Source organism: Ornithorhynchus anatinus, chromosome 21, assembly GCF_004115215.2.
Source record: "Ornithorhynchus anatinus isolate Pmale09 chromosome 21, mOrnAna1.pri.v4, whole genome shotgun sequence".
Taxonomy (NCBI): domain Eukaryota; kingdom Metazoa; phylum Chordata; class Mammalia; order Monotremata; family Ornithorhynchidae; genus Ornithorhynchus; species Ornithorhynchus anatinus.
This window is the reverse complement of record NC_041748.1, coordinates 5,073,724-5,217,902: the sequence shown is the minus strand read 5'-3', so window position 1 is coordinate 5,217,902 and position 144,179 is coordinate 5,073,724. Positions and strand designations below refer to the sequence as shown.

The 144,179-nt window shown below is 47.1% G+C and overlaps 1 protein-coding gene across 1 annotated transcript; it reads right to left on the bottom strand.

Moving 5' to 3' along the window:
• Positions 1-26,855: 26,855 nt before the first annotated feature.
• STAC (SH3 and cysteine rich domain) lies at positions 26,856-121,812 on the bottom strand. Its single transcript, XM_029049310.2, has 11 exons — positions 121,457-121,812; positions 86,531-86,807; positions 64,576-64,676; positions 62,478-62,559; positions 60,010-60,125; positions 56,158-56,239; positions 47,094-47,158; positions 43,967-44,055; positions 34,235-34,286; positions 34,005-34,142; positions 26,856-28,166 (listed from the first exon to the last, which is right to left on the bottom strand). Exons 1-11 carry the CDS (start codon positions 121,571-121,573, stop codon positions 28,068-28,070), a joined length of 1,218 nt encoding a protein of 405 aa, XP_028905143.1. The 5' UTR covers positions 121,574-121,812; the 3' UTR covers positions 26,856-28,067.
• Positions 121,813-144,179: the final 22,367 nt, after the last annotated feature.

The window sequence follows — 144,179 nt, the reverse complement described above, 5'->3', positions numbered from 1 at the left end:
CAAGCCTGAGCTCTGCATATCAGCTTTTTACATTTTTTCTTTTGGTATTTGTTAAGCCCTTACTGTGTCCCAAGTACTGTACTGAACACTGAGATAGACATAAGCTGATTAGATTGGACACAGTCCCCGTCCCACATGGGGCTCATAGTCTTAATCCCTATTTAAAGAGGCCCAGAGAAGTGAAGTGACTTGCCAACGGTCACAGAGCGGACAAGGGGCAGTGAACTCAGGTTCCCAGGCCTGTGCTCTATCCAGTAGGCCATGCTGCTTCTTCAAGGGATCAGAGTGGGATGTAAGTGGGATCTCCAGAGGTAGGGCTGAGCAGGCAGGAGAGTTGGAATCAGAGAAAGGGGACAGAGAGAAGTGAGTGTAGATATCAGTCAATCATATTTATTCAGCACTTACTGTGTGCAGACCACTGTACTAAGTGCTGGGAGAGTATAACAGGAAACAGACACATTCCCTGCCCATAATGAGCTTACAGTCTAGACGAGGAGACAGACGATATAAATACATAAATTACAAATATGGGCATAAGTGCCATGGGGCTGGGAGGCAGGGGGATGAATAAAGGGAGCCAGGGCCATACAGAAGAGAATGGGAGAAGAGGGAAGGAGTGCCTAGTTCTGGGAAGGCTTCATGGAGGGGATGTGACTTCAATAAGGCTTTGAAATAGGGGGAAGAGTAATCGTCTGTCGGATATGAGGAGGGAGGATGTTCCAGGCCAGGGGCAGGATGTGGGCAAAAGATTGGGGGCAAGATGGATGAGATAGAGGTACAGTGAGAAGGTTGGCATTAGAGGAGTGAAGTGTGAGGGCTGGGTCGCAGTAGGAGAGTAGCGAGGTGAGTTAGGAGGGTGCAAGGGGATTGACTGCTTTAAAGCCATTGGTGAGGAGCTTCCGTTTGAGGCAGAGGTGGATGGGCAACCACTGGAGGTTCTTAGTTGGGGAATCATGTCCTGAATGTTTCTGTAGCCTTTCCCTCAGCCTCAGAGATCCTGTTGAGGGATTGGCTGGGGGGGGGGGGGGTGGGGAGGGGTGGTTCTGAGTGGGTCCTAAATGACCTCCTGATCTTTCCTGCCAAAATTTTGTTTTCCACAAGAACCCCAAGTGTCCTGGACCCTTGTCCACAGCACTGCCCACTCCCTCGTCCCCATTTGTCTACCAAAACCAACCCGTCGATGGTATTTACTGACTACTTATTGTGTGCAGAGCACTGAACTAAGTGTTTGGAAGAGTACGGTACAATAAAGTTGGCAGTCAAGATGCCCGTTCTCAAAGAGTTTCCAGTCTTGGGAGAGACGGACGTGAAAATACATTACAGATAGGGGAAATGCCAGAGTATAAGGATATGGACATAAGCCCTCGGCTGGTGCAGCTGAGAATGGAAATCAATCAATCAGTGGTATTTACTGAGCTCTTACTGTGTGCAGAGTCCTGTACTAAGCACTTGGGAGAGTACAACAGAAGTGAAAGGCCAACATGAACCTGGGTGTCAGTTTTTTTAAATGATATTTGTTAAGCACTTAATATGTGCCGGGCACTGTACTAAGAGCTGGGTTTATACAGTGGCTGACACATAGTAAGCACTTAACAAATAGCATAATTATTAATTATTACAAGCTGACCAGATTGGACCCAATCCATGTCCCTCATGGGGCTCACAGTCTTAAATCCCCCTTTAACTGATAATGAAACTGAGGCCCAGAGAAGCGAAGTGACTTTCCTAAGTTCACCCAGCAGACTAGTAGAGGAGCCAGGATTAAAACCCAGATCCTATGCCTCCCGGGTCTGTGCTCTAGCCACTAGCCACGCTGCCGCTCAGTCTTCTAAGTCTTGGGAGCTCACCCCCAGCTCACCCCCGCCCCCGGCACTCCCCATCAGAGTTGGCCCAGTTCGGCTCCGGCGTAAGAAAAATTCGTGGAGTGGGTGGTCCCGGGTGATGGGACCATGGGGTCGGTGAGGGTAGTGAGAAGCAGGCAGAGGAGAGGTGGGGCCGGGCCGGGGAGGGGCTTGGACTTCCTGATCCAAGCCCACCCCCCACTCTGTCTGCATCCTCTTACGTCTCCAGCAACCGCCGCCTTACCTCTCCCTTTTTCTTCCACTACAGGATGACGTGCCTGGAACCGGAAGGCCTCTTGGGAGATCTCAGCAGAGTGGCCTAGTGAAGACAGCCTGGGCCTTGGAGTCAGAAGGACCTGGTTTCTATAGAGAAGCAGCGTGGCTCAGTGGAAAGAGTCTGGGCTTGGGAGTCAGAGGTCATGGGTTCGAATCCCCGCTCTGCCCCTTGTCAGCTGTGTGACCGTGGGCAAGTCACTTCACTTCTCTGTGCCTCAGTTACCTCATCTGTAAAATGAGAATTAAGACTGTGAGCCTCACGGGGGACAACCTGATTACCCTGTATCTACCCCAGCGCTTAGAACAGTGCTCTGCACATAGTAAGCGTTTAAGAAATACCAATATTATTAATCCCGACTCTGCCACTTGCCTGCTGGATGACCTTGGGCAACTCACTTCACTTCTCTGCACCTCAGTTCCCTCATCTGTATAACGGGGGTTAAGACTGTGAGCCCCATGGGAGACAGGGACTGTGTCCAACCTGATTAGCACACAGTAAGCATTTAACACATACCCCACACACTTCACTTCTCTGGGCCTCAGTTGCCTCTTCTGTAAAATGGGGATTTAAGACTGTGAGTCCCGTGAGGGACACGGAGTGTATCCAATCTGATTAGCTTGTATCTACCCCAGCACTTAATACAGTGCCTGGCACATAGGAAGGACTGCAGAAATACCACCAAAAAAACCAAACAAACCCCCTCCAGTTCATCAGTTTTAAATTGCTTGTTTATTCTCTGGGAATAATAATAATGATGATGGTATTTGGTAAAGTCTTACTACGTGCCAGACACTGTACCAAGTGCTGGGTGGATACAAGCATATCAAGTTGGACACAGTCCCTGGCCCCTGGGTGGCTCACGGTCCCAATCCCCATTTAGAGATGAGGCGCAGAGAAGTGAAGCGACTTGCCCAAGGTCATCCAGCTCCGTTAAACAATTTGGGGAGAAGGATCCTGTTCTAAGACTGCCAAGTCCTTGGACACGTCTTGTGTTTTCTTTTCCTTCTTGGGAACGCAGTCGATATTTACCCTGAGGAAAATGGGCCTTTGTTTCCAGAGCATTCCTGAACTCTGTTTGTGACAGGCAGGCTTGGTTGTTCCTGCAGTGATCTTCATGTTGAGGATGGGGTTTCCTGAAACTGAAGATTGAACAAGCAACAAGCCTTGTTAGGCTGTTTTTTAAACCTGAGGGCAAGCATCTTCATCATCGATGGCATTTATTGAGTACTTGCCCTGTGCCAAACATGTACTAAGTGCTTGGGAGAGTACAGCGCAACGGGGTTGGTAGGTACGATTCCTGCCAACAAAGAACTTACAATCTAGAGGGGGAGGCAGGCATTAATATAAATGCGTGATTTAGAATATAGCATTTAAAGACAAGCCCATAAGTGCTTTGGGGTTGAGGGTGGGGTGAAAATCAAATGCCCAAAGGGCACAGATCCAAGTGCATAGATGATGCAGAAGGGAGAAGGAGAGGTGGAAAAGGCTTAATGAGGGAAGGCCTCTTGGAGGAGATGTGATCTTAATGTTTTGAAGGTGGGGAGAGTGGTGATCTGGCATATATGGAAGGGGTGGGAGTTCCTGGCTACGGGGAGGATGTGGGAAAGGGGTCGATGGTGAGAAAGACAAGCTCGGGGCCCAGTGAGTAAGCTGGCGCTAGAGGAGCGGACTGTGCAGGCTGGGCTGGAGTAGGAGATCGGAGAGGTGAGGAAGGACGGGGCAAGCCGATTGAGGGCTTTAAAGCCCGCAGTAATGAGTTTCTCTGTAGATTAAGGAAAGTTGAGCACCACTGTTGCCGAAGTTTGAGAAACACCACATCGAATAGAATGCCCCAGAGCTCCTGCAAGCTAGAAACTCGTAAAGGAAGGACACAAAGTCAGAATAAGCGGAGCTTTTTGAATGTCTTCTATTGGTTTGTTTTCATCTTTCATTATGTACATATCTTTTAAAGTTTATATTATGAATCGCTCATTTATATTAATGTCTGCCTCCCCGTCTAGACTGCTAGCTTGTTGTGGGCAGGGAACGAGTCTGCTAACCCTGTTGTATTGTACTCTTCCAAGTGTTTAGGCCAGTGCTTCGCACGCAGTAAGCTGTCAGTAAAAAGCACTGATCGATTGACTGGAATGGAGTCTTGGGGAAGGTTGTGCTGCAGTGGGTTGCATAACCTCCCCTTGTGTGTTTTCTCTCCATGCCATTACCATACTGAGTGTCCCTAAGATGATTATGATATTTGTTAGGCTCTTAGTGTGTGTCAAGCACTGTTCTAAGCACTGGGATAGATACAAGTTAATCAGGTTGGACACGGCCCCTATCCCACAGGCGGCTCACAATCTAAGTAGGGACCCATTTGTGGTGTTAAGCGCTTACTGTGTGCCAAGTACTGCACTAAGCGCTGGGGTAGATACAAGAACATCAGGTCCCACATGGGGCTCACAATCTAAGTAGGAGGGAGAACAGGTATTGAATCCCCATTTTGCGGATGTGGAAACTGAGGCCCAGAGAAGTGAAGTGACTCGATCAAGGTGACCCAGCAGGCAAGTGGGATGGTGCTGGGATTAGAATCCAGGTCCTCTGATTCCCAGGCTCATGGTCCTTCCACTTGGCCATGCTGCTTCTCAAACTAACTTTTATCTATTCCAGCACTTGGAACAGTGCTTAGTTCATTGCTTTGCACAAAAATAAGCATTGAATAAATAAGACTGAATGAATGAGTTAAAGGCCAGGTTGAAAGGCCTACCCCTCAACAATAGTAATGTCTGTCTTCCCCTCTAGACCGTAAGCTCGTTGTGGGCAGGGAATGGGTCTGTTTATTGTATTGTACTCTCCCAAGTGCTTAGTACAGTGTTTTGCACACAGTAAGCACTCAATAAATAGGATTGACTGACTGCCTGAAACATAGTAAGCCCTTAAAAACTACAATAATAATTATTATGAAAAGAATGTACAATTAACTATGCTTAAAGTGCTCTGAATTGGTCTAAACACCTAAGTACGAATGATCCACTCCCTCTATCCCACTCCTGGACATCCTTATATATCCTGGATACCCTGTAGAAAGGGAATCAATTAATCAATGGTATTTATCGAGTGCTTACTACGTGAAGGGACCTATACTAAGTGCCTGGGAGAGTACAGTACAACCGAATTGGTATATTCATTACCTGCCCTCACGTTGCTTGCCGTCTAGAGTGGGAGACAGACATTAAAATGAATAAGGGATTTGTATGTAAGTGCTGTGGCTTTCAGGTGTTTAAAAGGTGCAGCGCCAAGGGCCGTAGGCTGAGGGAGAAGAGGAAATGAGGATTTAGGGAAGGCCTCTTGGAGAAGATGTGACTTTAGGAGGGTTTTTGTCCTTGGGAAGAATGACGGTCTGTTGGATTTGAAGCGGGAGGGAAATCCAGGCCAGAGGCAGGACCCCGGTAAGGAGTACTGGCCAGCAAAATTTCAGACCATTTTCTTCTGACAGCTGAGGTAGACTTTTTTTTGACCGGGCTCTGAGGAGGTCAGTATCTCATTAAAGGAGCTGACGGATTATAGGGAGACGTTGGGTCTTGGCCAAGTGCGAAATGACCAATTTGTTTATGAAATCATTTAATCCCTAAACCCACCGAATAATGAACTGGGCTCGTTCCTTGGTGTTGGCATTTATGACAGGGGCGCTCCGATAAGTCTTTGTGAGTTAAAGAGCAGAGCTACCAGGTAATTGATGAATTATAAGTAAAAATCAACCTGGGAGGAGTTCCTGGAGCTTGATGAAGCCAAATGCAGGAGTGCTATCAGTCTCCGCCTGAGAGGAAACAAACAAAACTGTGTTTTTTCTCCTTCTCTTTTCTCCTTTTGGGGTGCATCTCGCTTTTGGGAGAATTTATTGAAGGATTTGGGGTAAGAGGGATGGACATACTCTTCCTGGAGTTGATGATAATGAGCGGTCTTTCTTCAAGTGGGAAAATGGCATTTCAGGGCAGCAGAAGTGATATTATTTTTTATGGTAATTGTTCAGAGCTTACAATGTGCCAGACCTGGTGCTAAGCGCTGGGGAAGATACAAGTAAATCAAATTGGACACGGTCCATGTTTTACATGGGCCTCACAGTCTTAATCCCCATTTTACAGATGAGGGAACAGAGGCAGAGAAATCAGGCGATTTGTCCAAGGTCACATAGCAAATGGTCAGCTCCAGAACCGAAGACTTTCTGACTCCCAGATCCATGCTCTAGCCACTAGGCAGGACTGCTTGACATCATTATTATTAATTATTATTATCAACAATAATCATTATCATACTACTACTAATGATAGTATTTATTAAGAGCTTACTATGTGCCAAGCACTGTTCTAGCCCTGAGGTAGATACAAGATCATCAGATTGTCCCACTGGGGCTCACAGTCTTAATCCCCATTTTACAGATGAGGTAACTGAGGCCCAGAGAAGTTAAGTGACTTGCCCAAGGTCACACAGCAGACAAGTGGCAGAGTTGGGATTAGAACCCAGGTCCTCCGACTCCCAAGCCCGTGCTCTTTCCACTAAGCCACGATCATCATTATTGTTGTTATTTCACTAAGTTAGTGGTATTTATTGTGGACAGAACACATTACTAAATGCTTGCATTTGGTAATATGGGCTTGAAGATTCAGCTGATACTGTCTCTGAGGAGTTACATGAAAGAACTCAAATAACTTTAGTCCTTTTTCTAATCAGCTCTGTCTCTACAAACTGAAGGTATCGAAGGTCAGAAACTAGAAGGGGCGGCCTCTTCTGGTCCTCTTATTCCTCCCTGAAAAACAGGATTCACGGCTCCGGCTCCTTTAGTTTCCCCGGGATCACGGCTCTGTCTGCTTCGAGCCCCGATACTGTACCGGTTCCCAAATGGTTCTTCCCGCCCTTGTCCATTTCCGAAACACATTTGCGCACTGGCTTGTCGTTCCCATAAATCACCCCAGATAAGTAAATCCTTCTCCCTAACGTTCTTCGGAGATAACGGGGCTAGTATTTTCCGCTTGCGGGCTGCCCTGCCTGGCTCGGGGAGATAAATGGGGCCTGTCAGACTCCACACGGCTGCCTGGGAATCCGCTGGGGGAGGCTAGAGGGGAATTCTATCCTTGTGGGCTCCCTGCTGGTGGGAGACAAACCCTTTCTCGTCCGCGTGGCCGTGGAGAACTACAGTCGGTCATTCAGTCAATCCTACTTATTGAGCACTTTCTGTGTGCAGAGCACTGCAGTAAGCACTCGCGAGAGTACGGTACAACAATATAACAGACGCATTCCCTTCCCACAAGGAGTTTACAGTCTATAGCCTCCGTCGTGGTGTGGGCAGGAAGATGGGCCCCAGATTTAATGGGGGACGCTTGCATTCTGGTACTCTGGGGACCTCTTCTGAGAGGACCCAGCACAGTGCCTAAAAATAATACAAAATTATGGTATTTCTTAAGCACTTCCTATGTGCTGGGCACTGTTCTAAGTGCCGGGGTAGATACAAACTAAACGGGTTGGACACAATCCCTGTCCCACCTAGGGCTCACAGTCTTGATTCCCATTTTACAAATGAGGAAAGGGAGGCCCGGAGAAGTGAATTAACTGCCCAAGGTCACCCAACAGGCCCGGCTCCCTCCCTGCAGACATGCTCGCTTCCTAAAGACGTGGTTGCTCGCTTTGTACAGGGAAGCAGCGTGGCCTAGGGGATAGAGCAGGGGGCTGGGAGTCAATAGGACCTGGGTTCTAATCCCAGCTCTGCCCTGTGTGGGAGAGGGACTGTGTCCAAACCGATTAGCTTGTATCTACTCCGGCAGGCACTCAGTATAGTGCCTGACATATAGTACGTGCTTAATAGATAGCATAATCATTATTATTCTGGTTATTATTATTATGTCCTTTCCCTGCAGAGACGCTTGCTCCCCGCAGACATGCTTGCTCCCCGTCACTGCTCCCTTTCATTCATTCATTCAGTCATATTTATAGAGCACTTACTGTGTGCATTGCACTGTACTAAGCGCTTGGGAGAGTACAAGGTAACAGGCACATTCCCTGCCCACAATGTGCTTACAGTCAAGAGAGGGAGACGGGCATTAATATAAAGAAGTCAATTACAGATAGGTACGTAAGTGCTACGTTGGCGGTGGGGGGGAGGTAAATAAAGGGAACAAGACGTCAGGGAGACACAGAATGGAGTTGCAGAAGAGGAAAGGAAGGCTTAGTCAGGGAAGGCCTCTTGGAGGAGATGTGTTTTCATTAAGGCTTTGAAACTGGGGAGAGTAATTGTCGAGTAAGCTGGAACAATGGTAAGGTGGGGATCAAGTGTCTCTTCCAAACCCCTGGCAACAATTAGCTCAGGAACACGCAAAGTGAGTAAAAAAACAAATGGACTTTTCTGGAGGAAAATATGTCTTGCCTCTCTGCCTCTGTCCCTTTGCCCAATCTGGCTGAGCTGAGGTACTTTAGAAGACAGCATGGGTCTCCTTTTCCTTGTCTCCTCCTCCTAGGAGAAGCAGTCTTGTCTAATATATGGAGCACAGGCCTAGGAATCAGAAGGACGTGGGTTCTAATCTCAGCTCTGTCACTTGTCTGTTCTCTGACCTTAGGTGAGTCACTTTGCTTCTCTGGGCCTCAATTACTTCGTCTGTAAAATGGGGATTAAGACCGTGTCCAACATGATTAGGTTGTATCTACCCCGGTGGTTAGTAGAGTGCCTGTCACTGACTTCCAGGCCCGTGCTCTATCCACTAGACCACACTGCTTCTCAGTGCTGTGGTATTGACCAAACTGAATCAGGGAAAGCAAAGAGCAGACAAGGTCTTGCCTGCTCCCCCTTCACTGTGTCCATGGAGACGCCACAGCTGAATCAGTAGGTGCTGAAGGAAATTTTCAAGGTCATGAGCGATATTTGATTCTTCCAGACGTTTATTACTTAATGAAATTGAGGGCAGTGCAGGGAGTCTCATGGGATTTGGGTCCCAGGGCAGACTGACCTTTCTTGCTGTCCGCACTTTCAGAAAGGTGGGATGGCTGCCCGTCTGACTTCAGCTATCAATCAATCAATCAGTCAATCCGTGGCATTTATTGAGCGCTTACTATGTGCCGAACTCTGGACTAAGCTCTTGGGAGAGTGACGATACAGTGAGAATCATTGGTCACCTTCCCTGACTGACAGACAAGTACTCTCCCCGTCATCCAAGACTTACTGAAGTCGCTTCTCCTCCAAGAGGCCTTCCCTGACTAAGTCTTCCTTTCCTTTTCTCCCACTCCCTTCTGCATCGCCTTGACTTGTTCTCTTTGTTCGACACCCCCCTCCCAGCCCCACAGCACTTAGGTACAGATCTGCCATTTATTTATTGAAATTAATGTCTGTCTCCAACTCTAGATGGTAAGCTCGCTGTGGGTAGGAAATGTGACTGTTTATTGTTGTACTGTACTCTCCCAAGTGCTTAATAAGGTGCTCTGCACACAGTAAGTGCTCAGTAAATACGATTGACTGATTGACTATCCATATCGAGGTTACAGTCTAAAGATGGTTTCAACTGTTGGCACAAACTTGTGGTTTAGGAAAATTTGGTAGAAGCTCAGGGCCACGACCTCTGCTTGTTTACGGTTTAACCTTTACTGAATGAGATCTGGAGAGCTTCGGTGCCCGTGGAAATTGACTCTGCCACTTGCTTGCTCTGTGACTTTGGGAAAGTCACCTCACTTTCCTCATATGTAAAGTGCTTGGGGGAAGCAGCGTGGCTCAGTGGAAAGAGCCCGGGCTTGGGAGTCAGAGGTCCTAGGTTCTAATCCCGGCTCTGACGCTTGTCAGCTGGGTGACTGTGGGCAAGTCACTTCACTTCTCTGGGCCTCAGTTCCCTCGTCTGTAAAATGGGGATGAATAATAATAATAATAATAATGTTGGTATTTGTTAAGCGCTTACTATGTGCCGAGCACCGTTCTAAGCGCTGGGGTAGACATAGGGGAATCAGGTTGTCCCACGTGGGGCTCACAGTCTTAATCCCCATTTTACAGATGAGGGAACTGAGGCACAGAGAAGTTAAGTGACTTGCCCACAGTCACACAGCCGACAAGTGGCAGAGCTGGGATTCGAACTCATGAGCCCTGACTCCAAAGCCCATGCTCTTTCCACTGAGCCACGCTGCTTCTCTAGACAAATGACAAATGACTCTAGACAAAGTCTAGATGAAGACTGTGAGCCTCACGTGGGACAACCTGATTACCCTGTATCTACCCCAGCGCTTAGACCAGTGATCTGCACGTAGTAAGCGCTTAACAAATACCAACATTATTATATAAAATGGGGAGTGAATCCTCCTCCCTCCAACTTAGGCTGTGAGCCCCATGTGGGACGGGGACCGTATCCAACCCAATGAACTTGTGCCTACTCCAGTACTTAGAATAGTGCTTGACACACAGTAAGCACCTAACAAATAACATTAAAAAACCATAATTTTGCAAGGAAAACTATGGAAGCTCCTTTCTGGAAGCATTAGAGTTCTATTCTCTCCTTAATAATAGTAACTATGAAGTTGTTGGCTTGTAGCACTGGTTGAGTGATTGAAAGGCAGTTAAGATATCTGTGAAGAGTCAATAGTAATGGTATGTATTAAGGGCTTTCTGCATGTAGGGCGCTATACTGAGCACCGGGAAAATCAATTAATCAATATTGAGTGAGCGGCTACTGTGCGCAGAGCACTAAACGAAGCACTTGGGAGAGTACAGTAGAACAGAGTTGGTAGAAACGTTCTTTGCCCACGGTGAGCTTACAGTCTAGAGGGGGAGACAGACATTAATATTCATACATAAATTATGGATATGCACTCAAGTGCTACGGGACTGAGGGAGAGGCGATTAAGGGTACAAATTCAAGTGCAAGGGTGACGCGGGAGGGAGTGGGAGAAGAGGAAACGAGGATTAAGTTGGGGAAGGCCTCTTGGATAAGGGATTCTAATAAGACTTTGAAGGTAGGGAGAGTGATGGTCTGTCAGATAGGGAGGGAATTTCAGGCCAGAGCAGGATGTGGGCGAGAGGTGGGTGGCGAGATAGATGAAATTGAGATACAGTGAGTAGGTTGGCATTAGTGGAGCAAAGTGAACCTGCAGAGCTCTTCTGTCATTCGCGTTCTTATTTCTGGAGATGGACTGAATGAATGATGCTGCAGCCTTTGGGAATTGGCTAGCCCCGTGGGAAACGAGCAGCCTTAAACATAACAATAATAATAATAATGATACTGATAATGGTATTTATTAAGCACTATGTGTCAAGCATTATTCTAAGCGTTGGGGTAGTTGTAAGCTAATCAACTTGGATCTAGTCCCTGTCCCATGTGAGGCTCAGAGTCTTCATCCCCATTTTACAGATGAGGTAACTGAGGCACAGAGAAGTGAAGTGACTTACCCAAGGTCACACAGTGGCAGAGTCGGGATCAGAACCCAGGTCCTTCTGACTCCCAGTCCCACATTCTGTCCACTAGGCATGCTGCTGACTTTCCTTTCCTTTGCTCTTGTGAACGAGCCGCAGAGTGCGGCTGGTGGGAATCTAATTATCAGGCCGAATTCATCCACTTCCACTTTTTCCTTGCATGTTTAAACTCTACTGTTTCTTCTGTCCAGAAAAATTATTTCTCTACCCCTATTGACACCCTTGCCCATTGCCGTCACCAGTTGTTCCAGACATTTAACTCCCTCCTCAGGCCCCCACTCTCCCCATTTTCCCCATCTCTTGTCCTCAACGAGCTGGCCATGTACTTTATTAAGAAAATTGACACGATTAGGCATGAGCTCCCTAAAATCTCCCGTCTCTCCTCAGTCCCTTCCCATGCCTGCCCCCTCTTCCGTTCTCCCATCTTTCCCGGCAGTATCTCTAGAGGAGGTTTCCTGCCTCCTCTCAAAACCCACCCCCTCTACCTGCTCATCCGGCCCCATTCCTTCACACCTTATAAAAACACTTGCCCCTTCACTTTTTTCCCTCCCTAACAGCCATCTTCAACTGTTCTCTCCAATGGCTTCTTTCCCACTGCTTTCAAACATGCCCATGTCTCCCCACCCTAAAAGAGAACCCTCCCTTGACCCCTCATCTCCCTCTAGTTTCCACCCTTCTCCCTCCCACCATTCCTCTCCAAACTTCTTGAGTGAGTAGTCTACACACAATGTCTCAAATTCTCTCCTCCTATTCTCGCTTTGATGCCCTCCAATCTGGCTTCTGTTCCTTTCGTTCCAAAGAAACCGCCCTCTCATGTCACCAACGATCTCCTTGCCAAATCCAATGGCCTCTGCTCCAGGCTCATCTTCCTCGACCTCTCAGCTGCCTTCGGCACCGAGGACCACTCCCTTCTCCTGGAAACGTTACCCAACCTTGGCTTCACTGACACTCTCCCCTCCTGTTTCTCCTCGTGTCTCTGGCGGCTCATTCTCAGTCTTCTTCGTGGACTCCTCCTCTTCCTCCCACCCCCTAACTATGAGGGATCCCTCAAGGTTCAGTTCTGGGTCCCCTTCTATTCTATTCTCCATCTACCCACTCCCTTGGGGAACTCATTTGCTCCCATGGCTTCAACTATGGCCTCTTTGCGGCTGATGCCCAAATCTACCTCTCTAGCCCTGATCTTTCTCCCTCTATGCAAACTTGCCTTTCCTCCTGCCATCAAGACATCTCTATTTGGATGTCCTCCTGTCACCTCAAGCTAAACTTGTCCAAAACAGAACTCCTCGTCTTCCCATCCAAACCCATCACAGTAAAACGGCACCACCATCCTTCCTGTCTCACGAGCTTGTAACTTTGGTGTTATTTTTTGACTTCTCGTCTTTCATTCAGCCATCATATTCGATCCAACGCTAAATCCTGTCGGTCTCCCCTTCACAACATCGCTACAATCCACCCTTTCCTCTCCCTCCAAACCGCTACCATGTTAATCCAATCACTTCTCCTATCTCGCCTTGATTACTCTATCAGCCTCCTTGCTGACCTCCCAGCCTTCTGTTTCTGCCCACTCCAGTTCATGCTTCCCTCTGCTGCCTGGATCATCTTTCTTCAAAAATGCTGAGGAAATATTTCCCCACTCCTCAGGAAACTCCAGTGGTTTCCCATCTACCTTTGCATCACAAAACAAACAAATAAACAAAATTCCTCACCTTAGGCTTTAAAGCACTCAATCACCTTGATCCCTCCTACCTTACCGTACTATTCTATTACAACCCAACCTACATACTTAATTCCTTTAATGCTAACCTTCTCACTGTGCCTCCCTCACCGCCGACCCCTCGCCTACGTCCCTCCTCTGGTCTGGAACGCCCTCCCTCCTCAAATCCGACGGACAATTACTCTCCCCCTCCTTCAAAGCTTAATTGAGGGTACATCTTGTCCTAGAGACCTGCCCTGACTAAGCCATCCTTTCCTCTTCTCCCACTCCCTTCTGTGTTGCCCTGACTTGCTCCCTTTGTTCACCGCCCCAACCCCCCCAGCCCCACAGCACTTAGGTACATATCTGTAATTTATTTATATTGAAGTCTGCTTTCCTGCTCTAGACTATAACCTTGTTGTGGGCAGGGAATGTGCCTCTTTACTGTTTTGTATTCCCCCAAGGCCTTAGTGCAGTGCTCTGCACACAGTATATGCTCGATAAATACAGTTGAATTGAACTTATTTCGTTAACGAAAGGTACATAGCCCCGATTCTATTTATTTGCTATTGTTTTAATGAGATGTTCATCCCCTTGATTCTATTTATTGCTATTCTTGCCTGTCCGTCTCCCCCGATTAGACTGTAAACCCTTCAAAGAGCAGGGACTGTCTCTATCTGTTAACCGATTTGTACATTCCAAGCGCTTAGTACAGTGCTCTGCACGTAGTAAGCACTCAATAAATACTATTGAATGAATGAATGAATGAATGAACTGCACCCTGCCTTTGAACTGTCTTTGCTAAAATGAGAGGTGCCAGCACAATACCCAAGGTCAGGTTGCAAGCTCATTTCCACTGGCCCAACCCTTCATTTCCAAGCTGTTGAATGTTGAGTGAAGACAGATGGAATTTCTATTTGTCTTTCCCGTGCTCTCTGGTCCCCTGATAGATGCTTTTAGGGACTGTTCCCCCCTTTTCCCCCCCGTTATTGTTCTGATTGTTATTAGAGAAGAGAGGCCGTGGAGCGAGGGGGGCCCGGGGTGACCACCCCCTTAGAGCGGAAGGCTGCGTTCATTTTTTGGAAAATGGCGTTTAATTGCTTACTATGTGCCTGGCACTGTACTAAGCACTGGGGTAGATGCAAGTTAATTAGGTTGGTCAAAGTCCCTATCCCACATGAGACTCACAGTGTTAGTCCCCATTTTACAGATGAGGGAACTGAGGCACAGAGAAGTGAAATGCCTTGACCAAGGTTACACAGAGGGCAAGGGGCAGAGCCGGGGCTAGAACTCAGATCCTTCTGACTCCCAGGCCTGCACTCTATCCACTAGCCCACTCAGGCATCGAGTGCCATGAATCTAAGGGATAAGCCATGAATCCTCTAGTGGAAAGAGCACAAGACTCAGAGACAGGAGTTATATATACACATAAATATGTGTATATATACACACATACATGACTGGACATCATATTATATACAAATTATTATTTGTTATATTGTTTGTATATAATATTCATTCATTCATTCAATAGTATTTATTGAACGCTTACTATGCGCAGAGCACTGTACTAAGTGCTTGGAATGTACAAATCGATAACAGATAGAGACAGTCCCTGCCTTTTGACGGTCTAATCGGGGGAGACGGACAGACAAGGACAATAGCAAAAAATAGAATCGAGGGGATGAACATCTCATTAAAACAATAGCAAATAAATAGAATCAAGGTGATGTACATCTCATTAACAAAATAAATAGGGTAATGAAGATATATACAGTTGAGCGGACGAGTACAGTGCTGAGGGGAGGGGAAGGGAGAGGGGGAGGAGGACAGGGAAAGGGGAAAAGAGGGCTTAGCTGAGGAGAGGTGAAGGGGGGGTAGAGGGGGAGCAGAGGGAAAAAAGAGGGGAGCTCAGTCTGGGAAGGCCTCTTGGAGGAGGTGAGCTTTAAGTAAGGTTTTGAAGAGGGGAAGAGAATCAGTTTGGCGGAGGTGAGGAGGGAGAGCGTTCCGGGACCGCGGGAGGACGTGGGCCGGGGGTCGACGGCGGGATAGGCGAGAACGGGGGACGGCGAGGAGGTGGGCGGCAGAGGAGCGGAGCGTGCGAGGTGGGCGGTGGAAAGAGAGAAGAGGGGAGAGGTAGGAAAGGGCAAGGGGATGGAGAGCCTCGAGGCCTAGAGTGAGAAGTTTTTGTTTCGTGCGGAGGTCGATAGGCAACCACTGGAGGTTTTTAAGAAGGGGAGTGACATGGCCAGAGCATTTCTGCAGGAAGATGAGCCGGGTAGCGGAGTGAAGAATAGACTGCAGTGGGGAGAGAGAGGAGGAAGGGCGATCAGAGAGCAGGCGACACAATAATCCAGCCGGGATATCATTAGAGCCCGTAACAGTAAGATAGCCATTTGGGTGGAGAGGAAAGGGCGGATCTTGGCGATATTATAAAGGTGAGCCCGGCAGGTTTTGGTGACGGATTGGATGTGTGGGGGGCCCTAATATGGCGTCCAGTCATCGAGACTGTGATCTTATTGCAGGCAGGGAACATGTCTGCTTATCCTGTTGTACTCTCCCAAGCACTTAGAACAGAGCTCTGCACAGAGAAACACTCAATAAATACCACTGATTGATTGAAATGTTTCTACCAACTCTGGTTGTACTGTTATACTCGATCAAGCTCTGAACACAGTGCTCCGTATACAGAGTGAGATCTCAGTAAATAACGACTGACTGATTGACTGACCAGGGTTCTAACCTACCACTTTCCTTGGGTAAGTCACTTTATTTTGTGTGTATGGTACTTGTTAGGTGTTTATCATGTATCAAGCTCTCTTCTAAACACTGGGGAAGATGTGATGTAATCAGGTCAGACATAGTCCTTGTCACACATGGAGGGAGAACAGGTATCGAATCCCCATATTGCAGTCGAGGAAATGGGCACAGAGGAGTTAAGTGACTTGCCCAAGGTCACACAGCAGACAACTGGAGCTGGGATTAGAACTCAGGTCCTCTGGCTCCCAGGCCTGTGCTTTTTCCACTAGACCACACTGTTTCCCATTTAAACTGCCCACTTAACTTGACCATGCCTCAATTTCTTCATCCGTAAAAAGGAGACGAAATACCCGTTCTCCCTCCTACTTAGTCTGTGAGTACCGTGTGGGACGGAAACTTGATCTGATCTGATTGTATCATACCTACCCCAGTACTTGATATAGTGCTTTACCTGTAGTAAAGGCTTAACAGATACCGCTGTTATTAGTATTAGAACAAAGCGGGGGACATTTGGCATAGCATTTCAGCGAGCCTGGGAGCTAGTGAACGCAGTGTGTGGACGAATAGGGGGCTAGCCAAAGGCTGTGAGTCAGAGAAGTGAGAAGGTTGTGTGGAAAACGGCCAACCAGGAACTGCCATGACTCTGTGAGCCTCACGTGGGACGACTTGATTACTCTGTATCTACCTCAGCGCTTAGAACAGTGCTCTGCACCTAGTAAGCGCTTAACAAATACCAGCATCATCATTAACGTCTCCATAGCTGTAGAAGCCATCAGACCATGCTGTACCTTGATTGAATAATTCTGTCTGTGTCATCTTTTGAAAATGCCATTTGGAACCTGTTTATCACTGGGAGCAGCATGGCCTAGTGGAAAGACTACAGCCCTGGGCGATCTAACTCTGCCAGTTTTTTTTTTCTAGTATTTATTAAACGCTCACTACATGCCAGGCACTGTTCTAAGCACTGGGGTAGGTACCAGATAATCAGCTTGGACACTGTCCCCATCCCACATGGGGTCACAGTCTTATTCCCCATTCTACAGATGAGGTAACTGAGGTACAGCCAAGTGAAGTAAATTTGCCCAAGGTGACACAGCAGGCAAGTGGAGGAGGTGGGATTAGAACCCAGGTCCTTCTGACTCCCAGGCCCGGGCTCTAGCCAGTACAATGATGTCACTGCCCCGAGAAGGATGCCGTCGCAGGTTGACTGATCGTAGAGGTAAAGTAGGGGATTGTAGCCATGACAGGGGAAGCAGGAACTCCTGGTTTCTCAAACGAGGACAAGTGGAGAAGTGTGCGGTCAGTGGGGTGGTGAGAAGCCCATGGTGAGCTGAAACTCTGTGGCACGAGAGATTCTGCTGGAGTGACGTGAATATTTTAAGATGCTCCCATGGATTGGGGCTGCCTTGGCAGAATGGAAATTCATTCATTCATTCATTCAATAGTATTTATTGAGCGCTTACTATGTGCAGACCACTGTACTAAGCGCTTGGAATGGACAAGTCGGCAACAGATAGAGACGGTCCCCGCCCTTGGACGGGTTTACGGTCTAATCGGGGGAGACGGGCAGAGGAGAACGATGGCGATAAATAGAGTCAAGGGGAAGAACATCTCATAAAAACAATGGCAACTAAATAGAATCAGGGTGATGTACATCTCATTAAACAAAATAAACAAAATAAATAGGGTGATAAAGATATATGCAGTCGAGCGGAAATTGGGAGAGGGCCTCTCGCTGAGGGAGGAGATCATCTCTCCCCGAAATCCAGAATCGTTTCTATATACAGAAGAGATTGTAAGCTTTTTGAGGGCAGGGATCTGTTCTTCTAATTCTATTTTACTCTCCCAAGGGCTTAGCACAATGCTCTACCCAGCGCAAGTACTCAGCAAATACTACTGATTAAAACGCTAAGGGACGAACCCCTTTCTTTTCCACGGCTGACTCCAAAATAAAAGCCGAGAAGGCCGCCGTCGCGGATTCAGTGACTGTACAGAGAAGCAGCATGGTGTAGTGGATAGAGCACGGGCCTTGGAGTCAGGCGGTCACGGGTTCCAATCCCAGCTCCGTCACCTGTCTGCTGTGTGACCTTGGACAAGACACTTCACTTCTCTGGTCCTCAGCTACCTCGTCTGCAAAATGGGGATTGAGATCGTGAATCCCACGAGGGACGGGGATTGTGTCCAACCCCATTTACTTGTATCCACCCCAGTGCTTAATCCGGTGCTTGGCACATTGTATGGGCTTAACAAGCACCACGATTATTATTATTTTTATCAAGTCAGGTAGGGGATTGTAGCCACTACGGGGGAACTAGGAACCATCTGAATTGGCTTCTTATCTCCAACAGCTTGTCTCCGATGATTCCTCAGTGGAAGCTGGCTGGTGATATTGTTTTCGGCGGCCCCAGAGCCCACAACCTTCCCAGCCCCGGGGTCATTTCGCAAAGTGGGTTTACTTGGGGTTGAATTCTTGCCGTGATTTTTCAGAGGCAGATGGCCCGATGAAAGAGTCTTGTGCTCAAAACCAAAGAATGTTTTGGGAAACCAGTGAGCAGTTGTTTCCATTACATTACCAGCAGCCTGATGGGGGCAACTAGAACAAAGGAATTTTCCAGGGAAACTGGCTAATGATAATGTGGTTTTGTAAGGAGGAAAGACGGCTAATTGTACTCTACTTAAGAACTCTTCTCAAACGATCTCCAAAAACCGCCAGCTAGGACATCCATCTGAGTCTAAATGGAGCTCCCCGGATTCCTGAGGGTGATGTCTTTGAAACTTTACCGAATGAATAAGCGGTCGGAAAAGCATAATGGCCTTGTGGAAAGTGCATGGGACTGGGAATGAGGAGACCTGGGTTCTAATCCCATCTCCACCATTTGCCTGCTGTGTGATGTTGGGCAAATCACTTCACTTCTCTGTGCCTCAGTGGCTTCTCCCTCCTACCTAGTCTGTAAGCCCCATGTGAGACAGGGACTGTGCCAGTTCTGATTATCTTTCATCTATCCCAGCTTTTAGTATAGTGCTTGGGATATAGTGAGCCCCCCCCCCCCCCGCCCCCGGAGACTGCAAGCTCCTTGTGGGTAGGGATCTCGTCAACCAACTCTGTGGTATTGTACTTTTCCAAGAGCTTAGCACAGAGCTCTGCACACAGTAAGGGTTCAATCCGTCAGTGGTATTTACTGAGCACTTACTGTGCGCAGAGCACTGTACTAAGCATTTGGGTGAGTTATAATACGAAAGAGTTGGAAGACGCGTTCTCTGCCCACCACGATACCTCTGCTTGATTTGGCTGATTAACAGATACCACGATTATTAGCTTAGGGGTGACTCATCTTAATGATCTTTAGAATGATCAAGGAGCTAAGGGGTTGAATTGTAAATCACTTCAGACCCAGAGGCCTTCACACTCTATTTGTATCAACTCAAGGGATATGACTGAGCCCCAAACCGATGAATAAAATATTAAATTACAAATAAAACTTAGAAGCAGAGTAGCAGATAGAAGTTGCTTAAAGCCCGTGGCTTGGAGAAATGCTCTCTCTCTGTCTCTCCGGAGACATGTTCCCCCGATATCTCCTGCTTCTGGTTTTCTTTTTTTAATGGTATTTCTTAAATGCTTTTAATGGTATTTCTTAAATGCTTACTCTATGCCGGGCACCAGACTAAGTGCTGGGGTAAGTACAAACTAACCAGGTTGGACACAGTCCATGTCCTACAGGGGGCTCAAGTAATGAATCCCCATTTGGCAGATGAGGGAACTGAGGCCCAGAGAAGGGAAGTGACTTGCTCAAGGTCACAGCAGACTGGCTGGGGAGCCAGAATTAGAGCGCAGGTCCTCTGACTCCCAGGCCCGCGCTCTCTCCACTCGACCACACTTCTTCTCGCCCGCGTGGGGCTGGGGTAGGCCTCTGGAGGAGATAGGGTTTGGTTTTGATCAGAGAGCACCATAATAATAATGATGGTATTTAAGTGCTTACCATGTGCCAGGTACTGTACTAAGCACCATCTTCATTCTGGCCTCCTCATCCTCCATCCCCGTCTTGTGCCATCATCCTCCCGCCCTTGTCGAGAGGATGAGGATGAGAAGCCTGGGTTCCTTTATTCCCCCACTGCGTGGGGATGCCCCCTTTCTCAACAGGATTCCCATCCCTGCCTCCTGGGGCGAGACATGTCTGTCAGAGCTTGGCTTACTGGCAAGAGCACATGACCGGGACTCGGAGGATCTGGGTTCTGATCCTGCTCCTCCACTGGCCTACTGGGTGACCTTGGACAAGTCACTTAACTTCTCTGCACCTTGGTATCCTCATCTGTAAAACGGGGATAAAATACCTGTTGTCCCTCCCGCTTAGACTGTGAGCTCCATGCAGGACAGGGCCTGCAGCCGATTAGACCATAACAATTATGGTATTAGTTAAACACGCATTATATGCCAAGTACTGTATTAAACTCTGGGGAAGATACAAGATAAATAAGTCAGACACAGTCCCTGTCCCACAAGTAAGTCAGTCTAAGTAGGAGGAAGAACAGATATTAAGAGAGAATAGAGAAGCAGTGTCGCCCGGTGGATAGAGCACGGACCTGGATTCTAATCCTGGCTCCGTCGCTTGTCTGCTCTGTGACCTAGGGCAAGTCACCACTTCTCTGTGCCTCAGTTACCTCATCTGTAAAATGGGGATTAAGTCTGTGAGCCCTATGTGGGACAGGGACTGTGTCCAACCCGAGTAACTTGTATCTACCCCGGCGCTTAGAACAGTGCTCGACACATGGTAAACCTTTAACAAATACCATTATTATTATTGCTATTCATCCCCATTCTACAGTTGAGGTAACTGAGGTACAGAGAAGAGAACTGAGGTACCTCTATGTGGATGATACCCAAATCTACGTCTCCAGCTCTGATCTCTCTCCCTCTCTATCTGGTAATTCCTCCTGCCTTCAAGACAGCTCTACTAGGCATACAGTGCTTGGCACAGAGTAAGCGCTTAACAAATGCCAAATACTCAGATTATTAATAAATAGGATTCAATGAATGAATGAAAGTGGCAGAGCTGGGATTAGAACCCAGGTTCTTCTGATTCCCCGGCCCGTGCTCTACCCGCTAGGCCCCGCTTCTTCCCTCCTGCTTCCCGCCTGCTTCATTTCTGTCTCCTCCCACTAACAGGGAGAGTAATGCAGAAACCACAGAAGCAGACATTTGGATTTTATCAGTCGACAACCAGGATTGATTTTTCAAATATCTGAAATGTAATAGAATCAAGAGACCAAAAAAAATCACAAAAAACTAACAACCATGGATTAATTGGCCTCTGTCAGCCTCATTGACGACGCGGGAAGCTGCTCTCTGCTTCAACAGGGTCTCAAGGCCTGTCTATGGTGGCTCTCTACAAGCAGACAGGGTCGGGCACTCTCCCAAGCATTTAGCACAGTGCTCTGCACACAGTAAGCACTCAAGAAATGCTACTGAGTGAAGAAAATTTCAGTCCACCTCTCTTTGTCCTCATTCATTCATTCAATTATATTTATTGAGAGCTTACTGTGTGCAGAGCACTGTACTAAGCACTTGGAAAGTATAATTTGGCAATGAATAGAGACAATCCATACCCAACAACGGGCTCCAATCCTTTTCCTTCTCCTTTTTCAATGGTATCTGTTAAGCAGCGTGGCCTAGAGGGGAGAGCAAGGGCCCAGGAGTCAGACGGACCTGGGTTCTAATCCCAGCTCCGCTATTTGTCTGCTGTGTAACCTTGGGCTTAGCTTCCTTGTGCCTCAGTTGCCTCATATGTAAAATGTGAGCTCCGTGTGGGTCAGGGACTGAGTCCATCCCGATTATCTTGTATCTTCCCCAGTGCTTAGAATAGTGCTTGACACACAGTAAGCAATTAACAAATACCATCCTCATCATCCCCCAAACTCCTGGAACAATTTTCTCCCATCTAACAATCAATCACTGGTATTCATTGAGTGTTTAATGTGTGCAGGGCATTGTACTAAACACTCGAGCACTGGGCTAAGTGCTTGAATTACAGACGCTAGCGACCTGTGTGGTTGACAACGATGTCGACGAACTGCTTTAGTTTTAAACAAGTTATTGTTACTGCTGGCTCGTTCATTCATTCAGTAGTATTTATTGAGCGCTTACTATGTGCAGAGCACTGTACTAAGCGCTTGGAATGGACAATTGGGCAGCAGATAGAGACAATCCCTGCCCAGTGACGGGCTCACAGTCTAAACGGGGGAGACAGACAGCAAAGCAGAACAGAACAAAAACGAAACAACATCATCAAGATAAATAGAATCAAGGAGATATACACCTCATTAACAAAACAAATAGGGTAATAAATAATATATACAAATGAGCACAGTGCTGAGGGGAGGGGAAGGGGGAAGAGCAGAGGGTGGAGGGGAGGGAAGAGGGAGCAGAGGGAAAGGGGGGGTTCAATGTGGGAAGGCCTCCTGGAGGAGGTGAGCTCTCAGTAGGGCTTTAAAGAGGGGAAGAGAATTAGTTGGGCGGAGGTGAGGAGGGAGGCCGTTCCGGGACAGCGGGAGGACGTGGGCCGGGGGTCGACGGCGGCATAGGCGAGAACGGGGGACGGTGAGGAGGTGGGCGGCGGAAGAGCGGAGCGTGCGGGGTGGGCAGTAGAAGGAGAGAAGGGAGGTGAGGGAGGAGGGGGAAAGGCGATGGAGAGCTTCGAAGTCAAGAGTGAGAAGTTTTTGTTTCGTGCGAAGGTTGATAGGCAACCCCTGGTGGTTTTTGAGGAGGGGAGTGACATGCCCAGAGCATTTCTGTAGGTCCCAGAGTGGCTCACAGAGGAAGGCGTAATAATAATCCTTGTGGTATTTAAGTGCTTACTATGTGCCAGGCACTGTGCTAAGTGCTGGAGTAAATACAAGCTAGTCAGGTAGGACGCAGCCCCTGCCCCACATGGGGCTCGCGGTCACAGGGGAGGACAGGACAATGGTAGACTGTGAGCCTGTTGTGGGGGAGGGATTGTCTCTATCTGTTACGGAATTGTACTTTCCAAGCGCTTAGCACAGTGCTCTGCACACAGTAAATAATAAATGTGATCGAATGAATGAATGAATGTTGTGAGCCCAGATTTACTTCTCATTTATCTGTAGCTCAACACAACTCGTTTACTATTTCTTCTTTTTTTACGTTTCAGTCAGCCAGCCAGTCAGTCGAATTTACTGTGCACTTACTGTGTGCAGAGCACTGTGCTAAGTGCTTGGGAGAGTACACTGCAACAATAAATAGGCACATTCCCTGCCCACAGCGAGGTTATGCTCTAGAGGGGGAGAGCTTACAGTCTGGAGGAGGCGTTTCCACCTCAGTTTCTCTTCATCATCATCCAAACGCTCCCCTTTTCCCCTCGCTTGGTACTTACGGAAGAAAAAGAACGGCCGATGTTTTAATTGCATTCAGTTGGAACATGTCGGTTGGGCTCTCCAAAACCTTGCTGGAGGCAACTCGGATCTGTTTTCTTGCTGGGTGATTAATAACTGTTCACTCCAACAAAATGGTATCTAAATGAAGGGACATCTGGGTTGTGTGCGTGTGTAAGTGTGTGTGTCTCCTTCCAGGGATGAGGTAAGGAACTGTAATTTCCCCCATAACAGTCCCTCTAAAGGTGATCTGATAATAACTGTGGTAGTCGTTAAACTCCTACTAACGTTTAAGCACTGTAATAAATGCTGGGCTAGATGAGAAGCAGCATGACTGAGTGGAAAGAGCACGGGCTCGGGAGTCAGAGGATGTGAGTTCTAATCCCGGCTCCGCCGCTCGCCCGCTGTATGACCTTGGACAAGCCACTTGACTTCTCTATGCCTCAGTTACTTCATCTGCAAAATGGGGATTAAGACTGTGAGCCCCATATGGGACAGCCTGATTACTCTGTATCTATCTCAGTGCTTAAAACAGTGCTTGGCACATAGTAAGTGCTTAAATACCATAATTATTATTCAAGATAATTAGCTCAGTCACATTCTCTGTCCAACACCGGGGTCCCAGTGTAAGGGGGAGTCTAAGCAGGATTTCCAGGTAGGCTAGGGACCATGTCCCAATAAGTATTTAGCACATTATTATTATTATTACATCCTTCACACTGGTAGGAATCATCTTTTCTGCCAAAGCGGTCAGTCCATGTTTCATTCATTCAATCGTATTTATTGAGTGCTTACTGTGTGCAGATCACTGTACTAAGCGCTTAGTACCGTTTCCCCACTCCTCAAGAACCTCCGGTAGTTCCTATCCCACTTCCACATCAAACAGAAACTCCTCGACATAGGCTTTAAAGCACTCAATCCCCTCGGCCCCTCCTACCTCACTTGGCTACTCTCCTACTATAACCCAGCCCGTACACTTGGCTCCTCTAATCCCAACCTACTCACCGTGCTTCGATCACGCGTATCTCTCTGCTGACCTCCCACCCATGTCCTGTCTCTGGCCTGGAGTCCGTCTCCCCCGATCAGACCGTAAGCCCGTCAAACGGCAGGGACCGTCTCTATCTGTTGCCGACTTGTTCATTCCAAGCGCTTAGTACAGTGCTCTGCACATAGTAAGCACTCAATAAATACTATTGAATGAATGAATGAATGAATGGAATGCTTTCCCTCTTCATATCCACCGGACAATTCCTCTCCCTCCACTTCAAAGCCTTATTGAAGACCCATCTCCTCCGAGTGGCCTTCCCTGACTAAGCCCTCATTTCCTTTTTTCCCACTCTCTCTGCTTTGCCCTGATTTGCTCCCTTTAATCACATCGCCCCTCTCCAGTCCCACAGCACTTATCTACATATCAGTCATTTATTGATTTCTATTGATGTCTGTCTCCCCCGCTAGACTGTAAACTCTAATGTCCAGTAGACAATTGGACAATATGACAGATATTATAACAATGTAACAGACAAATTATATTATCATTGTTTTATTGTTCTATTGGCCTCTCCCAACCACTTAGTAAGTGCTCTGCACACAGTAAGCCCTCAATTAATTCAATGGATTGATTGATTATCTTGTGTCTACCTCAGTACTTAGGACAGTGCTCGGCACACAGTAAACACTTGACAAATACCACCATTGTTATTATTAACTGTCCTCATTTAGCAGCTCAGCAATCACACGCCTCTTTGGGAAGTAGGCATCCAATCCTCCCTTCCTTCCCCTGCCTCACGTGTGACGTCTTGCCCCATCGCTCCTTCCTGCCTGGACTCTCTCAGCTTCCGCCGCTAAAGCGTCTGGCCTAACCTCCAGTTTCTGCCTTGACCTCCAGTTTCCCAGTTGGGAGTGAGAGAGGGAGGGCCTGTCTGTTGGCCACTGGAAGCGGCCTGGCACAGTGGATAGAGCCCGGATCCGGAAGTCCGAAAGTTGTGGGTTCTAATCCCTGCTCTGCCGTTTCCCTGTTCTGTGGCCTTGGGTAAGTCACTTCACTTCTGTGGACCTCAGTTGCCTCACCTGTAAACTGGGGATTGAGATGGTGAGCCCCATGTGGCACTGGGACTCTGTCCAACCCGATTTGCTTGTAACCACTCCAGTGCTCAGTAAAGTGCCTGGCACATGGTAAGTGCTTAACAAATACCAGGATTATTATCGTGATCACTACGCACCGGGGCTAACAGGAAAGACAGAACCGAACCGGGCTGACGGGACTGGATCCTTAGTAGAGTGGTAGCTCCGTCCCTTCCCACTCACTGAGCAGCAGTCTTCATTCATTCATTCATTCTTTCATTCAATGGCATTTATTGAGCACTTATCGTGTGCAAAGCACTTAATAATGATGGTGGCTATTTGTTAAATGTTTATTGTGTCAAACTCAGGGGTAGGAAATAATCAGGCCAGATGCAATCTGTGTCCCACATTGGGTGGCTCTGATTAAAGGGGAGGGTGTGGAATCCCCATTTTGTTAGGTGAGAAAACTGAGACCCAGAGAAGTGAAGTGACTTGCCCAAGGTCACGCAGCAGGCAAGCGGCGGAGCTGGGATTAAGACCCAGGTCTGCTGAATCCCAGGCCGATGCTTTTTTCACCGTTCTGGGAAACAGGGGGTGGGAGGCAGAGGAGGAGCCCGTGTGTTCTGACAAGAGATGTCCTCTTGCCGAAACTGATACTAAACACCCACCTCTTGAGAGAGGGCAGGAGGGCAGGGGGAGACTCAATGGATGAGAGACCTTCGCCAGGGACCAACTCCCAAGAGACCAGGACAAGGGTTCTACCACCTACTTCCTCCCAGGCAACAAGGCTGATCGATTCAGTGGACTATCTGAGATTTTCAGAGCTCATAACTCTGGGACCTTTCTTTTTCAGGGAATTGGGGCCCCAGAAAGCCTGCCTGCTCTCTGCTTTATCTCTTCGGTTGTCCCTCACTCCCCCTCCCCACCTGCCCCCAATCGAAACCATAAACCCCACATGCACTGCACAAGCCCACCTCAAGCAATGGCTCCTTTCCAACCCTCATCCAACGGCTCTATTGTACGTACTCGTCCAAGCACTTAATACAGTGCTCTGCCTACAGTAAGCACTCCAAATCACCAGTGACGATGAAAAGCAAAGCCGATAGGAGCAGGGCAGAATCTACTCGGGTCTTTCCCCAGTCACTTCAACTCCTTTATTGCTTTGTATCAAAATAAATCAAACTGAGGTCAGTTCCAGGCCGTGGGGAGTGGCTCTTGACTCCGTTATCCTCTGACTAGATATTGCAAGTCGGAATACAGGGCTCATGAGTTCGAATCCCAGCTCTGCCACTTGTCGGCTGTGTGACTGTGGGCAAGTCACTTAACTTCTCTGTGCCTCAGTTCCCTCATCTGTAAAATGGGGATTAAGACTGTGAGCCCCACGTGGGACAACCTGATTCCCCTATGTCTACCCCAGCGCTTAGAACAGTGCTCGGCACATAGTAAGCGCTTAACAAATACCAACATTATTAATACAGGGACGAGACTCGAGAGAAGATGGTGTCACAGTATGCCGCATTCGTGTAAACGATAGCGAAAGAGCAGGGCCACACCCGTTTCCCTGGGCGAGGCCGGGCGGACGGCAGGATTTTGCCTTGGTCGTTTGAGAGGGGTGAGGGAGCCTCTCCGCTTTCCCACGTTGGCGGATACCGAAGAAAATGTCCGGACTCCTCCATTTTGGTTGCTTTCCCCGGGACCGTGGTTTATGACTCGACCTTTAATTTCCTTCTTCCATTTCCCAGTTCGTAGTCTGACCCAGGACAGCTATTTGTTGGCCTTGGAAACGGAGGCCGTGGTCACGGGAAACTGAGTCGGCGGACGTAAGCTAGACACCTCAAGCAGCCGCTCCATCCCCTTGCCGCTCAGAACTCTGGGTTGCCAACGCTCTGAGGCCCACGGCCCTGAAACCCGAGGCAAAACCCATCTGTACGGAGTGGAGAGGCACGTCCACCTGAACCGACTCCTTTCCCAATCTCGCCCTCCTCTCGCTTCCTCTGAGGCTGGGAAACGAAGCAGGGTGGAAGGCTGGGTCTCTTCAGACGGGCAGCTAGTTAGTCCGCTACCTCGCCCTGCGAGCCGAACTCAGGGAGCGAGAAAGGCCTGCGGAAATGAGAAGAGCGGGCAGTCCTGGAGCCCAGACTCCAGCGACCCTGCCAGTGTGCCCTTCTCCAGGCGGCGGCCTCGTGACCGGGCTTAGCAGCAGTGCAAAACTCCGAGCCCAGTCTACCGACGCTTTGGGTGGAAGTGGAAGGCCGGAGCCACGCGACCCTACCAGCCTCTGACGGGGGCTGGCGAGGATGCCAGGCCTGGGCACACGCCGCGTCCGGCTGATCTTGCTGCCCGCACGGGCTTGAGCAGTCTCCTTCAGAGTAGCCTGGAGGTTTGAGTCTCCACAGTGGCTCCGTTAGTCCCGGAGCTGTTCCCACGCAGACGGGTTTTCCCGCTCCTGGATCGCCCGGTGAAGACAAGGGCACCGACCTCGTGGCTCCAGGCACTCGTCAGTCCAATTGGGGTGGGTGGTGGGGGGGCAGGCGTCGCTGTACCCCCCGGGGTCCGTGAGGTGGCTCCTCAGGGTGGGCGCGGCGTGATCGGGGCTATCGAACGTTGTCGGCAAACCTCGTCTTCCGCGGAGCTCGGAAGGGATGGGAATCAGATGTTTTCCAAGACATCCAGAGGGACCAAACCTCTCTTCTTTCCGCTAGATACTTTGATGAAGCCATCGTTCTCCTCTTCGGCCGTCACGCAGATCTGAATTCAAAGGGGCAGAGGAGTATTCAGAATGGAACTGAGGAGCAGCGTGGGCTAGTGGCTAGAGCGTCGGTCTGGGAGCGGGTTCGAATTCCGGCTCTCCCACTTGCCCGCTGTGTGACCGTGGGCAAGTCACCTCACTTCTCTGGGCCTCGTTTACCTCATCTGTCCTTTGGGGAATAAGACTGTTAGCCCCACTGAGGACAGGGACAGTGTCCAATCTGATAAGCTCGTATCTACCATAGCATTTAGTACTGGGTTTGGCACATAGTAAGTGCTTCACAAATAATATAGAAAAAAAAATGGGCCTGCTCTGCCAAGATGTCCCCAGCAAGATGGGTGCAGCTTGTTTACAGGGTGGTTTTTTATGATACTGTTAAGTGCTTGCTTTGTGCCAAGCTCCGTATTAAGCACCGGGGTAGATAGATACAAGCTAATCGGGTCGGACGCGGTCCCCGTCCCACATGGGACTCACAGTCTTAATCCCCATTTTACAGATGAGGTAACGGAGGCACAGAGACGTTAAGTGACTTGCCCAAAGTCACACAGCTTATAAGTGGCGGAGCTGGGATTAAGTGAACTCTCCTGAGCGATTAGTACAGCGCTCCCCACACAGTAAGTGTTCGATAAGTAGCTTCGCATGATTGATTGAGTGACCTGAAGTCCAAACTCTTTAGTCCTGGAGGCTTTTACGGTGACAGTAGCCATTTCTCATTAATAAATCGACCAGAGGAATTTACTGAGTGCTTACTATGTGCAGAGCCTGTATTAAGCACCTGGGAGAACGTCATACAGCAAGGTTCTAGACATATTCCTTACCCACAGTGAGCTTGCAGTCTAGAGGGGCAGACAGATATTAACATGAATAAATAAGTAATTTAATAATCATGTTTGCTTAGGGGTGAGGACAGGTGACCCCAAACAGACAGCAAACACTTACTTGCATATCCATTGTATCATGTTAGTCCCCATTTACAGGTGAGGAAATGGAGCCCCAGGCAGTATAAGTGACTTGTCCAAGGTCACCCATCAGGTCAGTGGCAGAGCTGGGGTCAGAACAGGTGAGAAGTAGCATAGCCTAGTGGTTAGACCATGAGCCTGGGAGTCAGCAAGTCCTGGGTTCTAACCCCGGCTCTGCCACTTAGCTGCTGTATGACCCTGGACAAGTCACTAACACTGCCCGGGGCTCGATTTCCTCACTAGTGAATGGGGTCTAACAGGATACACTCACTTACATGATTCAGGATACACTCATTTCTCTGGGCCTCAGTTACCTCATATGTAAAATGGGAATGAAGACTGTGCTCCCCAAAGGGGACATGAAATGGGTCCAACTTGATTAATAATAATACTAATGTTGGTATTTGTTAAGCGCTTACTACGTGCAGAGCACTGTTCTAAGCACTGGGGTCGAGACAGGGTAACCAGGTTGTCCCGTGTGAGGCTCACAGTTAATCCCCATTTTCCAGATGAGGTAATTGAGGCCCAGAGAAGTGAAGTGACTTGCCCACAGTCACACAGCCGACAAGTGGCAGAACCGGGATTCAAACTCATGACATCTGACTCTCAAGCCCTGGCTCTTTCCACTGAGCCACGCTGCTTCTCCGGCTGGTATCTATCAGCCCTAAGAGCAGTGCCTGGCAAATGGTAAGCGCTTGACAACTACCATTAAAAAAACCCCTCCAAAAAACCCAGATCTCCTGACTCCCAGTTCCCTGACCCCCTTACTAGACATCCCCCCACATCTCCTCCTCATCTGCTGTTCCCAGGAAAACCCCCCTGTGTGGGAAGAGCTCTGGGACTAGAGGAGCCACTGTGGAGACTCCAACCTCCTGGCGATTCCGAAGGAGACTGTTCAAGCCCGTTAGGGCAGCGAGATCTGCCGGATGCAGCGTGCGCCAGGGCCCGGCATCCTTGCCAGCCCCTGCCAGAGGCTGGTAGGGTCACCTGACTCCAGCCTTCCGCTTCTGTCCACAATGTCAGTGGACCGGGCTCAGGATTTCACGCCCCCGCTGAGCCTCGTCACGTCTGGTGTGAGAGAGAGGGATTTTCTGGAGCCGAGGTTTCCGCGGTACGTGAATGAATGAAAAGCGGCATGGCTTAGTGGTTAGAGCACGGGCCTGGGAGTCAGAAGGACCCGGGTTCTAATTCTCACTTTGCCGCTCATCTGTTTTGTGACCCTGGGCAAGTCACTTCATTTCTATGAGCCTCATCTGTATAACGGGGATTAAGAGTGTGAGCCCCGTGTGGGACATAATAATGTTGGTATTTGTTAAGCGCTTACTATGTGCCGAGCACTGTTCTAAGCGCTGGGGTAGACATAGGGGAATCAGGTTGTCCCACGTGGGGCTCACAGTCTTAATCCCCATTTTACAGATGAGGGAACTGAGGCACAGAGAAGTTAAGTGACTTGCCCACAGTCACACAGCTGACAAGTGGCAGAGCTGGGATTCGAACTCATGAGCCCTGACTCCAAAGCCCGTGCTCTTTCCACTGAGCCACGCTGCTTCTCCTTTGGACGTGGATTGTGTCCAAACTGATTGGCTGGGACCTACCCCGGCATTTAGTCAGGACCTGGCATATAATAAGCGCTTAATAAATACCATTAAAAGAGCAAATATCCTTTGCTGTGAGCCTCAAGGAGGACAGGATTGTGTCTGATCTAATTATGCTGTATCTACCCAAAAAATCAATGGTATTCATCTAGTGCTTATTCTATGCAGAGCACTGTTCTAAGCACTTGGGAGAGTGCAACATGAGAATTAGCAGACACGTTCTATACCTCAGCGCTAGGCACATAATAAGCGCTTAACAAATACTACAATTATTATTATTATTATTTAGAGAAGAGAAACGGGATGTCTATCTTTAAGAGCTGGGGGAAATTTCATCCACGTTCAAAATCCTTGCAAATTTACTTGATTAAATCATATTTATTGAACACTTACCGTGGGCAAAGCACTGTACTAAGTGCTTGGGAGAGTAAACTGACACATTCTCTGCCCACAACAAGCTTACAGTCTACAGTCTATCTTCTATCTAGCGTCTAACTTCACCCAGAATCAAACCGCCCTTGGGCGCTCTGTCCACTCGACCAGGGAAACTCAATCAGTCGACAGATGATAACTATTGAGCACTTACTACGTGCAGAGCACTGGACTAAGCTCTCGGGAGAGTACGATACTCCAGAATTAGCAGAAAGGTTCCCCGCCCGTAACGAGCTGACAGTCTAGAGGATGAGAGAAGGGGATTCATTCACACAAAATGTTTCCTCGGGAAGCCTGGCCAGAATCCTGTTAAGAGCCAGAGAGGCAGATGTTCGAATTCTGGAAGCAGCTCAAGTCTGACACATTTCTATTTGTTTTCCATTTTCAGTGCTCTCATTTGAAAACCAGGAAAGTGATGTTTACCCATTCAAAGGGGTGGCATGCAATTACTCTGGGAACCAGTCGAGAACGCTAGATTGTTTAATTACGAGTTTGCCCGAGAAAATGAGCATCCTTCCCTAAATTGATCTCGTCTCTCATTCCAGCACAATTACTTTTTCTTAATGGTATTCTTTAAGCGCTTACAACGTGTCAAACGCTATTCTAAGCAATTGGGGGATGTAGAATTTAATCAGGTTGGAGACAGTCCCTGTCCAGCATGGAGCCCACAGTCGAAGTAGGGGGGAGAACAGGTATTTGATACCCATTTTACAGTTGCGGGAACTGAGGCACCGAGAAGTGAAGTGACTTGCCCTAGGTCACCCAGCGGGCAAGTGGCATTACCCGAATTAGAACCCAGGTCCTTTGAGTCCCAGGTCCGTCTTCTATCCACCAGGCCACGCTGCCTCTTATTGCTTGTCTGGGTGGGATCTATTTGGGATCCGGGGGGTTCTGATATATGGTATTTTCAAAGCCCCTTTCGCAGGAGTGTTCAGTAGCTCACGGACCTGTTGAATGGGCACAGCTCTCGGATGATGACCTAGAGTTTGCTGGGTATTGGTGTCCAAGAAGGCTGAAGATCAGCTCCCATTGACCATGGTGGCATTTCGGCGAGACACGAGATAAAGACCTCCTCCCACTGGCCATCGTGGAGTTTTGACAAGGCATGGGATAAAGGCCACCTCCCACTGGCCGTGGTGAGGTTTCAACGGAACAAGAGATCATGACCACCTCCCCTTGGCCGTGGTGGCCTTTCGACAGGATGCGGATAAAGACCAGCTCCTAATGGCCATGATGACATACTGACAAGACGCAGGGTAAAGACCTCCTCTCACTGGCCATTGTGGTGTTTGGACAAGACGTGGGACAGAGATCACCTCCCATTGGCCATCGTGGCATTTTGATAAGGCGTGGCATAAAGACTACCTCACATTGGTCATGGGGATGTTTTGACAAATCCCCTTGGTCATCATGGCATTTCATCAAGGCGTGAACATGGCATTTCAACAGGATAAAGACCACCTTCCAAAGACCACCTCCTATTGGCCATGGTGATATTTTGGTAAGATGTGGGATAAAAACCATCTCCCATTGACCTCGGTGAAGTTTTGACAAGATACGGGATAAAGACCATTTCCCATTGGCCCTGGAGACACTTTGCCAAGCCTTGGGAGCTACCCATTAGGGGATGTCCATTTCCAGGAGCGAGAGGATTCCCCAAAGTGAGTCAGGTCGCGGAAGTGTTCCGATTCCTTGGGAGAACATCAAGGAACTGGACTAGATTGGGAAGCCAGGATGCTACCTACCCTGTTAGTCTCAGGTTTTGAGTAGGGTGGAATTCCTCAGTGGTATCTGAACTAGTCTCTTCCTGAATCTGCAAGGGAGGGAGGAGCCACTGGGAAAGGGCCATCAGCAGACGGTGAGGAGAGGGCCAGGCGGTGCTGTCTTCCCTGGCCGGTGTAAGTCCTCTTAGTTGGGATGCACAGAAGGTCCCAAGAACTCAGGCCAGATCTAGGCCACCCCAGGAAGATGAAGAAATCGAGGTGAGGAGCAGAGTGGCCTAGTGGCCAGAGCAAGGTGTCTGGGGGTCCAAAGGACCTAGGTTCTAATCCCGGCTCTGCTGCTCGTCTGCTGTGGGACCAGGTCACTTCACTTCTCTGGGCCTCGACTCCCTCATCTGTAAAATGGGGATTAAGAGTGTGGGGCAGGGCCTGTGGCCAAAATGATTAGCTTTTATCTACACGAGCGTTTAATACAGTGCCTGGTACCTAGTAAGCACTTGACAGTACCATTTTGTAAGAAAAAAGAGTCCCCTGAGCAGGGGAGGGAAGTGTGTTTTCCTGCCTTTAGGGTCTGTCTGAGTTGGTTTTGAGACGCATTAGGATTCCCTCCGCCTCTCTGGAGGAGCTGTGTGGCCAAGTGGATAGAGCACGGGCCTGGGAGTCAGAGGATCTGAGTTCTAATTCCGACTCGGGCAGTTGCTTGCTGTAGACCATGGGAAAAGTCACTTAACCACTTTTTTCCAGCGAGGTGGTTGCCCCATTACCTCATCTGTAAAATGAGGATTCAATATTCGTTCTCCCTCCCCTGGGAGCCTTGTGTGGAACAGTGATTGGGTCGGACCTGGTTATCTTGTATTTATCCCAGTGCTTAGTACAGTGCTTGGCACCATATTAAGCTCTTGATGCAATAAATAGCCCCCGCCATTCGTATTATCAGTCACTACTAACTGATAAAGCTTGAAATCTCACCATCTTTGACTTCCCCTTCAAATCTCGAAGGACAGTGATATACACTTGACCCATGGGAGAAAGGAGTTAGCATCGCACGCCTCCTCCCACAGTGTGGATGAGAGCGGGAGCGGGGTTTATCCTACACCTCTCCTTCCGATTACGTGCACGGGTCCACTCGCCTGGTTCTCTTTCAGCGTTATCTGCCCTTGCTCCTTGCAGCCAGTAAACGTTCGGACACATCTGAAGACCTTCTCATCTTGTTGCACTTTTTGAACAAAGTTGGCTGGGAAATAGCCAATCCGGTCTTGGATCATCCCCTGTAACAGAGAACGGAGCGTGAGGCCACCGGGGTCCCTCTCCCCAGAACCGAGATGACAGATCTGTTTTTTAGGAAAGGAAACCACATCACCTTCCACCAGTCTTCGCTGGAGTCTTCCAGAAGAGTGATCATGTCTCCTGGCCTATGATAGGGGAGAGAAAACGGTAGAAAGGATAACCCAGTAAGAGACCCTAGTCAATTCCCAGAGCGGGCAATTAGGCACTGGACACACACCTGTTGGTATGTTCTCCCCTCCTGCCCATAAAACGATCTTTGTTGTAAGATGGCAGCTCACGAGCTTCCTGTGCTGGAATTCCCAGTTGGGCTAAAACACTTCATTATAACAGACTCCAAATATAACCTACGTGTAAACGCTTGAATCACTAAACCGGGGTTGACGCTTGGCATTTTAACAGCCATGTTTTCATGCTGTGGCTCCTAAAGTTAGGCAGCTGAAAAACACTGGAATGTGGTTGGTGAATTGAATTGAACAGCGGGGCTGCTGAAATTTGATAGAGAAGAAACCTCAGGGGCTGTGGATTCTGTTTATCGCTAGGGAGTTTGTTAAGCGCTTACTACGTGTCAAATGCTCTTCTAAGCGCTGGGGTAGACACAGGTTAACCCAGTTGGTTGGCAGTCCTTGTCCCACATAGGGCTCAAAGTCTAAATTGGAGGGAGAACTGGTACTGAATCCCATTTTTATAGATGAGGAAACTGTGGCCCAGAGAAATGAAATGACTTGCCCAACGTCACACAGCAGACGAGAGTCAGAGCCGGGATTAGAACCCAGGTCCTTCTGACTCCCAGGCCCGTGCTCTTTCCAGCAAGCCATGCTGCTTCTGGGGGTGACAGGGGGCCTGTTTTTTACTTCTTGGGGATGGTGGGGGGGTGATGAGAGCCTTATGACCACTTTTGGATCATCACTGGATTCTCCTGGATTCCTCGGATCCCACTGAGGGAATATTTCCCACGCTGAGAAGCAGCGTGGCGCAGTGGAAAGAGCACGGGCTTTGGAGTCAGGGCTCATGAGGTCGAATCCCAGCTCTGCCACTTGTCAGCTGTGTGACTGTGGGCGAGTCACTTCACTTCTCTGTGCCTCAGTTCCCTCATCTGTAAAATGGGGATTAAGACTGTGAGCCCCACGTGGGACAACCTGATTCCCCTGTGTCTACCCCAGCGCTTAGAACAGTGCTCGGCACATAGTAAGCGCTTAACAAATACCAACATTATTATTATTATATTTTTTGATCCCAGCCATCCTGATATTATTCACTCCTACAGAGGAGGACTGATGTATCAGTCAGGAGAGGAAGAGGGTGAGAACCTTCAATAATCATTCTGGAAAAACTCCTTGGAGGAGACAAAGAAGGGGAACTCTTTAAGATTCTGTCTCCCTCCTCCGCTCTTAATCTAGTTTAGGGGTTTTTTTTCGGTGTGGAGTGGATCTGGCCCACCTTCATTGACAAAGAGATCGGGATTCAACCTCAGGGTATATCCCCAGAAACTATGATCGGGTCTCTAGACTGTAAGCTCGTTGTGGGCAGGGGACTATCGTATTGTACCGTCCCAGGCACTTAGTACCGGGCTCTGCACCCAGCAAGTGTTCAATAAATACCATCTATTGTTTCATTGACCTGATTTCCACTGCTCCTTTACTCCACTTTCAACTTCTCCCCTCATTGCTAGACTGAAAACAGATCCAGACTCCCATGAGAGGAGAGAAATAGTTTCTCTTAAGCCCGCTGCCTGGTTTTTATTCTCTTTCCCCCCATTACTGTGGTCCTGTGTTCAAGATTAACAAGATGGAGTGATTGGCGTCTCTCCTCCATCAGGCCTCCCTGGGCTTGCCAGGAGACTACAGTTAAAGTTGACCTGATTTCTGTTATCTAAGGTAAACCATGACCTAGTGGAGAGAGCACGGGCTTGGGAGTCAGAAGGACCTGGGTTCTAATCCCAGTTCCCCCACTTGTCTGCTGTGTGATCTTGGGCAAATTGTTTAATATCTCTGTGCCTCAGTTTCCTCAACTGTAAAGTAGGGATACATGTTTTCTCTCCTACTTAGACTGTGAGCCCCAGCCAGGACAGGGGCTCTGTCTGACCTAACTAACTTGTCCTATCCCAGAACTTAATAATAATAATAGTGGTATTAAGTGCTTACTGTGTGCCAGGCACTGTACTAAGCACTGAGGTAGATACAAGCAAAATTGGGTTGGATACAGTCCCTGTTCCATGTGGAGCTCTAAATTTCAATCTCCATTTTACGGATGAGGTAACTGAGACCCGGAGGAGTGAAGTGACTTACCCAAGGTCACACAGCAGACACCTGGCAGAGCCAGAATTAGAACCCATCATTTTCTGACAGGCAGGCCTGTGCTCTATCCACTATGCTTTTAGACACATACTAAGCGCTTAACAAATGCATAAAAAAAGCCTCTTCAACAGAGGAAATCCTGGTGGCAGAATTTGGAGAAAGAACATCTGTAAATGGACAAACATCTTCGAAAGAAGTAATGGAGAGAAAGGAAGTGCTTAATCCTCTAGATTATAAACTTGTTGTGGGCCGGGAATATATTGTTCTCTCACAAGCGCTTAATACAGTGCTCTGCACACGGTAAGCGCTCAGTAAATATGATTGACTGACTTAGGAAATCTTGATGGTGATGAGAGAACTAGGGCTGCTGAATGGATCTTACCCTTTGGAAGGAGCTGGGTTTTTTGACAGAGGGCAGCTTCAGAAAATAACAATGACATCAGGAGTTCCTCTTCAATAGCCTTAATCGCATTTTGAGGATCTGGGAACTGGGATGATTATTTTTAAATTAAATTGGGTGCCTTTAAATTACATTTAGTTTCAATTAAGGTGATGTATTCGCTAAACGGTACTGAACAGCACTGGTGGAAATCAGATGCTCAGAGAGTGAGCCCTGGTCAGGGTTTCATCCTGTCCGATAAGCTTCTAGATCCTTAGATTACTGGTTCTGATTCGATTCAGGGTCCTGGCAGGCAAATCTAGGAAATAATGAGACGCAGCATAGCCTAGGTGAAAGAGTAGAGGCCTGGGAATCGGAAGACCTGCGTTTTAATCCCTGCTCTGTCGCTTGTCTGATGTGACGCCTAGGGCAGGTCACTTTGCTGCTCTGTGCCTCAGTTACCTCATCCGTAAAATGGGGATGAAGACTGTGAGCGCCGTGTGAGACATGGACTGTATCCAAATCGATTAACTCCTTTCTATCCTAGTTTTTAATACAGTGCCTGGCACATTACGAATACGATTAACAAAGGAGCAGATAAGCAAACAAAAAAAAACCTCCAGTGGGTGTCCAATGTGAGATTCCTTGTCCTTTGTCTTTATCTCTGCCAATTATGCTGTGTGACCTTGGTCAAGTCACTTCACTTTTCTGGGCCTCAGTTTCCTCATCTGTAAAAGGGCGATTCAAAACCCGTTCTCCCTCCTACTTAGACTTAATCCCAGTGAAGGACAGGAACAGCGTCTGACCTAATTATCTTGTATCCGCCCCGGTTCTTAATACAGTGCTTGACACCTAGTAAGCATTTAACAATCATTATTAATATATTATCATTATTAACATTTTTATCTCCCTATTATAATTAGCATATTTCTTGACAAACCCTTCAGATGAAGCAGCCTCTCGACAAGGATAGCTCTAATGTGACCAGACATCTCACTTCCTATGGGATAGTCAAGACAGTCTGCTACTTAACACCTTTCCCTTCATTCCTACCTGCTCACCTACTTTATTTTGAGTAGGATGTAGAATAGTCAGAATAATATATACTGCAGGTATGTATGTATAAATATTATATATACATTCATACACCGTATACATATATACATATGTACGTATATGTAATATTTATACACACATAGAAATCAGCTGTGATCCTGACCCTCTGACTCCTTCTCCCCGACCCCGATCTTGCATCTCTTTCTATTCACTGGGCTTCCTCTCTCTGCCTCTTTCATTGATTCAGTCATATTTATTGAGCGCTGTACTAAGCGCTTGGGAGAATGAAACAATAAACAGACACATTTCCTGCCCACAATGAGGTCATAATCTCCTTCACTCTAACTGAGCACCATCTCTAGACCGCGAGCTCACTGTGGGCAGAGAATGAGTCTATTTTTGTATTGTTCTCTCCCAAGCGTTTAGTACAGTGCTTTGCAGACAGTAAGCACTCAATAAATGTGATCGAATGAATGCATGAATCTCTGCCCCTCTCTCTTTTTTGCTCTTTCCACCTTGCCACCTGCCCGCCTTTGAACCCCCCAAATCAGGTTACTTCGGGCCATGGGGATCAATGTCCCTGTCCCTGCCCCAAACTGACCAGGGAGGCTCCTTCTCAGTCCCCTTCTTGCCCAACGTTCTGACTTGAGAAATAAGGACGGTAAGGGAAAGAACTTTCTCATTTCCATTCCCTGACCAGGCTTTGAGGGAACACCTGCTTCAACCCTCATCCCTAAATTTATGCTACAAGAATGACAGAGCCTAAAGGGGAGAGAAAGAACCTTTAATGGGTATTGGGTAGCACCCGGCGGGTCTCACTGAATCACCACCAAAGAATTATGAAGTCTTCAAGAGGTCATTTGGGCCAGGTCCTGTTTCCAGCTAGACCTGCCTGCGAATCATCCCTCAGACGGGAAGCAGCATAGCCTAGTGAAAAGAGCACGGCCCCGGGAGTCAGGGGATCTGGTTTCTAATCCCTGCTCTGCCAAATGCTTGCTGGGTGACCTTGGGCAAGTCACTTAACACCTCTATGCCTCAGTTCTCCTTTACTCCCTCCTACTTAGACTGTGAGCCTCATGTGGGTCCGAGACTGTGCCCAACCCGGTCGACTTAAAACAGTGTTTGAACCAAGAGTAAGCGCTTAACAAATACCATTAAGAAATTGTTGTCCTCCCTTTAGGTGAAATATTTCAAGAACCTTCAGTTTATTCAAGCCTTCCAGGGCTTAATGATCCTCAGTGACCAGGAAGACTTTCTTAGAATGGAATGGAAATCATCATCATCATCAGTGGTATTTATTAAGTTTTTGCTGTGGCAGAGCACTGTACTAACAGCTTGGGAGAGAACAAGACGACAATAAACAGTGACATTTTCTGCCCACAAAGACTTACAGACTAGGGGAGGGAGACAGAAATTAGCCACCATTAGCCATCAAATGGCACCTATAACCGCCCCCCGACCTTTCAGGTCCCAATTGCTAACCACTTAGCTTCCACATCTCCAAAGGGAATTAATAATTAATAATAATTATGCTATTTGTTAAGCACTTACTCAGTGCCAGGCACTGGGTGGATACAGGCAAACTGGGTTGGGCACAGTTCCTGTCCCACATGGAGGCTCGCAGTCTCAATCCCCATTTTACAGGTGAGGAAACTGAGGCTCAGAGAAATGAAGTGACTTGCCCAAGGTCACACAACGTATAAGTGGCGGAGCCAGAATTAGAAGCCATGACCTTCTGACTCCCAGGCCTGTGTTCTATCCACTATGCCATGACGAAAACCCTCACCATCTCTCTCGACTACAAGACGTGTCGATTCGTGTAAACTCATTTCTACCTATGAAGTGGATCGTAGCTTCCAAATTTTTGTGTTTCTCCAAGTTGTTAGGACCTAGGAATCCACTTCCATCTTCTGCCTGATGAACTTTGGGATGCTTCAAAGGGCTTGATGATGATGATGATGGTATTTGTTAAGCGCTTACAAATGTACAAGCACAAGCACAAGCGCTTATGTGCCAAGCACTGTTCTAAGAACTGGGGTAGATACAAGGTAATCAGGTTGTCCCACGTGGGGCTCACAGTCTTCATCCCCATTTTACACACGAGGTGACTGAGGCTCAGAGAAGTGACGTGACTTGCCCAAAGTCACATAGCCGACAAGTGGCGGGGCCGGGATTAGAGCCCATGACCTCTGACTCCCAAGCCCGGGTTTACGCAGCTCAAACACTTTCCTTTTTTAGTTCTTAGAATGGTTCTTGCCAACCTAGAGATGCTATTATTATTATTATTGTTATTAATAATAATAATGTTGGTATTTGTTAAGCGCTTACTATGTGCAGAGCACTGTTCTAAGCGCTGGGGTAGATAACGGGTCATCAGGTTGTCCCACGTGAGGCTCACGGTTAATCCCCATTTTCCAGATGAGGGAACTGAGGCCCAGAGAAGTGAAGTGACTTGCCCACAGTCACACTGCTGACAAGTGGCAGAGCCGGGAGTCGAACCCATGACCTCTGACTCTGAAGCCCAGGCTCTTTCCACTGAGCCCTGCTGATAATAGTAGTAGTAACAGTATTTGTTAAGCACTTACTTTGGGCCAAACACTGTACTAAACCCTGGGTAGATATAAAGTAAGTGGGTTGGTCATAGTCTCTGGGGCTCAGAATCTAAGTGGGAGTGAGAACGGGTCTTGAATACCTAGTTTACAGATGAAGAAACTGTAGCCCAGAGAAGTTAAGTGACTAGACCAAGGTCACGTAGCAGACAAATGGCAGAGTCGAGATCAGCACCCACGTCCTTTGATGCCCAGGCCCGTGCGCTTTCAAAGAGTGGAGATTAATGCCATAATCACCCCGGGTAGAACAAACACCAGGGATGTTATGAGGGGGAGATCTTTCTGAAACAAAACAAGGCTGGTTTAGACAAATCGCTCCATTTCTGCACCTCTTTCCCATCTTTCCCATCAGTGACTGCTTCGTGTGGTTCAATTCTTCCGGCTCCATGTATGTGATGCCAGGCAGAAGTGGCCTGCCCTTCGTTGCTGTTTGATTTTTTTGAATCTAAGCCAAACTGAACAGCTTCCGGCTTCTATCAGGAGGATCGTGACCAGAGGCCATGTCTCAAGGTGGAAATTTCTGGGCCGTTTCAAAGCTGTTGCAACAGGAACAGATCAGTGACTCGCCCATACGGCCTTAATTCAGCACACCGGCTCGCGCCTTCTTCAGCGAGACCCTAGCGGGAACAGCCGCGGGCTTCTGGCACGGCTACCTGGCATTAATTAGACCTTTGGCCATCTGTAGTGGACTCCCCCCTTGAGATGGCATCTCTCCTTCCATTTGGGTTAGGTTTTTTTTAAAAAAATCCATTCTCTCTACAAATCAGTTTGATATCTTTGCCTCCGGGCTTTGGAAAACAGGATGGTGAAACAGGGGAGGGCTCTTCCCCACGTCTGGCTCGGAGTGAAAATTAGAAAAGGGCTCAGGGCTGAGAGAGGCACAGCCTGAATGGACCGAGAGGTCAGAGGGTGCTTTCGATCTCATTCTCTCTCTAGGCCGTTCCTTAGGCGAGGGCTAATTGAGTTGTCTGGGAGCCGTAGACCTTCCCCCACCCTGAGAGCGAGTCCTGTGACTCAAGGACTCTGAGGTAAAATAGCCAAGATGGAGGGTTAGTGGAGTTTTTGTTGTGTGCCACAGTTCCTGGTTCAGGATGACGGTAATTTATTGAGCGCTTACTCTGTGCAGAGCACCGTACTGAGCGCTTAGGAATGTACGGAAAGACGGTAATCATGACTGTGGTATTTGCCAAGTGCTTATTATGACCTAAGCACTGGGGTAGATGTGTAGATTGGACACAGGCCCGAATCTAAGAGGGAAGAAGAATGGGCTTCGAATCCCTTTACTGATGAGGAGACTGAGGCACAGAGAAGTTGAGTGATTTGCCCAAGGTCTCAGAGCAGCCAAGTAGCAGAGCCGGAATTAGAACCCAGGTCCCGTGACCCTCTCTGAGCCTACGCTCTTCCCTCTAGGCCCTGCTGCCACACATGCCCTTGAGGGGGGGAGCTGGCTTTGTGTCCAGTGGGCACAACAAAATGGAGACGCCATTTAGGGACGACTAGGGTTGGTTCTCTTGAGCTTCACAAGGCCTCAGCAGGTCTGAGAGGCAAATCTGTTTGCGCGGAGATGTTGAAACCTTGTCTAAGAAGTGGGGGGTCGCTAACAGAGACCGAGGTAACAGGTTTTCCGGTGGGGGTGGGGGTCCAGCACCCAGCCCCCCTGCCCAAACTCCACCTCCGTCTCCAAACCCCCTCCCTGAGGCACTGGCAGTAAGCTGCACTGCTCTGACAGCCACAGACGGGTTTAATAGCGGGTAAGTTGTGGGAGGGGAGGAAATTAGGGGTGTTGGAGGGTCCATCTATATCCTTGACTTTGGATGTCCAGAAAGGTGACTCTCACTCCGACCCTCAAGTGTCCTTGGGGCTTCCCTGTCCGCGAGACAGAATCCTGGGCAGGATGAATAGCGAGCCCAACCCAGTAATGGTGTTGTTTACGTTCCCCATTGTAGTTAATCCGGTAATTGGGTAAATCTCCTTAGGTCTCATATTTCAGTAGAAAGAGTCCCCAAGCATGAAATCATTTCGAAATGTGAATTAACTTTCCATTCTCCTCCAGTGACGAAGGGCGACCCTCCGAGGGGCCATTCGTCTTGGAAAAGGGCCTCTTCGATCCTGTAACTGGGTTGGAAAATCCATTAACATTCTCATGCGATTTCTAATGTTTCCTCGTCTGGGAAAGGGGAAATGACTTGAAAGCACAAGCGAAGCCTTAATTAAAAGCACATCTCCTCCTAGAAGCCTTCCCTGACTAAGTCCTCCTTTCCTTCACCCTTCCCTCAGCCCCACAGCACTTATATACATATCCAAAATTTATTTATTCATATCAATGTCTCTATTCCCTTTTAGACAGCAAACTCAGTGTGGGCAGGGAACGTGTCTATCAACTCTGGTATATTATACTCTCCTGAGCGCTTAGTACAGTGCACTGAACAAAATCCTCAATAAATACCATTAATTGATTGACTTGAAACCAATCTAAGAATACTGCAGGGGTAACTGAACAGCCTTCCCCCTATCTGATCTAGCTAGTCATCTAATCTAGGATTCAAATACCCTGCTTCTAAATCAGTGTTTTTCCAGTCTCTGAGGCTCCTGTGCTCTTTGGATGCTTTTCTATTTTACCTATCAATCATATTTATTGAGCGATTACTGCGTGCAGAGCCCTGAACTCAGGGTTTGGGAGAGGACAATACAACAGAATTGGTAGACACGTTCCTGGACTACAAGAAGCTTGCAGTCTAAAGGGGAGACAGATATTCATATAAATAAAGAAATTATAGATACGGACCTAGGTACTTTGGGGCTGAGGGAGGGGGAGAATAAAGGGAACAAATCTAAATGCAAGGGTGAAGCTGAAGGGAGTGGGAGAAGAGGAAATGAGGGCTTAGTCAGGGAAGGCTTCTTGGAGGAATTGAGAAGCAGCATGGCCTAGTGGAAAGAGTATGGCCCTGGGAAACGGAGGACCCGTGTTTTAAACCTGGCTCTGCCAGTTGCCTGCTGTGTGACTTCGTGCAAGTCACTCGACTTCTCTGTGGCTCAATTTCCACGAAGGCAAAATGGGGATTAAATCCTACTTCCTCCAATTTAGACCGTTAGTCCCACGAGAGACAAGGACTGTGTCCGACGCGATAAACTTACATCTACCCCAGAGCTTAGAACAGAGCTTGACATACAGTAAGCACTTAACAAATACCATAAAAGAGGGAGATGGGCTTTTAAAGAGGCTACTTTCGAACTGCCCCAGGATCCCAAATGCTTCGGGTATGAAACCTTCAGGGGCTAATGATTTAGCTGGGTGTGTGAGCCATCCACGAGTCCAACATAATCATGGCTTCGTGAACATTTACGATTCATCTGAAACCTGTATGTGCCTATAAATCGGAATATTCGATCAGCTGCCGGGGTGTAGAGTGGAAACCGCCATTCCACTGTGCCTTCTTCCCCCATGGAGAGATGTGGAAATTTCTTACCTCATTTCCAAGTCTTCATTCTCTTGTGGTACAAATTTGTACAAGGCCACATAGGTGTTCACCCGGAATGGGTCTTTGCACAGAGATCCCTGAAGAGACGAAAGGGAGAAAAGAAAAGAAAGCAGAAACGCTTTGCGGGGAGGATAGCAGATTCGGGGTTCCGGCTTGGGTGGAAATAATACACTTTTCACTAGCTGTCTTCCTCTGGTCTCTCTGCCATTCTTCCCTCTCATTTTTAGATTCCCTCTTGGGGGAATGGTGAAACGTTAACCCCAATTGCTTCTTTTTATTTATTATTATTATTATTAGGTCTGTTAAGCACTTACCTTGTGCCAGGCACTGTACCCAATGGTGAGGTAGATTTTTTTTAATGGTATTTGTTTAAGTGATTACTACGTGTCAGGCCCTTTTCTAAGCGCTGGGGGAGGTAGAAGTCACTCACGGTCTTAATCCCGGTTTGACGGATGATGTAACTGAAGCCCAGAGAAGTGAAGTGACTTGCCCGAGGTCCCACGGCAGACAAGCGGTGGAGTCAGGATTTGATCCCAGGTCCTCTGACCCCCAGCCCCGGGCTCTATCCACTAGGCCATGCTGCTTCCCATGCCTCTGTCCCCAAAAAGAATCCTTGAATGCCTTTTATTTATTTCAGTATTTCTGAAGGTTACATCAGTCTTGGTGTAGGGATTGGGTCTGATTTGATTATCTTGTCTCTACCCCAGTGCTCAGCCCAGTGCCTGGTGCATAGTGAGTGTTTAACAAATACCACAATCATCATTATCATTATTAACCTTAAAGAAAGTCACGAATCCTTGGAATGGGCGTTTCTTTTCGCCTTTGGCTGTGACCACCAGCCTCCTCTTGGCAACCTGGCAGGTGAGAGGGGTGAAACAGAGTCACCTACTTATATGTATCTGTCCTACACACTTCCCTGTTCAACTACTGCTTAAAGTCTCTCTTCACTAAAGCCCTCACACTTTACCCGTCTAATACTAACCTTCTCACTGGCTTGGCTATTTGGCCGCTGACCTCTCATCCATGTCCCGCCTCTGCTCTGGATCCCCCTCCCTCTTCTAATCTTGACAGACCGTTACTCTCTCCACCTTCAAAGCCTTATCCAAGGCACATCTCCTCCAAGAGGCCTTCCCTGACTAAGCCCTCCTTTCCTCTTCTCTTTCTTCTGCATCATCCCGAGTTTCTCCATTCAACCTCCCCTCCCAGCCCCACAGCACTTATGTATATTATTTAGACATAATTTATTTATAATAATGTCTGTGTGCTCCTCTAGGCTGGAAGTTCGTTGTGGGCAGGGAATGTATTTGTTACATTGTTATACTGTACCCTTCCAAGTGTTTCGTACCGAGTTCTGCCCAGAGTAAGTGCTCAGTGAGTACGATTGACCGACCGACCGACTAATTTCGTTGCGGGCAGGGAATGTGTCTCCTAAGCACTTAGTAAAGTGCTCTGCACGCAGTAAGTGCTCAAGAAATACCTTCGAATGACTGGTTGAGTAGCAAATTGCTCAGCTTGTTTTATATTTGGCTTTTGTGGAGATCTTTCAAGTATCTACCCACCCTGGTTTATTATAACTTTTTTGTTTTCAATCAACCTGTGAATCAATCATATTTATTGAGTGCTTACTCTGTGCAGAACACTATACTAAGCACTTGGGAGTACAATATATAACAGAGTTAGTAGCCACGTTCCCCTCCCAGAAGGACATGGGTTCTAATCCCGGCTCCGCTACTTGTCTGTTGTCTGACCTTGGGCAAGTCACTTCAGTTCCCTGTGCTTCTCAGTTCCCTCATCTGTAAAATGGAGATTTAGACTATAGACTGTAAGCACTATGTGAGACCCGGACTGTGTCCAACCCGATTACCTTGTACCTACCCCTGGCACATACTAAACACGCAACAATCATCATTATTACTATTATTATATTATTATTTCAGCTTCCTCAGCAGTAAAATGTGGATTCAATACCTGTTCCCTTTCCCACTTATACTGTGAGAGCCAGGTGGGACTGGGACGGAGTCCAGCTCGATTATTTTATATTCACCCCAGCACTCAGTGCTTGACACACACGCTTACAAATGCCCTCATTATTATTATTATTATTATTATTATCATTATTATTATCATCATAATTTACATTCCACAGAATACCAGGTATCTGTCAAGCACCAAAGATGTGTTCCAGTTGGTTAAGAACCCGGAAAATAGAAAATGACGGTGGAGAGAAACTTAAGTAGTGAGACTGAGGCTCTAATGCTTTGGTTTCCTGTATTGGCAAGTGCATTATTTTAGGGAATGGAGTGCAAGTGGATTTTTTGGCCTTTTATTTCCAGTATTTTTATCCAGCTTGACTCCTTGCCTCTTTCCACCCTCATTCCATTTTGGGACCCAGAAGTGTGATTTGTAAGATACGCGCTTTGAGTAACTACTCGAGAAGAGTCATGCGGTCGAATCCGCCGCTTCCACTCTTTTTCTTTTTAAAGGTATTAAGTGCTTACTATGTGCCAGGCGCTGTACTGGCACTTGAGTCGATACGAGTTAATCCATGTCCCATGTGGAGTTCACAGTCTTAACCCCCATTTTACAGATGAGGGAACTGAGGCACAGAGAAATGAAGTGACCTGTCCAAGGTCACGCAGCAGACAAGTGGTGGAGAGAGGATTCCTGTGTGATGGACCATCAACCAGACAAATTCCCATCAGCACCATTTGCAATACACAAGCTCCGCTCTCTCCAAACTCAAAACCAAGCCCCAGCCCAGATCTGCCATTCTTTAGTTCAGGATTGAAATGAAGAGTCCTCCAATTGGTTTTCACCATTTCATTCACCCTTGGAATCCACCTGCGGCTTAGGGGGTAGAACACGGGCCTGGGAGTCAGAAGGACCTGGGTTCTAATCCCAGCTCTGTCACATGTCTGCTGTGCGACCTTGGGCAAGTCATTTTACTTCTCTGGGCCTCAGTTGCCTCATCTGTAAAATGGGGATTAAGAGTGTGGGCCCCCTGTGAGTCAGGGACTGTGTCCAACTGATTAACCTGTATCTATCCCAGTGTTTAGAACAATGCTCAGCCCCAAGTAAGCGCTTAACAAGTACCATGAATAATTATTATTATTACCTGGCAGTTTGTGCCCTTCAATTCTTCTTTGAAATCATCTGTGCCATTTTCAGAATAGGTGAACACTGGAGGAAACAACAGCAAAACACAGGACTTTAAAGAACAGGAAGACCCCATTCGTTGCTTCGCTACTATTACTACCACTAATAATAATAATAATAATTGTTAGATACTTAATATGTGTCAAGCACTGTTCTAAGAACTGGGTTAGCTGTTAGATCACCAGGTCGGACCCAGTCCCTGTCCCATATGGGACTCGCAGTCTAAGTAGGAGGGGGAACAGGTATCGAACCCCCATTTCACAGATGGGAAAAGCGAGGTCCAGAGAAGTTAAGAGACTTGTCCAAGATCACACCGCAGGCAGGTGGTGGAGCTGGGATTAGAATCCAGGTCCTCTGGCTCCCAAGCCCAAGCTTTTTCCAGTAGGCCGCGCTGCTTTCAATATCTGAGACAGTTGAATTTGCACCATCACCCTCATTGTCCAATTCTTATTCTGCATCCCTGTTGATGTGAGCATTGCGTCTGGGTCATCGGTAACAGGGTTACTAACCCTTAACCGGAACAAGAGCATGTGACTTAATTACGGACGTTCCCTCTTCTAAATCGTCACTCGGTGATATTTACTGACTCATTCAATCAACGGCATTTATTGAGCGCTTCCTACGAGCCGAGCACTTTACTAAGCACTTGGGAGTGTAAAAGACAACAGGATTAGCAGACACATTTTCTGCTCGTAACAAGCTTTCCGTCAAGAGGGGGAGAGAGACATGAGTATAATTAAGTTGTTGGTAATATTGAACACCTACTGGGTGCAGAGCACTGTACTAAGCATTGGGGAGACTACAGGACTGTAAGCTCGGTGTGGGCAGGGAATTGCCTGTCATACTGATTATAGTGAACTCTCCCCAGCACTTAGTAAAGTGCTCGGTGTACAGTTAGTGCTCAATAAATATGACTGACTACAGTAGTGTTAGCAGATGTGATCTCTGCCTTCGAGACGCTTGCAATTAGGCAGGATAGTGAGGCCCAGAATAATTTTAAAATAGAAGAGAAATGGGAAGCAGCGTGGCTCAGTGGAAAGAGCACGGGCTTGGGAGTCAGAGGTCATGGGTTCGAATCCCGCCTCTGCCACTCGTCAGCTGACTGTGGGTAAGTGTCTTAACTTCTCCGTGCCTCAGTTACCTCATCTGTAAAATGGGGATTAAGACTGTGAGCCTCATGTGGGCCAACCTGATGACCCTGTATCTACCCCGGCGCTTAGAACAGTGCTCTGCACATAGTTAAGCGCTTAGCAAATCCCAACATTATTATTCTATGCAGATACATAAGGGCTTAAATAGCAGGGTATATAGGGTCCTATGTACAGAAACACTCCCTGTGCGTTATGACTGCATAAATGCGTAACTGATGCAGAATAATAATAATAATAATGTTGGCATTTGTTAAGCGCTTACTATGTGCCAAGCACTGTTCTAAGTGCTGGGATAGATACAAGGGAACTAAGTTGTTCCACATGGACAAACCTCGGGATTTGGTCTTCATTCACGGTGGGCTTTCTCTCGGGTTGTTTTTGCATTGGGAATTGGGTTAGCTGATGTCAGTCAGTCAGCCAATTGTATTTATTGAGTGCTTACCATGTGCAGAATACTGTACTAAGCGCTTGGGAGAGGACAACACTGCAATAAGCAGACACATTCCCTGCCCACAACGAGTTTTCAGTTTCCATTTAAGGTGCAATAGCATTTCAGCACCTCAAACACCAAGCCATCGACCACAACTCTCTTCCAGACGGGGGCTTCTCTGCGGCTTTCTAACGCAAGGGGAGAGATTTCAGGAGTGCAGGGAAAACGGTTCCGCCCAGCTCGGACTGCTACTCCTGATTCTTTCTGGATGCCAAGGCTCCCTGAAGCAAAGGTCAAAATCTCCGAGTTTAGTAGAGTGTCTTCAAAACAAGGAACGGCAAGGAGTAAGTAATTCCATCAAATCTCTCCTTTCTTAAATGGTCTCTCATCGCGCGATTTACAGTGCTGTCTTGAAGGAAGCGATTCCATTATCCATAGGAAATCAATCTTCGCTAAGAGGAGTGTTATTTGTGGATAAGCAAACAATTATAGGGCTTCCACCCTGTGCCTTTCTTTGATCATTTCGTCTGGTGCTTGCTCCTTGAAAGAGAGTGTAGCAGTTGGGCAGTAGAGATTTCCCTCTTTTGCATTGAGTTGTGATGTTTCTATCTGTTGCTTAGATATTTGTGGGGAGAGTGGTTCAGAGTATGAGTGATTTTTTTTAATGATATTTGTTAAATGCATACTATGTGTCAAACACTGTTCTAAGCCCTGGGGTAGATACAGGTTAATGATGTTGGACACAATCTCTGTCCTGCAGTGCCAAGTAAACGATAACAAATACCATAAAAAATGATATTATTCATTACATGCCACAGGAAGAGCATAACATAGAAAACAAAGTTCATTTGGGTCACTCTGAATGTCCATGGTGAGCTGGAATACTGCATGTAATTCTAGTTGACACGTTTTAGGTTGTAAGATCCTTGAGGACAACGGATCGTGCCCACCAACTCTATTGTACTATTATTATTATTATCGTTCTATTTGTTAAGCGCTTACCTTGTGTTAAGTGTTGTTCTAAGCCCTGGGGTAGATACCAGCCGGGTTCGAATCCCGGCTCGGCCACTTGTCAGCTGTGTGACTGCGGGCAAGTCACTCAACTTCTCTGTGCCTCAGTTCCCTCATCTGTAAAATGGCACTAAGACTGTGAGCCTCATGTGGGACAACCTGATTACCCTGTATCTCCCCCAGCGCTTAGAACAGTGCTCTGCACATAGTCAGCGCTTAACAAATACCAACGCATTAACAGTCCCTGGCCCACATGAGGCTCACATTCAAAGTAGAGGGAGGAAAGGCAACGGATCCCCATTTTACAGATGAGGAAACTGAGGCACAGAGCAGTGAAGGAACTTGCCCTAGGTCCTCCAGCAGGCAGCCGGCAGAGTCGGGATTAGAATCCAGGTTCTTGGACTCCCAGGCCTGCGCTTTTTCTGCCAGGCCACTTTGCTCTTCGACCTACTACACACAATAAAAGCTCAATAAATATCACTGATCAGTTGACTGGTTGATTTACAAAGGAATAAAACTGGAGAAGGCACAGAGAGGAACAACTGGGATGATCAAGGTGATGAATAATCATAATTGTGGTATTTGTTGAGCACTTACTATGTACCGGGCCCTACGATAGGTACAAGATGATCAGGTAGGACACGTCCCCTGTCCTCCATGGGGCTCACGGTCTTAACCCCCATTATACAGGCCCAGAGAAGTAAAGCGACTTGTCCAAGATCACCCAGCAGACAAATGTCAGAGGCGGGATTAGAACCCAGATCCTCTGACTCCCCGGCCCGTTCTCTTTCCACTAGACCGCGCTGCTTCCCTGAGACTCTTCATTCTGGAAAGAAGCAGACTGTGAGGGGGCGTGATTGAAGCCGCTCCCGAAATCCCATCACACCAGGGTGAGAGGCCACCCACTGATGCTCCAAATCAACAAAAGGAATCATTTCTTTATCCAACGGTTGGCAAGTAGACTGGAATCATCACCACAGAAAGTTGTGCGGCAGAATCCGTTAGGAGGCTCAGGGAGGATTTGGGCAGATCCAGAGACAAGACGGAGAGGAGGATAGCAACTCCTACTGTCCAGCGTGGCTGAGTGGAAGGAGCCCGGGCTTAGGAGTCAGAAGATGTGGGTTCTAATCCCGGCTCTGCCACTTGTCTGCTGTGTGACCTTGGTCAAGCCCCTTCACTTCCCTGGGCCTCAGTTCCCTCATCTGGAAAATGGGGATTTAGACTGTGAGCCCCATGTGGGACAACCTGATGACCTCATACCTACCCCAGTACTTAGAACGCTTGGCACAAGGTAAGGGCTTAACAAATACCATTATTATTATTATTATTATTATTATCTGCTGTGTGAGTTTGGTCAAGCCCCTTCACTTCTCTGGGCCTCAGTTCCCTCATCTGTCAAATGGGGATGGAGACTGTGAGCCCCACATGGGACAACCTGATTACCTCATATCTACCACAGTACTTAGAACAGTGCTTGGCACATAGTAAGCACTAGCCAAATACCACCATTATTATTATTGTCTGCTGTGTGACCTGGGTCGAGCCCCTTCACTCCTCTGGGCCTCAGTTCCCTCATCTGGAAAATGGGGATTTAGACTGTGAGCCCCATGTGGGAAACCTGATTACCTCGTATCTGCCCCATTGCTTACAACAGTGCTTGGCACAAGATAAGCGCTTAACAAATACCATTAGTATTATTATTATTATCTGCTGTGTGACCTGGGTCAAGCCCCTTCACTTCTCTGCTCCTCGGTTCCCTCATCTGGAAAATGGGGATTGAGACTGTGAGCCCCACGTGGGACAGCCCGATTACCTCGTATAAATAAATAAAATGAATGTTGGCATTTGTTAAGCGCTGGGGTAGACACCGGGGAATCAGGTTGTCCCACTTGGGGCTCACAATCTTAATCCCCATTTTACAGATGAGGTAACTGAGGCACCGAGAAGTGAAGTGACTTGCCCAGATTCACACAGCTGACGAGTGGCCGAGGCGGGATTCGAACCCATGACCTCCGACTCCAAAGCCCGTGCTCTTTCCACTGAGCCACGCTGCTTCTCTCTACCCCCAGTGCTTAGAGCAGTGCTTGGCACATAGTAAGCGTTTAACAAATACCATCATTATTATTACAACTACTACTATAACAGCAACAACTAGTAAAAATAATAATAATGATGGTATTTGGTAAGCGCTTACTTTGTACCAAGCACTGTTCTAAGCGCTGGGAGCTACTGCTGCTATTCCCTGCCACTTTTAAGGGAAGAGGTGACAGTCCTGATCTGATCCATGCATAAGCCTCCTAAAATTGCCTTTTTAGAGTCTAGAGAGGATGGTTTTCTAAAGCGATTTCATTTTTTTTAGCGAGTCCCAGGGTGCTACCATGCTCACACTTTCAGTTCCGGTGGTGGGATTTCATTCATTCACTCAATAGTATTTACTGAGCGCTTCTTATGTGCAGAGCACTGTACTAAGCGCGTGGAATGGACAATTCGGCAACAGACGGAGACCATCCCTGCCCAGTGACGGGCTCGCGGTCTAAACGGGGGAGACGGACAGCAGAGCGAAGCAGAACAAAACAGAAAGACAACATCGGCAAGGAGCTATACACCTTATTAAGAAAATAAATAGGGTAATAAACATTATATACAAATGAGCGCAGTGCTGAGGGAAGGGGAAGGGGGAAGAGCAGAGGGTGGTATTTGTTAAGCGCTTACTATGTGCAAAGCACTGTTCTAAGCACTGGATTTGTCAGTAAATAATGTTAGTATTTGTTAAGCGCTTACTAGGTGCAGAGCACTGTTCTAAGCGCTGGGGTAGATACAGGGTAATCACACTGTCCCACGTGAGGCTCACAGTCTTCATCCCCATTTTACAGATGAGGGAACTGAGGCACAGAAAAGTGAAGTGACTTGCCCTCAGTCACCCAGCTGCCAAGTGGCAGAGCCGGGATTCGAACCCATGACCTCTGACTCCCAAGCCCGGGCTCTTTCCACTGAGCCACGCAGCTTCCCGTAAAAACCCAGAAGAACCAATCCTCAGCCGGCTTCTTGACGTACGGGCGGCTTCCTGGGAGAGGTGCCCAAAATTCCCAACATACAGACACCCGTGACATGCTTATGGGAAGCAGCGTGGCTCAGTGGAAAGAGCTCGGGCTTGGGAGTCGGGGGTCATGGGTTCGAATTCTGGCTCTGCCACTTGGCAGCTGTGTGACTGTGGGCAAGTCACTTCACTTCTCTGTGCCTCAGTTCCCTCATCTGTAAAATGGGGATGAAGACTGTGAGCCTCACGTGGGACAATCTGATCACCTTGTATCTCCCCCAGCGCTTAGAACAGTGCTGGGCATATAGTAAGCGCTTAACAAATATCAACATTATTATTACAACATGTGATTTGCATTGGGTGCCTTGGGTAAGTCACTTTTCCCCCCATCTCCCTCTGCTCCTCCCCCTCTCCCTTCCCATCCCCTCAGCACTGTACTCGTCCGCTCAACTGTATATATTTTCATCCCCCTATTCATTCTGTTAATGAGATGTACATCACCTCGATTCTATTTAGTCGCCATTGTTTTTACGAGATGTTCTTCCCCTCGACTCTATTCATCTCCATCGTTCTCGTCCGCCCGTCTCCCCCGATCAGACCGTGAGCCCGTCGGACGGCGGGGACCGTCTCTATCTGTTGCCGACTTGTTCATTCCAAGCGCTTAGTCCAGTGATCTGCACATAGTAAGCGCTCAATAAATACTACTGAATGAATGAATGAATGAACTTCTCTGTGCCTCAGTGACCTCATCTATAAAAATGGGGATTGAGACTTTGAGCCCCATGTGGGACATGGACTAGATCCATCCTGATTAGCTTGTATCTACCCCAGTGCTTAGTACAGTGCCTATCAAATAGTAAGTGCTTAACAAGTACCATTAAAAAAAATGCATCGTATCTATGTCACCTGTACTATTTGGCCAAAGTCTGTCAGAATCGACCTGACCCTAGAACGTTTCTCCAGGAGAAATACTGACACCCCCACCTGGTCTAGAACTTTTATGGCTGATTAATCAATCAATCAGTGGTATTTATTGAGCGCTTACTGTGAGCTGACCTCTGTACTAAGTGCTTAGGAGAGGTTAATACTACAGAACTGATAGATACGTTCCCTGCCCACAGGGGAGAAGCAGCGTGGTCTAGTGGATAGACCTGGGAGTCGGGATGTGGGTTTTAATCCCTGCTCTGCCTGCTGTGTGACTTTGGGCAAGTCACTTCACTTCTCTGGCCCTCAGTTACCTCTTCTGTAAAATGGGGATTGAAACCGTGAGGCCCATGTAGGACAGGGACTGGATCCAACCCGAATAGCTTGTAGGTAGCGGGCACATAGTAAGCGCTTAACAAATACCGTAAAAATGGGCACATAAAGTCTACAGGGGGAGAGACAGACGGTAAAGTAAATTGCGAATATGCACAGAAGTACTGTGGGGCTGAAGGTGGGGCCTTCTCCAGTCTCTCTAAACACAGTCGCTGCTTCGGACCCAAGGAATTTGGCTCTGGAAGTGAGGTAGACAGACAAGGCTGGTTTAAAATAAAATAAGAACACACTACATAAGAGCAAATGATACTGTATCCAGGTCAGACTGGACTGAGAAATGGGTTACCACCTGAGAAACAGCCGCAGGCTAAATCTTTGCTCTTGAGGCGATGCTGTCTTGTTGGGCTATTTCTATATAAAGGACTTCAGTGGAACTGAATTATAACTTCATTTTAGCAGCCTCTCATTTTTACTTGAAATCTGTGTGCGCCTCTCGTCTTTTAAATGGCAAAAAACCAAAGACCGGACTTCGTTCGAAGCACAGCGCAGGTGATTTAGAGCCCGACTCGAACGGATGAATTGAAAGACCTTGGCAGGTCTTAATCTCTAAATAATTTCCAGGTTCTGTGAAATGATTCCTTTGATCAGCACGAGTTTTTATTTGGACTCATCCTTCAGAGGCCTGGTGGTTTCCTTATACAGCAGTGTGTTCCAAAACAATTTCCCAGGGTTGATTTTAATCAACAGTCCATGCTGTCCGGGGGAATGGTAGAAAAATATCAGGGTGGAGAGATTTGGTCGCTAATGCAGGGGCATCTCGGCCAAAGCTGGCTCATTTCTTTATTTTTTTTTTGGTATTTGTTAAGCGCTTACTGTGTGCCAGGCATTGCGGGATATAGCGGGGATAGTGTAGCATGGCATAGTGGATCGAGCACAGGCTTCTGAGTCGGAAGGTCATGGGTTCTAATCCCCTTGTCTGCTGTGTGGCCCGGGCAAGTCACTTCGTCTCTCTGGGCCTCGGTTACCTCATCTGTAAAATGGGGATGGAGACTGTGAGCCCCACGTGCGTCCAATGCAATTTACTTGTGTCCACTCCAGTGCTTAGTACGGTGCCTGGCACATAGTAAGCACTTAATCCCAGCTCCGCCACTTGTCAGCTGTGTGACTGTGGGCAAGTCACTTCACTTCTCTGTGCCTCAGTTACCTCATCTGTAAAATGGGAATTAAGACTGTGAGCTCCACGTGGGACATCCTGATTACCTCGGATCCACCTCAGCGCCTAGAACAGTGCTCGGCACATAGTAAACACTTAGAACCCAGGTCCTTCTGACTCCCAGGTCCGTGTTCTCTCCACTAGGCCATGCTGCTTCTCAAACCTTTATTGAGGGCTATTGAGGACTCAGATTGCCATTAATTTTATTGAGGTTTATTTTCTGAGGCGTAACCTGGGCAGAATCGGGACACGGAGATGGAAATGGGATAATGCGACTTTCCAAGGGCTCCGTCCCTTTGACCCGGAATATTGGGCAAATTCCTCAAGGGATGTTTGAGAACGGCATTCGTCTGCGTCTCATAAAAACGGCAGGAATGAAACAGGCCAGAGGGAGAGGCAGCGAGGACCGGCTTCCTCATCTCTTGCAGAGGAGAAATTTCGTTCTCTTTTCACGTTGTGAATGGGCTTGGTTGAAAGAGCGAGGAAGTTCCCCAAGCTCAAGACTGTAAGCTCGTCGTGGGCAGGGAACGTGTCTCTCCCAAGCGCTTAGTGCAGTGCTCTGCACATAGTAAGTGCTCAGTAAATACCATTGACTGATTGAGCCAGTACTGAATAGGCCTCCAAAATGACAGCAGCAAGTGCTTAGTTCAGCGTCTTGCACATAGCCAGAGGCCGGTGAATACGGCGGGTCGATTGACGTTACCAACCACTGAGCAGGCCAAAACTGAGGTCCCGTTGGCCGCGCGAGAGAGGAATCGGACAAATATAAGTCCCTTTTTCCAAATGTACCTTTTCTCCAGCGCATCGCTGTTACACTCTGGGTAGAACGTGACGGGGCGAGACAGAATTAGCAGAGTGATTTTGGACCGTGATTGGTCCTGGGACTGGAGAGCAGATGATTTTCCCCCATCCCATCTCACTTACCACTGTTGCTCCGCTTTCTACTGGCATCAAAAACGCTCTCTAGACCATCCACTTCCTCAGGAACCTCCACCAGGTCCGAAGTCTGTAAGGAACGAGAGAACGGGGGGAGTACTGGGGTGAGAGCCGCCAGATTCTGCTGGGATCCTAAAAGCAGCGTGGCTGAGTGGAAAGAGCACGGGCTTTGGAGTCAGAGATCATGGGTTCGAATCCCGGCTCTGCCACGTGTCAGCTGTGTGACTGTGGGTAAGTCACTTCACTTCTCTGGGCCTCAGTTCCCTCATCTGTAAAATGGGGATTAAGACTGTGAGCCCCACGTGGGACAACCTGATTCCCCTGTGTCTACCCCAGCGCTTAGAACAGTGCTCTGCACATAGTAAGCGCTTAACAGATACCAACATTAAAAGAAGTTTTTATGGTATTTGTTAAGTGCTTACTCTGTGTCAGACACAGCGTGGCTCAGTGGAAAGAGCCTGGGCTTCGGAGTCAGAGGTCATGAGTTCGACTGCCGGCTCTGCCACTTGTCAGCTGTGTGACTGTGGGCAAGTCACTTCACTTCTCTGTGCCTCAGTTCCCTCATCTGTAAAATGGGACTAAGACTGTGAGCCTCATGTATTTTCGTTACCCTATTTATTTTGTTAATGAATTGTACATCGCCTCGATTCTATTTAGTTGCCATCGGTTTTTACGAGATGTTCTTCCCCTCGACGCTGTTTATCGCCATCGTTCTCGTCTGTCCGTCTCCCCCGATCAGACCGTAAGCCCGTCAAACGGCAGGGACCGTCTCTATCTGTTGCCGACTTGTTCATCCCAAGCGCTTAGTACAGTGCTCTGCACATAGTAAGCGCTCAATAAATACTATTGCATGAATGAATGAATGAACAACCTGATTATCCTGTACCTCCCCCAGCGCTTAGAACAGTGCTCTGCACATAGTAAACGTTTAACAAATACCAACATTATTACTGTACTAACCACTGGGAGTAGATACGAGATAATCAGGCTTGACACAGTCCCTCTTCCCCGTGGTGCTCCCGGTCTTAATTCCCATTTTACGGATGAGATAACTGAAGCGCAGAGAAGCGAAGTGACTCGCCCTAGGTCACCCAGCAGATGAGTGGCAGAGACAGGATTAGAACCCAGGCCATTCTAACTCCCAGGTCTGCGCTTTAGCCACGAGGCCACACTGCTTTTCGGGCAGGGGCAGAAGAAAACTGGGGGATTTACCGACAACAGGGATCAAAGGTGAAGATGAAGGATGATTGAGGAGAAGCAGAAATAGGTATCAGGCCTGAATCCAAGAGGCCCTGAGTAATATTATTTATTGAGCAGCAATAAGTGTAAGCTCGTCTGGGGCAGGGAATGTATCTGTCATATTGTTACACTGAACTCGCCCATGCGCTTAGTACAGTGCTCTGTACTCAGTAAGCGCTCAATAAATACGATTGACAGATTGACTGAACAGGGGTAGTGTTTAGTTGCAGGGGGAGAAAGCATGGCCTAGAGGAGAGAGCACGGGCCTGGAAGTCAGAAGGACCTGGGTTCTAATCCCCCTTCCATTACATGTTGTCTGGGTGACTCACCCAAGGTCACTTCCATTGTGCCTCAGTACCTCATCTGTAAAACGGGCACTAAGACTGTGAGTCTCGTGTGGGACATGCGTGGTGTCCAACCCGATTAGCTTCTATCGACCCCAAAGCTTAGTACAGTGCCTGGCACACAGCGAGAGCTTAACAAATACCAGAAACAAATTAAAAAGCAAAATAAACCCCCCACACTTGCACTCATTCATGTGCATACTATCATCCAGCTAACAAATTCGCGAGAGAGAGGAGGAAAAAAAAAGAGAAAAAGAGTGTGGCTGTCATGTTGCGATCACTACAAGGGAAAAGGTTGGAGTTGTTTCTAACTAAAAAGAAAAAGAAAAGAAAATAAACAGCCAGTTTTCAGTCAGAGGGACTGAGGAAGATCCAAGAGATATACGCAGCAGTTTGCAAACAAGTCAGATACACTCAGGAAGGGATTGTAAATTTACTCTCCCCACCTTCAAAGCCTTATTGAAAGCACATCTCCTCCAAGAGCCCTCATTTTCCCTTCTCCCACTTCCTTCTGCCTCACCTTGACCTGCTCCTTTTATTCACCACCCTCCCCACCAGACCTACAGCACTTATCTGCAATTTATTTATTTATGTTAATGTCTGTTTCCCCTTCTAGACTCTAAGCTCACCGAGGGCGGGAATATGTCAATTATATTGGCAGATGGTAAGTACTTAATTATTATTAAATCCTGTTCGTCCCACTTTCACAGCATCACTAAAATCCATTCATTCCTCTCCATCCAAACTGCTTCCACGGTAAAACTAGCACTTATCCTAGCCTGCCGTGATTACTGTATCCCCTCCTTGCTGACCCCCCAACCTCCTGTCTCTCCCCACTCCAGTCCATACTTCACTCTGCCGGCCCGATCATTTATCTACAGAAACATTCAGACCGTGTTTCCCCAGTCTTCAAGAAACTCCATTGGTTTCCTGTTCATTCATTCATTCAATAGTATTTATTGAGCGCTTACTATGTGCAGAGCACTGTACTAAGCGCTTGGAATGGACAAATCGGCAACAGATAGAGACGGTCCCTGCCGTTTGACGGGCTTACGGTCTGATCGGGGGAGACGGGCGGACGAGAACGATGGCGATGAATAGAGTCGAGGGGAAGAACGTCTCGTAAAAACAATGGCAAATAAATAGAATCAGGGTGATGTACATCTCATTAAGCAAAATAAATAGGGTGATGAAGATATATACAGTTGAGCGGACGAGCACAGTGCTGAGGGGGTGGGATGGGAGAGGGGGAGGAGGAGAGGGAATCCACCCCTGCATCAAACAAAAACTCCTCGCCATTGGGTTCAGAACGTTCAATCCTCTTGCCCCCTCCTACCTCACCTCGCTACTCTTCTACTAGAACCCAGCCCACACACTTTGCTCCTCTAGTGTTAAACTTCTCACTGTACCTCGATCTCATCTATCTTGCTGCTGACCCCTGGCCCACGTCTTGCCTCTGACCTGGAACTCCCTCCCTCTTGATAACTGATAACTCCTCTTCCCCCTCTACTCCCTCTGCCATCCCCCCTTTACCTCTCCGCAGCTAAAGCCTCATTTTCCCCTTTTCCCTCTGCTCCTCCACCTCTCCCTTCCCATCCCCACAGCACTGTACTAGTCCGCTCAACTGTATATATTTTCGTTACCCTATTTATTTTGTTAATGAATTGTACATCGCCTCGATTCTATTTAGTTGCCATTGTCTTTACGAGATGTTCTTCCCCTCGACGCTGTTTATCGCCATCGTTCTCGTCTGTCCGTCTCCCCCGATCAGACCGTAAGCCCGTCAAATGGCAGGGACCGTCTCTATCTGTTGCCGACTTGTTCATCCCAAGCGCTTAGTACAGTGCTCTGCACATAGTAAGCGCTCAATAAATACTATTGAATGAATGAACTGACCGACAAATACTCCCTTACCCCTTTCAAAGCCTTATTGAACGCCCACCTCCTCCAAGAGGTTTTTCCTGACTAAACCTCTTTTCCATTTCTCCCACTCCCTTCTGCTCCACCCTGACTTGCTCCCCTTCACCCCTCCCAGCCCCACAGCCCTTATGTTCATATGTGTCATTTATTTATTTACTTATTTATTCTTATTAATGTCTGTCTCCCCCTCTAGACTGTAAGCTCACTGTGGGCAGGGAAAGTGCTGATTATATTGTACTCTTCCAAGTGCTTAGTTCAGTGCTGTGCACACAGTAGGCGCTCAGTAAATATGTTTGAATGAATGAACGAACGAATGAAAGCAAAATAGGGGAATTACGGAGTTTCTGTTGGGCGAGTCGGATCCGGTTCCAGAACTGCCCCTCTTGGTCTTCTGGGCGAGCGAGGTTCCAAAACGGAGAGCTTCGTAGACGGGATCCACCTTGTTGCCACAAGCTGTGAAGAGAAGAGAGGAAGGACATGTAAGTTGGGTCCTCTCTCAGAGAAAACCCCCTTCCTCTCCCCCGTTCCTTCCTCTTTCCTGTGGGGAAGGGCAGGAGTCAAAGTGGGCAGGTGACGTTCACAGCTCGGCTGGCCCAGCATTCTCCATTCTTGGGCATCAGTCTGCCCCGCAGGGTTTTTGTTTCACGGTATTTATTCACCGCTTACTATGTGTTAGGCCCTGAACTGAGCACTGGGGTAGATGCAAGCTAATCAGATTGGACATGGTCCCTGTCCCATATGGGGCTCACGGTCTTAATCGCCATTTTACAGAGGAGAGAACTGAGGCCGGAGAAGTGAAGTGACTTCCCCAAGGTCATCCAGCCAACAAGTGGCAGAGCCAGAATTAGAACCCAGGGCCTGTCAACTCTCTGGCCATGCTGTATCCACTAGGCCACTCAACCTTCTTCCAGGCAGGAGGGCTCACAGTACTACTGTACTCTCCCAAGCACTTAACACAATGCTTTGTACATAGTAAGCACTCAATAAATATGATTGAATGAATGAATGAATGAAGCCCATGACTAAACAACATAGATATCCATAATATGCTGAGCCCACTGGCTTTTTTAGATCTCCTACGTCCTGTTCTCAATGTCCCTCAATCCCACTTCACGGAGCTCTTACTGTTCTCAACTGCTTTCCCTCTCGCTGCTTGACTAGAGACCTATATTCCTTAGTCTTCTTCCCCATCACCCCACCTCACTTTATTATATCCAGGAGTCAGGGGTAAAAAGAGAAAACCCCGAAAGAAAAACACGGGCTTGGCTCAGCCGAGCCTGGGAACTGGGAAGCCTCCCTAATCTCACCAGTTTTATCAGGGCAGGAGAAGGATATGTTCAGGAGTTTGGGGAATAGGAAGGGAGAGGAAATGAAGTGGAGAGAAGAGAAACAGCGGAAATACAGAGAGAGAGAGAAGGGTTAAACAGGGAGAGGCTCCACAGTTAAATGGTATTTATTGAATGCTTACTGTGTGCAAAGCACTGTACTAAGTGCTTGGGAGAGTACAATGTGTACAAAAGAGTTCAACTGTTATATAAAGACACCTTCCCTGCCCACAACGAGCTTACAGTCTAGATGACATGTCCGTATTCATAGCGCATTCACTTAATATTTATCTCCCCCCAGACTACTATTATTATTTTTATTAAGTGTTGTTGAGTCATTTCTGATTCATAGTGACTTCATGGATATACTTTCTCCCGTACATCCTGTCCTCTGCCATAATCTGCAACCTTTGTAATGGTTCCTCCGCTATCGTTGTTATGCTCTCTATCCATCTAGCTGCCGGTCTGCCTCTTTTCCGTTTTCCCTGGACTTTTCCTAGCATTAGTGTCCTCTCCAGAGAATTAGACCTCCTGATTATGTGTACAAAATATGCTAATCTGAGTCACGTGGGCTTCCAAAGACCACTTTGGTTTAATTTGCTCCAAAATCCACTTGTCTTTCGGACAGTCCGTGGTATTGGCAAAAGCCTTCTCCAACACCGCATTTCTAAAGAATCCATGTTCTTTCTATCCTGTTTTTTCACCGTCCAGCTTTCGGATCCATACATCGTCACAGGGAACACCATAGGGTTGACAATTTGTGTTTTTATGGCAATTGTTACATCAGCACGTTTCATAACTTTTTTCAGGCTCTTCATAGCAAATCTTCCTAACATTAATCTAGACTACCAACTTTACTATACTGTACACTCCCGAGCACTTAGTTCAGTGCTCTGCACATAGCAGGTGCTCAATAAATGATTGATGGATGGCTTGATTATCCACTATCCATTGATTAGCCATTATTCAGGAAAGGTAGTTGTGTCGGACTATGACAGGAATGTTTAGAATAGGAGCAGTGAGGCCTAGAAGAAAGAGCACAGCCCTGGGCGTCAGACGACCTGAGTTCTAATCCCTTCTCTGCCACTCGCCTGCTGTGCAACCTTAGGCAATTCACTTCACTTCTCTGGACCTCAGTTCCCTCCTCTGCAAAATGGGGATTTCGTATCTGTTCTCCCCCCTACTTAGCCCCGAGTGCAACCTGATTATCTTGTATCTACCCCAGCGCTTAGTACAGGACTTGGCACATAGCAAGGGCTTAACAAATACCACCATCATTTTCAATATCATTAGAAGAGAAGAGTCTCAGCATCCTGCCTCAATCTTGATCTGAGTGGTGGAGGAAGCTAAAAAAAATCCAGAAAAAGCCTTATCCCAGCACAGAAGCCAGCACTCAGTACAGTGCTTGGTACATAGTAAGCGCTTAACAAATATCACAGTTGTTATTATTAGGCCCCTCCTCCCCCGCCTCCAGACTCACCAATGGGCATCACTTCCTTGATGCAGCCAAACTGTTCATGAATGAGCAAGGGGGAGCTGTAGTAACGTCGAAACCCTTTTGGCTAGAGAGAGAGAAAGAGGAAAGCAAGAGGGAGATAATGATAGTATTTAATAATGATAATAACTGTCAAGTGCTTATTATGTTCCAGGCACTGTACTGAGCACTGGGGTGGATACAAGCAAATCGGGTTGGATACCGTCTCTGTCCCACGTGGGGCCCATAGCTTCGATCCCCATTTTACAGGAGAGGTCGCTGAGGCCCAGAGAAGTGAAGTGACTTGTCCAAGGTCACACGGCAGACAAGTGGTAGAGCTGGGATTAGAAACCAAGACCTCTGATTCCCAGACCCGTGCTCTATCCATTAAACCGTGCTGCTTCTCATGAGAGATGAGAGGGAGATGAGATGGATGACACCGCTGAGATGGATAAAAGTAGTCCAGATTGCCAAAAATAAACCCAATTTGTTCTGCTGGAGACATCTCCAATCTCTCCCAACGAGTTGGCTCAGCAAGCGTTCGCTGGTTCAGACCTGTAATTTCCTTCCCGTGGCGGCCAAGTGCGGGGCTTGCTGAATGAGTAAAAACTTCGTCCTTTCGGATGCTTTCTCCACCTACTCACTGCCCCTCCGGGCTCCTTCACTCCAGGGCTCCCGTCCTCCGTAACGGGCATCTTTAACCCGAGAATCCGTGGCATCCGAAAGAGCGGGCATCGAAGCAGCCAGGCTTAAGGGAAATGGTAACAGTTTTGTGGGAGACCACCCTCGTCTCCCTGAAATCTTTCTCTTCTCTAGGGATCCCTCGGGTCAAAACTGCCCCCCCCCCCCCCGGCTGGACTCTGCTTTTTATTTACTTGGGATATTTGTTAAGCGCTTACTAAGTTCCAGGCACCGTACTGAGTCTTGGGGTAGATACAAGCTAATCAGGTTGGACACAGTCCATGTCCTACTTGGGTCTCGTAGTCTTAATTTCTATTTTACAGATGAGGTAATGAAGCCCAGAGAAGTGAAGTGTGTGTGTGTGGTATTTGTTAAGCGCTTACTACGTGCTGGCACTGTTCTAAACATTGGGGTAGATAGAAGCTAATCAGGTTGGATACATCTCTGGCCCACCTGGGACTCATAATCTTAATTCTTATTTTACAGACGAGAGAACTGAAGCTCAGAGGAGTGAAGTGCCTTGCCCATGGATTCAGAGTTGACAAGTGGCTGAGCCCAGCAGAACCTCTGACTCCAAGGCCCGTGCTTTTTCCGCTAGGCCAAGTTGCTTCTCTGTTTTGATGTCTGTCACTGGGGAATTTACTCGATCCTTCCGTGGTCCCAAAATGGCTCCTGTGAGGGGGAACGAGCCAGCCAACCAGAGGTTGTGGACCTTCCCGCTGCTGTAAGTTCTTTATCAGTCAGTCAATTGTATTTATTGAGCGCTTATTATGTTCAGAGCGCTGTACTAAGTGCTTGGGAGGGTACAATAGAACAATATAACAGACACAGTGGCTGCCCACAATGAGCTTACAGTCTAGAAGGGGACTCGGACATTAACAGAAATAAATAAAATTGCACATATGGACCTAAGTGTTCCGGGGCTGGGAGGGGGTTATAGGCAAGAAACGTGTCTGCTAATTCTCTTGTATTCTCCCAAGTGCTTGTACTTTCCCTATTTTGTAGAGGAGGGAACTGAAGCCCAGAGCAGTTAAGTGACTTGCCCAAGGTCACACGTGGCAGAGCCAGAACAGGAACTCAGGTCCCCCGACCCCCCCAGCACAGTGCTCTTTCCACCAGGCCACGTTGCTCCTCTAATCCAATGGATGTCCAGTAAGAGGACCGAGATAACGTGCTATGGAAATCTCTTGGGATGGTATTCCACTGTACCATCCCAAGCGCTTAGTACAGTGGTCTGCACACAGCAAGCGCTCGCTAAATACGATCGACTGACCGGCCCCTGGAAGGAAGGTTGCTCTCGGATTTCCCCGTCCATTCTCTCTACCCCCAGATCCCCTCTCCGTGAGTCCCATCCCCCCGGGAGATGGTGAAAATGAAACGCTTGCCCTAGGGGCGGTTGGCGATGCCCCGTTGACTTGCTTACCAATTTACCCATGCAGCGTTGCTGGCTGAGCCCCTCAGTACACTTGTGGTGGACGCTCATCTTGCAGGCCTTACAGCGGAGTCCGTGCTTGGTGGTGGTCCCTGCCCGACACAGCCAGAGGAGGAAATCCAGTGAGATCGCACATTTCCAGCCATCATCTGCTAGAAAACAGCCCGATCCCCGCTCCTCCTCCCACACCTCCGTTTCGGGACCGGAAACGTCAGTGGGCCGGTGGGGTTGGAGTGGGCTGCTTACTGGTGTCTCCCCACTATGTTATCTGCCTTACTGGACTCCTCTGGTGGTTCCCAGGGGCAGATCTAGAAAACAGTTCACACTGGTGGTGTCTTCTCGCCACCCCCAGCCAACCCATGACTGGCTTTTCCTGCCGAGCAGGAATGAGGTAGGTTTGATTCTTGCTTCATAAAACTGATTCCATCCTCCAATCCCGCTGCTAACTTTCTTGGACGTGCCCTTCTGACTCCCAGGCCCGTGGTCTATCTACTATACCCTGCTGCTTGGGAATTAGCGGTTTGGATTCAAGCACGATAGAGTTAGCAGAGTGTAGTGGATAGAGCACGGGCCCGGGAGTCAGAAGGACTTGGGTTCTAATTCCGGCTCCACCACTTGTCTGCTGTGTGACCTTGGGCAATTTCACTTCCCTGGAAGTGAAGTGACCTCATCTGTAAAATGGGGATTGAGACTGTGAAACCCATGGGGGACAGGGACTGTGTCCAATCCAATTTGCTTTTATCCACCCTTTATTATAGTATCTGGCACATAATAATTGATTAGCTTCTGACTCCCATGGCCATGCTCTTTCAACTTGGCTGCACGGCTTTTCTATCCTCTTCATCACCACGCTGACCAAACCCATCATCGCCGTCATCGACAACATTATTTTCGCCTGCCTACCATGTGCAGAACACTCTACTGATCACCTCATAAGAGCAGCAAGACCTAGTGGATAAAGCACGGGCCTGGGAGTCAGAAGGACCTGGATTCTAATCCCGGCTCCATCACTTGCCTGCTGTAGACCTAGGGCAAGTCACTGCATGTCTCTGGGCCTCTGCTTCTTCATCTGTATAATGGGGATGAAGACTGTGAGCCCCATGCGGGACAGGGACTGAGTCTAACCTGATTTGCTTGTGTTTACCCTAATGCTTAGTCCAGTGCCCGGCACGTAGTAAGCACTTAACCAATCTCACATTATCCCTACTCTTCCAGAGTATAGTATACTGGCATGGCTGGAAACACAGAGAGAGACACAGTCCCTGCACTTGGGGAAGTTCCATTCTAGTGGGGGAGACGTACTATTTATTGAGCGCTCACTCTGTGCGGAGCACTAGACTAAATGCTTTGGGAGAGTGCAATAGAGTTAGTGGACCCCATTTCTGCTCTCCAAAGGGAAACATAGACGTAACTGGTCACAATAAGAATAAGCAAAACATTCAGCGAATGGAATAAATAAATCCACATAAACCCAAGTGCTAAGAGAGGCTGATGAGATGGCCTGATTGGAGAGGATATTTTTATGAAAGTTTTGTTTGAAAAAGTGCAGATGTTTAGCCTCCTGCATTTTGATGAGGTGTTTTTCATAAAACTCTCCCAGTGATCTTGTTAGCTGGTCAGTGCTTACCCCGGGGATTTCACCTTAGAAACTGTTACATTTCTAGATGTTCTGAATTCGCAAGGTTTATGGCATATAAATGTTTACTGTAGGCAGAAAATACATTTGCGTAGGCTGGGTCACGAAAACACCGCCGATTGAGTCATCATTCAAAAGATATCAGAATTTCAGAAGGCATCAAAAGAGGACTTGAAGATTTACCTTCTCGGTCCCCAAGCACTTTTGTAAATATCTTTAATTTATTTTAATGCCTATCTCCCCTTGATGACGATAATAATTACGGTACTTGTTAAGCGCTTACTACGTGCCGAGGACTGTTCTAAGTGTCGGGGTAGATACAAGTTAATCAAGATGGACACGGTCTCTGTCCCACATGGGGCTCACAGTCGTAATCTTTATTTTACAGTTGGGGAAACTGAGGTCCACAGAAGCGTAATGAAGTGATTTGCCCAAGGTGACACGGCGGACAAGTGGCGGAGCGGGGATTAGAACCCATGACCTTCTGACTCCCAGGCCAGTGCTCTATCCACTAAGCCACGCTTCTTCTCCTCAGACAATTAGAGAAGCAGCGTGGCTCAGTGGAAAGAGCATGGGCTTTGGAGTCAGACGTCATGAGTTCGAATCCCAGCTCTGCCACTTGTCAACTGTGTGACTGTGGGCAAGTCACTTAACTTCTCTGTGCCTCAGTGACCTCATCTGTAAAATGGGGACTAAGACTGTGAGCCCCATGTGGGACAACCTGATTCCCCTGTGTCTACCCCAGTGCTTAGAACAGTGCTCTGCACATAGTAAGCGCTTAACAGATACCAACATTTTTATTATTATTATTATCACAATAGCACTGATGATGAAGTGCTAAGGCAATCCCACTGGGCCATGGAAGACGTGACCTAGACTCGGTGACATCCTTGAGCTCGATCTGCTTTCACGCTCCACGACGACTTGCAGGACAGCGGGTGGACTTTGCAGGTATGGTGGGTGTGGTGAGGGTGATTGCCGTGGCAGGAGAGAATATCACGATATCCCCCCTCCTTTTCCCTCTGCTCCTCCCCTTCTCCCTTCCCCTCCCCTCAGCACTGTGCTCGTCAGCTCATTTCTATATATTTTTATCACCCTATTTATTTTGTTAATGAGATGTACATCCCTTGGATTCTATTTATTGCTATTGTTTTACTGAGCTGTCCATCCCCTTGATTCTATTTATTGCTATTGTTTTTGTCTGTCTCCCCCGATTAGACTCTAAGCCCGTCACTGGGCAGGGACCGTATCTGCTGCCGATTTGTCCATTCCAAGCGCTTAGTACAGTGCTCTGCACATAGTAAGCGCTCAATCAATGCTATCGAATGAATGAATGAGTGAACGATAGTTTAGCTGTACACTGTGTAAAATCAGTCAGTGTGGCTTAGTGAATAGAGCACAGGCCTGGGATTCAGAAGGACCTGACTTCTAATCCACTTTTCTGCTGTGTGACCTTGAACAAGTCACTCGACTTCTTTAGGCTTCGGTTTTCTCAAGCGTACAGTGACGATTCATACTGTGAGCCCCATGTGGGACCTGGACTGCGTCCAATCTAATTTGCTTGTATCTTCCCCGGTGATTAGTATGGTGCTTGGAACATAGTAAGTGCTTAACAGATGTCTTAGAAAAAGGAACTAATCTGTACTTATGTTTCAGGATGGTATTTCGGCAGGCAATCAATCGATAGCTATTGAGTGCTTATTGTGTTTACGACCCTCTACTAAGCGCTTGGAAGAATAAATTGGAACAACATAGCAGATACAATCCCTGCCCATAATGAACTAATAATGTTGGTATTTGTTAAGCACTTACTAGGTGCAGAGCACTGTTCTAAGCGCTGGGGTAGACACGGGGGAATCAGGTTGTCCCACGTGGGGCTCACGGTCTTAATCCCCATTTTACAGATGAGGGAACTGAGGCACAGACAAGTGAAGTGCCTCGCCCACAGTCACACAGCTGCCAAGTGGCCGAGCCGGGATTCGAACTCATGACCCCTGACTCCAAAGCCCGGGCTCTTTCCACTGAGCCACGCTGCTAGAGGGGGATACAGATATTAATAAACAAATATATCAACACATCACTCAATATATTAATTATATTAATATATAGACAGATATTAATGCAAATAAATAACCAAGGAAATAAATAAAAACAACCCATGTCAGTCTCATTCTGAGCCCTAGACTCAAAATCGCAGCTTCTTATCCGTACTCCCCCCGAGCTATCTCATCCCAAAGTAGAATCATCCCTTCCGCTTTTCCTCAGCAAGCTTATTATCCAGCCCTTCGATCCTCCTTGTTACGGTCTTCTGGTCTTTAAATTCCTCCCATTCTTTTTTTTTTAAATGATATTCATTAAGCGCTTACTATGAGCCTGTACTCAGCGCTGGGGTGGATACAAGCTAATCAGGTTGGACACAGTCTGTGTCACACGGTCTTCATCCCCACTTTACAGATGAGGTAATTGTGGCACGCAGAAGCGAAATGACTTGTCCAGTGTCGCACAGCGGATAACTGGCGGAGCCGGGCTTGGAACCCAGGTCCTTCTGATCTCCCGGCCCTTGCTCCATCCACTAGGCCATGCTGCTTCTCATTAGATTCTTCTTAAAATCATGGCTCCCAGGGGTGTTATGCCGTTCATTTGAAGAACTGAGCAGTGTGGAAATATTACTTCACAGTTCCTCCACCTCTAGGTAGGAAAGATCATGAAGCCGAGAGGCAGGAGACCCGGGTTCTAAACCCAGCTCTGCCACTGTCCTGCTGGGTGTCCTTGGGGAAGATCGCATAACCTCTCTGTGTCTCAGTCATCTCATCTGTAAGATGGGGCTGATAACCTCCTCTCTCTACCTTTTTAGATTGAGCCTTCTGTGGGACAAGGATTGGATCCAGTTTGATGATCTGATCCATTAGACCGTAAGCCCGTCAAACGGCAGGGACCGTCTCTATCTGTTGCCGGCTTGTTCATTCCAAGCGCTTAGTACAGTGCTCTGCACATAGTAGGCGCTCAATAAATACTATTGAATGAATGAATGAATCTTAAACCTACCACAACAGTGAATGCAGTGCTTTTACCAGTGTGTCTTATTCCTATTTTTGTAGTAATATACAAATTTTGTTTTCAGCTCTCCCCGTGCTAGAGTGATGTATTCAGTGTTGAAAGATGATTCTATTTATCGTGATTAAGTTGTCTTGTCTTTGTCCGTCCGTCTCCCCCGATTAGACTGTAGGCCGGTCAGTGGGCAGGGATTGTCTCTATCTGTTGCCGAACTGTCCATTCCAAGCGTTTAGTACGGTGCTCTGCACATAGTAAGCGCTCAATAAATACTACTGAATGAATCAATATGCACGTGGAGTTAAGGCAACATTTAACTGCTGTGTGAAGGTAGCTATATTCATATATCTATATCTAAATCATTCCATCCTATTTATTGAGCGCTTACTGTGTGAAGAGCACTATAATAAACTCTTGAGAGAATACAATATAACAGGTTTGGTAGAAATGTTCCCTGCCTACAGCGAGCTCCCGGTTTAGAGGGGGAGATGGACATCAATATAAATAAATAAATTACAGATATGTGTGTAAGTGCTGTGAGGCTGAGGGAGGAGAGAATAAAGAGAGCAAATCAGGGTGACAAGGAGAGAGTGGAAGAAAAAGAAATGAGGGTATTTATCTATATCTGCATAAATATCTATATCCACATGGACATAATAATAATAATAATAATAATAATGATAATGGCATTTGTTAAGTGCTTACTATATGCCAAGCACTGTTCTAAGTTCTGGGGTAGATACAAGGTAATCAGGTTGTCCCACGTGGGGCTCACAGTCTTAATCCCCATTTTACGGATGAAATAACTGAGGCACGGAGAAGTTAAGTGACTTACACAGAAGACAGGTGGCCGAGCCAGGATTAGAACCCACACCCTCTGACTCCCAAGCCCGGGCTCTTTCCACTAAGCCAAGCTGCTTGACATCTATACCTATGTCTACATCCACATCCGCAACTATATCTACATCTTCTATGTATACGTGTTTATTTGCATCTCTATCTATATAATCTATATCTATATACCAACATTTATCTGTTTTTGTCGGAGAGCTCTCTCATCTCAGGGAAGAGAAACCGGTGAACAAACAAGCTATGAGCTACTTTAACATCAAAGGGTCGTTCCTCTCACTGAATACCTAGCATTACCTGCGTAGTAATGTAATAATAACTTCAAAGAGGAGAGTTGTTTCTGTTATTTGTGTTGCTTTCATCCTCTGCATCAAGCTCTAAAAGGAGTCTTTCTACACGGGAGACGAACATCACAGTTTCCACGAAGCCATCTTTTCGCGGCCGCTGAAGGTGAGTCAGGTAATCTGGGATAACGTTGACGTGTCTTTTTTTTTTATGACATTTGTTAAGGGCTTACACTGTGCCAGGCACTGTACTAAGCGCTGGGGTGGATACAAGCTAATGGTGTTGGATACGGTCCCTGTTCCGCATAGGGCTCAGTCTTATTCCCCATTTTACACTTGAGGGAACTGAGGCACAGAGAAGCAAAGTCACACAATAGACAAGTAGAGGAGACTTCTAACTCCTGGAACTGTGCGCTATCCACTGGGAGACACGGCTTCTTATGTTCTTTCCATGTGGAAGAACAGGAGCCACTGGGAGATGGAATGGCGAAGGACAGAGCTGGTCTGCTCGTTGTCCAGAAGGTAGAGGGACGTTCCTATGGGTAAATGAGGGCATTGGGGCTGCGAGGATTTGGGCAAACACCATCGTGAATAAGGGCAGTGCTGACCCCAGCCAAGAGGATGGATGATCTGGATGGACACTCTCATGCGATGTGAGAAGCAGCATGGCCTAGTGGAAAGAGGCACAGACCTGGGAGTCAGAGGACCTGGGTTCTGATCACGGTTCTGTCACACGTCTGCTGTGTGACCTCGGGCCAGTGGCTTCACTTCACTGGGCCTCAGTTATCTCATCTGTAAAAACAGGGATTAAATCTTACTCCTACCTCCATAGCCCGTGAGCCCCATGTGGGACAGTTTGTCCAATCTGATTCGTTTGTATCTACCCCAAGGCTTTGAACGGTGTTTGGACAAAATAAGTACTTAGCAGGTACAACAACAATAATAATAATAATAATGATAACGATTAAGCCTGGACCTGGGAGTCAGAAGCACCCGAGTTCTAATTCCGCCTCTGCCATTATGTCTGCTGTGGGACTTGGACAAGCCACTTCACTTCTCTGTGCCTCACTTTCCTCATCTGTAAAATGGGGTCAATACTGTGAGTCTCGTGTGGGACATGGACTATGTCCAACTTGATTATCTCACATGTACCCCAGTGTTTATTACAGTGCCTGATACATAGTAAAGCACTCAACAAATACCATAAAAATAAAAGATGGGGAGTTCTGGGGCCTTGCAGATTTGAAGAAGAGGGAATATAGAAGCATTTAATCATCCCATCCAGAGGGAAGACAAGAACAGTGCTTGGAACAAAGTAAGCACTTAATAAGTACCATAATTATTATTCCCAGACAATGAGAGTTTAACAGGGAGACAACATGGCCCGTGGTGAAGGTTCATCCCCTTGATTCTATTTATTGCTGTTGGTTTTGTCTGTCTCCCCCATTTAGACCGTAAGCCCGTCAAAGGGCAGGGACTGTCTCTATCTGTTACCGATTTGTCCATTCCAAGCGCTTAGTACAGTGCTCTGCACATAGTAAACGCTCAATAAATACTATTGAATGAATGAATGAAGTCTACATTTGACCTCTGGCCCTTCTGGGTGAATTATCATTCTTTAGGGGACACCGTTGACAGGTATGTGTTTTTCAGTAGTGGCGATGGCTTGCATGGAGCTATCCGCACTCTCCCAGTTTCTCGGTGAGGGGCCAAAAGCATATTTCGAGAGGGGGATTGGTTGGTTAAGGATTCAGTCTGGGGGTCTGTAACAGTTTTATTTCTCAGCATCAGCAGTACACAGAACTCACTGTGCTCACAACAGGTGAATATACCACTGTTGAGACACAAAAACTGAACAACATAATGGAAATCAGGAGGAGTTCAAATTGTCAGTGTCAGCTGTAGGGTGAAAGAGTAGAAAAATGAAAATATATAGGATTCCCAAGCCAGATACCTCTATCATTTCAGCCTAAACCTTCTCCGGCGGAGAAGGAAGTGCGGGAGTTAGAGGGTTTTTGGTAAAGGGAGATTTTGAAAAGTCTATCTTTTCCCTAGTTCTCCAACTTCAGTGCACGGCGTGGATTAAAAATAGCCTGCCGGCTAACCCCGGCTGCATGAGGAATTGCTAGCACAAAAGTCTTCCGCGTCCCGAGTCTTTTGGGAAATTGAATTCTCAGGGTTTTTCTGTTAGGCGGGCCTAGGCGAGACCCGCCGAGACCCCTTTCTCTCTCTGCCTTTGTCCGCTTTGTCGACTGCCCCTTCACGACAACTGGAAGAAACGAATGGCATTCACTGTTTACAAATGCCTCTGTTGATCTTTCATATTTCTGTGTCCGACGGGCAGTGGAAAAACTTTCTCTTTCTCTCCGACCCCTAGCCCTCACTGGGGTGCAAAAATAGACTTAGGAGACAGGGTGGCTCAGAGACTCGTTAAAGGGCTAACTGGACGTCTACATCCGGATCACTGGGTCACATCCAGAAAGCCCTCGGAGTGGTTAGGACCAGGTCTTCTGTTCAGGAGAGAATGTGTCTGGCCCCTAGCAGGTGGGAGATTTGGACAAAGATCATTTTCCCAAACTGGGTGTATGGTTGTTATGGCCAAAAATACCAGCCTGGGAATCAGAGGACCTGAGTTCTAGTTCCTGCTCTGATGCTTTTTTTAAAAAAATGATGTTTGTTCAGCGCTTATTATGTGCCAGGCGCTGTACTAAGCACTGGGATAGATACAAGGTTATCAGGTTGATCATAGTCCCTGTCCCACACGGGGCTCACAGTCTTAATCCCCATTTTACAGATGAGGGAACTGAGGCCCAGAGGGGTAAAGTGACTTGTGCTTGGCACATAGTAAGCGCTTAACAAATACTATAATTATTATTATTATTACTTGTCCAAGGTCACACAGCAGACAGTTGGAGGAGCTGGGATTAGAACCCTGATCTTCTGACTCGTTGCTTCACATTTGCCTGTTGTGAGACCTTGGGCTTCTCTGTGCCTCAGTTTCCTCATCTATAAAATGGGGAGTCCCTCCTACTTATACTGCGAACTCTCTGTGGGACAGAGACGTCTGACTGATTAATCTTGCATATACCCCAGCGTTTAGTACAGTGCAGGATGCACAGTAAATAATTTACAAATATAATTATGATTATAATTACTGTTCTTATTATCCTTAGCACCCAAAAAGTTTTGAATAACAATAATAATGATAATAATCATGATGGTATTTGCTAAGCGCTTACTATGTGCCAAGCACAGTTCTAAGCCCTGGCGTAGATACAAGGTAATTAGGTTGTCCCACGTGGGGCTCACAGTCTTCATCCCCATTTGACAGATGAGGTAACTGAGGTCCAGAGAAGAAAGTGACTGACCCAAAGTCACCCAGCTGACAAGTGGAGGAGCTGGGATTAGAACCCACGACCTCTGACTCCCAAGCCCGGGCTCTTTCCACTAAGCCATGCCGCTTAAAAGTTGAGTATCAATCTGGTCCCTGCTTTATTCACCGTTATAGCTTCAGGGAGTGAAATTCATTTATTCATTCAATCGTATTTGTTGAGCCTTTACTGTGTGCAGAGAACTGTATTAAGCGCTTGGAAAGTGCTATTCGGCAACAGATAGAGACAATCCCTACCCGACAATGGGCTCACAGTTTAGAAGAAACTGCCCTACCTTCTGCTCTAACGGAGGCCCCGAGGCAGGACGGCCTAGCAGGTAGAAGATAGAGCTAAGAGTGAGAAGGCCTGGGTTCTAATCCCGACTCTGCCACTTGCCTACTCTGTGACCTTAGACAAGTTACTTAACATCTCTCGGCCTCAGTTTCCTCACCTGTAAACTGGGAATATGCTACCTGTTGGATCTCCCTCTTAGACTGTGGTCCCTGTGTGCGTCAGGGACCGTATCTGATCTGAGAATGTATGATCTTTTGTCTAGCCTAGTGCTTGGCACAGAGTAAGCATTTAATAAATACCAGCATGATCATTATTTTGAGGTATCCATTACGACATCCAACCGGGCTCCTGGGAACACCACAGTTTTGCTCACTGAGGATAAAATTCGCTCTAGCTGCCCAGCTGAGAAATTCTTTTAAAAAAAAATTCTTCGGCAAAATGAAGCATCAGCATTTCCCTTTCTCCCTGGACAACTTTTCCAGGGGAAAAAGGTCCCGTAGACAAGAGCTTTCCATCAGACTCTTTTTTTCCGCTCTTCACTGTGAGCACTCACTTGGAAATAGGACCATCGACAGTATCGCTACCGGGTTAGGTGCGCCAGCTATCCAGCCCAGGTTCTGTCTGAAGCCATCTTGCAAAGCATTATCCTGATTATTATTATATCATTATTATTAGTAGTAGTAGTCTTGGCATTAGTATTTGTTAAATGCTTACTATTTTCCAGGCACTGTACTAAGCACTGGGGTAGACACAAGTTAATCAGGTTAATCAGTCCCTGTCCCACATGGGATTCACAGTCTTCATCCCCATTTTACAAATGAGGGAATTGAGGCCTAGAGAAGTGAAATGACTTCCCCAAGGTCACTCAACGGACAAATGGCGGAGCCGGCATCAGAATCCAGGTCCTTCTGACACCCAGGCCCGAGCTCTATCCACTAGTCAGGCTGCTTCTCTAAGCATGATGTTAGCTAGAAAGGAACTGAGAGAGTGTTGATGTCTCAGTGAAAATCACCACCGTACTGCAAAACGACTTAAGCCCTTCTCCCGCAGGATGTAAGATATGCTTTTTCCCTCTTGACTATAATGTATTTATTTATTTGAATGCCTTTCTCCCTCTCTGGACTATAAGTTCCCTCTGGACAGGGATTGTGTCTATGAGCTCTATTGTACCATCCTCTCCGAAACGCTTAGTACCGTGCTCTATGCAGAGGGCGTGCTCGATAGATACTATTGAGAAGTGCTCAATAAATACTGTTGATTGATTAGTGACCCTGTCTGAGCAATATTTACCGAAATTGCAGGGGGCCAGAAAAGGTGCCCTACATGCATTCATTCATTCAATCGTATTTATTGAGCGCTTACTGTGTGCAAAGCACTGTACTAAGCGCTTGGGAGAGTACAATGCAACAACAGACACATTCCCTGCCCAAAATGAGCTCCCAGTTTAGAGGGGGAGACAGACATTGATATAAATGAGCAAAGTATTCAAGAAGGCAAGTGAACCGCTCTCAAAGACCCTCATCCTTATAAATGCAGCTCCCTACTGGCAGCGAGCCCTTTATTTCAACGGGCTTCTCTACATTATCATCATCAGTGGTATTTACTGAGTGCTTACTGTGCGCAGAGCACGGCACTAAGCCCTTGGGAGAGTACAACAGTTAGCAGACACTTCCCCTGCCCACAACAAGCTTACAATCTATATGCCCTCAAACTTCAAAATAGTAAGTAAGCTGTTTCTCAGTCTCCTTTTTAGACTTCTTCTCACCTTTCAACTCTGGGTTTCCCTAAAAGTTTGATTCAAGCTTTTTGAACGCTCATTAAGGACTATTGATTGGCTGATGGATTGGTTCAGGACCTTCAGAACAGATAGTGCTGTGGGGCTGAGGCGGGGGGGACGAATATCACGTCCTTAAGGGGGTACAGTTCCAAGTGCACTGATGATAGATTTGCCAGGAAAGGCCTCTGGGAGGAGATGTGAATTCAATAAGGCTTTGAAGGTGATGGAGAACGGTGGTCTAACGGGTTCAGAGGTGGGGGGAGTTCCAGGTCAGAGGGAGGACATGACCAAGGGGTTGGCGGGGAGATAGATGGGACTGAGGTACGGTGAGTAGGTGGGGAGAGAACGTTAAAATTAAAGGGATGAAACCCCTAACTCTTAGAAACGAATCAAATGCCATGGGTCTGATTTTCTGCCTCCACTGAAGGGAGTTTACTGGGATGCTTTCAAACCCCTTCTTATTCTTGGCTTTCCTCCAGAAGAGGGGAAGAAAAGTGACTTATACTATTTGCAGTACTGCTGGAATTCACAATAGATCTGGAAAAAGTATAGAGAAGGGCATGCCTGTGGGATTAGAAATTGAAAGGGTTAGCACTTTCAATCTTGAAAGAGATGGGAGAGAGAGGACATGATTGAAATGTATAAAATCTTGAAAAACATGGACAGGGAAAATACACTGAAACTCAAGGGGGGTAAATTCAAGCTAAATGTAGATATGGACGTGGGTTCTAATCCCTACTCTGCCACTGGTCAGCTGTGTGGCTTTGGGTGAGTCTATGGCTTTTCTATGGCTCAGTTACCCTATCTGTAAAATGGGGATTAAGACTGTGAGCCCCACGTGGCTTAGCACTTAGAACAGTGCCTTGCACACAGTCAGTGCTTAACAACTGCCATTATTATTATTTTTATGGTAAATATATAGAATGAACTATCCATGACCTAATGGAGAGAGCACGCGTCTGGGAATCAGAGGACCTGCATTCTAATCCAGCTTTGTCAATTGCTTGCTGTGTGATCTTGGGCAAGTCACAATTTCTCTGTGCCTCACTTCCTCAACTATAAAATGGGGATTCAACACATGTTCTCCCTCCTACTTAGACTATGAGGCCATGCGGGACAGGGGCTGTGTCCCACCTAATTAACCGGGACCTACCCCAGCATTCAAAGCAGTGTTTATCACATACTAAGGGTTTAACAAATACCTTAAAAAAAAAAAGAATGAAGCCAACTGCAACAAATCCATCTGCTCTTCAGCTTCCAAACCAAGCTCAAATTTCACTGGTGTGACCTCCAACCACTCTGCATTTGGAGAGGCGGATCAAATAATAATCAAATAATCAGTGGTATTTTCTGAGTTCCTGCTGTGTGCAGACCACTGTACTAAGTGCTTGGGAAAGCACGCTGCAACCGTATGGTACTCTCCCAAGTGGTTAGTACAGTGCTTCGTGCGTAGTCAGACTGTGTCCTACCTGATTAGCTTGTATCTCCTCCATCTCTTAGTACATTGCCTGGCATATAGTAAGCCCTTAACAAATGCCATTACAAAAAATAAAAATAAGCTGTCTTAACCCAAAGAATGCCCAAAATCCAAAGCTCAAACCCAGCTATAATCATAATAATTGTGATAGTTGTTAACGGTGCACGAAGTGCCGAGCTTTTCATTAAGTGCTGGGTTAGAGACAGTAAAATACAAGATGACTGGACATGGTCCCTGTCCCACATAAGGTTCACATTCAGTGGGGAAGAGAACAGATATTGAATCTCCATTTTAGAAATGAAGAAACTGAGGGACAGAGAAGTTGAATGACTTGCCCGGGGTCACAAAAGGCCAGGGACAGAGCCAGGATTAAAACTCGGATTCTTTGGACCTCAGGCCCGGGGTTCTAAATTGGAATGTGAAATGCATTTCTCCTATTGTCCCTAAGATGTGCCACCCCAAATCATGTTGGCAAAATCAGTGCTGGAATTTCTACATTTCAGAGGAGCAATTTTACACTTTAGAGAAGCAGTTTTGCTTAGTGGTTAAAGCACAGGTCTGGGAGTCTGAGGACCTGAGTTCTAATCCTGACTCTGTCCCTTGTCTGTCATCTGACTTTAGACAAAGTCGCTTAATTTCTCTGCGCTTCAGTTACCTCATCTGTAAAATGAGGATTAAGACTGTGAGCCTCTTATGGGACATGAACTGCTTCCAAGCTGATTAGCTTGTATCTACCCCAGAGCTTAGTTCGGTGCCTGGCACAGAGTAAGCTCTTGTCAAATACCATAAAAAAAACAATTTTTTTTCCTGAGGAATTTTGCTTTTGCACATCCAACTTCATGTTGAATGAGGAAATGAATGAATGAACACTCCTCAGCCAGAGAGAACATTTCCTTTAGAATTAGGGGGGGAGGCTATTTTCTGAAGGATCTTGGTAAATCCAGGATTGGACATCCAGAGCACACTCACTTTATTTTTGAGAGGACCAAGAAAAGGGAAAAATGGATCGAGAACCAATTAGTTTAAGAGACAAAGAGTATAGAAGAAGGCCCGGGGGGTAGTGAGCTACTGTAATATCTACCCTTGTTTGATTATTTATTTGAACGCACACCTTACGATCAGGAAGATCTTCAGAGTGCCCCACGTTTTCCATTCATTCTGAGAAAGAGATGCCTCTTACATTGGATACTGAGTTGGTGGAGCTGATTAAGAATATAGACAATTGCCAAGGATTTTTCTTCAGGTTTGGGAAGAATAATAATGATGGTAATTGTTAAGCGCTTACTATGTGCCAAGCACTGTTTTAAGTGCTGGGGTAGATGCCAGCTAATCAGGTTGCCCCAGGTGGTGCTCACAGTTTCAATCCCCATTTTACAGATGAGGTAACACAGAGAGGTTAAGTGACTTATCCAAAGTCACACAGCTGATAAATGGTGGAGCTGGGATTAGAACCCATGACCTCTGAGTCCCAAGCCAGGGCTCTTTCCACTGAGCCAAGCTGCTTCTCTGTTTCTTCTCTGTCAATAGCCTCCCCAGATGTAAATATTTCTTCCTTTTTTTTCAGTCACCTGCCTTAAATCAGATAACCTTAATAAAGGGACTGAATCCTGAGGCGGTGAAATGGGACAGTCACTGCCAATGTAATTACACTAGACAAGAAAGTGTCAGTGTAAGCTTGTCGTGGGCAGGGAATGTGTCTGTTTACTGTTCTATTGTACTCTCTCAAGCGCTTAGTACAGTGCTCTGCACACAGTACACAATCAATAAATATGCTCTGCACACAGTACACAATCAATAAATACATTTGAATGAATAAATGAATGAATGAATGAGTTGGGACTTCACAGGAAATAGGTCAGTTGAAAACTGGACTGTTTTTAGTAAAACCTCTCTCCCCCTCTAGTGTGTAAGCTCATTGAGGGCAGGGAATGTGTCTGTTTATTGTTCTATTGTACTCTCCCAAGGGCTTAGCACAGCGCTTGGAACACAGTAAGCGCTCAATAAATGCGACTGACTGAATAAAACTGGATGATTTGGCACAGAGATTCAACCAAATGGCAGCCATTTCATTCACTCCATCAATCAAAGCCAGTTGCAATCTGGTTTTCTTTCCAGTTTCGGGAAGATGGGTGAATTGGAAATGGGGGTGCCTCATATATAGTAGGGAGCCTAAGGCTCGGAAGAAGCCATCTGTCACTGACTCTTGAGTTCTGGTCCAAAAGGAGCAAAGCTAAGGAGTTCAGGAACGAAAATAGTCAGTCAGTCAGTCACTCGTATTTACTGAGTGCTTACCATGTGCAGAGCACTGTACTCAGTGCTTGGGGGTGTACGATAAGCAATATAACAGACATATTCCCTGCCCACAATGAGTTCGGACTCAAGGAGACTGCTACTGTGAAATGTAAAGTTTTCTATTATATAAGTGGTGTCCTGTAAGCACATCTTACGTGTCAAGCATTGAACTAAGCACTGGGGCAGATACAATAAAATCAGATTGGGCACAATCTTTGTACCACCTGGGGTTCACAGTCTAAGGATGAGAAGAGATACTTCAGCCTCATTTTCCAAGTGAGTTAATTGAAGCACAGAGCAGTTAAGTGACCTGCCCATTTTGTAACTAACCATTTTGTAGTCAACGATCAATCCAAGATATAGGTCTAGGGAACATTTGGACTTTTCTAGGTTTTCAGTGTCTAAACTTTGGTCCTGAGTTGTGAGAAAAGGCCTTTTCCCTCAAAGACATAGAACGCGACAGTTTTCCCTGGCACGGAACTCATAGGAGACCGCAGGCCTGAAGGCAAGCACCCAAAGTCTCTCAAGAATGCCGACACCAAGCCGCGTGTGAGGGGCCCCTAGTCCAAAGGATTCAGAGAAAGACAGCCAGACTCCCTTGCCCTTTTCTCCTGATGTTTTTCAACCCACGCGTGGATCCTAAAATGGCACCTCTTCCCCTTTGTGGCATGCATCCATCAGAGAACCCTGCTTCACTTCCTTTCTTGAAAAGAACAGCGCAGCTTGTGAGCTGGGCTAGTTTCTTTTTTGCTCCAAAGCTGCCTCTTTGGTTCCTATTCTGGTAACATTCTGCTCGGTGCGGAGCGCCCTTCTGGGCCCAGAAGATCGATTCACAGACAGAGGCTCCTCTTCAGGGGCGTGTGGAATCCTCTTTGATGAAAATAAATCCATTAGGTTTTCTATGGACCCTTTTCTTTCTTAGACTTGGATAGATATTTTCAGCCCCTCTCTCGGACACTTTTAGAGAAGAGAGATGGGAGGGAGAAACTTGGCAGCCCGGGGAGACCGGAATGGAAACGGGAACAGAGCTTCCTGAGGAGTATTAGCGTCGTTGTTCCCCTCTGTGTCAGCGCACACCTTTCACTTCAGAAAGGTTCTCCCCAGGGGTGTGAGGAGTCACTGCTTCTCAGGGGTCTTGAATATTCCAGTTTATCCCCCTTAGTCCCCCACTTGGCAGAGTCTAGTAACCCCTTTTGGCCTAGCGGAAAGAGCCCGGGCCTGGGAGTTAGAGGACCTGGGATCTAACTCCAGCTCCACCATTTACCCGCTGTGTGAAATGATAATAATAGCGTTTGTTCAGTGCACTGTGCTAAGCACTGGGGGAGATAAAAGATAATCAGGTCAGATGCAGTCCCTGTGCCATGCAGTCCTCATAGGAGGAAGAACAGGTATTTAATCCCCATTTTATGGATGAGAAAATGAAGGGTCAGGGCAGTTGAATGACTTGTTTAAGGTCACACAACTGGCAAAGGGCAGAGCTGGGATTAGAACCCAGGTCCTTTGACTCCCAAGCCCGTATTTTTTCTAATAATAATAATTATTATTATAATAGCTATGGTATTTGTTAAGACCTTATTATGTGCAAGCACTCTTGTAAGCACTGGGGGAGATACAAGGTGAATAGGTTGGACACAGTCCCTGTCCCATATAGGACTCACAGTCTCAATCCCCATTTTACAGATGAGGGAAATGAGGCCCAGAGAAGTGAAGTGACTTTCCCAAGGTCACACAGCAGACAAGTGACATAGCTGGGATTAAGTCACTGCTTCCCCATGCTGTCCTCCCTTCCACTTTGCCTGTGAGGCCCCCGTAGGGGGGGAACTGTGTCTGGCCTGATTATCTTATTCTCACTCCAGTGCTCAGTATAATGCTTGGCAGATAGTACGTGCTTACCACAATAATTACTATTATTATTATTATTATTATTATTATTATTTAACCTCACACAGGAAACTTAAAGATATGTCCAGAGTCAGGTTCTATGCACAGGGACTGTGTCTGACCTGATTATCTTATATCCACTCCAGTGCTCAGGATATTGCTTTTTACATAGTAAGGACTTACTATTATTATTATTGCCATGATTTAGCAACACACAAAAACCTCACAGAGATGCCCACAGCCAGGTTCAGAGGGTCAGAGAGAGCAGGCCACCTCCAGGAGCTAAGACCGGGGAGTGAGGTTGGCCGCAGTTAAAAATTTGACCAGGATGATTCTGGAATTTGTTAAAGTGTTTACTTAGGAGGATTGTGCTAAGCTTTGAGGTAGACACATAATGATGGGGTCAGATCCAGTTCCTTTCCCACATAAGACCAGTAGTCTAAGGAGGAGAGAGAACAGGCGTGAGAAGCAGCATGACCTTGTGGATAGAGCAGGGTCCTGGGATTCAAACGCGCCGGGGTTCTAACCCTGGCTCCGCCACTTGTCTACTTTGCGATCTTGAGGAAGTCATTTTACTTCTCTGTGCCTCAGCTACCTCATCTGTAAAATGGGGATTAAGACCGTGAGCCCCACGTGGGACATGGACTATGTTCAACCAGATTAGCTTTTATCTACCCCAGTGCTAAGTACAGTGTCTGACATGTAGTAAATGGTTAAGAAATACAATAAAACAACAACGGTATTGAACTACAAGTTATTATACAGATGAAGAAAATGAAGCACAGAGAAACCCAGTGTCACAGAGCAGGCAGATGGCGGATTTGGGGTCTCCCGACTCCCCTCATGGTATTTTCACTAGACCACACTGGAGTCAGTCAGTCAGTCAGTCGTATTTATGAGTGCTTACGGTGTGTATAGCACAGTACTCACCTCTTGGAAAAGTAGAACATAATAAAACAGACACATTCCCTGCCCAAAGTGACCTTACAGTCTAGAGGGGGAGACAGACATTAATATAAATAACTGAAATTAGGGGAATGTACCTAAGTGCCGTGGGGCTGGGAGGAGGTATGAATAAAGGGAGCAAGTCAGGAGGAGAGTCAAAGAAAAGGAAAAGAAGGCTTAGTCAGGGTAGGCCTCTTGGAGGAGATGGACCTTCAGTAAAGCTTTGAGGATGAGAGACAAGTAATTGTGTGTTAGATATGAAGAGGGAGGGCATTCCAAGCCAGAAGCAGGAAGTGAGAGAGAGGTTGATGGCGAGATAGACAAGATCGAGGTACAATGAGGTACAGATTGGCAATAGAGGAGTGAAGTGGGCTGGGTTGTAGAAGGAGAGTAAAGAGGTGAGGTAGGAGGGGGCAAGGGGATTGCATCCTTGGGGTGTCCACTCTCCCTGCTGCCTCTGTGAATGAGGATCTGGGAGGGAAATGGCAGTAGAGCAAGGTGAGATGGGGGCCTAGATAAAGCTTCTAAGCTCGGGATTTAGGGTGGATGCTGAATGATGACATTACTCCTATCAGACCACCGGACCATCACTTCCCAGGTAGAGGGGGAAGTCAGTCAGTCAGTCAGTCAGTCAGTCAGTAGTATTTACTGAGTGCTTACTGTGTGCAGAGCACTGTACTAAATGCTTGGGAGAGTACGATATAACAGTATTACAAACACATTCCCTGCCCACAATGACTTAGTTGTCCTAAAGAGGGGGCAACTTTCTTTTCCATTCATTCAGTCATGTTTATTGAGTGCTTAAGTTGTGCAGAACACTGTACTAAGATCTTGGGAGAGTACAATTCCCCTTTTCAGGGCAGCCGAAGGTCCGTAAACGGCTCAGGCTGAGCGTGGGCCGGGACCAGGGCTATAACACTCTGTCAAATGGGCACATTGAGAGCTGGGCATCGGGTGACTGGCAGAGGCGAGGTGCCAGGATTCAACCTTCACTTTCTATTGCCCCTCAGGACTCCTATCTCTGGATCAGTCAGCGGGTGAGGGCCAGGACCCGGGGGACATAGGCGAAATCAGACTCCCAGTTCCAAACCCCAAGTGGAAAATCCCTAATTAACTATCTTCGATTCCCAATTTCCAATTTTGTTAATAACAGCATCCTGTGCTCATCATGTCTCTTTTGCAGGGAGGCTCAAAACTCACCTGAAAGCTTTATTTCATTAGCCCTAAAACATCTTGTGGATACAGATCCTGGGATGACTTTAGGACGGAAGATGGGATGTTCGGAAGAGGGTGCGTCCACGGAGTCGCTATAGGCCGGGAACAACTCAAAGGCATTTGAAGAAGAAAAATGTCCTCCTGGAGGAGGACCGGTGGTGGGAATTTGCATCCTTCCATTAAGACAAGAAGCCGCAGTTTGGTGGTGTCAAGCCATCGACCCACAACCCTTCAGGTGAGGGCTGTGTGTAATAATAATAATTGTGGTATTTGTCAAGCGCTCACTATGGGCTAGGCACTGTACTAAGAGGCTAGGCACTAGTTGGGGTGGATTCAAGGAAATCAGGTTAGACACAGTCCCTATCTCCTAAGGGGCTCACAGTCTCAATTCCCATTTTACAGATGAAGTAACTGAGATCCAGAGAAATGAAGTGAGTTGCCCAAGGTCACACAGCAGACAAGTGGCAGAGCCGGGATTAGAACCCATGACCTTCTGACTCCCAGGCCCGTGCTCTATCCACTGAGCCATGCTGAGTCTGGGTGACACCCAGGTGCAGCTGGGCAAGGGGTGGGAAGTCTCACAGCTTCCGTGTCAAACCTCTCTACCGACTCTATGGATCTGCCTGGCATACTTTCGCTCAGTCTACCGGCCTGTCACTCCACTGGAGGTTTGTTCTAGGCTGGGAGGGAGGGTGGCCAGTCATTTGTACTTATTGAGCGCTTACTGTGTGCAGAGCACCGTTCTAAGTGCTTGGGAGAGCACAATATAACAGTAAACAGACACATTCCCCGCCCACACCAAGCTTACGGCCTAGAGGGAGAGACGGACAGTAATAGAAATAAATAAATTACGGACGTAGACGTAAGTGCTGTGGGGGCCAAGTGGAAAGAGCAGCTGACCGGCGGTCAGGATATGTGTCTGCTCTGCCTCTGACGTGCCGACCTTGGCTAGATGTCCGAGCTTCAGTTTCCTCATCTGTAGAATAAGGATAAGATCCTTGGTCTCCCTACTGCCTGTGAGCCCTGTGTGGCTCCCGAACGGTGTCCGATTGGATCGTCTCGTATCCGCCCCAGTGCTTAGCGCAGGGTTTGGATTGTCAAGAAATGCTTCATAAAGAGCAGAATAAAAATAGCAGTGATAATGCCAGATGTGGAAACAATCTATGTAGGGGTGAAATGAGTCTCTTAGAAACTGAAAGCAAGTTTGAGGCAGACCCGAGTCTAGCGCACTAGACCTGGATTTCTATTCCCATTCCACGTTCATTCCGTTCCCAATCTGATGACGAAGATGAAAATCATAATGATGACGATAATGTTATTCGCGAAATGCTTACAATATGCCAAACTCTGAGGTAGATACAAGATAACCAGTTCAGAGTTATTCCCAGACCCACAGTCTATAGGGTAGCGAGACTAGGCATTGAATTCCCATTTTACAGTTGAGGAAACAGACAAGATAATTTAAATCACGCAGGTCACACAGTAGGCGGGTGGTGAAACTGGGATCATGAACCCACGTCCTCTGACTCCCTGGACTTTGCTCTTTACAGTAGGTCACAATAGACACAATCCCTGCCCTCAGGGAGCTTACAGTCTTAACCAGGGGAGACGGTCACTAAATTGCAGAAAGAGAGAAGCGCCCGGAGTTTAAAGGTATGTTCATAAGTGTTCCCGCAGGGAGTACCCAAGTAATTAGGGTGAAAATGAGGAAGTGTTGAAGTGGCTGTAAGGGATGTGGAAATGAGAGTGAACCAGGGAAGGCCTCCAGGAAGAGATGTGATTTCCCCTTCGTCAAAGGGGAGAGCAGCGGTCTGCCAGATGTGAAGGGGAAGGGAATGCCAGACAGGAAGGAGGGTGGGATCGGGAGATGGACAGTGAGGGGGACTAGAGGGAGACGTTCTTTGGCTCAGTTTCCCTTTTCTAGCTTTATCCATCCTATCTTTACTTGCCTCCTGGGATAACTCTTTCCTTCGATATGTCTGTGATTTCCTTCATAACAGTTTCCTTCATCTCTGTACTCTGACCTACCAAGCGTTGGTCTAACTGCTTTACTTGTTCTCAGATTTTTTTAAAAATAATATTTGTTAAGTGCTTACTATGTGCTAGGCACTGTATTCAGCTCTGGCATAGATAAAAGCTAATAATGATGATGGTATTTAAGGGCTTACTATGTGCGAGGCACTTTAATAAGCTCTGGGATAGATACAAACTGATCAGGTTGGACACAGTCCCTGTCCCACATAATAATAATAATGTTGGTATTTGTTAAGCGCTTACTATGTGCCGAGCACTGTTCTAAGCGCTGGGGTAGACGCAGGGGAATCAGGTTGTCCCACGTGGGGCTCACAGTCTTAATCCACATTTTACAGATGAGGGAACTGAGGCACAGAGAAGTTAAGTGACTTGCCCACAGTCACACAGCTGACAAGTGGCCGAGCTGGGATTCGAACTCATGAGCCCTGACTCCAAAGCCCGTGCTCTTTCCAATGAGCCACGCTGCTTCTCTAAGATAAGGAATTGTCCCCGAAGCTCTCTCCTGCTCACGGTCTTTGCCGGGCCAGGCTTTCCTCAGATCTGCATCCCAAAGCGGGGTCATCCTCAAACCGGCCAACCTGATCAAACCCCTCAGCCTCTCCTCTCTCCCTCTCCCCCACTCGGGATTCGGCCACACATCCTCCGTGTTCTCCTCTCCGCGTTTCCCTCTAGTCAGCCCGGCCCCAAGCTGGACTCCAGAGCTCTCTTCCTGGCCACAGACAGGCCGGACCCTCCGGGATGGGGGAGCGAGGCGGACCACCGGCCCGGTGGGCCCCCCGAAACCGCTCCCCGCCCCCGTCCCCCTCACCCCCAACCCAGGCAGAAGGGCAGTGTCCTCACCCACGATCATGTGATTGCAGACGTCACAGAAAGTGGGCTTCTTGAAGACGTGGTCTTGGAACGCGTGCACTTTGGCGCCTTCCGGCTGCACGTGGACCCTGGCCGGGGTGGTCCCCCGGCCCTCCGGGTCTGGGAATCGGCCGCCGCCGCCCCTCGCTTCGGGCAGCAGGCCCATCTGCAGCCGCACGTCGTGGTTCGTCCTCTGGAAGAAGTTGTCGGCGCTTTTACTCCGTAAACTTTTGGTCTTGAAAGAAAGTGATCGTTTTAGTTTCTGTAGCTGGAATGCAATGACAGAACAATCACTCTTACTACGATGCAGGTTCTGGCCTTAGCGCGGGTCGGGGAGGTGGTTGACTACGCCCTCTTTTTTAAGCTCCCGGTGAGCAGGGAGTGTGTCTATCTGTCCTTATGTTGTACTCTTCCAAGCGCTTAGTACAGTGCTCTGCATTCGGTAAGTGCTCAGTGGAAAGAGCACGGACTTGGGAGTCAGAGGTCATGGGTTCGGAACCCGCCTCTGCCACTTGTCAGCTGGGTGACTGTGGGCAAGTCACTTCACTTCTCTGTGCCTCAGTTCCCTCATCTGTATAATGGGGATTAAGACCGTGAGCCTCACGTGGGACAACCTGATTACCCTGTGTCTTCCCCAGTGCTTAGAACAGTGCTCTGCACATAGTAAGCGCTTAACAAATACCAACATTATCATTACCACTGAATGAATGAATTTTCCTCAACTCCCTTCTGCGTTCCCTTCTGCTATCGCGTGGCCTAGTTAGACATTGAACAGTAATAGTGGAAAGAGCACTGGTCTGGTAGTCAGAGGACCTGGGTTCTAATCCAGGCTCTGACAGTTGCTTACTGTGGGACCTTGAGCAAGTCATTTAACTTATCTCTTCTTCAGTTTCCTCATCTGCAAAATGGGGACCCCATCACCTTCCTCCCTCCTACTTTAGACTGTGTGCCTCGTGTAGGACAGAGACTATGTCCAACCTGATTAACTTTTATCTTCTCCAGATGATGCGTAGTAGGCTCTTAACAAATTCCATAATAATAATAACAATAATAATAATAACAATAACTTAGCCTTGTGGAAAGAACCCGGGCCTGGGAATTAGAGAACCGGGTTCTAATTCCGCTCCACCACGAGTCTGCTGTTTGAACTTGGCCAAATTACTTCACTTCTCTGTCCCTCATCTGTAAAATGGGGATTAAGACTGTGAGCTCTATGTGGGACAGGGAATGTGCCCAACCTGATTAGCTTGTATATATCCCAGAGTTTAGTACAGTGCCTAGCACATAGTAAACACTTAACAATTACTTAAAAAAATAACATTGACATCACTGCCCTCTTTTCTTTGACTCTGGTTGGCTGGATTTCTCCTCTGAAGTGGCACCTTCTGGACTGTGAAACCTTGGGCAAATCACTTAAGTACTTAATACAGTGCTCTGCCCATAATAAGCACTCAGTAAATACCATTGATTGATTAACCTTTCAGTTCCTCAGTTTCCTCAGCCATAAAGTGGGGACAAGACCTGCCTCCCCCTGCTTCACAGAAATGCTGGGAAGACAGAAAGTCAACCTATGTGAAAGCGCTTTGGGTAAATAAAACCCTACAAATCTATCAGGCTGCTAATGATTACTAGAGGCAAAAGCATCAGCAAGCCAGAGAATCAATTAATCAATCAATCAATCAAAATAATTTATTGATCCCTTGTTCTGGGCAGAACAGTGCACTACTCGCTTGGGAGAGTCCAATGGAAAAAGTAAAATCATGCTTTTGCTCTCCCGTTTCCCCACTGCTTTGGGAAGCAGCATGGCCTAGTGGATAGAGCCTGGTCCCGGGAGTCAGAGGACCTGGGTTCTAATCCCAGCTCCGCCCCACGTCGGCTGTGTGATCTTGGGCAAGTCACTTCACTTCTCTGGGCCTCAGTTACCTCATCTGCAAAATAGGATTAAGACTGAGCCCCATGTGGGACAGCAACTGTGTCCAACCTTGTACCTGCCCTGGCGCTTAGTACAGTGCCTGCAACATAGGAAATGCTTAACAAATGCCATTCAGAAAAAGTGGCTGCTTTATATTTCCCATTCTGCCTTTCACTGGCTTGCCGACGGCTTCATCTCTTCTCCATCAGAGGTCCCTGCGTCCCCTCCTCGGGCCTTAGCTAGGATTCCTTTGTGTGAATTTCAATTAATTTCATTAATGTCACTTAAAATTCCATCTACCTCCACATCCAAAGGAAACTCATCACTGGATTTAAAGAAAGGAAACTCATCACTGGCTTAAAGCACTCAATCCCCTTGCCCCCCACCCCCCAGCTCACCTCACTACTCTCCTACTACAAACCAGCCCTCACACTTCACTCCTCTAATGCCAATCTTCTCGCTGTACTTGGTCCTCTTGCCCGGTTCCTGCCTCTAGCTTGGAATACCCTCCCTCCTCATATCTGACAATTACTCTCCCTGCTCTTCAAAGCTTTACTGAAGACACATCTCCTCCAAGAAGCCCTCCCTGACTAAGTCCTCCTTTTATTTTCTTCAACTCCCTTCTGTGTTATCCTGATTCCTCCCTCTATTCATCCCCATTCCCAGGCCCACAGCACTTCTATTCATATGTGTAATTTATTTATATTAATATCCATCTCTCCCTCTGGCTCACTGTGGGCAGGGGATGTGTCTATTGTATTGTTACATTGTATACTCTCCCAAGCGCTTAGTACAGTGCTCTGTCCCAATAAGTGCTTAATAAATACGATTATTTATTAAGGACTGAATGACTGATCGCATCCTCCCATTCACCATCTTTTTTATGAGTCCAAAAACGGAGAAAGCCATGATGGAGTCCTCTGGCAATCCTGCACATAGTAAGCACTCAATAAATCACATAGATTGACCTTTCGGGGCCTCAGTTTCCTCATTCATAAAATGAGGATAAGACCTGCCTCTCCCTGCTTCACAGAAATCCTGGGAAGACAGAATGAGTCAACTGATGGGAAAGCGCTTTGGGTTCGATGACTTTTCTGGGCTAGGAGAAAGGCGACGGACAGTTCAGGAGTGCCCGGGAGTCAAACGGAGACTCCGTCGTCCACCCGTAGCCTGTCTGCTGCCCCATTTATTCATAAAGACCAGAATTCCCCCCAACTCCAGGACCGTACAGCCCCCCGGTTGCCCTGGCAACCTCAGCTGCCCCACGTGGTTCACGTAAATAGGACTCAGAACCGACCCCAGCTTGGGTGAATGTGAGATTCGGGGGACCACTTTGATCACCCCCTGAAAAAAAAACACCACGCCCATTAGGGTCCTTCATCTTCCTTCATCAACCGGGGAGCTCAGCAAACAGCGACCCTGATTGCTTATTCGAGTGGCTTTTATGACAATTTATCCCAGAATGCAGAAATCAGACCTAATCAGTGCACTATAACAGAGAATAACAGCCCTGAGAGATGACTGAATTGGCATTCATTATTGATCTACGGTGGAACATGAAGCTAATTAAATAGCATGTGCTAGTTTATTCCTGCCACGAGGAAAAGAAACTGTTCTGCCAGAAGAGATCGACTTGATGCATTAGCTCGGCTTTAGATCTATCCACGTTGACCGATAGAGGATTCGGTGCGGGCATAGATCAGCTGTCCTGGAACTGGGCTCAATGACCCCTCCTCCAGCACATGGCTCCGAATAGCTCAAAGTGCTCCAAGGGTCTAAAACAGAAATCTCCTCTTTCCTCCTCAATTCCTTCCTCCTCCATCTTTCCCATCTCTGCCAATATCATCAATCAGTCGATGCTATTAATCCAGTGCATTCTGTGTGCAGAGCACTGTACTGAGCATTTGTGAGAGTTTAGTACAACTTTAGTACAAGTTCCCTGCCCACAATGAGTTGATAGTCTAAGGGGAGTAGGGGGGCACTCTCTTTCCCAGGAGCTTGTCGCTGTAAACTCACTGTGGGCTGGGAGTGTGTTTACCCACTCTGTTATTTTGTACTCTTCCAAGCGCTTAGCATAGTGCTCTGCACCTGATTGACTGATTGATTTTGGTATGATCATAATAATAACAATAATGGCATTTGTGCTTACTATGTGTCAAGCCCTGTTCTAAGTGGCGGGTAGATACAAGGTAATCAGATTGGCCCACGTGGGGCTCGCAGTCATGCTCCCCATTTTCCAGCTGAGGTAACTGAGGCACAGAGAAGTCAAGTGGCTTGTCCAAAGTCACAAATCAGACAAGTGGAGGAATCGGCATTAGAACCCAAGACCTCTGACACCCAAGCCCGGGATCTTTCCACTAAGCCACGCCTCGACTCTTCATTGCTAAATAATTCTTGGATCTGCCTCCTCCTCCCAGCCAAATAGTACTCAGTTCAAGCTCTCTTCAGATCAAGATTAGTTCACTGTTTTGGCCTCCTGGATGGGCTCCCAGCTTCCAGCCTCTCTCCCATTTAGTCTGAACTCCATTGTGTTGCTTGTAGTGTCATCCAGCACCCATCTTTCCACTTATTTATTTATTTAACCGGGTATTTGATAAGCACTTTCTGCGCGCCAGGCCTATACTAAGCACTGGGGTAGCTACAAGCTCATCAGATTGGACACAGCCCGTGTGCCGCACGGGGCTCTCGGTCTTAAGCCCCATTTTAAAGATGAGGTAACTGAGGCTCAGAGACGTTACCAAAGTCACACAGAAGACAAGTGGAGGAGCCAGGATTAGAACCCAGGTCCTTCTGACTCCCAGGTCCGGGCTCTACCCTCTAGACCGCGCTGCTTCAAACATCTCCAATAGATACACGATCCTTAGCAGTGGTTTTACGGGTCTTTAGCAGCTCTCCCCATCTTACTTATCCACCTCTTTATTGACTTATTTTAAAAATCAAATTTGTTAAGCACTTCCGTGTGTGCCATACTAGGCCCCGGGTAGATATAAGATAATCAGATTGGTCACAAACCCTGTCCCACTTGGGGCTCACAGTCTAAGTAGGAAGGAGAACACATGTCGAATCCCCGTTCTGCAGATGAGGGAACTGAGGTAGAGAAAAGTGAAGTGACTTGCCCAAGGTTACACAGCAGATGAGTGGAGGAGCCGGGATCAGAACCCGGGGCTCTTTCCATTAAGCCGAGCTGCTTCCCATGGCTTTACCTCTCGCTTCCGAGCTCCCACGTTTCACTCCTCCCAACATCACCTCCTAAACTTCCCTCAGTCTTGACTCTCCTGCTGCCGGCTCTTTTCTCTCACCGTTTCTCCTGGCTTAAATACTCTTTTCCCCATCACAGCCTTCCTAAAACCCTCCCTTTTCCAGGAAAACATCCCTTATGAATTCTCAGCAGCCCAAAGAGTTACAACTGAATAGGCAACCTCAGCAGTTTTGTTTTTAATATATATTCAGTTTGCATTACTACTTTCTTTATCCTTGTTTCTCCTCCTGCTACTTATCAGGGTCCTTGATAAGCACTTACTGCTTATCAGTAAGTAATAATGTATAATATTTTATTTATACATGCTATTCGACTTTCCGTCTCCCCCGTTATAGCATGAATTCTTGAGGGCAGGAAATGTGTGTTTGACTCTGCTGTACTCTCTCAAGAGTTTAAAGACAACCTCTGCACTCAGGAAACGCTGTTGATCGATTGAAGACTTGTCTTTACCGGCAGAACATCTGAACATTAGACCATGACCATTGCCGTTAGTGGGTCAGACCAGTAGCCCATCCAGCTGAGAATTATCGGATAGAATTCAATCAGATTTAATTTCTATGGAAGCAGCGTGGGCTAGTGGATAGAGCACGGGCCTGGAAGCCAGATGGACCTAAGTTCAAATCCTGCCTCCACCGCTTGTCCGCCGTGTGACCTTGGGCAAGTCACTTCGGTACTCTGTGCCTCAGTTCCCTCATCTGTAAAATGATGGTTGAGAGTGAGCCCCATGAGGGACATGGACTGGGTCCAACCTGATTAGCTCGTATCTACCCCAGCATTTATCTGCACAGTGCCTGGTGCAGAGTAAGCGCTTAAAAAATACCACAGATACAACAGCAAAAAAGACTTGATTGTGCTCTGGGCTGGTGGTGGTTGTGTTGGTGCTGATAGTTGTGCTTGATTCCTAAAACTAAAGAGCCACTCTGCCCAATGCCCTAATGCAGTTATATTTACCAATGCTGCTGTCTTGTGTATTGTTTTATGTCCTCATCATTTCTTCTTTCCTTGTGTGTCTGTTTCTGGTCCACCCTCTCCCCTTTATTTTTAGATTGTGTCCACCCTTGGGGCCAGGGATCACGTCAGGTTCTCATGCCTCTGTTTTATTTCCAGCTCTTAGTACAGTGTGCTTACTTGGCACGCAGCAAGCTCTCAATAAGTACAATCGGTTGATCGATCACTTTGTTAATTGCTTACTCTGGGTCAAGCACTTTACTAAGTACTGGGTAGATACAAGTTAGTATTTAGCATGGTTTTCATCATGGACCAATTAATCAATTGTAATTATTAAGCACTTGCTCTACCTAGAGTAGTGTACAGAACACATGGGAAAGTACAATAAAAAAATCAGTCCAGTTGAGAGGAGGAGGAGGAAAAGAGGAACAGAAGGAGGAGGAAGAGGAGGAGAAATAGAAGGAGGAACAACAAAGGAGGAGATACACGAGAAGGAGAGATAGGAGGAGGAGGAAGAGAAGGAGGAGGAGGAAGAGGAGCAGGAGAAAGAGGAAGAGGAGAAGGAAGAAGAGGAGGACAAAGATGGAGAAGAAAGAGGAGAAGGAGGAGGAAGAGAGGAGTAGGAATTGGAGGAGGAGAAGGAGAAAAAGGAGGAGGAAGAAGGAGACCAGGAGAAAGAAAGAGAAAGAAAAGGAAGAGAAAGAAGGGGGAAGAACAGGAGGAGGAGGAAAAGGAGGAGGAGAAGGAGGAGGAAGAGGGAGAGAAGGAGGAGGAGGTGAAGGAAGAGGAGGAGGGACAGGAGCAAGAGGAAGAGGAGGAGGAGGAATAGGAGGAGGAGGAGAAGAAAGAGGAAGAGGAGGAACAGAAGAGTAGGAACAGGAGAAGGAGGAGGAATGGGAGGAAAGGAGGAGCAGGAAGGTCTGAGGGCCTGAACAAGTTAATAACTGAGTTTTTGTCTCCTGGACAATGCAGGTTGGCTGTACTTCCTCATCCCTCTAGCCCGGGTAACCTTGTAGTCAAGCTGTGTTCTCCTGGTGATCAAATTCACGTAGATGCTCAAATTCACGTCTCGGCTCAGGAGTCGGAGGAGCTGGATTCTAATCCTGGCTCTGCCACTTCCCTGCTGTGTGCTGTTGGGCAAGTCACTGAACCTCTCTGTGCCTCAGTTACCTCATCTGTAAAATGGGGATTAAGACTGTGGGCCACATGTGGGACCAGGACGGTGTCTGAGCCTATTAGCTGTATCTACGTCAGTGCTTAGTACAGTGCCTGACACATACTAGGTGCCTACAAGTACCATTAAAAAAAAGTTAAGACTGTGAGCTCCTTGTGGGACATAGACTGTGTCCAGCCTGATTAGTTTGTATCTACCCCAGCGCTTAGCACAGTGCCTGACACATAGTAAGTGCTTAACAAATATCCTAAAACTATGTATATGATATAGAATTTGTAGATACTTGAATAAGTGTCGTGGGGCTGAGGGTGGGGCCAATACCAAATGCCTCAAATCACAGATCCAGATGCATGGACAACGCAGAAGGGAGAGGGAGCCAGGGAAAAGAGGGCTTAATTGGGGAAATCCTCTAAACCTCTGCTGCTGCTTCTCGAAGAATTTATCATTATTGTATTTGTTAAGCGCTTACTTTATTTGAGGCCTGGGAAACGGGCTTCCATTGGAATATTACCAGCTATAGAGGTATTAAACGATATGTCTTTGGCCCCTGGTATCATAGCCTCTCAGATTAGGTTTGTCAGTTAGACCTCTTTCCAGGCTGAATGAATATCAGCACGGCAAAGTACAGCAGGATCGCGTTAATCTGAGCTGTGGTTAAAACTCCATCTGGGTTCTCCCCTGACCTGTTCGCTCTTTCTGTTTAGAAACAAGATGAGGGAGGGCGGGTATCATTTGCCAAATGGATAACAGAGTTTTCTGACTTCTTTCCAGATGGCCTTAAAAAACCAACTAGAAGTTAGATTGAACTTAATGAGAACAGACTACTGGGGCTTAAAATAGCAGCTGAGTCGAAGCATTGAAAGTCGCGTCGATGTAGATTTTTTTTTATGGTATTTGTTAAGCACTTACTACGTGCCAGTCACTATACTAAGCGCCGGGATAGATACAAGCTAATCAGGTTGGACATAGTCCCTGTCCCACATGGGGCTCACAGTCTTAATCCCCATTTTGCCGATGAGGTAATCGAGGCACAGAGAAGGAAGGGACTTGCCCAAGATCACAGACAGCAGACAAGTGGTTGAACTCAGATTAGAACCCAGGTCCTCAGTCTCTCCGACCCTCTCTTTCCACTAGATCACATTGCTTCTCAGAGACTTTGTCTTAAATCAGACAAAGTCCTTGTCCCCCATGGGGTTCATGGTCTGGGGGGGGGGGGGAAGAGCAGTTATTTAGTCCCCATTTTCCAGATAAGGAAACTGAGGCACAGAGAAGTTCAGTGACTTGTCCAAAGTCACACAGTAGACAAGTAAGTGGTGGAGCTGGGATAAGAACCCAAGTCTCCCTTGTCAGTCATCTACAGAAACTAAGGGGAAAAATAACCCAAGAGGGCAAAAATGGATGTGGTGGTGGCTGAGGGTTGAATGAGTAATAGTAATAATTGTAGTATTAAGCACTTACTACATGCCAGGAACTGTTCTAAACGCTGGGGTAGGTAGAAGATAGTCAGGTTGGACACAGTTCATGTCCCACTTGGGGGTCATAGTCTTAATCTCCATTTTCCAGATGAGGGAACTGAGGCATAGAAAAGTTAAGTGACATGCCCGAGGTCACACAGCAGACAAGTGGAGGAGGTGGGACTAGAACCCAGGTCCATCTGACTCCCAGGCACCTGTTCTATCCCCTACTTCCCACTGCTTCTCCAGCTGAAGTGTTTAGTACAGTGCTCTGCAACCGGGAGGCGCTTCCTAAATACCACCGATGGCCCGACTGTGATGGTGGAAGCGGTGGTTTTGGATCAGGAAAGCAGAAGGAAGAGTGAAAGAGAATTTCAAGGAAAGTGAGGAAATAGCAAATTCGGAAGAAAGTGTCCCCAGCCCTGCCTTTGATTGCTGCCCTCAGCTGATTTTTCCCGCTTAGGTTGGCACCCGAACTGGGTCCGTGGAAGGACCTGTTTGCCAAAGGAAAAATCTGCCTTCAGGGGATTCTAGGATGGAGATGACAGGTTTGGATGGGGACCGTGGAGCAATAAGGTCTAGTGGTTAGAGCACAGGTCCTGGAGTCAGCTGACCTGGGTTCTAATCCCCACTCCTCCAGTTGTGTGACCCTGAGCAAGTCACTTGACTTCCTGGGGCCTCAGTTCCCTCAGCTGTCAGATGGGGATTCACGCTACAGAAGCAGTGTAATCTAATGGATAGAGCACAGGTCTGGGAGTCAGAAGGATCCGGCTTCTATTCGCGGCTCCACCTCCTGTCTGCTGAGTGATTTTGGGCAAGTCACTTTACTTCTCTGTGCCTCACTTCTCTCATCTGGAAAAACTGAAGATTAGCGTGGTGAGCCCAATGTGGGATAGGGACTGTATCCAACCTGTTTGACTTGTATCTACCCCCTTAGTACAGTGCCTCGTGCATAGTAAGCGCTTAACAAATACCACAATTATCATCGTTATTATTATTAATAGTTGCTCTCCTTTCATGATAATAATAATAGTAATAATGTTGGTATTTGTTAAGCGCTTACTATGTGCAGAGCACTGTTTTCTAAGTGCTGGGGTAGATACAGGGTAATCGGGTTGTCCCACGAGAGGCTCACAGTCTTCATCCCCATTTTCCAGATGAGGGGACTGAGGCACAGAGAAGTGAAGTGACTTGCCCACAGTCACACAGCTGACAAGTGGCAGAGTCGCGATTCAAACTCATGACCTCTGACTCCCAAGCCTGGGCTGGAAAGAGCCACGCTGCTTCTCTAATCTTTCATCTTAGATTGTGAGCCCCATTTGGGACAGGGACCGTGCCTGGCTGGATCATCTTGCATCTACCTCAGTGCTTGGCACAGAGTAAGTGCTTAACCACAGCTATTATTACTAAGGGTGGATGGGAACCGACCCCAGATGGGTGATTTCCCCAGGCAGGAAGTGGTGGCTGCCCATGGAGAGGTCATTGAGTTTTAGAGGAGGCTGAAGTCTTGGTACAGCACTCTGCAGACTGTAAGGGCTCAGTAAATTGATTGACTGACTGGCTGGGTGGGAGTTTGGCCAAACCACCGGTGGGCTTGTGCTCTGAGAATAGTGAATGAGCATTCTCCAAACTGTTCTGAATTTAGTTTTAGCTGATGGCCCAGGTCTGTATTCCCAGGTCAGCAAGTCTGCAAAACGGGAAATTCCATTTTCCATTCTAAACCATCGGCTTTAAAGCCCTCAGTCCCCTTGTCAACCTCCTACCTCACCTCGCTACTCTCCTACTACAACCCAGCCCGCACACTTTGCTCCTCTAATACCAACCTACCTCCCTACTGACCTCTGGCCCACGTCCTGCCTCTGGCCTGGAATGCTCTCCCTCCTCATATCTGACAGAAAATTACCCTCCCAACTTTCAAAACCTTACTGAAGGTGCATCTCCTCTAAGAGGCCTTCCCTGACTAAGGCTTCCTTTCCTTTTCTCCCACTCCCTTCTGCATCAACCTGATTTGCTCCGTTTAGTCAGCCCTGCCTCAGCCCCACAGCACTTATATAAATATCCCTACTTTATTTGTATATGATGATGCCTGTCTCCCCTCTAGACTTGCTCAATGTGAGCAGTGAATGTGTTCTCTTCTAATTGTTATACTGCACCCTCCCAAACTCTTAGTTCAGTGCCTTGTACACAGTTAGTGCTCAATAAATATGATCGACTGATGGATTGATTGTCACTAACAACAACTTCTGTTCCAAAAAGCCACCCCTCTTGATGTCATCATCATCAAATCCTCACTTTCTGCACACCCTTTCAACCAATCAATCGATGGGATTTATTGAGCACCTGCTGTGTGCGGAGCACTGTACGTTTATTCATTCATTCAATCATATTTATTGAGCATTTGCTATATGCAAAGCACTATAGTAACTTCTTAGGAGAGTACAATATAACAATAAACAGACACATTCTCTGCCCACAAGTGCAATAAGAACAGAACTGTAAATCCTGCTGTTTTTTTCTCCATAACATTCCCTGGACTTGCTTCTTCCTGTCTGTCAGAACAGCTACCATCTTGGCTCAGGTTCTTTACGTAGCATGGATAGAGTATTATATCTGGCCTCCAGCCTCTCCCACTTTCAGTATTATATGCTGCTTCCTCAGTGTTTCTCCTCTAACGTCAGTCCGCACATATCTCAATCCTTTTTCAAAAACAGTAGCTCCAATCTCCCTCGGTATCGGGCGAAATATCCTCGTGGCTGGCTTTAAGGATTTCCACCAACACCCCACATCTCTCACATTGGCTCTCTTCGTGGGCTTCTCCCCAGTTTTGCACTCTTTGTTCTTTCCGAGGTCGGCTTCTAACTATTCCTCTCTCTCTCTCTCGACCCTCCTGCCTCCTGAGTTAAATCTGCATTGTGAACGCTTGTATTCCCCCAAGCACTTAGTACAGGGCTTTGCACACACTAGTCATGTGAGTTGTTGGCCTCTTCTACATTTACAAAAAACCAAAGCTACCTTTTTCCTAATCACCCCCACCTCTGACTTTAGTTTCCCAAAGAGCTATGGTACTAGAAGCAGAAGCAGAGGAGTTGGGTTTGAGTCCCGGACCTGCCACTGGCCTGCTGTGTGACCTTGGGCGAGTTATTTTAACTTCTCTGTCCCTCAGTTCCATCACTGGCAACATGGAATAATACCTTGAGTTTGGTACAGAACTTTTAGTCCCAGAACGCTCTCATGTTACCGATCTAATTTCTGCCTTCACAGCAACGCTGAGAGGTAGGTTGGAAGATATGTATTTTTATTCCCATTTTTCAAATGAGGAACTGTGGTACAGAGACTGAAGTACTTAGAATGTGAGCCCACATAGGACAAGGATTGTGAACAACCCGATTAACTTATACCTAGAGAAGCAGTGTGGCTCAGTGGAAAGAGCCCGGGCTTGGGAGTCAGAGGTCATGGGTTCGAACCCCGGCTCTGCCACTTGTCAGCTGTGTGACTGTGGGAAAGTCACTCAACTTCTCTGTGCCTCAGTTACCTCATCTGTAAAAAATGGGGATGAAGACTGTGAGTCTCACGTGGGACAACCTGATGACCCTGTATCTATCCCAGAGCTTAGAACAGTGCTCTACACATAGTAAGCACTTAACAATACCAACATTATTATTATTACCCCAGTGCCTCGTACAGTATTTGACACATAGTAGGTGCTTAACAAATTAGATACTATTAATACTAATGCAGAAAAGTTTAGCGACTTGCCTCTAGTCACACAGCAGCCCAGTGTCATAGTTCAGACTTAAAATTGGGTTCTCTGGCTTCTGGATCAGACCTCTTTCACTACATCAGAGAAGCAGTGTGGCTTAGTGGATAGTACACAGGGCTGGGTGTCAGGAGGACCTGGGTTCTAATCCTAGCTCCGTCACATGTCTGCTGTGTGACCTTGGGCAAGTCACTTCACTTCTCTGGGCCTCCATTACCTCATCTGTAAAATGGGGATTAAGAGTGTGAGCCCCGTGTGAGAGAGGGACTGTGTCCAACCTGACTGTATCTACCTCAGAGCTTAGAACAATGCTTGTCACATAGTAAGCACTTCAGAAGTACCACAGTTATTATTATATCGCTCTGCCTTAGATAGCCTTTGTAGAGTGCTATAAAAAATCAAAGTATTAATATTATTATGGCCATTTTTCAGCTCAGCGAACACAAGCATCTGCTTTCTGTAAATTATTATCATTATTATTGTACTCCTTAAGTGCTTACTATGTGCCGAGCGCTGTCCTAAGCACTGGGGTAGATACAAGATAATCAGGTTGGACACAATCCCTGTCCTACTTAGGGCTCGCAGTCTAAGAAATACTTTACAATAGAGTTGCTAGACATTGCCTACAAGGAGTTAGATACAACAAGCCTCTCCCAAGACATATATTCCTAGGAAAAACAAACCAGTAAGGGAGAGAAAGGAGACACAGAATATATTGCTCCTCTCCAGCCCCTTCCCTGGTTTCTCTTTGACCCAGTTTGATTTCTTTCAGACCCTGGGGATATGGGAACAGACATATTTCCATGTCTGAGCTAAACTGTTCAGAGATGTATTTATTATTATTATTATTATTCTAAAGAGGATCCTCCAGAAATCTTCCAGGCCAAGAATTGACTTCCCCCTGTGCTTAGTGGGAAAATCACGGGCCTGGAAGTCAGAGGACCTGGATTCTAGCCATGCTCCTCCACTTCCATGCTGTGTGACCTTGGGAAAGCCACTTAACTTCTCTCCACCTCAGTTTCCTCCTCTGCAAATTGGGTATTAAAACCCCATCTCCCTTCCCTCTCAGACTGTGAGTCTCATATTGGACAGGGATTGTGTCCTAGCTGCTTACATCGTTAAACGAGAGACAGAAGACAGGAGGCAGTGAGGTCAGTGAGTAGGTTGATGGGCTGTGCTTGGACAAGTGGAGTAGCACACTCAGCATCGACGCCCCCCCAATTCACACTAAGCACAATCACAATCTTCCTCCCAAATCCTCCCCAACCCACCTCCCACCACCATGACCGCCATCACCGGATCATCATCCCTAAGTCAAATTTCTTGAACACCCATTTTTGAAAACATCACTTTTATTCCCTCTCATCTTAGTGGATTTAAATCATCAGACCGTCCCTCTCTTCAAGAGCTGAGAAACATTCCCTGACTTATCGACCCTGCCCATCCCCGCAGGAGATCTAGTAACAGGAATTCTAGATCTGCATTCACCTTACTTCTCTAGAGAGATCAAAAACCGAGTCTAGAGCCCTTCTTTTGATTGAGGTTTAGGGAGCAGGACAAGAGATGGCAAGCTGGAATCGAACAAATTCCCCTAATCATCACGATTCCTCTTCCTGAACTTGCAAGTTCGGGCTGTTGACGTGAAGGGTATCTTCTCGAAAGTTCACCAACTCTGTTATGCCGCACTCTCCCAAGTGCTTAGCACAGTACTCGGCACACAGTAAGCATTCTATAAATACAATTGATTGCACGATTGGCTTGGGAAGGAGTTGTGCACATGGGCCTCTATAAATAGGATGTTTCGGCCCGACCGTTCGGTGATATGCTTCATAAAGCATCACTAATGCGCATTAGAAAATCAAAGGAGCGTTGACTTGTGTAGCTCTTCACTCCGGTAGTCCCAAACAGCCCTTTCAAAAGTTCTCAGTCTTATCTCTGAGTATGAGGGTCTGTATATTGCCTACTGGAAGACGGTAGATCAAAACATTTGAATCTTAATTAAAAAAGGCTAGGTTGCCCTCTCCCAAATAATAATGATCGGTAAAATGAGAAAATTCATTTGGATGCTGCATTAAGGATTCTGTGAAATGAACTGGACTTCTATTCTGCAGTGAAAGTTTAGGGGATTTATGAGTCCACCGTGATCAACAGGTGACACCTCTTTCGATCCATCCCCCGCTCACTTCACTTTATCAGGCACCCTGCCTGTCAATTCACTTTTCCTTGTCTTATGGTGTCGAATCATTTCCGATCCATAGCGGCTCCATGGACACATCTCTCCTAGAACGCCCCACTTCCACCTGCAATCGTTCTGGTAGTGGATCCAAAGAGTTGTCTTGGTAAAACTACGGAAGTGGCTTGCCTTTGCCTTCTTCCTCGCAGTAAACTTGAGTCTCAGCCCTTAACTCTCTCCCATGCCACTGCTGCCCAGCACAGGTAGTTTTGCCTTGTAGCAGATTGCCTTCCACTTGCTAGCCACTGCCCAAGCTAGGAATGGGATGGGTGAGCCTCTGCTTGACTTTCCCTCTCATAGCCGAGACAGGTGGACTATTTGGAAACTCTCCAGATGTGTTCCTGAGATGACTCCCTTCTTCAGATCTCCAATTTTTTTAAAAATGGTATTTGTTAAGTGCTTAGCATGCGTCAATCACTGTTCTAAGCCCTGGGGTAGACACAGGTTTATCAGTTTGGAGGCAGTCCCTGTCCCACATGAGGTTCAAAATCTAAGTAGGAGGGAAATCAGGTATTGAATCCCCATTTTACAGTTCCATTCTCTCATTCCCATATGGCTTGACACACTTTCCTTACAAGGAAATATACTGGATAGGATATTTGAATATCGGGAGCTCTGTTTATTGCTTTAGAAATAGAGGGAAGGGAAAAGATGGAGGAGGGAAGAAAGGGAGAAGAGGAGGAGGGCCTGGTAGACCCATCAGTGAATTAATTAATAATGTTGGTATTTATTAAGCGCTTACTATGTGCCGAGCACTGTTCTAAGCGCTGGGGTAGACACAGGGGAATCAGGTTGTCCCACGTGGGGCTCACAGTCTTCATCCCCATTTTACAGATGAGGGAACTGAGGCACCGAGAAGTTATTCAATGGTCTAGACTGTAAACTCGCTGTGGAGAATGAATGTGCCTGTTTAGTGTTACACTGTACTCTCTAAAGGCTTAGTATGGTGCTCTGCACACAATAAGTGCTCAATAAATACGACTGAATGAATGGAGTCTTTACTGAGCGCTTACTGCGTGTGCAAACCGCTGTACTAAGCACTTGGGAAAGTAGAATATAACAGAGTTGGTAGACTTAATCCTTGACCTTAAGGAGTTTATAGTCTGGGGAGACAGACATTCATTCCTTCAATAGTATTTATTGAACGTTTACTATGTGCCGAGCACTGTACTAAGCGCTTGGAATGAACAAGTCGGCAACAGATAGAGACAGTCCCTGCCCTTTGACGGGCTTACAGTCTAAATGGGGGAGACAGACGAAAACAATCAACACAAAAACAGACAATGAAATAAATGTTGATATTTGTTTGTTGGTATTTGTTAAGCGCTTACTATGTGCAGAGCACTGTTCTAAGCACTGGAGTAGTACAGGGTAGTCAGGTTTCACAGAAGGACCAGCAGAGTATAAAGATATTTATACATATTTCGACTCTAGACTGTTAGCTCGTTGTGGACAGGGAGAGTTTCTGTTTCTTGTTATACTGTACTCTCCAGGTGACTAGTTCAGTGCTCTGCACATAGTAAGCACTCAATAAATATGCTAGAATGGATTCATAAACGAAACCCTGTATGTATGGATAGGAAGCTGAGAATGCACGGAAAGACAGAAGGAGAAAGAATTCAGGAAAGTCCCTTCAAGCACTCAGTCCGTTAATCAATAATATTTATTGAGCACTTACTTCGTGCAAAGCACTCTACCAAGAGCTAGACTGAAAGCACCTTGTGGACAGGGGTCTGGCCTACCAACTCGATTGCCCTCTCCCAAGCACTTAGTGCAATATCAATCGATCAAACGCAGTCATCGAGCGCTTACACTGTGCAGAGCGCTGTTCTAAGCACTTGGGAGAGTACAGAGTTGGTTGCCATATTCCCCGCCCACAAGGAGCTTACAATCAAGACTGTAGTCTACATTTTAGTACTCAATAAATACCATTGATGGATCCACTGGGAGAACACAATAGATTAGGCAGACATGTTCTCTGCCTTCAAGGAGCTCAAAATCTAGTATGGAAAACAGACATTCAAATTGTCTCTATTTGTTGCCGAATTGTATTTTCCAAACACTTAGTACAGTGCTCTGCACACAGTAAGCGCTCAGTAAGTACGATTGAATGAATAAAGGAAGCAGTGGAGTACAAGGACGTAGTCAACATTTCCACTCTAAAAGACGCCATTTATCCTGCTGGCCTTTTGCTCCCCGTTTACTTTTCTGATGCACAGTAAGGCATATTACTAATTCACTTTCCTCTCAATGCTCTCCCAGAAAGAGACACTAAGCCCCCAGGGGCCTGTCCGTCCTTCGTTTCACGGAACCTTTATGATAAAATACAATTCCAAAGATGATACCGGCCTTGGGAATCAATGCATCAGTTGCTACAGGCAAGAAAACTCTTCCCTCACTGGTTCACTGGAGATAGAAAAGACAGAATCAAAACACTGACTTCACTAGACACTGCCAGATCAGCATCCACCCCATTCAGCTTTTCCATCCTCCATTTCCTTCCGTTTCAGCTTCTTATCCACCAGACAATTTCTATCCCTCCTTAAAAGGTCTTATTAAAAGCACATCTCCTCCACATCTCAGCCTAGTGGCTAGAGCCCCGGCCTGGGACTCAGAAGGCCCCGGCTTCTAATTCTGGCTCCGGCACTCACCTGCCGAGTGACATCGGTCAAGCCACTTCGCTTCTCAGTGACTCAGTTCCCTCACCTACAAAATGTGGTTTAAGAATGTAAGCCTCATGTGGGTCAGGGAATGTGCCCAACTTGATCAGTTTGTATTTACTCCAGTGCTTAGTAAAGTACCTGGCACACAATAAGCCGCAGTTCAACCCTCTTCTCCCCCCTTTCCCTCCGCTCCTCCCCCTCTCCCGTCCCATCCCCTCAGCACTGTACTCATCCGCTCAACTGTATATATCTTCATTACCTTATTTATTTTGTTAATGAGATGTACATCACCTTGATTCTATTTATTTGCTATTGTTTTAATGAGATGTTCTTCCCCTCGATTCTATTTATTGCCATTGTTCTTGTCTGTCCGTCTCCCCCGATTAGACCGTAACCCCGTCAAAGGGCAGGGACTGTCTCTATCTGTTACCGATTTGTACATTCCAAGCGCTTAGTACAGTGCTCTGCGCATAGTAAGCGCTCAATGAATACTATTGAATGAATAACAAAGACCAAAAAGAAAGGGCCTTCCCCAACTAAGCCCTCATTTCCTCTTCTCCCACTCCCTTCTGTGTCACTCTTGGATTAGGATTTGCACCCTTTATTCATCCATCCCTCATTCCCATGGCACTTGTGTATATATCTGTAATTTATTTAAATTAATCTCATTGTGTCAGCTCATTGTGTGTAAGCTCTTTGCGGACAGGGAACGTGCCTACCAACTTTTCAGCTGTGTGACTGTGGGCAAGTCACTTAACCTCTCTGTGCCTCAGTTCCCTCATCTGTAAAATGGGGATGAAGACTGTGAGCCCCACGTGGGACAACCTGATTCCCCTGTGTTTACCCCAGCGCTTAGAACAGTGCTCTGCACATAGTAAGCGCTTAACAAATACCAACATTATTATTATTATTAACTTTGTTATGTTGTACTCTCCCAAGGGCTTAGTACAGTGCTCTGCACACTGTAAGCCCTCAATAAATATGATTAAATGATTGATTTCAGCTTGATAATTTAGAATTTCTGATTTAGAAAGAACTTTTGGTGATGATTCGCGGAGTAGGTAGGACAAGCTTATGCGGAAGATCAGTCAAACAGTGCTATTTTAACTGAGGGCTTCCCGTATGCAAGTATTGTACAAGGCGCTGCGGCACTGGGCTAAGAACTCTGCTAATTGTTTAGAACAGTGTTTTGCACACTGTCGGCACTCAATAACTACCACTGACTAGGAGAGGACAATAGAGTTGGTAATCACAATCCCCGCCCGTAGTTTGAGGTTATTATTTCTGTCTCGCATCAGACGGAAAGCTATGAGGTTGTAGGAGGGAAGAGCGTCTGTTGTCTAATCCACAAGACACAATTCCCCTGACCCACATCATTTTCTGGGCAAAGGACACTTGTTTACACTCTCCTCTTGACATTTCTTCACACTCTCCTCTTCCTCCAGAGAATGGATTTTGTTTTCATGCAAAAAAGATTCTTGAAAATGTCTGCAATCAAGAAGGTGGCTACTGGCAGTAGATTACTCCTGGAATGAAAACAGGAAGCCTGTCCATCCATTTACGACTTCAAGAGGCAAAATCAACTCATTTCTGAAGCTTGGATATAACTATTCTGCAGCTAGCTTAGATGTGAAAAAGGGCATTTAGCCAAGAGTCTAATGAAAATATTATGATCAAATCTCCCAAAGTCTGAAATGGGTATTAGTGCTTCAGACTTTTTATCTTGCTTGGCGTGAGCTTCAGAAACTGTGGAAAGTTTGTAGATGAAAATGAGATGCCTCAGTTTTTTTTTTCCCTCCCCCTCCTTCGCTGTTGGATGTGAAGTTCATCGCTCACGATCAGTCAATCGTTGGTATTTACTGAGCACTTTCTGTGTGTAGAGAAGTTCATTCATCCATTCGATCGTATTTATTGAGCACTTACGGTGAGCAGAGCACTGTACTAAGCATTTGGAAAGTAAAATAGAGCGATAAAAAGAGACAGTCCCTGCCCACGACGGGCTTACAATCTTGGGGGAGGGGGTCAGACATCAAAACAAGTAAACAGGCATTAATATGAATAAATAGAATTATATATACACATATACGTATACGTAAGTGCTGTGGGGCAGGGAGAGAGGGGGTCGAGGTGACGTGGAAAGGAGGGGGAGCTGAGGAAAAGAGGGGCTTAGTCTGGGAAGGTCTCTTGGAGGGCTTACACCTTCAGGAGGGCTTTGAACGGGGAAGAGCGATTGGCGGATTTGAGGAGGGAAGGCGTTCCGGGCCAGAGGTAGGACACGCGCCGGGGTCGACGACGGGACAGGAGAGAACGAGGCACAGTGAGAAGGTTAGCACCGGAGGAGCGGAGTGTGCGCGCTGAGATGGAGAAGGAGAGAAGGGAGGTGAGGGAGGGGAAGGTAACGGAGAGCTCTGAAGCCAAGAGTGAGGAGTTTTTGTTTGATACGGAGGTTGATAGGCAGCCACTGGAGATTTTTGAGAAGGGGGGTGATATGCCTGGGGGAGTACGGTTCACCAGAGTCGGTAAGGGGATCAGGTGTCATCTCTGCTCTGCCATACGGACGGAATCTCCAGTTGACTCCTCTTTCTGTGGGAGACACTACGGTGGCTCTGAAGCCGACACTGATCCTAGCCAGTCACCTGACATCCGATAAGGGATTAAACAACTCAGCTCTCCCTGACTGGCAGGAAGGCACTGGGGAGGATGACATATGGCTCTTAGTACAGTGCCTGACACATAGTAAATGCTTAATAAATACCACAATTATATAGGTAGGGGAGAGCAGTTTGAACTCTGCCACATCAATCGATGGACGCAGGGTGCTGGTTAGCCACGTTCATTCATTTGAATGTATTTATTAAGCGCTTACTGTGTGCAGAACACTGTAGTAAGTGCCCGGGGGAGGACACTACAACAATAAACAGGTACATTTCCTGCCCACAATGAGTTTTCAGCATAGAGGAGGAGACAGACATTAATATAAATTGCGTATGGACATAAGGGCTGTGGAGCTGGGGCGGGGGAATGAATAAAGGGAGCAAGTCAGGGTGACGCAGAAGAGAGTCGCGGGGAGAAGAAGAAAAGGGGGTTTAGTCAGGGAACGCCGCTCGGAGGAGATTCGCCTTTGATAAGGCTTTGAAGTGGGGAGAGATTATCTGTCCGTACTAGGGTAGCCCCTGTTATGAACTTTGAGCCGGTAACCCTGGGTATCTCCTCATGCCTCCCTCTAATACCAAGAGGCCATATGGTGGTTATTAATCACGTCTTTTAAATGCTATTAAGCACCTACTATGTGCCAGGCACTGTAATAAGCACTGGCATCACTACAAGCTAATCAGGTTGGACTCAGTCCATGTCCCACATGGGGGACAAACTCTTTATCCCCATTTTACAGATAAGGTAACTGAGGCCCATAGAAGTGAAGTGACTTGCCCCAGGTCACACTGCAGACAAGTGGCAGATCCGGGATTAGAACCCTCATCCTTCTTATTCCCAGGCCCCTGCTCTGTCCACTAGGCCAGGCCGCTTCTCGTTTTGTCTTGCCTTGTCTGTGCTCCAAACACTGTACTAAGCGCTGGGGTAGAGGCAAGATAATCAGGTCGGAAGCAGTATCTGTCTGGCACGGGGCTCACAGTCTAAGTAAGAGGAAGATCAGGTCACTTTACAGATGAGGAAACTGAGGCCCAGAGAAGCCAAGTGGCTTGTCTAAGGTACAATTATGACTATTATTATTAATTGCAATATTTGTTAAGCACTTACTATGTGCCAGGCACCGTACTAAGCACTAGTGTAGATCCAAGCTAATCAGTTTCCTAGGAGTTTGGAGACTGAGAGCATGGAACAAGCATCTTGGCCTAGTGGAAAGAACATGGGCCTGGAAGTCAGAAGGACCTGGGTTCAAATCCCAGCTCTGCCACTTGCCTGCTATGTGTGACCTTGGGTAAGTCACTTTACTTCTCTGTGCCTCAATTCCCTCATCTGTAAAATGGGGATTAAGACTGTGAGCCCCATGTGGGACAGGGATTGTGTGCAACTTGAGTAACTTGTATCAAACTCAGTGTTTAGAAAGTGTCTGGTACATAATAAGTGCTTAACAAATATCCCAAGCGCTTAGTACAGTGCTCTGCACGCAGTAAGTGATTAGACTGTAAGCCCGTCAATGGGCAGGGACTGTCTCTATCTGTTGCCAATTTGTACATTCCAAGCGCTTAGTACAGTGCTCTGCACGTAGTAAGTGCTCAATAAATACTATTGAATGAACGAATAAATGGATAAATACGATTGATTGATTGAATGAATGAATGCATTTTTAAAAAAACCACCAAAAACCATCAAAAAAACCCAATCTGGGATCCAGCCCATCCTCACGTAGTTTGCAATCTAATGACGGAGACTAACAGTGAAGAAAATTAGAGAAGCAGCATGGCCTAGTGAATAGGTTGTTTCCTTGTTACTGTTTTTCGGTTTTGTTCTGTTTTTAATGGTAGTAGACACAGTTTCCCCCTTTGCCTCAATTCCCATACATGCAGTCGGACATTTTAAATGATCCTCTGAGAAAGGGATTTAAATTGATGATGTTCCGGACAAAAGGTTGGGCTTGGAGGGTAGGACTCTCCCAGCCACTGTATGAAAGAAACAGAACTCCCGGCATTACTGCCATTGTCATTATCCTTGTTGTTCACACATCTCCCCATGCTAATTCCCCTCTAGTGAGTCACGTAGGCACTTGTATCCACTCCCCCTAAGCACACAGTCGCTCACCCCATATCTCCTCCGCAAAGAACATATCTTTATACTTGTTTATTCCCTTTCTCTCTAATTTTTTTATGGCATTTGTCAAGTTCTTATTCTTTGCCAGGCACTGTACTTAAACGCTGAGGGAGATACAAGCTGATCAGGTTGGACCCAGTCCCTGTCCCAAATGGGGCTCGCACTCTTAATCCCCATTTTTCAGATGCAGTAACTGAGGCCCAGAGAAGTCAACTGATTTGCCCAAGGTCACACAGCAGACAAGTGCCTTAATCGGGATTAGAAGCCGGGTCCTTTTGACTCCCAGGCCCACACTCTAACCACTAGGCCATGCTGCTTCCCTAATTTTCTTCACGTCTGTCTCTCTCACTAGATTGTAAGCTGGCTCAGTGGAAAGAGCACAGGCTTTGGAGTCAGAGGTCATGAGTTCGAATCCCAGCTCTGCCGCTTGTCAGCTTTGTGACTGTGGGAAGGTCACTTAACTTCTCTGTGCCTCAGTTCCCTCATCTGTAAAATGGGGATTAACTGTGAGCCTCACGTGGGACAACCTGACTACCCTGTATCTACCCCAGCGCTTAGAACGGTGCTCGGCACATAGTAAGCGCTTAACAAATACCAACATTATTACATTATTATTACTAACTCTTGTACTCTTCCAAGTGCTCAGTACAGTGCTCTGCATAGAGTAAGTGCTCCATAAATATCATGGATTGATTCAAAATGAGTCCAACTTCTTGGCTTTTCGGGAGAGCTATAAGTGCGTCTTTGGAATTTCCAGCCTGAAAGGTAAAATTTAGACAATCAGTTCTGCTGGAAGATTGCATCTGCTGAAACCATTATTTTCTGCCCAAGTGCAAACACCTTGCGGTTTAAAATAAGGCCAGACCCTAGACAAACAGAAACGTTTTCTTGACATACATCAAACAGCCTCCTCACCATTTTCAGGTAATTCCTGAGGGAAAGAGGCACAAGTAGGACCTCTGACGCAGCTGCTGCTTGGCTTGTGGTTGGGGGAATCGACACACTTTCCCATTCCTCAATCAATCAATCAATCAATCGTATGAGAAGCAATTGCAGTGAGAAGCAGTGAGAGTCAAAGTCCCCCCACTAGACTGTAAGCTGCTTAAAGGCAGGGATCACATCTATCAAATCTTTATATTGTACTCTCCTAGGTGCTTAGTACAGTGCTCTGCCCACAGTAAGTGCTCAATAAATACCATTCACTGATAAAAAGAAAGGCAGAGTGGTCTAGCGGAGAGAGAACGGGTCTGGGAGTCAAGAATCTGTGTTCTAGTCCCAAATCTACCACTGCCCTGCTGGGTGACCTCTGGCAAAGCACTAACCTCTCGGAGCTTCAGTTGCCTATCTGTAAAATAGGAAGAATAACGTCTGCTTCTGCTTAATCCCATGGATGTGGTGAGGATAAAATGAGATGAGGAAGCTCTTTGTTAAAATGAAAGTGTTAACCAAATTCAATTTGCCATTGTAGTTATTATTTCAACAATAATAATATGTCTACTATGACTGCTTCTACTAGTCATAATGCTGAAATGCTTTTGAGCCAGCCTGATGCTATGAATCCAGTTCCTCTGCTAATAAGGAATTCTCCATCAGAAAGGTCTGAGGCTAAACCCTGAGCTGAAAATCAAAATTTCTTTCCACATTTTAAAGGGACGACACCACCATCGGTTGCTCAACATGACACTCCCAGGCCCTGGCTGTTCTGTTGCTTTTAGGTTTCACTTCCTAGGCTGCCTGGAGTCACTGTCTCTAGTCAGGCAGTAGGAAGACGTCTTATTTTCTTATTCTGGGGTCAAGTGATGACCTCTAAAAAGGTTCTCCTCCACACAGCCTCCAGAATGATGCCATTTAACAACGGCCCCTTCACCCCAGATCACAGTATAGCTCAGCAGCTGGAAGAAAATCAACAGCCATCCAGCCTGTCAGGATTTTTTTTAGTGGTATTTGTTAAACGCTAACTAGAGAAGCAGCGTGGCTCAGTGGAAAGAGCCCGGGCTCGGGAGTCAGAGGTCATGGGTTCTAATCCCAACTCTGCCCCTTCTCATCTGTGTGACTGCGGGCTAGTCACTTCACTGCTCTGTGCCTCAGTTCCCTCATCTGTAAAATGGGGATGAAGACTGTGAGCCTCACACGGGACAACCTCATTCCCCTGTATCTACCCCAGCGCTTAGAACGGTGCTCTGCACGTAGTAAGCGCTTAACAAATACCAACATTATTATGTGCCAGGGACTGTTCTAAGCGCTGAGGTAGAGTCAAAGTAATCAGATTGGATACAGTCCCTGTCCCACATGGGGCTCGCACTCTTAATCCTCAATTTTACAGATGAGGGAACTGAGTCCCAGAGGAGTGAAATGGCTTGCCCAAATTCCCACAGCAGACAAGTGGCGGAACAGGGATTAGAACCCAGGTCCTTCTGACCCCCAGGCCTGTGCTCTGTCCACTAGGTCACGTGGTTTCTCTGCAGGTCTCAATTAGGCATTCCAGTTGGAGGCAGGCTCTCCTGAACCGATTGATGACAGGGTGTTTCAAACCACTGGGAGGGATTTGCCCCCGAACGGTCAGATTGGTGGAATTTGTCCCAGAGAGATCATCCCAGGCTCTGGGGAAATAGGTGGGAGTCCCACAGGGGGTCTTTCAATCCTTTTGTCACCCTCCATGACACTTCGCTCCTCTAATTCTAACCCTCTCACTGCATCACAATCTCATCTGTCTCGCCACCGACCTCTCACGCCCTGCCTCTGGCCTGGAACGCCTTCCCTTTTCACATCTGACAGACGATTACTCTCCCTCCCTTCAAAGCCTTATTGAAGGCCCATCTCCTCCAAGAGGCCTTCCCTGACTAAACCCTCATTTCCTCTTCTCTCACTCCCTTCCACGGCCCCCTGACTTGCTCCATTTATTGCCCGCTCCGTTAGCCCCACGGCACTTAGGTACACATCCATAATTTGTTCGTTTATATTAATGTCTGCGTCCCGCTCGTCGTGGGTGGGGACTATGTCAGTTGTATTGTTCTGTTGTCCTCTCCCAAGATCTTAGCACAGTGTTTTGCGCATATTAAGTGCTCTATAAATACGAGTGACGGACTGACTGACTGCCAGTGCATTCAGTGGTTCAGTTAGGCTTCGGTCTTTATGGGTTTTTCTTTTTTTGTCCTGCATTACTTGGGCACTGCCACAGTCCCCCCAGTCTGACCAATCAATCAGTCGATAGATCGATCCTATTGATCAAGTGCTTACTGAGTGCAGAGCACTGTACTAAACGTTTAGGAGAGTCCAATAGAGTACCCCCAGTGTGAAAGCGCCCTGGAGGAGGTTTGGGGACCAGTTCAAACAAAGCCCCACGGCGGCTATCTAAGGCAGATGGGAGAGGTGCGTTCAGGCAATGTCTCACCCCCGAGACGGCTTCCTTCTGGTTCCGGTTCCGGCAGCCGCCTCACAGAAAGCAGAATGGTTTCACTGTGGCTCTGGGAGGTCTGAACTCAAATGATGTAACCGAGTGCAATATACCCAGAGGGAAACATACTGTCTTCACAACAGAGGTTAATGGGATTTAGAAAAGGAGCAGTAAATTCCACTTTCCCAAGGGCTGGACTTCAGCGGCCCAGTCGGACACATGTTCAACAAGGGAAACTTCAATCGATCGGTGGTATTTATTGAGTGTTTACCGTGGGCAGGGCACCGTACTAAGCACTTGGACGAGTGCAACACAATAGAGGTGGTAGACACGATCCCGGACTACGTGGACTGGGGCCTAGTGGGAAGTGCAGAGGACTCGACTTCTGATTCTGGCTCTGCCATTCTCTGCTGTGTGACTGTGGGCAAGTCACTTCACTTCTCCGTGCCTCAGTTTCTCGTCTGCATAATGGCGATTCATACCTATTGTCCTTCCTACTTACACCGTGAGCTCCATGTAGGACCTGAGAATCTTGTCTCTACCCCAGTGCTTGGCTAAATGATTGTCACAGAGTAAGTACACAAATCTGACAATCATTATTGTTATTACTGACAGTTTCTTTATGGCATTTGTAAGGTGCTTACTGAGTGCCAGGCGCTGTACTAAGCGTTAGGGTAGATACGAGCTAATCAGGTTGGACACAGTCCATGTCTTACATGGGGCTCACGCTCTTAATCCCCATTTTACAGATAGCTGAAGCACAGAGAAGTGAAATGACTTGCCCAAGGTCACACAGAGCAGACAAAAGAAGGAGCCAAAATTAGAACCAGGTCTTTCTGATTCCAGGCTCTATCCACTAGACTATGCTACTTCCCAAGTTCACATACTGGGGGACAAAACAACAAACAAACTAATGAGTAAAGGACAGAGGGGAGAGACAGACAGAGAGAAAGAAAGGCAGAGACAGAAAGAGAAGAAAGGGACAGTTAGATAAAAGAAAACTAATTAGGGTTAGGATTAGTTTTAGGGAATGTTATTGTAAGAATTGAGACTCAAAGTTGCGTCTCCTCTGTGTTGCTTCATCTGTCTCCTGACAGCTCCACCACTTTATATTCACGCCACCCTCGGCCCCCCAACACTTAAGTACATAGCTGTAATTTACTGATTGATTTTAATATCTGTATTCCCCTCTAGACCCCGGTCCCTTTGAAAAGCAGCATGGCCTAGTGGAAATGGCACAGATCCGGCAGTCTGAGGACCTGGCTTCCAATTCCAGCTCGGCCAGTTCTCGCCGTGTGACCTGGGGCAAGTCACTTAACTTCTCGGTGCCTCAGTTTCCTCATCTGTAAAATGGTAATTCAATTCCTGTTCCTTCTCCTACTTAGACTATGACCCCAAGTGGGACAGGGGCTGAGTCCAATCTGACAAACTTGTAACTAACCAACAGTGCTTAGCGCATAATAATAATCATGTGCTTAACACATAACACCTATAACATAATGAAAATAATGACAAGAACTGTACTCACCTAAGTGTTTAGTACAGGGTTCTGCACACAAGCAAGTGCTCAGTAAATACTATTGATTGACTGAGGAATAGCAAGTCACAGTTGCTATTCCCCTAGACTCTAAGCTTGTCTCTAGACTGTAAACTCATTATGGGCAGGGAATGCATCTGCCAATTTTGACTTGTACTCTCCCGAGGGCTTAGTACAGTGCTCTGCGCATGGTGCCGTTGATTCATTCATTCAATAGTATTTATTGAGCGCTTACTATGTGCAGAGCACTGTACTAAGCGCTTGGAATGTACAAATCGGCAACAGATAGAGACAGTCCCTGCCCATTGACGGGCTTACAGTCTAACTGGGGGAGACGGACCGACAAAAACAATAGCAATAAATAGAATCGAGGGGATGAACATCTCATTAAAACAATAGCAATAAATAGAATCGAGGGGATGTACCTCTCATTAACAAAATAAATAGGGTAATGAAAATATATTCAATTGAGCGAACGAGCGCAGTGATGAGGGGAGGGGAAGGGAGAGGGGGAGGAGCAGAGGGAAAGCGGGGGGAAAGGGAGCTTAGCAGAGGGGAGGTGAAGGGGTGGCAGAAGGAGCAGAGGGAAAAGGGGAAGCTCAGTCTGGGAAGGCCTCTCAGAGGAGGTGAGCTCTAAGTAGGGTTTTGAAGAGGGGATCCAGGACAGTGGGAGGACGTGGCCCGGGGGTCGACGGCGGGATAGGCGAGAACGGGGGGAGGTGAGGGGCAGAGGAGCAGAGTGTGCGGGGTGGGCAGGAGAAAGAGAGAAGGGAGGAGAGATAGGAAGGGGTAAGGTGATGGAGAGCCTCAAAGCCTAGAGTGAGAAGTTTTTGTTTCGTGTGGAGGTCGATAGGCAACCACCGGAGGTTTTTAAGAAGGGGAGTGACATGCCCAGAGCGTTTCTGCAGGAAGATGAGCCGGGTAGCAGAGTGAAGAATAGACTGGAACGGGGAGAGACTGGAGGAAGGGAGATCAGAGAGCAGGCTGACACGATAATCCAGCCGGGCTATTATGACAGCCCCGTAAACAGTAAGATAGCCGTTTGGGTGGAGAGGAAAGGGAGGATCTTGGCGATATTATAAAGATGAGACCGGCAGGTTTTGGTGACGGATCGGATGCGTGGGGTGAACGACAGAGCCGAGTCGAAGATGACACCGAGGTTGCGGGCTTGAGAAACGGGAAGGATGGTCGTACCATCCACGGTGACGGGGAAGTCAGGAAGAGGACAGGGCTTGGGAGGGAAGATGAGGAGCTCAGTTTTGGCCATGTTGAGTTTTAGGTGGCGGGCAGACATCCAGGTAGAGAGGTCTTGGAGGCAGGAGGAGATACGAGCCTGAAGGGAGGGGGAAGAGGACAGGGGCCTCTCCCTGATTGATTAATTGATTGATTGAGTAAATATTGATGAGAGTAGCTTCTGCCAATCACCCCACCCCAACCCCCGGAGTTCTGGATCTTTTCCATCTAGGGCTTGGTTTAGGAGACACCCCCATTTTTTGTTTTATGGTATTTGTTAGGCACTTACTATGTGCCAGAAACTGTCCTAAGCACAGGGGTAGATACAAGCGCTTAGTATAGTGCTCTGCACATAGTAAGCACTCAATAAATACTACTGAATGAATGAATACAAGCTAATCAAGATAGACACAGTCCCCATCCCACATGAAGTTCACAGTCTTAATCCTCATTTTACAGATGAGGTAACTGAGGCATAGGGAAGTGAAATGACATGCCCAATATCCCAAAGCAGACACGTGGTGGAGCCAGGATTAGAACCCAGGTCCTTCTGACTCCCGGGGCTGTGCTCTATCCACTAGGCCATGCTGTTTCTCTGCTCTTTCCTTGGACTGTGAATCCATTGTTGGGTAGGGATTGCCTCTATCTGTTGCTTGGAAATTGTACTTTCCAAGAGCTTAGTACAGTGCTTTGCACACAGTAAGTGCTCAATAAATACGATTGAATGAATGAATGAGATCAAAGCTAGACTGGGACTGTCAGCAGTCTTCACTGATGTCTGAAGACCCTGCTTCATGGGAGTTAAACAGTAAGCTTGTTATGGGCAGGGAGCAAGTCATCTAATTCTGTTATATCTTACTTTCCCAAATGCTTAGTACAGGGCTTTGCACATAGGGAGCGCTCAATAAATATCACTGACCGATTTACTGAGAAAAATACGATCGAATGGGTCATCCCACTGACTTCTTTGGTCAGTGGGGTTGATAATCACCTGACGAAATGTATCCCTTCTTCCCACCCCCATTTCAGACGCCTCCCTCCCCTCCACCCTCCACCTTCTTTGGGATGAAAGATGGAAATGAGAGGAACGAGAAGAAGAAGCAGATGGGCAAAAGGCATCGTGAGAGAATAGAGACGGATTGCAGGACATCTGCAATGATGTTCTGGTAATAATGCTTTCTGTTTAGGCTTGACATTCCGAACAGCAGCAGTAGGAGCCCAGAGAAGAAGTGTGGCCTAGTGGAAAGAGCACAGGCCTAGACATCAGGGGCCTGGGTTCTAATCCCAACTCTACCAACTGGTCAAGACGCTTAACTTCCCTGGGCCTCGGTTTCCACAGTGTTAAGCTGTAGATTCAATACCATTTCCCCTCTTCCACTTAGACTGTGAGCCCCATGTGGGACAGGGACTGTGTTCAACCTGATCAACTTGTTTACTGCCCCAGCTCTTAGAACAGTGCTTGAGCCGTAGTAAGTTCTTAACAAATACCATCGTAATAATTAATAATTAAAAGCCCAGCTCTGTCTCCAAAGATATCAAGAGTCAAAATGATTTCTCTGGTTGATCTGGGTCCCTGCAACCCCTAATTCGCATATGCCAACAAACTGGAATGAGTCTCCCTTCTCTGGAATTCCCTGAGTCCGGAAGGAGAGCTGTGGGTATAATATAAGGATGCCTTTTCCTAGTTCTTAGACTGATCTGCCCATGAATGATAATGGCAATAATTATAATAATAATAACGGTACTTGTTAGGCGCTTGCTATGTGCCCAGCACTGTTCTAAGAGCTGGGGCAGATTCATTCAACGCTACTGGGAAAGAGCACGGGCTTGGGAGTCAGAGGTCATGGGTTCGAATCCCGGTTCTGCCACTTGTCAGCTGTGTGACCGTGGGCAAGTTACTTCATTTCTCTGTGCCTCAGTTCCCTCATCTGTAAAATGGGGATGAAGACCGTGAGCCTCACGTGGGACAACCTGATGACCCTGTATCTACCCCAGCGCTTAGAACAGTGCTCTGCACATAGTAACCGCTTAACAAATACCAACATTATTATTTATTGGGCGCTTACTGTGTGCAGAGTCAATCAGGTTGGTCACAGTCCCTGTCCCACATGGGGCTCGCATTTTACAGATGAGCAACTGAAGCAGATGAGATGAACTGAAGCAAAGAGAAGTGAAGTGATTTGCCCAAGGTCACGCAGCAGACATGTGGCAGAGCCGAAATTAGAATCCAGGTTCTTCTGACTCCCAGGCCCGTGCTCTATCCACTAAACCACGCTGTTTCTCCGTGAATGCCTTGGCCTGGGTGCCCCAAAGAGTAGGAAGAGCACTTAGAATGTCAAAAATGGATAACCAGTCTGACTTAGATCCATCAAAAGTATTTGTTGAGAGCTTACTGTGTGTAGAACGCTGTCCTAAGTGGTTGGGAGAGTACAATATGACAATATAACCGACACATTCCCTCTCCACACTGAGCTTATAGTGTAAGGGGGAGACAGACATTAATACAGATAAATAATTTACAGAAATGGACATAGGTGGCGTGGGGCTGATCCAGCGATCCAAGTGCAGGGACGATGTAGAGGGAGTTGTGGAAAAGAGGTCTCAATAGGGTAAAGACCTCTTGGAGGAGATGGGAACTTAATTAAGGCTATGGGAACTTAATTAAAGCTTTGAAAGTGGGGAGAGTGGTGGTCTGTCATAAATGGAGGGGGAGACAGTTCCAGGCTAGAGGGAATATGTGGGTCAGGTGTTAGATCTGGATCTTATTTAATAATGATCACTAATAATTGTTATTTCCCCAGTGCTGGAGTAGGAACAAGTTAATCAGCCACATTGATCAGCCACTCGGGGCTTATAGATGGGGCCTTCTAGCTCATTCCCATTTTATACTGGTGGAAACTAAGGCACAGAGTGGTGAAGTGACTTCATTGGTTAGGACACTTGTAAATCTGGGACTAGGACCCAACTGACCTAACTCCCCCCCATTCTCCCTCACCCTCCCAAAAAGAAGAAAAAGCATCCCAAAGTGCATCGTCTGATGCATTTCCTAATTGCAGTTCCTAGAAAAACGGTCCGTGGTAAGATAGAACTCTAGCCACGACTGACCTGGCTTTTCAACCACACTGGAATTTCAGATGGACTGATTTCCATCTCTGGTGTCTTGAAGAATTTTGGGTTCGAGATGACTTTGCCTGGAATTGTTTTGATTTAGTAGATTCATCACCAGGACCAACAAATTACTGAAATCAAGTCAAATCATCCAAAATTCAAAACGCTTGAGGACGCCAGAAATGGAAATCAGTTTGACTAAAGACCAGTGTCTGTCAAATGCAGTGGAAGCTTGGTTGGCACCTTATTTTTGCTTATTTCCATCTGGTGGGTTTGTTTTTTTTTCAGGAAAGTAGGACGAGTCTATGGTTTGATTTTAATTGTTTCATTTTCATTAATTTGCCATGGAGTCAATCGGTAGTATTTTTCGAGAATTTACTGTGGGCAGAGAACTTTACTAAGGGCTTAGGGAGTACAGTATTCATTCATTTAATTGTATTTATTAAGCGCTTACTGTGTGCAGAGCACTGTTCCGAGTGTGTGGGAGATAACAATATAACAATAGACAGATACATCCCCTGCCCACAACGAGCGGAGGTAGAAGATGTCATCCCTGTCCATTAAAGAGCTTACAATCTAACACCGAAGGGATAAAGTCTCTGTTTCTTCCTTTAAAAATCAGCTTTCTTCAGGCACAAAGTGCACGGGGATGACTGGCCCAGTGGGCAAAAGAATTAGGGGAAAGTAGGACGATGAGATTTATGGGGTTTTCTCCCCAGTGCTCTCTACCTTAGAGCCAGTGGGCCCCAAGGATACTGGGGCTGTACGACCCCAGTGAGCGTCTAGTCTTGACGGCCAAACACGGCACACGTGGTGGGCCACAGGGGGCAGAGAGCTGAAAAAGACTCCGTGCTCTTTCGAAATGCCTAATTCTGCTTCTCTACCTGTTGTGTGTGGGTGCAGTTGATACATTTCCTGCACACGCGAGCACATGATGAAAATGACATTATCCTCTAACGTTGGTGCTAAACCTCACGGCTTTCCCGAGTATTCCTGAAGTTCAGACAGCCTTTTCTGTAGACGCGTTTGGCGGAGCTAAGATTACTTATTATCCCACTCACCCGGTTTATGTCGGAGGAGGAAGCTGAGAATGTGGATTTCCTTCCTGTTCCGTTTCATGTACCTTTAGGGCAGGAGGGTGAATCGGTATGTTTTGGGAGCCGGTGGACCATTCAATCAATCGATCCGTCAATTGCATTTATTGAGCACTTACTGTGTGCAGAGCACTGTACAAAGGGCTTGGGAGAGTACAGACCTTTCGTTCTAATAAACCAGGTAGCCGTGGGCCAGTTTCTGAGAGGTGATTTGAACGTCTTCCAATGGTCTCATGGTCAAGGATTGGGCATTTAGCAGTAATAATGATCACTGTAGTATTTGTCAGGTACTTATTATGTGTACTCCCCTCTCAGGGTCCCACCTGGAGAGTTTCCAGTACTCTACCAGTCTCGACTACAGGAGGGAGAGTCTAGCAGAGGCCTAGTTGGCCATTGGCTAGTGAGTGGCAGGCAATCTGCTACAAGTCAAAACTCCCCCGTGCTGGGCAGCAGCATCATGGGAGAGAGCAGAGACTCAACTTTACAGCACGGAAGCAGGCAGTGGTAAATCACTCCCGTATTTTTACCAAGAAAACTCTCTGGATACATTACCAGAACCACTGTGGATGATGGCAGGGCGTGCTGGGAGAGATGTGTCTATGGAGTCGCTGTGGGTCGGAGACGACTCGACAGCTCAGGACAGGACAAGGTATTATGTGTATCAAACGCTAGGGTAGATACAAAATAATCCGATTGAAATCGGTCCCTATCCCAGATGGGGCTCACTGTCTAAGAGGGAGGGAGAACAGGTATCTAAACCAGATTTTACAAATGGGGAAATTGAAGCATAGAGAAGGGAAATGACTTGCCCAGGGTGGGACAGCAGGCAAGTGGCTGAGCCGGGACAAGAACGTAGGTCCTTTGACTCCCTGGGCCAAGCCCTTTCCACTAAACTACGCTGCTTCTCTATCCAGGATACTGGATATCTCTTCCCAGCTCCATCTGTCTGTGAAGGGGGACTATCAGTGCCTCAGTTTCTCCCTTCTGTGCCCTGAGGCCAACACCACCTCCTCTAGGGGTTGTGGGCACGAGGTTCTCTATAGACATACCCCTGGCTCTCGTATAAAAGGATCCTAATATTGCAATTCCAGGAACAGCCTGCCACTTGGCCCCAGACGCTCGTTCTCGGAGTGATAATTTCCAAACATTTGTCTGGCTCCCTGCGAGAACGAGAGAGAGCACTTCAAAGGCAGGCGTCTCGGTCTAGTGGATAGAGCACGATCTGGAAGTCAGAAGAACTTGAGTTCTAATCCTCGCTCCTCCATTTATCTGCCGTGTGACCTTGCACAAGTCACATCACTTCTCTGGGTCTCATTTACCTCATCTGTAAAATGGGGATTAAGACTGTGAGCCCTGCGTGGGACAGGGACTGTGTCCAACCTGATTAGCTTGATCTACCTTAGTGTTTAGCCCAGTGCCTGGCACACTGTAAACACTTAACAAATACAATAAAAAAACACACACGCAACCAAAAAGCATCAGTCCCAATATGATGAAGGGCTGTAAGTTTCATCTCAGTGCGTGGCCACTTAAGTCCCACACGGCCCTGAAAAACTTTATCCCTGCTCCTTCTGAGCAAACTGCCCTCCTCTCTCCCCAACCCAATATTTCCCCGCCACGAATAACATTTGGAATCCGGGCTCCGAATAACACACAAGGTAAAGGAAAGAATAATTTTTCTCCTGAAATGCGCCCAGCTCTTCCCCTTCAATTTTCCTCCTCGGTCATGTTAGAACACCCTGGAAACATCAGGTCTGAAAGGAATTCGTTCACCTAGAATAGTTTTTCAGGCAAGGTAGGTGGAAGTTTTCGAGGCGTTCAGGTTTTCGAGGCGTTCTCAGAATTCCTGGGTGAGAAATGGCTTTTAAAACTTTTCTGCCTGGCCGCTCTGTAGTAAGAGCTCAGCTCGTGATAACAGCGGTTTTTATCATCCCGGGGTGGGGTGGGGGGGAAGGAAGAAGTCACAAACGTTTTGTGTGGCTCAGGAAAATTGAGAGAAGCCACAGGTATTTGCACCGAAGCACCTGAAAACGTTTCCTTCAGCAAGAAAGACTTCACCTCCAACTCCGGCCACCCCAACACCTTCCGCGACAAAGAAACGCAGCCAAGGGCCGACAGGTCGTTGGATAATAATAATTATAAAAATTGGGGTATTCATTAAGTGCTCACTACGTGCCAGACACTGTACTAAGCTCAGGGATAAATACAAGGTAATTGGGTTGGAGGACCCAATCCCAGTCCCAAGTAGGGCTCACGGACTTAACCCCCATTCTACGGATGAGGAGAGGGACAGAGGAAGGGAAGTGACTTGCCCAAGGTCACACAGAAGAAAAGTGATGGATCCGGGATTAGAACCCAGGTCCTTCGGAAAGGAGCTACAATACCTTGGATTCCTGGCCGCTCGATGATGCCGGCGAAGGGGGCTGATCTATAGCCTTCGGTTCCTGCTCCTTTTCCACCCCATCCACGCTGTCTCCGGCAGAGCCGCTTGGAGGAATCATCTTGTCACTGGAATGGAATTGTTGGGAGCAGGAAAAGTCTGGGAATTCTCTCCCTCTCCTTTCCCTCCTTCTCTCTCTTTCCTAGTCTCTCTCCCTCTCTAATCTCCTCATTCTCTGTCCTCTCCGAGCAGAGTAGCTCTCATCCTCCTTGGGAATCAGGGTTCCGGGCTGAAATTCTCCAGTGTTGCCGCGGCCGCTCTCTCCTGACGCCGGTCTCTTTGAACCGGCCTCCTCCTGGCTCTCTTCCCCTCCGCTCCCCCCACGTCGTCCACCCGCCTCCCTCCCTGGATCCCCTGGGCGACCCCGCCGCCGGGAAGAAAGTTATGGATGGCTGGCTTTCTGCTTGGGTCTCCACTTCCCCTGGTGCCACTTTGCTCTGAAGAAGAGGAGGAGGAGGAGGAGGGACAGTTCAAGTCGTGACTGCCAAAAGCCCGGCTGGCAGAAGGCGAGTGAGCTGAAGTGGAGAGCAGGAGAACTGCTCTCTCTCTTTCTCTTTCTCTCTCTTTTCTTTAACACACACACACACACACACTCTCACACATACCCGGCACTGGGGGAGGAGTTGAATTTCCTAGTCCTTGAATGGCTCTGACAGACGCTTGTGTTGTCATAGTAGTGAATGAAGGTAGTGCACGGACACACACACAAATACGCACATAGATGCAAGCATCTGTACACACACATGCCCACGGGCATCTGCACACCTCCTCGCCTGCACACGCCTGCACGTAAACACCCAGCACTGGCGGAGGAATTCATTCATTCAAAAGTATTTATTGAGCGCTTACTATGTGCAGAGCACCGTACTAAGCGCTTGGGATGAACAAGTCGGCAACAGATAGAGACGGTCCCTGCCGTTTGACGGGCTTACGGTCTAATCGGGGAATTGCACTTCCTAGATCTTGAATGGCTGCCAGAGAAACATGTGCTATCACAGCGGTGAGTGAAGAAGGTAAGGTACACGCACAATCAAGCCCACGCATGCACGTATACGAATGCCTCCACACATCCGAGCACGCACGTGCACCCGCATGCATCTGCAAACATCCACACATGCACACGCATGTAGAGAAGCAGCATGGGGTTGTGGAGAGAGCACGGGCCTGGGAGTCACTCCCCACTTGTCTGCTGTGGGATCCCGGGCCAGTCATTCACTTCTCTGGGCCTCAGTTCCCTCATCTGTAAAATGGGGATGGAGACTGTGAGCCCCAAGTTGGACAGGGACTTTGTCCAAGCCGATTTGCTCGTATCCACCCCAGTGCTTAGTACAGTGCCTGGGACATAGTAAACGTTTAACAAATACCACAACTATTATAATGTATGCATACGTACACACACGCATAATGCTGGACCCCGAGAGCTGTTTTAGAGAGAATCCAATTTAGATTTTCTTTGAAACTCACTGTTTCACAAACAACTATATATTGCCTGAAGGGAGTGAGCACCCTTTCCCGAGGCATATTAAAAGCCAAACGTGGATCTGCCTCTCTGTTCTTTTTGGGCATGCCTGCTCTGCGGGGGTGAACAAATGACTTCATTTCTCCGGGCCTCAGTTTCCTCATTGTAAAATGGGGATTAAATTCCTGTTCTCCTCCCTACCCCCCCTGAGATGGGGAGCCCCACATGGGATGGGGTCTAAGAGCTTAACAATTACTAACAATTACTGTGTGGGAAGGAGCATGGCTCAGTGGAAAGAGCCCCGGCTTGGGAGTCAGAGGTCATGGGTTCTAATCCCCGCTCCATCACTTGTCAGCTGTGTGACTTTGGGCAAGTCTTCTCTGTAAAATGGGGATGAAGACTGTGAGCCCCACGTGGGATAACCTGATTACCTTGTATTTACCCCAGCGCTCAGAACAGTGCTTGGCACATAGTAAGTGCTTAACAAATGCCATTATTATTACCATAATTGTTATTATTATTATCACTAAATTATAATTGTATTTGATTAACGATTACCGGGTCAAACACCGTGCTATAAGTGCTGGGGTTTGATAAGAGGTAATCGGGTCCTATGGGGCTCACAATCTAAGTAGGAGGGAGAGCACATATTGAATCCCCATTTCAGAGATGAAGGAACTGGGGCACAGAGAAGTGATGTTACTCGCTCAAGGCCAACCAGCAGACAAGTGGCGGAGCTGGGATTAGAACGCAGGTCCTCTGACTCTCAGGCCTGTGCTCTTCCCACTAGGTCACGCTGCTCTTCCAGATTAAATGTGGGCTTGAAGTATAGATGGGCGCGTTCAGAACGGGGATTTGTTTACTGTATTCATGCAGAAGGCTCACAGAGGCAAGCCTCAGGCTAGGCTGGGCCTCCGCTACCAAAGGGGATTTCCGCGATGAATTCAGGCACAACCAATCTTGAGAAGCAGCGTGGCCGAGTGGATAGAGCATGGGAATGGGAATCATAAGGGCCTGGGTTCTAATCCCAGTTCCCCCACTTGTCTGCTGGGTGGTCATGGGCAAGTTACTTTACTTCTCTGGGTCTCAGTTCCCTCATATGTAAAATGGAGATTAAGACTGTGAGACTCAATCCTATTAGTTAGTATCTACCCTAGTGCCTTAGAACAGTTCCTGGCATATAATAGGTGCCTAACAAATACCATAAAAAAAGAAAAAAAAACCTCTCTTGCTGGTATTATCCAGCTGGGTGGACAAGCCCTCTGGCTCACTGGGCCATCTCCTCATTGCTGTGACCAGGCAGCTATAGTCCAAGTAAAGTAAGATGACTTTGGTAGAAGCCAGGGTGAATATCCACTCATTCCTGCTGCCATTTCCAACCCAAAACCTGGGCGCAAGCCTCTCTGGGCTGGCAGCTTTCCAGAAGAGTCTGCTAGGGTCAGGAGCAGGGCTCAAAGTGATCCCCGTCTAAATATTATTATTATTATTGTGATATTCATTAAGCACTTACTCTGTGCCGTGCTCTGTTCTAAGCGCTGGGGTAGATACAAGCTAATCAGGTTGGACACGGTCCCTGTCCCCCACGGAGCTCACAGTCCAAGTAGGATGGAGGATGAGGTAACTGAGGCACAGAGAAGTGAAGTGAGTTGCCCAAGATCAAACAGTAGGCATCTGGAAGAGCTGGGTTTAGAACCCAGGGCCTCTGACTCTCAGGACCGTGATCTTTCCACTAGGCCACGTTGCTTCTCTGTCTTCACCTTACAGAGTTAAAATCCACTTCAGACTCTTGATGCCCGGCCCTTGTCCTGTCTGGTTCCAATTAATTCAACACCTGGAATCCCAGCTTTGCTCTTGAAGGTGACCATTAGCCCACTACCCGACAGAGTGAATGGATTGAGCGGGTCCTTCTTTCTTCCTGTCATTTCAACCTTCTCATCGCAAAATCCACCCCGTCCTCCCCATCCACGTTAATCCAAGCACTTACTCTGTCCCACCTCGATTTCCATATGAGCCTTCTTGTTGACCTCCCTACCTCCTGTCTCTCCCCACTCTAGTCCATACTTCACTCTGCTGACCGGATCGTTTTTCTACAAGAACGTCCAGGTCACGTTTCCCCACTCCTCAAGTGGTGGCCCATCCAGCTCCGCAAAAAAACAGAAACTCCTCACCAGTGGCTTTAAAGCACTTAATCACCTTGCCTTCTCCGACATCATCTCGCTGCTCTCCCACCACAACCCAGCCTGTACACTTCAGTCCTCTAATGCCAAGGTACTCACTGTACCTCAGCCTCGTCTATCTCAATGCCACCCTCTCGCCCACGTCCTGCCTCTGCCCTGGAGTTCCCTCCCCCTTCCTTTCTGACAGATGGTCACTCTCTCCCTCTTCACACAGCCTTAATGAAGTCTCCTTCAAGAGGCCTTCCCCGACATTCCCTCTACTCCCCCTCCTTCTCCGTCATTCTTACGCTTGGATTTGCTTCCTTTCGTCACACCTTCAGCCCCACAGCCCTTATGTACGTATCCCCAATATGTACAAGCTAATCAGGTTGGACACATTTCCTGTCCCACATGTGAGCCCCATGTGGGACAGGGACTGTCCAACCTGATTAGCTTGTATCTAACCCGGCGCTTAGTGCCTGGCACACAGTGAGCACTTAACAAATACCATGAAAAATAGGAAACCGAGGCACAGAGAAGTGAAGTGACTTGCCCAAGCGCACACAGCAGGCAGAACCGGCACTAGAACCCAGGTCCTCTGACTCCTCGACCTGTGCTCTTTCCCTTGGGACATGGTGCTTCTCCAATCACCGTTAAATTCTTTTCCTCTCTTCCGTCCGTTCATTTTGAACTCAGAAGATCGTTCTGTAATTGCAGGGAGACTCCCATGGACAAGAAAGAGAGAAATGTTTGGATTTTGGAAATATCTTCTCCAGGCCTGCCCCAGACCTATGTTCCCTTTCGGAGAGTCTGTACCGAACTCACCACTGGGTGTGCTAAATCAATATCGAATCTTCAGTGATTCCAATCAAGTTTTCAGAAATCCGCCTCTGCAAAATCAGATTGGAAATCTTCCAGTCCTAACAGCGGCTCAGGAGTTTCAGATTAAACTCCCCAAAGGGGTGTGCGTCTCCTTGTTTATTCATCTCATTCATAAATCACCTCGGCGGCGGCCACCTTATCCTCCAGTTGATAATAATAATGATAACAATAAGGATTGTGGTATTTGTTAAGTGCTTACTACGTGCCAGGCACTGTTCTAAGCACTGGGGTGGGTACAAGCAATTTGGGTTGGACACACTCCCTGTTCCACGGCGGGCTCACAGTTTTAATCCCCATCTGTCAGATGAGGCGACTGAGGCTCAGAGAAGTGAAGTGACTTGCCCAAGGTCACAAAACAGAGCATTTTATACGCGCAGGCAGTGGAGCCGGAATCAGAATTCAGGCCCTCTGACTTCCAGGCCTTTGCTCTTTCCAATGGGAACCAACCAACTTTTACCCTCCGTACCTGTCCGACTCCTCTAATTAATCCCCATTTTACAGATGAGGTGACTGAGGTATGGAGAGTGAAGTGATTTGCCCAAGCTCACGTGGCAGACGGGTTGCAGAGCTGGGATCAGCTCCCGGGTTCTTCTGACTCCCGGGCCCGTGCTCTATCCACTAGGCCATGCTGCTCCTCCGTCTGCTGTGTGACCTCGGGTAAGTCACTTTGCTTTTCTGTACCTCAGTTCCCTCGTCTGTAAAATGTGGATGAAGACTGGGAGCCCCACGTGGGACGTGGACTGTGTCCAACCTGATGATCATGTAACTATCTCACTGCTGAGTACAGTGCCTGGTACACAGTAAGTGCTTAACAATACCGTAAAAAGGAGGAAGGATTGAAGGGAGAAAGGACAAGGGACACAAGAGGAGGAACGTTTAATGGAAGTGAAGAAAAATAAGGAAGGGGCTCAGAAAAAGCAGAGGAAAGAAGGAGAATCTTAATTGAAACTGGTGTTTCTGAGCCCCGGTCAGAAGGAGGAAGACCAAGACTAACCCAATAAATCTGGGAGACCCATCTTCCAAGGAAAGCTTCCTTTCTTCCTGTGTCCCTTCACCGACCCTTATCCTTGAACCCCAAAGTCTACTCCTGCTCCATATCTCTATCTCTCTGATATATGAAATATCACATTATTATTCTTGGACCTCTGACAGAGCACAAGAACATTAACCCACACCCCGAAATACGCAGTAAACAGCACTAAGCAGAGCCAACATAGCGAGCTGCAAATAAAAGTTGACTCAGCTAGGAGATTTATAGGCCGTTTCTCAAACTGTAAACTACTGAACATCGGAACTACAGCTGCTCGCCACCCTTCACCGGGAGGCAGAGAACTCGCTCCCGAATGGTGGTGACCGAGACGTGGCCATTTCTGTGTTTTCCCTCTCCCTGTTCCTCCTCTGCCTGGGGAGACAATGGGGAAGACAGAGCGGGTTTGACAGAGCCCCGTCTTTTTGCTTATCTTCACGTCACCTCTGCCGTCTGTTTTCTCCTGAACATTGGCCTCTTTTTCTCTCAGGGAGCCAAGGGTCTGTATCTGATTCAGTAGTTGGTCAAGGGAACCACCAGATTTAGCAGTTGCTACTGACAATCTTTCCTATAACCCTGAAACTTCTGTGACTTCACCTCGTCTCTTTGATCCCCTCCCTCTAATCAGACCTTATCTGGCCTGCCTTATATTCTTATATGTGTTCATATAAGAATATAAGGTCACCCTGCTTCCCTATAAGAATATAGGACAGAGCATGGTCCTGGGAGTCAGAAGGACCCGGGTTCTAATCCTAGATACACCATTTGCCTGCTGTGTGACCTTGGACATGTCACTTTTTCCCTCTGATGCCCCTACCCCCCCCCCCCCACCTCTCCGCAGCTAAGCCCTCTTCTCTCCCCTTTCCCTCTGCTCTTCCCCCTCTCCCGTCCCACCCCCTCAGCACTGTACTCGTCCGCTCAACTCTATATATCTTCATCACCCTATTTATTTTGTTTAATGAGATGAACATCACCCTGATTCTATTTATTTGCCATTGTTTTAATGAGTTGTTTTTCCCCTTGACTCTATATATTGCCATTGTTCTTGTTTGCCCGTCTCCCCCGATGAGACTGTAAGCCCGTCAAAGGGCAGGGACTGTCTCTATCTGTTGCCAATTTGTACATTCCAAGCGCTCAGTACAGTGCTCTGCACATAGTAAGCGCTCAATAAATACTATTGATGACTTAATTTCTCTGTGCCTCAGTTATCTCTGTGGGAATTAAAACTGTAATGTGGCACAAGGAAGGTGTCCAACCTGATTAGCTTGTATCTACCCTGGTGCTTAGAACAGTGCTTGACTCATAGTAAGCGCTTAACAAATATCACGATAATAATAATAATTACGATGGTATTTGTTAAGCGCTTACTATGTGCCAAACACAGTTCTAAGAGCTGGGGGTTCTCAGGTCGTCCCACGTGGGGCTCCCAATCTTAATTCCCATTTTATAGATGAGGCAACTGAGGCAGAGAGAAGTTAAGAGACTTGCAAGAAGTCACACAGCTGACAAGTGGTGGAAGCAGGATTAGAACCCATGACCTCTGACTCGCAAACCCGTGCTCTTTCCACTAAACCACGCTGCTTCATCCCCTCTCTGTAATTTGTCTTCAGGTCCATCTCCCCCTTTAAACTGTAAACTCCTTGTGGGTGGTGATCGGGTCTGCCAACCCTATTGTGTCGTACTCTCCCAAATACTTAACACGGTAGTCTGCACCGTGTAACTATTCAATAAGGAGAAGCAGCATGGTCTCGTGAAAGAGCACAGGTTTAGGAGTCTGAGGACCCGGGTTCTAATCCTGACTGCTCCGCTTGTCTGTGTTGTGACCTTGGGCAAGTCATTTAGCTTCTCCGTGCCTCAGTTCCCTCAACTGTAAAATGAGAATTCACTATCCGATCTGCCTCCTGCTTAGAACGTGAGCCCCATGCGGGACAAGGACTGCGTTCAACCTAATTAACTTCTACCTACCCCGGGGCTTAGAACGGCGTCTGACGTGTAGTAAGCGCTTAACAGATGCCTTAAGAGAATACTATGGCTAGATTGATTGATTGCCTCCCCCAAAAGGGACCACTTCAGAGAAGGGCTAAGAGGTCTTTTGGAATATCTGCCAGCCTAACCCTCGTTCCACTCAAAGGGCAGAGAGATTCTCATTTGCGACCTCTTAAACCAGGAATCCAGCAATGAAAATAAACATCACTCCGAACGTCCATGGCATTAAACAGAACAAGGCAGATGTAATGAATGCCAGGAGGGCAGCCACACGGATGCTTAAGCTGCACTCTGCTTCACCCTCCCTATTCCCTTTTGTTTCTCATTATGGGCAGGGAACGTGTTGGCTAATTCTGTTCTATTGTACTTTCCCAAAAGCTAAGTGCAGTGCTCTGTGTAGATTAAATGTTCTGTTTCGTGGCCTTGGGCAAGTCACTTCATTTCTCTGCACCTCAGTTACCTCATCTGTAAAATGGGGATTAAGACTGTGAGCCCCATTTGGGACAGGGAGTGTATCCAACCCGATTTGCTTGTATCCAACCCAGTGCTCAGTATAGCGCCTGGCACATAATAAGCACGCAACAAATACCATAAATTTTTATATGTCCCGTGCCCATTTTCTCCAAAGAGAATCTGCATTTTTGAGAGAACACAGCCGTCAGGACATCAAGTTGGTGTAGGGTAATTAGTGTCTCCAGGAACACAGACTGCATTTTTTGAGGCCCTCCGTTCAATGGGAAGAACTTGTCAAAAAAGGCATGTGAAAATTCTCTCCCTTTCTCTTTCTCTCTCTCTCTCTCTCCCTCTCTCTCCCAAACACACACACACACACCCCTTCTCCCAGGTCCTGGGAGGACGATGAATCTTCAACTTCTGTTCCATTAATGGTTGAGAATCTCAAACGAGTTGCGTAAAAGCCAGAAGGAGGATTGACTTTTTACAAATTAAGGGCAGGCGCTCGGGAGAGGCTGAGTAATAGGTACTGTTCTTCATATCGTAAAATTGGGCGCGTATTTTGTAACCCTCCCAAACCAACTCGTCACGTCACGCTGTGGGCCAGCCAGCCTCTGGATACGCTGAATATTTGGGGTGGGGGTGGAGTGAGGGTTGACTATATTAGTACCAACCCCTGGTGCACCTCACTTCTCTAATTATCCACTTGGCAGCCATGAGCCATCCTTCAGGGCTTTGACAATCCGCCTGGAAAAGATGACTCAAAGCTCAAGTCCTTATATGCCTCTTTTTCTTCCACTTAGCTAGTAGGGGGACAAGAGTCGAACACACAACAACAGATTGCTCAGCAAAAGCCAGGCTTTGCCCCGCTCAGCCTTTATTTCTGAAACGTTTTCTTTTAGTTTATGATTTGTAAACTCCCAAGCACTTAGTACAGTGCTCTGCACACAGTAAGCGCTCAATAAATACGACTGAATGATAAATACAATTGAATGAAATGGTGGGGGGAGGGGGTTATATGTGAAGCACAAGTGAAGCACTTGGAGAAGCAGCGTGGCTCAGTGGAAAGAGCACGGGCTTTGGAGTCAGGGCTCATGAGTTCGAATCCCAGCTCTGCCACTTGTCAGCTGTGTGACTGTGGGCAAGTCACTTAACTTCTCTGGGCCTCAGTTCCCTCATCTGTAAAATGGGGATGAAGACTGTGAGCCTCACGTGGGACAACCTGATTCCCCTGTGTCTACCCCAGCGCTTAGAACAGTGCTCGGCACATAGTAAGCGCTTAACAAATACCAACATTATTATTAGTGTCAAGCACAGTACTAAGCACTGGGGTAGATATGAGACAGCCTTGTCTGACAATCCCTGTCCCATCCATGTGGGACTCACAGTCTAATCACCTTTTTACAGATAGAGAAGCAGCGTGGCTCAGTGGAAAGAGCCTGGGCTTCAGAGTCAGAGGTCATGGGTTCGACTCCCAGCTTTGTCACTTGTCAGCTGTGTGACTGTGGGCAAGTCACTTAACTTCTCTGTGCCTCAGTTACCTCATCTGTAAAATGGGGATTAAGACTGTGAGCCCCACATGGGGCAACCTGATTCCCCTGTGTCTACCCCAGCGCTTAGAACAGTGCTTTTCACATAGTAAGCGCTTAACAAATGCCAACATTATTATTATTATTAGATGAGGTAACTGAAACACAGAAAAGTTAAGTGTCTTGTCCAACTTCAAACAGCAGACAAATGACAGTACCAGGATTAGAAACCAGGTCCTCTGACTCTTTTTTTATGATATTTGTTAAGTGCTTACCATATGCCAGGGACTATACCCCTAAGCCCTGTGGTTGATACAAGATAATTAAGTTTCACACAATCCATATGGGGCTCACAATCTTAATCCCCATTTTACAGATGAGGGAACTGAGGCCCAGAGAAGTGAAGTGATTTGTTCAAGATCACGAGGAGAAAACAAGTGGCAGAGCAGGGATTAGAATCCAGGTCCTTCTGGTGCCCAGGCCCCTGCTCTATCCACAAGGCAACACTGCTTTCTTGGATGCGGGGGCCAGTTAAGGAGGGTCCTAAAACTGACTGGAGGCAGGACAAAGAGGAGGAGAGGGATTGAATCAGTTCACCATCCATGGGAGACTCAGAATATCGAGCTTCCAAGAATGAGGTGGTTTCACAGGGGCAGATGGGTGTAGGGGAATGGCAGGGTCAATTTGATCGATTCGTCACACTCTTCTATTCTTAGGGCCAGTCGATTTTCATTGCTCTTTCCTTCTTTGGCACTTTGATGAATGGGTCAGAGATTAGTTTTATCCCTTCTTCTCCCTCCATGGAACACTGGAGTTTACCTGGGCCGAAAGAACCCAAGGGAAACGGAGGCTAAAAAGAGGGAAAGTGGTTTGCCCGTGGTGCACTTGGAGCTGATCTTTTCAAAGATGGGGGGTGAGGGGAAGTTTCTGTCAGGGAGAAGAGAAATATGGAGCCTAATATTAACGACTGTGGTACTTGTTAAGTTCTTACTTCGTGCCTAGAACAGTACTTATTGCTGTTAGATACCGCATAATCAGGTAGGACATAGGCCCTGTCTTCCATAGGGCTCGCAGTCTCAAGGGATCGAAAGATGAGGAAACCGAGATACGGAGAAGCGACGTAACTTGTCCATGATCGCATAGGAGGCAGATGGCAGAACCAGAATTAGAACCCAGCTCCTCTGACTCACAGACCCGTACTCTTCCCGTGGGACCACACTGCATCTCGTTTTCTACTTGCTACTTGCCTTTTGCTAAATGCACATGGGGCATTTTCAACCTTCAAACCTAGGGATAACCACTTGTTCTGGGTCAGAAATAAGGAAAAAGTATTTGAAACCTTCAGAGATTATAAGGAACTGGGGGTCAGTCCCACACAATCACTGTGACCAAGACACAAGCTCCCAGTTCTAGGCAGAATTTCCTCTGATGAGACACTGTAGTCCAGTGTCTGATGAGGCATATTTTTTGCTGGGGAAGCGACATGACCTAGTGGATAGAGCATGGGCCTGGGAGTCAGAAGGATCTGGGTCCTAATCCCACTCCACCACTTGTCTGCTGTTTGACAAGTCACTTTCCTTCTCTGTTCCTCAGTTACCTATAAAATGGGAAATGACTGTGAGCCCCGTGTGGGAAATGGACCGTGTCCAACCTGATCAGCTCATATCTAACCCGGTGCTTAGTAATTTCCCGACGTAGTAAGTACTTAACAAATAGCTCTGCCACTTGTCCGCTGTGTGACCTCGGACAAGTCGCTTCACTTCTCTGTGCCTCGCTCACCTCACCTGTAAAATGAGGATTGAAACTGTGAGCCCCATGTGGGACAGGAACTGTGTCCAACCCAATTTCCTTGTGTCCACACCAGTTCTTAATACAGTGCCTGGCACATAGCGATTGACAAATACTACAATTTTTTAAAAATAGCGGACCAAGAAACTAGCAAGAAGATAAGAAACCTTTCTTAAGGATGACAAACCTCTTCTCAGGTGTATCTCCACATCTGGCCTGGATCAAAGTCCTTTAAAAGAAAGAGGACGCTCCTCTGTTAGCCCCATGGAATTTTTAGGTTACGGGGATCCAGACTTTATTAGAGGAAGAGAACAGTGCGTGAAGATCACTGCCATTCAGAGAACTGAAAGGGAAGTTATTATGGTCCTATATGAGAAAACTATAAAAGAAGATTTTTATTTTGGCCTGGAGGTAAATCAGTTGAGCACCAATTGGCAGCCAAGAGAAACAAGATTGATCCTTTAGCAACTGAAGGGAAAAACTCTGAGATTGAGAGCCAAGATTTATAATCAGAATAATAATTATGGTGTTTATTAAGTGCTTACTACAGTGAGCCCACAATAAGCTGTCTTACTAGTGGCTGTGATCCAGTTAACAACAACAAGGAAGAGATTCGTGAAGTCACTGATGGGCTCTACCTGAAACAGGTGATAGCTGGTCTGTGGGGGCAGAGCATGGAGGGAGACTTGGCCTTCTGTCCCTGCTCTACCCAGTAACGGGCCCTGTATCAATTAGTGACTGCCGCGTAGAGCCACAGCTGTGACTCCTAAGGCAGATAAGAGGGGGTTGCGTTGAATCACAAGGAGGTACACAGGAAGCAGCTAGAGGAAGAAGAGAGAGGAAGCAAACACTGCTTTTCTGAGCAGAAAAGAAGCATCAGCAGAATGGCCTCCCTTGAACAGCAGGCTGGTACTGGACCCTTGAGGGAGTGGAGTGAGTGAGTGTTTGTAGGTGTTACTCCCTTGCATGTTGGTAAAGCTAAGTAAAAAACTTTTCAAAGTAACCTTGCTGATCAGAAGTGTGGTTTGACTATACTGTGTCACCGAGGCTTCCCCAGTCCAGGAAGGTCCTGGTTGGGATGAACCTGGGGCTTGTGAAACTTACTATTTGTCAAGTACTGTTCTAAGTTCTGGGGAAGATACAGAATAATCAGGTTGGACATAATATCTGTTCCCACATTGGGCTCACAGCCTAAGAGAGAAGGAATGGGATTTAATCCCCATTTTGTAGATTAGGGTAACTGAGGCATGGGGAAGTTTAGTAACTTGACCAAAGTCACATAATCTCGTGGAAAAGGCACGGGCTCGGGAGTTAGAGGACCTGGGTTCTAATCCCAGCTCCACCACTCGACTGCTGTGTGACCTTGGGCAAGCTGTTTCACTTTGAGAGTCAGAGTTTTTCCCTTCTGGTGTGAAGAACTTATCCTATCACACATTGATTACTGTATCAGCCTCCTCATTGACCTCCCTGCCTCTTGTCTCTCCCCACTCCAGTCCATACTTCACTCTGCTGCCTGCATCATTTTTCTACAAAAAAGTTCAGTCTTCAGGAACCTCCAGTGGTTGCCAATCCACCTCCTCTTCAAACAGAGACTCTTTACAGTCGGCTTTAACTCACTCAATCACCTTGCCCCCTCCTACCTCACCTCACTACTCTCCTACTGTGACCCAGCCCGCACACTTTGCTCCTCTAATGCCTACCTACTCTCAATCTCATCTATCTCATCGCAGTACTCTCGCCCATGTCCTGCCTCTATCCTGGAACTTCCTTCCTCTTCCTGACGGAAAATTACTCTCCCCGCCTTCAAAACCTTACTGAAGGCACATCTCCTGCAAGAGGCCTTCCCCGACTAAGGCCTCGTTTCCTCTTCTCCTACTCCCTTCTCCATTACCCTTGCACTTGGATTTCCACCCTTTATTTATCCATCTCTCGGCTCCACAGTACTTATGTACATATCCATAATTTATTTAAAAATAAAATAAATGGTGGTATTTGTTAAGCGCTTACTATGTGCAAAGCACTGTTCTAAGCGCTGGGGGATACAAGGTGATCAGGTTGTCTCACGTGGGGCTCACAGTTTTAATCCCCATTTTACAGATGAGGGAACTGAGGCACAGCGAAGTGACTTGCCCACAGTCACACAGCTGGCAAGTGGCAGAGGTGGGATTTGAACTCATGACCTCTGACTCCCAAGCCCAGGCTCTTTCCACTGAGCCACGCTGCTTCTCTGCATTTATATTAATGTCTGTCTCCCCCTCTAGACTGTAAGCTTGTTGTGGGCAGGGAATATGTCTCTTATATCCTTGTGTGATTCAATCGTATTTTTGAGCGCTTACCGTGTGCAGAGCTCTGCACAGTACTAATCACTTGGGAAAGTAAGATATAACAGACACATTCCCTGTCCACAACGAGTTTACATTCTCCTGTTTAGTTGACTGCATATAGAAGAACTCAATAAAATCTAAGCTCTGGGTAGATACAAGATAATCAGGTCCCAAGTGGGGCTCATAATCTCAGTAGAAGGGAGAATAGGTTTTGAATTCCCATTTTGCAGATGAGGGAACTGAAACTCCGAGAAGTCAAGTGACTTGCCCAAGGTCACATGGCAGACGAGTGGAGGAACTGGGATTAGAACCCGGGTCCTCTCACTCCCAGACCAAGACTCCAAGTATACCCTTTCCACTAGGTCATGCTGTATTTTCCCTAAGTGCTTTCACATCTGCTAACTGATGTGAAAGTGCTTCGTGAAAATAAAAAGCACTCTATAAATTCAAGGTGCAATTATTAGTAATATTATTGCTCAGAAAATTCCAAGTGAGAAAAACATTATAGAATATGTGTGTAGAGGGAGAACTGTTCAGGTTTGACTACCTTTGAGGAGGTTTAAAAAAATGCCAAGGACCGAAACAAAGATAGCGGTCAGTGTTCTGAGCAGCCTTAATCATTATTTGCCAGTGGCTCGAATATAAAGGATCATTTTTAGTCATCTGCCGACTCCATGCGGGGATAGCTACAGACTTTGTCCTCTGTGAGTCAGGGACAAAATCGCCAGTCAATCCATGATAATTATGGAGAGCTTACTATGGGCAGAGTACTGTACTAAGTGCTTGGGAAAGGACAACACCCCAAGGTTTCCACATGTTGCCATTAAACCACAGTCTATACAGGCTAGGCACTGGCCAAGCTAGAAATGGAATGGACAGACCTCTGCCTGACTTTCCCTCCCATAGTCGAGACTGGTAGTGTACTGGGAACCCTCCAGGTGAGACCCTGAGAGGGTGCTCATAGCCTGGAGAACTGTTAAGACTTGTTCCTCACAGCTCATCCCTAAATCCCTCTAACTTCATCTCGAATCCCTTTCCCCTTCTTCCGTCCAAGGTGGAGTTGGTCAGTACAGTCTATTGTTTCTCTCAGCCTTTTTTTTTCCAGGTTAATGAACCCCTGAGTATGAGATTCCCTGTGACATCTGATGAGTGAAAGACCCATTTTACTCTTGATTTTAGATTGATCGCCATCGAAGGGCTCATATCCCCGTCTCTGGGCATTTCAGGCAGGTCTTCTCAGTCTACTCCAGGGAAGGAGTTGAAACTCAGGATTGCATGGAGCCCGGGGACTGGGAGTCCGAAGGACCTGGGTTCTAATCCTGGCTCCGCTACTCGTCTGTTGTCACCCTGGGCGAGTAACTTCACTTTTTGGGGCCTCAGTTACCTCATCTGTAAAATAGGGATTAACAATGTGAGCCCCATGTGGGACAGGGACTCGGCCCAACCCGATTTGTTTGCATCCACTCCAGAGCCCAGGACTCTCCTACCTCACCTCACTGCTTTCCTACTACAACTCAGCCTGCACACTTAACTTCTCTGGACCCAATCTTTTCTCTGTACCTCGAACCCGTCTATCTCACTGTCGACCCCTCGCCCATGTCCTGTCTCTGGCCTGGAACGCCCTCCCCATTCATATCCGACAGACAATTACTCTCCCTCCCTTCAAAACCTTAGAAAAGGTACATCTCCAAAAAGCCTTCCCTGACTAAGCCATCTTTTCCTTTTCTCCCACACCCTTCTGCGTCACCCTGACTTTCTCCCTTTATTCACCCTACCCACAGCCCTACAGTACTTATGTGCATATCCATTATTTATTTTTATTAATGTCTATTTCCTCCTCTAGACTTTATGCTTGTTGGGGGCAGTTTAAGTGTCTACCAACTCTGTTATATTGTATTCTCCCAAGTGCTTCCTCTGCACACTGCAAGCGTTCAATAAAAACGATTGATGAATTGATTCAGTGCTAATTGTGGGCAGAGCACTGTACTAAACCAAGGTCACACAACAACTATGTGCCAGAACAGAGATTAGAACCCAGGTCTCCTGACTCTCAGCTCTGTTTTTTCTGTTTAGCCACATTGTTTCCCTCCATGATGTTCTAACATAAGGGCGGCATGATGAATATTTTGCTGGTCCATTCTGAAGCCAGGCCAATCAGTTAATGCCGTCGATAAAGATAGGTAAACTTGATGGGGGCAAAGAATGTGTTTATTACACTGTACTCTCCCATGCTCCCAAGTAAGTGCTCAGTAAATACGATTGAATGAATGAACGGGTCCCATTTTTACTGTTCATCAGTTCCTCTCAAATTACATTTTTTTAAAAACACTGCACGGTCAACAGTAATAATAACGATAATTATTCTGGTCCTTGTTAAGTGCTTACTGTGTACCAAGCACTGCTTCACGTAGTGGGACAGATACAAATTAAGTTGGACAGAGTCCCTTTCCCACAAGGAGCTCACACTCTTAATCCTCATTTTAGAGATGAGGGAACCTAGGTCCAAAGAAGTGAAGTGACTTGCCCAAGGTCACACAGCAGGCACGTGGTGGAGCCGGGATTAGAATCCAGTTCCTTCTGACTCCCAGGTCCATGCTCTCTCCACCAAGCTAACACTGCTCTGACTTGCCATTCATTCAGTCCCTATTGCGTGAGCAGGATTGTCAAGTGGTTGTGATGTTTATTTTTTATTAAAAACCCACTAGTTTTCAATGGACTGTTTTTGTTATTTTTCTGGAAACCGGTTGTGTCAGATGTTTTTTCATTATGAGTGATTTTCACAAATAGAAAACAGAATGAGTAATTATTGTTTGAGCTTTTTCTTTTATGTCAGTCTGCATTTTACCAGATAGGATAGCTGGTCTGTCATTTTCACGAACAGCCAATTTTCACCCTTTTAAAAAGAACACCAATTTATAGCATTTAAAACAGGAATCATGCTTTTGATATTTCAATGTTGAGGAAAGACAAGAACTGCTCTTTGGAATGGTATTTACTGCCTCCATTCAAATTCTGAAAAAAACTCAACTCACCTCTAGTAGATTGTTAACCCTTGCTATAGCTGTAAGTCTCTTTCTTAAAGTTGGTATTTATGTGCTTTCTATGTGCCAGGCACTGTACTAAGCACTGGGGTAGATACAAGTTAATCGAGTTGGACACAGTCAAGGTCCCTCCTGGGGTTCACGATCTTAATCCCCATTTTACAGATGAGGTAATGCAGGCACAGAGAAGTCAAGTGACTTGCCCAAGGTCACACAGCAGATGTGGCGGAGCCAGGAGTGGAACCCAGGTCATTCTGGCTCCCAGGTCCGTGCATAATCCACTAGGCCATGCTGCTTCCCAGGATGACAGGATTGAATTTGGGCTCAGTGAAGGGTTCAGACCAATTGTATTTCCTGCCATCAAGGAGCTTTCAGCCATTAAAATGAATTATATTAAAATTAATTAGACTGTCATACATGGGAGAGGGATTGTGGCTGACCCGATCATCTTGCATCAGATCCAGTGTTTAGCGCTTGGCACCTAGGAAACGCTTAATTCCTGCAACTATGATTGCTATTGGGGAAATGGGAATGAGCATTAGTGAATGTATCCAAGATAATTCTAGACATGCATTCATTCATTCAGTAGTATTTATTGAGCACTTACCATGTGCAGAGCACTCTACTAAGCACTTGGGAAAGCACAATACAACACTAAAGTGACATTCCCTGCCCACAACGAGCTCACAGTCTAGACTGGGGGAGACCGATACCAATACAAGTGATTAAAATGACAGTTATGTATTTAAGTGCTTTGGGGCTGGGAAGGGGAAGAGCAAAGGCAGTAAGTCAAGGTGATGCAGAAGGGAGTGGGAGATGTGGAAAAGTGGGGCTTAGTCTGGGAAGGCCTCTTGGAGGAGATGGGCCTTCAATAACGCTTTGAAGCGTGAGAGAGTCTGTTAGATTGGATACATGCGGTACACGCACAAATACCCCTTCTCAAACACACACATACACCACACTCCAATGGAAGACCCCGTTGTGGACAGGGAATGTATCTGTTTATCGGCGTACAGTGCTCTACACACAGTAAGTGCTCAATAAATATGACCGACACACCCTTAGATACATACACTCCATTCAGTTGAATGTACATCAACACCACACCCTCAACAAACGCACTTACACAAAGACATACGGGAATCACACACAATGACCCACAGTACACTCCAGGATAAACAAACGCCTTCTAGGAGAAGCAGGTTCTTCTGTAACATTTCCTCTTCAGCTCTTCTGGGCAGTTAAAATTATCTTCTACTGTCTTAGCTAGTCAGAGCCAAGTGAATATTTCTCCAAATAGATACTAATTAAATGGAACTAAAATTGGATTTTAGACTTTCACTTTCTTTTTATCAACTGTAACTTATGCTGACAAGATCTAAAAGTCACTTCAGCCCTAAATTAGTTCCACACACGCTTTATTGTGTGGCGCCAGTTTACTTATTGGACAGTCTTCAGTTGATGGGGGAATGATAATAATTATGATGTGTTAAGTGCTTACTATTGGCTAAGGACTGTACTAAACACCGGGGTAGAGACAAGATGATCAGGTCAGGTGCCTTGCCTATCCCACATGGGGCTGACAGTCTATGAGGGAGGGAGAATGATTATTGACTTTTTTTTAACAAATGAGGAAAGTGAGGCACGAAGTAGTTAAGTGACTTGGTCAAGATCACACCAGTTAAGTGGAGGAGCTGTGTTTAGAGCCCAGGTCCTCCGATTCCCAGACCTTTGCTCTTTCCACTTGCTCCTTTCTTTTTCTTCACTGACTTCAAGGGTTTGCTGATCATAAAACTGCTAAAGACACCAAATTCCCAAAAAGCGGAGCTTGAGGAGAATAATTGGGATGAGCGGTTCATTCATTCATTCAATAGTATTTATTGAGCGCTTACTATGTGCAGAGCACTGTACTAAGCGCTTGGAATGGACAAATCGGTAACAGATAGAGTCCGTGCCCTTTGACGGGCTTACGGTCTCGGATGTCCCATCTCAGCCTCACCCCTTTCCCTACCCTGATTCGTTCAGACCCCAGTAAAATGGTCCCAGCCGGTTCATCCGAATCAGAAATGCATAAAGGGCCCCCAATGTGTTTGGTCTCCAAGGCCCAAAGCAGAAGTCAGACCCAAAGTTTAACTGGAATTTACCCAATCTGTTTATCAATCTATTAATTAATCAGTGATATTTCAAGATAGTAATGAAAGTGATGTTTATGAAGCTCTTACTGTATTCCAAGCACTGAGGTAAATAAAAGCGAGTTGGATTAGGATCCCACAAGGGGCTCATAATGTGAAGCCGGGCTGGGGAACACAACAGATTATTTCCCATTTTGCAGATGAGAAAACTGAGGCACAGGAAAGTCGAGTGACTAGCTCAAGGTCACAGAGCAGGGGAGTTGCAGAGCTGGGATTAGAAAGAGCCTGGGCTTGGGAGTCAGAGGTCATGGGTTCTAATCCGGCTCTGCCACTTGTCACCTGTGTGACTCTGGGCAAGTCACTTAACTTCTCTGTGGCTCAGTTCCCTCATCTGTCAAATGGGGATGAAGACTGTGAGCCTCATGTGGGACAACCTGATTAGCCTGTATCTGCCCCAGTGCTTAGAACAGTGTTCTGCACATAGTAAGCGCTTAACAAATACTAACATTATTATAAGAACACAGGTCCTCTGACCTCCAGGCCAGAGCTCTTTCCACTAGGCCAAGATGCTTTTCCCAAAGAGAGGGGCAACTAATGAGTGTCAGGCATTGTACTAAGCATTTGGGATGGCTCAATAGACGCAAGATACCTATTCCTTGTCTTCAAGGAGCTTACAGTTTAACGGGGAGACAATCAAAACTCATAAGTCGTGAAAGCCAAAGGAAGAACGTGTACAGCAGGAAGTGGTTCCGACATAGCATGAAAAATCTGAATAAATAATTGAATGACTGAATAAATAAAATGTATAGCTAAATAAGAATATGCCCCTCACTCTGCACACTGAAACCCCCTTCATTGCTTTTGTTGCTTCAGAGAAAAAGAAAAGATCGTCAGTGGAAAATTATTTCAAGTCAAAACTTCTTTTTTGAGGACATTTAGCCTTCAAAAGACAAACACAGTCCGTGTGAAACTATTTGAAAGGAAAATGTTGTAAGGAGACCCTACTGAATTACTGGATTTAACAGCACACACTGGGTTCAAGTGGTTTAATTCCGACAATAACACGTGTGGTATCCAATTAGAGAGGTCCAGTATGGCTGGCGACTGGGGAGTGAGTCATTACAAGCAGAGCAAAAAATCTCCACTCTCTGGACAGAATGTATTCTTTTAAAAACCACACATCTGACAATTAGAATTCAAGGCAATATCCACGGAGAACTTATTCTAAAAAAAAAAAAACTGACTTTTTTTTTTTTTAGTGGTACTTATTAAGTGCTTACTATGTGCCAGGCACTGTACTGAGAGCTGGGGTAGATACAAGATAGCAGAATGGACACAGTTGGCTCACAATCTTAATCCCCATTTTGCAGAGAAGTGAAGTGACCTGCGCCAGGTTACTCAGCAGAGAAGTGGCAGAGTTGGAATTAGAACTCAGGTCCTTCTGACTCCCAGGCACGTACTTTTCCCACTGGCCATGCTGCTTCTGTTTGTACTCTCCCAAGGACTTAATACAGTGGCCTGCACCCAGTAGACCCTCAACAAATACCACTGATTGATTGGAAGGGATCCCATTCAATCCGACTGTTTCCAACCCTATTTGCTTGTATTCACCCCAGCGCTTAAAATAGTAAGCGCTTAAATCCCAGAATTAATTTTTTTAACAGAGTTGGTGGAAAGGTTGCACAAAAATAGACAGTGGTTAGCGATCGATCTCCTATGCAGAATCCCCACCCCCCTGTAGATTGGTAGCCAGTCAATCAATCAATTATATTTAAAATTGCAGAGCACCGTACTAAGCGCTTGGGAGAACACACTAGAGCAGAGTTGGTAGACAAGTTCCCTGTCCATAGTGAGCTTGCAGTCTAGAGGGGGAGAGAGGCATTAATATAAATAAATTAAATTTGGATATGGACACAAGGGTTGGGCTGAGGAGGGTTGAATAAAGGAAACAAATCTGCTTTTTGAGCCACTTTCACCTCCCCTTTTCTAATGGGTCTGTTGCACTACTGAGGCAATCGCTTTCTTCCTTGGCTGAGGACAGAGAGGCCAGTCAAAGCAGAGTAGGGCAGGTAGGACGATGGAGGAGGCGTTGGGGGAGGTCTTTGAGCCTGAGGTGGGCAAAGCCAAAGGACTGAGGGGGAAGTAGGAAACTTTTCCTTAAGCCCTTGCTGCCTATATTTCCCAGAAGTCAAACGCCTAAATTGTCCCCAAATCCCCTGGGAACGAGAGCCAATCCTGAAAGTGGGAAGAGCCTTTTAAAATCAGGAAAAGAAACTTGCTCTTTTTCTCTTCCCCACTTCTGCTCTTCCCTCTCTGTGTCGGTTTCCCGTCCCCTCCCCCTCCTTCCTGTTTCCTCCTTTTCTCTTCCAGTGCATTAAATTAGACTTCTGTGTCCATGTTCTCAGTGTTTGGGAAACGTCTGAGGGGATGGGGGTTCCATGAACTTTTCCCCCACAGCAATCCTGATTCTCTAAATGCCACATAAATAATAACCGCAGCTCTATGGTTTGCAATTGTGATCCTAGACATTCATCTCAGAGGTGAGAAACAGCGTGTCCAGTGGCTGCAGCCCAGACCTGGGAGTCAGAAGGAACTGGGTTCTAATCACAGCTCTGCCGCATGCTTGCTTTGTGACCTTGGGTGAGTCACTTCACTTCTCTGTGCCCCACTTACTTTACCTGTCAAATGGAGACTAAGACTGCGATCCCCAGGTGGACCAGGGACTGTGTCCAACCCGATGAGCTTGTATAATAACAATAATAGTAGTATTTGTTAAGCACTTTCCATGTGCCAGGCACCCTACTAAGTGCTGAGGTAGATACAAGAAAAATGGATTGGACACAGTCCCTTTCCCACATGGGGTCCCCAGTCTTAATCTCCATTTTACAGATGAGGGAACCGAGGCCCAGAGAAGTGAAATGACTTGCCCACGATCATACAGTAGACCAGGGGCGGGGGCAGGATTAGACCCCTGGTCCTTCTGTCTACTAGGCCAACTGTATCTACCCCAGTGTTTAGTACAGTGCTTGGCACATAGTAAGCATTTAAGAAATACCCTAAAAAAATATCCTGGGAAGTACCCTTAAACCTCTCCTTTCCTTAGCACACTGTAATCTTCTGGCCTTTATCTCGGGCTCGGTCCAGCTCAGCCTCCCTCACCAAAACTGACCTGGGGCCCCAAAAGCCACTGATGGGCTCCTGTGGGGTTCCAGAAGTAAACACCTTTCTTTCTTTCTTTTACGGTATTTAAGTGCTTACTATGTGCCAGGCACTGTACTAAGCGCTGAGGGGAGAGTAATTGTCGGATATGAGGAGGGAGACCGTTCCAGGCCAGAGACAGGATAAGGGCAAGAGGTCGGCGATGAGATCGAGGTACAGAAGTGGGGAAGCAGCGTGGCTCAGTGGAAAGAGCACGGGCTTAGGAGTCGGAGGTCATGGGTTTGAATCCTGGCTCTGGCACTTGTCAGCTGTGTGACTGTGGGCAAGTCACTTAACTTCTCTGTGCCTCGGTTCCCTCATCTGTAAAATGGGGATTAGAACTGTGAGCCTCACGTGGGACAATCTGATTACTTTGTATCTTCCCCCGTGCTTAGAACAGTGCTCTGCACATAGTAAGCGCTTAACAAATACCAACATTATTATTATTACAGTAAGTAGGTTGGCATTAGAAGAGCCAAGTATGTGGACTGGGTTGTAGAAGGAGAGTAACGAGGTGAGGTCGGAGGGGGCAAGGTGGTTGAAAGCTTTAAAACCGATGGAAAGGAGTTTCTGTTTGATGCAGAGATGTAATAATAATAATTGTGGTATTTGTTAAGCGCTTACTATGTGCAAAGCACTGTTCTAAGCGCTGGGGGATACAAGGTGATCAGGTTGTCCCACGTAGGGCTCAC

What these genes read in the sequence shown, in the direction of transcription:
- STAC (XM_029049310.2), bottom strand. Translation starts at nt 121,573, where the DNA reads ATGATTCCTCCAAGCGGCTCTGCCGGAGACAGCGTGGATGGGGTGGAA. An exon ending in CGAGCGGCCAGGAATCCAAG is followed by an intron (nt 86,808 to 121,456) that starts GTATTGTAGCTC and finishes ATTGCATTCCAG; the next exon opens with CTACAGAAACTAAAACGATC. An exon ending in CTGCAATCACATGATCGTGG is followed by an intron (nt 64,677 to 86,530) that starts GTGAGGACACTG and finishes TGTGTCGGGCAG; the next exon opens with GGACCACCACCAAGCACGGA.